The sequence below is a fragment of the Ambystoma mexicanum genome, chromosome 5p (assembly GCF_040938575.1).
Source record: "Ambystoma mexicanum isolate Mex_15411 chromosome 5p, UKY_AmexF1_1, whole genome shotgun sequence".
Lineage (NCBI taxonomy): Eukaryota > Metazoa > Chordata > Amphibia > Caudata > Ambystomatidae > Ambystoma > Ambystoma mexicanum.
In genome coordinates, this window is record NC_090930.1 from 603,319,091 (window position 1) to 603,463,269 (window position 144,179).

The window sequence follows — 144,179 nt, forward strand, 5'->3', positions numbered from 1 at the left end:
TGTTGACACCTTCCTCTGACCACGTGGTGGTCCATCAAGCCATTCCGACTGTGTGGCAGACTCTGATGTCCTTGGTGCAGACTCACTAGCATCCGACCATCGTACCCCTTTGTCCTTCGGGAGCTGCTTTTCGCGCTGTCTCCCTTCTTCATTTGTCTCGTGCTCCATTTCCCCTCCGGAGTCAGACATTGATTGTTCCCAATTCACGCAACTCCTTGTGTCATCATCGTTTTTTTTTTCTGATTTCTAGTCTGTCCAGGGACAGTCTCCTGCTCCCACTACTTCGGGTGATATCCTCAGTGTCATACAGCTGAGTGCTCTCCAGGCGCTCGTCTTCCCTTTCCCTTTGGGATATTTGTTCTAACTCCATTTCATCATATATCTTATTGATCGTTTCCTCAATGCTTCTGGTGTCAAAGTCATCTTCAATATTTGTCCTGGTCGTGCCTGGTACTGTGTCATACGCAGGGAAGAATTCTTCAATGTCTTCCCATTCTGCATCAGGATTTGGTTTTTTAACTTCCCTCTCCAGATATTCGAGATCGCGTGCCCTCTGTCTATGCTTACGTTCAATGTTGTCATCAAATTCTTTGCACTTCCTGGCCTCTTCTCTGACTTTCACTTCTTCCCTTCTCCTTTCATTTCTACGTTCATTTTCCCTTCAAACTTCCTCATCCCTTCATCTCCTTATCTTGTCACGTAGTCGTTGCTCTTCTTCTAAACCTTGCTGTTTCTGTCTGTCCAAGGCATAGACTGCTCTCTGTTTGGGATCGAGCTTTTTCTCTTGCTCTTCGCGATATAGCTGTTCACGCCTCAGTCTATCCTTCCATTTTATCCTTTCATCCCTTGACTCCTTGTCTTTCTCCTTTCTCTGCGCCTCATCTAACCTCTCTATAGGTCTCACATCATCACTTCCTTTTCCATCGAGTTTCAATAATATCTGTCCTCCCATCCATTCGTCTTTTGCGAATTCTATCAAAGTTCTGATTTCACCTTCTTTCCATTTCTTTCCCTCTCTCTCCTTATCGAGAGATGCACTAATCTGTGCCTGATCCTTCCTCTCATCATTGTGTCTCTCGTTGTCCCTCGGGACTGCGGAGGTAAGAATCTGGTCCTGATCCTTCCCTTGGTTTTCATCACTAATGTAAGTAGGTGACTCATATGCAGGGTTGCTGTACCAGGTGGCTGCCTTAAGCTCTCTTAATGGGTAGAGTCCCTCAGGCTTACTTTCCTCGGTTTCTGTTTCAGGCGGGGCAGGTGGCGCGGTAGGTGTCTCACCCCCCTCTGTGCATATGTTTAATATCCAGTCTGCAGGTGGCTCTTCCTCCTTCGACTGTTCGAACATTTTCCAAAGTTCTAGAACAGCAAGGCGTTTCTCTAGTTTTTTACCTGTATATGTGGCATGCAAGTAAGTTGTCATGTGTTGTAAAACGGCTTTAGATAAAGACCCATTTTGTGGCCACGTCATAAACATCTTGTGGGCAGTGCCCTTAACCCATTCGGTGCTATATTTCTTAAGCTTGGGTGCATGTTTCGTCAGTTGCTTACATAAGTGTGTTAATGGTGTAATTTCTTCCATGCTTAAATCTGTTCTACTTTTCTCTTAAACACCACTTTTCAATGCTTCCATGCAATTTTAATACTGTCATTAATATGAGCGAGCACCAAACACTGCATGCTCGAATCCAATCCTTTCCCGTAAAAACTTTTCTATCAGCAATTTACACAAGAACATCAATCCATGTACGATTCCCTCTCAACTATAGAATCGCGTAAAACCCTATTTGATTTTAACCAATACAAGACAACATTTCTTACATGTGACATGCAACAGAACATGTATGACAGACACTTGACAGACTAGACAGACACAGGCTGAACACGAATATCTCTGCCACTAATTTGTACCCCGACATGGATTTTAAATGGACTCCTTTTATGAAGTCTTTAAATGTGGTCGTAGCCAAGTCGTCCCCTATTATGTGGGCTCTGAGTTCATGTTTCTTGTGACCGGTATATTAAAGTGCAGGAACAAGGCGAATCCTCTATCTCCTCAGGTGTCCACCCTGGAATCCTCTCTCTTCTCGGGTGTCTACCCCAGTATTCTCTTTTCTTGGGTGTCTACACCGGTATTCACTCTGTTCTCGGGTGTCTACCCCGGTATTCTTTAATATCTCAAATATTCTCGAGTCATTATCCCTTTATATATATACAGTCTTCTGACTATTTTGCTTATTCCACCTCCCTCCGTTACCTTTTCCCTTACTTGTTCTGATGCCTATGACATTTGCCAAAGCATTTAATTTTTGTTTCACTGACCGCTCGCATGGTTCCTCTCTGGATCCTCAGGATCACCGCCTCCGTTACTGCCTCTTTTAGTCTTTCGTCTGTTAGCTGCCCGCAGGAATGGAAGGGTTTATGTTTATAAAACAGGTCCCTTCAAACCCACTGCAGTTTTTTTGGACAAATTTACACTATCATTGTCCACGGGAAGCTTCACAGTCTACTTCGCCAAACTGGCGAAGGACTTGTGATATTGCCGAAGACCTAGAGTTACTTTGTGTCGACAGTCAATAGGTGTCTTATCAATAATCAATAATCAATAGTTGATGATCAAAACCATCCTCTCTGCTACCAAGTGTACAGGAGAGCAGAGCGACCTCTGATGGGCCCATGGGATCAGAGCTCACCCTCGAGTATTTTAAGACAAGATAGCTTCACATTGAGGTGGATGGGGTGCAGGATTATCTTACTCCAACACCACTCAATAAGGACAACTGAAATGGTTTGGCAAAGGGAAGTACGTTTAATGACAAGTACAAAAAATGGGGAAACATTAGGAAATCATCAGTGATGCAATCGCCTGTCTCGCTTCAACTTCCACAATCTTCATTCAAACAGCAATTTTTATAGGCAATATTCGTCATTATTGACATGTAACACTCGAAGGTTTGTCTACATCACTAGTGCTAGGCGTCACTACAAGTACGACATCTCATTGGTTCTACTAGCTATAGGACCCTAGAATATATGGTCCATTGTGATTGGGTCGGTTACACCTCTAGGCATACATTTCCACTTTAATTAGCCGCTTGCAGAATGGTTACCCAGATGTAGCATGCCCCAAGATGCACCCTGCCTCCCTTCCATCAATCATGCTTTAGGACTATGTGTCAATTAGTTGGCTGAGGATGGCCTCGAAACTGTAGCTTCTTATCAGGAAAAGTTATGGCATCCTCTGGTTTTGGGTGACATCAGACGTTGGTACCTCTTCGCACTTGGCTGGTCACGTGTCAGTACACCGTGAAGCTGCTTCATTTTCCATCTATTTGCGTATTTGATTCTCTCTTCGGTCTCGCCATCTGCCTGGGCCTCCTTATCTCGACCTTCACGGGCAGGCTGCTATGCTCTTAAGTTACGATTCTTCGGAGTTGCCACTCTCCTCCCTTCCATGGGTTGACCTCGAATTCCTAGGCATGAGCTGCTTCTTGCTAAGTTTCGATTCCGCTCTTTCGTCTGGCTTTGTGCTGGTATATAAATCCTGGCCTTTTTGCACCCTAACATCCTGGGCTTAATTCTGCTTTCATGTAAAGTGGACTGCACTTATATAATGTGCTTCATTGAGGTAGATGTATATATATATATATATGTATATAGTTGGTGCTTGCCGCTCTATTCTTCTACTAAGCATAGCAAGCCGTACTGTTTTCTTAGCTTCTTGCGTTACAAGCCTATGTACAGGCGTTAGCTGCTTGCATATTTTCATCCTGCTTTATGGTTGCGTTTCTTTATATTTTGACATCGTCTTATCTTCTATGTCTGTGATTTTTTATTCATGGTGTTTCGTCTTAGTGTGTTATCTTTTGTTTGTAGTTTCTTCATCTGTACTTCTGTCCGGGCCCTGGTGATGTCACCATTCACCTTCGATTAAGGCCCTTTGGGTCTCTTCTGGGACAGTCTGAAAGTAGTCTTCATGTTGTGTCAGCTGTTGGTACGGTTGTCTCAATGGGTACCGTGCTGCCCATGGTTGTCTGGTTATTGGCACTTCAACGGGTATTTCTCTTCTGATGGGCACTGGGCAGAGACCCAGTGTGGCTCTCTGTTGGTTTACTTGCTCCTCGTACGTCAAATATCTCGGCGAGTATGTTACTGGTATTTCAAAATGGGTCGCTGGAGTGCAGGCCATATCTGGGACCTCCTCTACACATTAATAAGAGCTCCTTTGATGGTAGGTTGCAGTGAGTCATGAGATACTCCTTCTATGCTTGGTCATGCAATAGATAATGAGGGCAGGGTGGTGGTGGTAGGCATAAGTGGGTTAGGGCATTCTGTCACAGCTGCTAAACCCGAGGGTTGATAATTGGATTTTGGGTGGAGATTGGAGAAGGTATGCCTATGGCATGTTTCTTTGAGATCACCTTGTGATTAGGGAAGCGTGAGCCAAGTCTCTTGTTTCTGATATCCACCGGACAAAGGATAAGTGGAGTAGGTGGTGAGGCAAAGCTCATAATCCATTATGTAGGGCTGAGTATGGTATCAGTCCCTAAGGTCAGTAGCTGGTGCCCTTTTGTAATTTTTAGTTGAGTAGAGAGGTGGGAGGGAGTTGGTTGGAATGAGCGCATGGACAAGTGGGAGGAAGGATGACATGGTGAGGGTGACTCTGTGGAATGCAGCCATCAGACAAGGGAAGAGATCTCTTGTGGTAAGGCACGCAAGGAGTAGGATCTAGGAGTTGGCTGGATTGAGGTTCAAGCAAAGTGTAGTGTCCTCAATGTAACAGTACCATAGGGTGGGCTAGTTCCTGGTAGAAGCAGTGTATAGGACTATCAGATAGTAGTGTAAGTAAAAGGCTGGTACGTAGAAGAAGCTAAGCATATGCTCATAAAAGTAACAAGACAACAATGTTGGCTATCTCGGCATGGTAACAGTGTCCCAGGACATCAGGTAGCCGCGCAAAATAAGAGGCAAAAACATAATAGCTGCAAAGAGTGGCAATGGATAGGATTAGGTTAGTTAGAGTATCTAAGGCAGGTCAACAGAGACAATGTGTAGATATGTGCTTGAAGGAGAAAAATGCCATTTTAAAGTCAGTATGTATACCAGAAACAGTGGAAGAACACGCGTGCAGTAAGCTACCATTCACAGTTTACTACAGTGCACTATAAGAGTGTGGGAGTCTTGTGAGTTGCTGAGCGAGCTGGCAGTGTGACGTAAAATACGACTGCTATTACAGATGCAGATGCAATTAGGCAGCTGGAGGGATAATGGAGTTATGCGTTAAGGAACAAACAGACAACAGGGCATGTGAATAATACATTATCGGGCATGCATTCAGGGCACTCACCCGCGATGATAAACACTTGCAGTTTAAAGTTTGGTACGCGATAAGTTCATGCTGTGTAGATGTTCGTTTCCATCCGGACAGGTCCAGACAGGTGCGGGCCTTTATCAACGGTGGGTCCTTAGCCAAGATGGGGCACGGCTCTCGGTTTCCGGTTGGGCAGTGCACTGAGAGGTTGCTAGTCAAGCAGATAAAAAAAGTTAGTGCGAGTCCCATTTTAGGGAAGGGGCAATTCAAATTCTGATAAAGCGTGAACGTTGGAGCGCATTCATAGTCGATAGCGGCATGGAGTTCAGGAGCTGCAGCCTTCTTGGAGGGAGTGCCTCACCAGTGTAGGCTCATCAGATGGATGCTGATTTCAAGTTCAGATGCAGCGTCGTGGCGAGTCCTGGCACAGACATCCCAGGTAGGTCAGGTGTAACGCTGCTCCTGCAGCGATAAGTGGATGGAGAGGGCTCCTGCCGTGAAGGGGGTGAAATGAAGCTCCCAGACAGGCGCGGCCCTTTATCAACAGGTGCCATAGCCAAGAGGGGGCACGGCTCTCTGTAACGCTCACCTGATTCCCGTAGAGGTGCCGGTCTTAACTGGGCGTATACCGTATCTTCAAAGGTGATGTGTAACACACGGCTGGCTCTTTGGGCTGGACCTCTGTGAACTGTATGTCTGACTCGAAGGGTAAGATGTCTTAGGTAAGTGAACGCCGTGCTCTCCATCTGCCTCGGGGCAGGGTGCTGTAACCAGTTTCTTCACTGGATAAGGGGAGCAGGCCTCTTGACTTCAGAGGACTGCTGTCCGTCGTTTACTGCATGAACGGTAAGTTTCGAGTAATTCTAATGTCTTTAAAGTCTTTAGTAATGATGTTTCTTGTTTTGCAGGGTTCCGGCGATGGCGGATGACGGGCTGAAGTGAGTTGAAGATGGAGCCCGTGTGATGAATAGAAGCGCCTGGAAGCACGTAAGTAAGCGCTTGTTGCCTGCTTCACGATGCGCTCTAACTGTCTTTTTATTTTGCAGGTACAAGTTCGGAGCGGCTGCAGGGTGCAGGAATACCCACTGGGTTAGATGTGGAAAGGAGTAATGGCACGTGAGTATTAAAGTTCCCCAATGTCTTTAAACGCACCTTGTTTTGTCTTTCAGATGCGGGATGCAGCGCCGAAGGCCTCCGGAGCGTGCGAAGAGTTGGTAAGCTTTTGTCTTTCAGATGCCCAAATGCAGTGTGAAGACCTGCGGAGCGCACAAAGAGTAGGTAAGCCTTTGTCTTTCAGATGCCGGAATGCAGCGCGAGGCGTTGGTGACAGCCGATGGACCAGGTAAGTGAAGAGCTGTCACTGAAGACTGTAATGCTAACCTGTTCTTTCTTGTCTTTATAGGTGTTGCTGAAGACTGGATTCAGGATGGTAAGCCTTTTTCCTTAGGCCCAGGATCAGATGCAGAAGACACGATGAGCGTTCTGCTGCAGAGGATGCAGAATAACGCAAAGCAAGATTCATCCATCGGGTGTGGTTTAAATAGCCTCCTGTAGTGCTTAGGTGTCTCCTTCCACAGCCACGCCTAGGTAAGAAAAGAGTTCCTGCTTTCCAGGCTTTCCAGAAGAGTTCCAGTGTTCTGAATCTAGGGAGTGGCTCCTGCCCCACCCAACAGGAAAAGTAGTTCCAAACAGAAGAGGATCAGAGGCTAACTGGCAGGCAAGTAAGCAGCATGGTCTGCTGCAGGTAAGTCCACCCAAGCATTATGAGCCCGGCGCTTCCAGCGCTGGGACTGGGCATATTTATGAGCCTGGTGCCACTGGCGCCAGGACTGGGTCCAAAAGGTCCCAATTGGGACTGGTTGGCACTTGGAACCTGGGTTATGGATCTGCTTCCAAGGGAGTTGGGAAAACCCTGACCTTTTGGAAGCATAGATCATGACAGTACCCCCCCTCAAGGCCCCTCCCAAACCGGGCTTCTCCGGGGGTTTTGGCTTGTCAGGAAATGTTCGGTGAAATCTTTTGATTAGGCGAGGAGCGTGGACATATTCAGCAGGTTCCCAGGATCTCTCTTGGGGGCCGTAGCCTTTCCAGTCAATTAGGTAAAATAGTTTAGATTTGGAGATCTTGGAGTCCAGAATGCTTTTGACTTCAAACTCGAGTTCTCCATCAACTAGGATAGGTTTTGGAGATTTAGTTAGTCGGGTTTGAGGTTGCACGGGTTTTAATAGAGAGACGTGGAAGACCGGATGTATCTTCATGTGCGGGGGCAAGTCCAACTTGACCGCTACTGGGTTTACTATGGTAGTGATGGAATAGGGACCAAGGTATCTTGGGTTGAATGTGCGTGGCCCTTTTAGAGGTAGATATTTGGTGGATAACTAGACTTGATCCCCTACTTGATATTGAGGGGCTTCCTTCCGATGTTGATCTGCTCCTTTCTTGTATTGTTCTTTAGCCCTTTGAAGGTGAGAAACAGCTTCCTTAAAGGCTTGGGTGATTGTAGAATGCAGGTAGTCTACTGCTGGTGTTTCAAGATCTTGGAGGGGATCCAACTCCGAGGTTCGAGGGTGACTGCCGTACAAAAGAAAAAACGGGGTTTTCCCAGTTCCCGAATGGACAGAGTTATTGTAGGCATATTCGGCTATCCAAAGGATGTCTTTCCAAGTTTTTTCTGTTTGTTGCAGCATGCAGCGTAAATACTGTTCCAGAGTTTGATTGGTCCTCTCGGTTTGTCCGTCGGTCTGAGGGTGGTGACTGGTCGATAGTCTCACATCAATTTGAGCCGACCGACAGCAACTTCGCCAAAAATGAGAAATAAATTGACTACCTCGATCCGAAATTAGAACCGAAGGAAAACCGTGCAGTCGGACGATGTTTTCTAGAAATTCTCGGGCCAGAGTTGCTGCTGTTGGCAAGCCTTTGAGCGGAATGAAATGCGCCATCTTGGAGAATAAGTCCACGATTACTAGAATCGTATTGTATCCGGAGCATGGAGGTAGATCAGTGATGAAGTACATAGAAAGCGTATGCCAAGGGCAAGGTGGGATGTCAATAGGGCGTAAGAGGCCTGCTGGTCTTTCCTTTTGACTCTTGTTTTGGGCGCATACTCCACAGGACATTATAAAGTCTCTGATATCTTTTTTCCAAGACGGCCACCAGAAGTAGCGCTTGATCTTTTCTGAGGTCTTGGCCATACCGGGATGTCCTTCCATTAAAGAATCGTGATAACAAGAGATTACTTTTTTCTGTAAATCTGTGCTGGGTAGGTATAATCGTTCTTGGAAATACAATAAGTTGTCCTTTACTGCAAAGTCCTTTCCCTGCAGATGCCAATTCTGTATGTCTGATGGAGTTACAAGTTGCCTGGCTTTATCCTTAACTTCCTCTATGGATTCTGTGGTGATTACACCCAGAATTCTTTGTTCGGGAATGATTGGTACAGGGTTAGGGTTGATCAAGTGTTCTTCCACTCCCATCCGAGAAAGGGCATCAGCTTTACCGTTCTTTGTACCAGGTCGATAGGTAATTATGAAGTCAAACTCGGCAAAGAATAATGCCCAACGGAGTTGTCTAGAGGATTGGGGTTTTGCGGTTTTCAAATATTGCAGGTTTCGGTGATCCGTAATCACAGTAACGGTGTGTCGGGCCCCCAGCAGATAATGCCGCCAAGCCTTAAAGGCAGACTTGTTAGCCAGAAGTTCCTTGTCAGTAATCGTGTAATTGATTTCAGGAGGCGAGAATTTGCGGGACCAAAATGCCACGGGATGCAACTGATTGGTTACCGTGTCCTTTTGTGATAGAACTGCCCCCATGGCAAGGCTTGAAGCATCAGTTTCCACGATGTAGGGGAGTTCGGGGCGAGGGTGTTTTAAGATTGGCGCAGAGATACATTTAGTCTTCAAATCCTGGAAAGCTTGTTCCGCCTCGGTAGACCATTCAAAACGTTTGTTTTTCTTTAACAAGGCAGTGATGGGCTGGACTATTCGAGAGAATTCGGGGATAAACCTGCGGTAAAGGTTAGCGAAGCCTAACATGCTTTGCACACCTTTTACGGAGGATGGTGATGGCCATTTCAGAACTGCATCAACCTTCTTTGAATCCATACGCACTCCGCCAGGTGATAATATGAATCCCAAGAATTCAACTTCAGTCACGTTGAAAACACATTTTTCCAACTTAGCGAAAAGTTTGTGTTGACGCAATCTTTCGAGGACCATTTTCACGTGTTTCCGATGTTCAGATTCCGATGAAGAATAAACGAGGATGTTGTCAATGTAAACAACAACACACACATCTATGAGCTCTCTGAGGACATCGTTCATAAAATATTGAAAGGCGGCCGGGGCATTGCAAAGTCCGAAGGGCATGACCTGATATTCAAATAGCCCATACTTGGTGCAGAAGGCCGTCTTCCATTCATCGCCCTCTTTTACTCGTACCAAGTGGTAAGCTCCTCTAAGATCCAGCTTTGTATATATGCATGCTTTTGTGACTTGGTCCAGGAGTTCAGGGATCAAAGGTAACGGATATCTATTCTTAACAGTGATCTGGTTCAGGGAGCGATAATCTATACAAGTTCTAAGGTCTCCTTCCTTTTTTGGAACGAAGAACAAAGCTGAAGAAGCAGGGGACTTGGAAGGACGAATAAACCCATTTGCCAGGTATTGATCCAGGTATTGTCGAAGGTGAAGGTTCTCAGGCTCGGTGAGGGCATAAATTCTACTACAAGGAGGAGTAGATCCAGGTATCAGGTCTATCTGGCAGTCATAAGACCTATGAGGAGGTAGAGAGTTAGCCTGATCCTTCCGGAAAACATCTTGGTATTCTAGGTATTCGGGAGGTAACTGGGGAGTCTCTGAAGAAATTGCTGCCAGTGCAACACCAGGTGGAGGGTGACAAGTAGAGACACATTCTGGAAACTGGACCGTTCTTGCTCGCCAATCGATCAGAGGATTGTGTTTCTCTAACCAAGGTATTCCTAGAATAATCTGAAACTGAGGGGCCTTGATCACATCGAACACGATCTTCTCATCGTGTCCATCTTGACTTACTAGCGTCACCTCTTGAGTGGTATGCGTTACTGGCCCGTAGGCTATCTCCTACCATCCACCGTAGTAATGACGTCCTTTACAGCCTTGGGACAAAGAGTTAGATTCATCCTCAAAACCATTTCATGATCCACATAATTTCCGATGGCACCGCTGCCGACGTAAGCTTCAATTGCATGTAATCGATCCGGATTATCAGGGCTAATGAGGACCATAGGTATCACGAAATGCGAGGTCACGGAACTGGTTTTCACGCTCGGCAAGAGGACCTCTATTCTTGTCGGGCGAGGTCGTTTCCCTGCTCAGAGTTTGTAACTTTGGTAACTGCAGCTCCTACTGACTTCTTGGCAGGTTTCACCGGACAGTCTCGAAGAAAGTGCCCTGAGTTTCCGCAATAGAGGCATAATTGCAACTGTTTTCTCCTTTCCCACTCCTTTTGTGTTAGAGGACCTTTCAGACCCCCTATTTGCATGGGTTCCCCGGAGTCTACTCCTTTGGAAGGAGTTGGCGGTTTGGAAAATACTCGAGCATCAAACTTGGAACGATCGGCCTTCCTGTTCTGCAGTCTGTGATCTATTTGAACGACTAAGTCTATATAGTCCGAACAATCTTGTGGGGGATTCACTACTTGGGCTAACACATCTTTGAGCTCTCCACGTAGACCTCTATAAAACAGCGTAATCCTTTTGTCCTCAGGCCATTGAGTTTCCACTATCAGTCTGTTGAAAGACGCAATATAAGCCAAAAGGTCTTGATTACCTTGTCGCAACGAAAGAAGCTCATTGTCCAAGGCCTGCCCCTGTGAATGTCTTGCGAACAGTTTTTCCATACTGAGCTGAAAAGCTTGAAAATCATGGAGGACCGGATCATCTTGATTTACTAGAGGGATCGACCAGTCTGCCGCATTGCCACTAAGGTACGAAAGCACGAAAGCTACTTTAGCTTGATCAGTTGGAAAGGCTGCTGGCCGGCATAAGAAATGCAACCGGCACTGATTGATAAATATTGCAAACCTCTTTAGGTCACCAGAAAATCGTTCGGGCGGAGCCAGAGGTACATTCCCAGGTAGGTTGATCTGCACTGGATTCATAGAGGATGTAGAAGGAAGATTTCCCCCAGATGCGGGTAACGGGGTCTGTCCGGCTTGTGACTGTAGCAATTGTCTAGCGAGATCATCTGTTCGCTCCTTGGAAATAATCAGTTCCCTTCTTAGAGCGTTAGTTTCCTGACGGGCTGCATGCACTTCTGCCCTTAGTTCCCCAAGTAACTGGGCTAGCTGGTCGGTATCCGAGGTTTCCATAGCACCTGGACGGGAGTTTTGTGGTAGGCTTTGCGTTCTGTAACGCTCACCTGATTCCCGTAGAGGTGCCGGTCTTGACTGGGCGTATACCGTATCTTCAAAGGTGATGTGTAACACACGGCTGGCTCTTTGGGCTGGACCTCTGTGCACTGTATGTCTGACTCGAAGGGTAAGATGTCTTAGGTAAGTGAACAGCGTGCTCTCCATCTGCCTCGGGGCAGGGTGCTGTAACCAGTTTCTTCACTGGATAAGGGGAGCAGGCCTCTTGACTTCAGAGGACTGCTGTCCGTAGTTTACTGCACGAACGGTAAGTTTCGAGTAATTCTAATGTCTTTAAAGTCTTTAGTAATGATGTTTCTTGTTTTGCAGGGTTCCGGCGATGGCGGATGACGGGCTGAAGTGAGTTGAAGATGGAGCCCGTGTGATGAATAGAAGCGCCTGGAAGCACGTAAGTAAGCGCTTGTTGCCTGCTTCACGATGCGCTCTGTCTTTTTATTTTGCAGGTACAAGTTCGGAGTGGCTGCAGGGTGCCGGAATACCCATTGGGTTAGATGTCGAAAGGAGTAATGGCAGTGAGTATTAAAGTTCCCCAATGTCTTTAAACGCACCTTGTTTTGTCTTTCAGATGCGGGATGCAGCGCCGAAGGCCTCCGGAGCGTGCGAAGAGTTGGTAAGCTTTTGTCTTTCAGATGCCGGAATGCAGTGTGAAGACCTCCGGAGCGCACGAAGAGTAGGTAAGCCTTTGTCTTTCAGATGCCGGAATGCAGCGCGAGGCGTTGGTGACAGCCGATGGACCAGGTAAGTGAAGAGCTGTCACTGAAGACTGTAATGCTAACCTGTTCTTTCTCGTCTTTATAGGTGTTGCTGAAGACTGGATTCAGGATGGTAAGCCTTTTTCCTTAGGCCCAGGATCAGATGCAGAAGACACGATGAGCGTTCTGCTGCAGAGGATGCAGAATAACGCAAAGCAAGATTCATCCATCGGGTGTGGTTTAAATAGCCTCCTGTAGTGCTTAGGTGTCTCCTTCCACAGCCACGCCTAGGTAAGAAAAGAGTTCCTGCTTTCCAGAAGAGTTCCAGTGTTCTGAATCTAGGGAGTGGCTCCTGCCCCACCCAACAGGAAAAGTAGTTCCAAACAGAAGAGGATCAGAGGCTCAACTGGCAGGCAAGTAAGCAGCATGGTCTGCTGCAGGTAAGTCCACCCAAGCATTATGAGCCCGGCGCTTCCAGCGCTGGGACTGGGCATATTTATGAGCCTGGTGCCACTGGCGCCAGGACTGGGTCCAAAAGGTCCCAATTGGGACTGGTTGGCACTCGGAAACTGGGTTATGGATCTGCTTCCAAGGGAGTTGGGAAAACCCTGACCTTTTGGAAGCATAGATCATGACACTCTCGCCTTCTGGTTGGGAAGTATAGCCTATGAGCGTGCACAGAGAGGTTGTTAGGCAACCAGATAAACAAAGGTTAGCGAAGTTGCGGTGGCCATTTTAGGGTAGGGGCAATTCAAATTTTGATAAAGCGCAAACGTCGGAACGCATCCATAGTCGATGGCGGCATGGAAGTCAGAGGCTGCAGCCTTCATGGAGGGAATGCCTCACCAGCGTAGGCTCAGCAGCTGGATGCTGATTTCAAGTTTGGATGCAGCGTCGTGGCTAGTCCTGGCGGGGACTTCTCAGGTAGATTAAGTGTAGCGCTACTCCTGCAGCAATAAGCAGAGGGAGGGAGAGGGCTCCTGCCTTCATACTGTCCCCAGAAATGGTGCCGGTACAATATTGTCTCCAGACTTACAAGGGCTGTTTGTATCTGCGAAAAGAGTGGTTGTGCTAGGAACAGAGAGGCAAGGGTGCGAATGGCATACAGTGCTTTGCATCAATCCCACTGTACCCCTGTCAGTGAGGTAACAGATTCAGAGCTTTTTGAAAACAATAACCGTGATAGAGAATTGTATCCCTATGAAATCATGGTGCAGTACTGAAGGGTGCAGTGGTCCCTGGTGGCCATTGTGGCGTCACCTCCCTTCATTGAGGTAGACTTGGAGTATGTGCCCACACAGTTGTTTTCCACCAATCTACATGACATTGGACTTTTAAAAGAAGTGTCCCCAGTACACATCACACTAATGGCTGGAGAAGTATTACTGCGAGTGAAACAGTACGCACTATGAAGAGAGGTGGAGGAGGGAATAATGTACACAATACCGGCCCTGCTCAATCAAGGGATAAGAGTGCTGTCTATATCATCATGCAATACAGACATATACCCTGTCAAAAAGGCCACGGGGGCATTTGAAGAATGATCCCAGATTAATGCCCCCTAAATTATGTGGTAAAGAACACATCTACTGTGGTCCCGAACCCGGCCACTATTTTGTTTAGCATCCCCAAAGAAGCAACCCACTTTACGGGGATAGATTTAAAGAAAGCTGTATTTTCAATACCATTGCACCCTGACTCACAGTACCTCACCACCTTTACCCATGTCAGAAAGTGCTAGTAACACACATGTTGGCCCCAAGGGTACTGTGAAAGCCCAAGCATCTTTAACAGAATGCTACACGCTGAGCTAGGTAACAGCCAATTGCCCGGTCATTCAGTATGGGGGTCACTTGCTCGTGTGTAGCGACAGTGAGCAGAACTGCTGAAGAGACTCCATCACTTCTACAACTTTTGGCCCACAAGGAGTACAAGGTTGACAGGGCCAACTCTAGTATTGCCAGCAGGAGGTGCTCTACTTGGGCCAAATAATATCAGCAAATGGCAAAAGAATAATACCAGAGAGAGCGGCATCCGTGCATGCCACTCCCAGACCTGGGACAGTGAAGGACATACAAACATTTCTAGGGTTGTGCAATTACTGCAGAGCATGGATTCTAGAATATTCAGCATGGACAAGACCGCTACTGCAGGGCCTCAATGAATCACAAACAGGCTATCATAAACTCAAATGAACAGCAGACATGATACAACATTTCAATGATTTGAATGAAGTAATATCCACAGCCCCAGTTCTTGCCACCCCAGACTATAACCAAGAATTTGACATATTCTCACATTCAAACAGCAAGCTTATGACCGCCGTGCTAACCCAGAAAAATTCAATAGGCCACAAGCCTCTGGCCTATTATGAAAAAAGTTCCACAATTGTAATGGGTTGCTCAGTAACTTTGTATGTGGAGCATTCACTATTTGCCATTTTAGAAAGGTCAAAATCTACTCAGACAACACAGAGGGCATCTGCATACGAGATTATCCTCTGGAGCCCAAACATTTGTGTTGTGATATGCAAAACGGTAAACCCTGCCACTTTTCTGATAGAAGTGTGCACAGATGACAATTTAGAAAGCCATTATTGTGCCACATATGCCACATTGAAGGGTAGGAGGATAACTTTCCTCAAGCAAAGGATAGCACATTGGAGGAGGGGTCAGAGACAATTGATCAAGACACAGGACAAAGGCATACAGGCACAGCAGTAGTGTGCCTCGTAGGAGGTACATATGAAACACTAGTGATGAAAAGATTATCCATGCACTACTCGGCCAAAGCAGCAGAGTTTGTGGAGCTCATCGAATAGCTACATGCTTGTAATGCACACCTGGTATCCACGGGGACCTCACTCAGCCTGTTCTGACCTCTTACGACCTCGAACATTTCCCAGGAGGCTATTCGACTGGAGACTGGGCCTGAAACACAGGATTGGTAGAGTTTAACTCCCTATTGTCTCTGTGTGCTTGAACCCCTTCTTCCCCAGGGTCCAACCCTTCCCTTTGATCCACAGCTCACCTTGTTTTCTTGGATAGTGTGCTCTCCATCCTGCTTTCAGTGCAGGGGTGCATTGATTGATGCGGGCTCATTGCTGCCTAATTACTTCACTGGCAAGAGTCCGACAGGTAAGTATAATGAGCCTTTTGAACAGTTCTCTAACTTAGTTCCTTTCCTTCCTTTGATAATGGCCGGCGTCTGGGGATGGCAGCGTGCTGCTGAGATGAGTAGCGCTGAAGGTGAGTGAGAGCACGATGCGCGATGCACCCCTTTCATATTTGCATTGAACTGAGTTCTTTTTCTGTGTCTTTTATGTGCCGCAACGTTTTCAGCGTGGATGCCAGTTATGAAGAACAAATGCGGTGGGTAAGCGTGGTATGCAGCCCCTCTAGATGTTTCCACGCTAACCTGGAGTGTCCTTTCCCTCTTGCAGATGGATGAGAAGTTCCAGAGACAGAGTTCCCCCAGAGCGGCTGGGATTCAGGTAAGCGTTTGAAGCTCGTACAGTATTTAAAAATAAGCAAAGATTTGCAGAATGCTTACTAATGCCTTTTTTCTGTTCTTTTCCCTTTTCCTTAGGAAGCGGCGTGCCGGGATGGGAATGACACCACCGAAGATGCCCGCAGAACAGAAGGAGCGATGAATGATGGGCAGAAGCACTGCAAGGTAAGGCTGTTCCTAACGGTGTTCTTGTTCTTGCAGGAGCTGAGCGCAGAAGAAAGATGCAGGCCTACTGGAGACCGATCCGAACACGGTGAGTGTCACGCAGCAGGTGCAGAAAACGCAAAGCATGTTTCTCACCTTGGGTGTGGCTTAAATAGTCTCTGGGTATCCCAGGTATCTCTGGGCTGAACCACACCCAAAAGACTAGACCGCACATGCAGTTCTCGGAACTGAAATATGTGGGGGCATCCATCTTGTCCCCATTAATGCACTGCAAGTCCAATCCCCAATGTTATCCTTGGGGAGTGAGTGAGTCTGGTGCCACAGGTGCCAAGTCTGACTCCAAGTGGGTCTTTGGAGGGATGGAGAGGCCCTTGAGGGCCATGTAGGTGCTCGTGGCCTGGCTCCAGCCTGACATCTTGGAGGGCTCGGGACATGAGGGGCAGGAATCATGACAGCGCTTCACAAGATTGGCACATAACCATCTATTCAGACTCAGCAAACGTCACTACACCAGTGCATGCTGGGTTGTCATGCCGGAAGAGGAGGGTTTACGGAGAGCAGACAGTTCCCCAGTACAACATGCTGTACAGTTATATACATTGATTTACACATTGTCAGAACCCTCTGTGTTTGTGGTCATCAAATATGCCACCCATACCAATAGCACAGAAGAAATTTCATTAGGAAATGCTGCAGCTGACATTGTGGCCAAAATGACGGCATATCTTCCTGTCCCAATCATTTCTGAGTAGGTCCTGATGACACCAACACACGATCGTCAAGACAAACCATAGAAAGCATTGCCTGTTGCACAGCTCATCGAGCTGCAAAGCAAAGTATCAAATGAAGAAAAGGAAATGTGGTCCAAAAGATGGTGTAAAGAGTCCCTGACAGATTTGATATGGCACCAGGAATGCTCTGCTAGAGCAGTAATACCTTACAAGCTGCTAGAAATAGTTTTCCACCAACTTCATCACCCCGTCCACAGCTCGAAACAACACATTGCAGCAAACATACAGGAATATTGGTTTGTCCCCAAACTTCAGGAGCATCTCACAAACATGATCATACAATTCATCACATGTCAAGGTTTCAGCACAGGCATGATGCTCCGGACGCTATGAGGACCTTGTCCTGCGCTATCTGGCAGTTCCGCAATCTACACATAGATTATGCAGACATGGAAGAAAGATGCAATGGGTTACGGTATTTAATCGTTGTGGTTGGCCCCTTTTCACATTGGGTCAAGGCAATACCTTGTGCCCACCCGGATGCCAAATGTGCTGCTAAATTCCTTGTCCACAAAGTGTTCCCCTGATGGGGCGTGTGCGATGTACTGAGGTCTGATAATGGCACCCATTTTTTCAATGAGCTCTTTAAAGAGATCACAACAATACTTGGAATTAAGTACTGGATGTGTTCAATTTATCATCCCCAGGACAATGGGAGTTGTGGAAAGGATCAACGGTCTTCTCACGAGCAAACTGTCTTATCTCTGCACTGCATTGAAAAAGAACTGGGTGCACTGCTCATCCTTGGCCCTCTTCAGTTTACGCTCACAACCTAGCAAGGACCACCATCTATCGGTGCATAAACACACCGTATCCCATGTCAGAAGAGCATCAGATGCCTATTAAGTAGCTGCAGTCTTAGGTGAAGAATTCAGAGAGTTTCCGACAACACTAACACGTGCCATCAAATGCATTTCATGACAAATTGCACCGCCCCGTGCAGAGGGTGCAACAGACACTGCACAGGCAGCAGCAGCAAGCTCCCAAACTACCCAACCACTTTTACCCGGAGAATTGATCTATGTCCGTAGTTTTGTCCAAAAATGGAACAACCAAAGATACCATGGACCATACGAGTTAATTTTTTCAACGTCTTTTTCAGTAAAAGTAAAGGAGCTCCGCTATTAGATTCACCTCTCAAAGCAACCCCAATCAGTATGCAACCACCCTGAGTGACCACGCCCCTGCTCTCACACTTCATTTTCAATTATCAATTCAGCCATTTCCTATAGTAAAGCATACAACTGCAAAATATTATGAAGTATATGCTAAAGATAAAATAACACACGCCTGTTATTAAATAAAATGTGTATACAATTCTCTTTCTCTCTCTCTCTCTCTCTCTCTCTCTCTCTCTCTCTCTCTCTCTCTCTGTATCTCTCTCTCTCCCCTACCTCCCCCTCCATTCCACTTTCCCCTTCCCATTATTTTTCACTTTCAGGAAGAAAACAACTGAACCAACATCATTGGATACATCTATTCACACTAGTAAACAAATTAACTATCAAACTGCCCCTAGATGTTCCTACTCCTATACAAGTGATTGCATTTTAGTGCAGTACTATTTGCTGTTGTGATGTGTGCACTAGGGATTTACTGGAGAGCTTCTTTTATATGAGGAGCTCATATAAAAGAGGGGGCTCGGGGAGCACATTTACAAGCACCACCAACAGAACTGTTAATATGTATAGCATCAGTAACAAGCATAATAACAGTTATAACAAACCAACAAGTGCACCTGCATATATTTGTAAGAAATGATATTAGAACATCTTTTTCCATTTATTTTTAAAAGTGTTTTGCATAACATAAGCATTTATGATGACATTGATAGTGTTGTTAGAAAATATTTAGAATTACAAAAAAGAAGGAAACGGCAAGCATGAAGGGTGTAATATGATGCCTACTACAGGCTTCGCCTCGATGCCATTGAGGATGTACAGCATCCAGAAATGTCAAACAGCTTGTACACAGATATGAGTGTGGTCGGAAGGCAAACAGCAAATGGCAGATGCTACCTCTGTTCACTAATCCCACACACGCCAGGGACACCGATGGTATTAGTACCACAGGAAGTACCAATTATAGAGGCACAGTGACTAGTTCATCTTGCACTATGTAGATTAAAGGCACTGTCCAGGCACACAGAAAATGGCTAGAGCTCATTGATATATTGATCCAGACCCTCTACAATGTAACAATGACCCGAGAGACATTAAGTGCCTGCAGCAGCTGTACCAAGTTATTGAAGGACTCAAATATTCAAACAGCAAGTGGCAAGAAACCACACTTACTTGTCTGGCAGAAGGCATTTTAGGATACTAAAATGAGCTCCTTGGCATGGAGGGTATGCAACCTGCACCCAAAAGTGGACAGAGAACCTTACAAAATTGACATGGATCGTGGCAATAGAGAAACCAGGGAAAGTTCATTGAGAAGAAACATATGAACTTTGTTTCCACAGTCAAGGAACTGCTTTTATTGGTTCAAATGAGAAGTGCAACAGGACCCTTCTTATCCCAGATCTGAAGAGGGGCACGGCAGCAGTAATGGATTACTATTGGGTCTGTGGCCAACAAGCATACTTGCACCTCCCACCATCATGCAGGGGCTATTTTTTGATGACCACGCTACAGTCAGCACTACTAGTAATCTCAGAAGACACTTGAAAGGGGAGCCAATACCTGACACAGCCCCAACATTTTCTCATGCATTCGAGGAACAGATCCAAGTGTCGCCACAAGAATTGTGCATCCTGCCGGGAAAAGCCTGTACGAAAAACTGTGAAGGAAGAAGAGATCATCAAACTATCTATCAAAAGACTCAGCCACATTTCTTGGTGAAATCCTCAAAGACTATCGACTGTGCAACGCATCCAGCATACAAGCAGCTGCCAATGCAAAATCGCTGCAGATAGTGCACTGGGAAGTGGTTCAGTTGACCGTTGACACTGAGCTTTTAGGCTCATTTTAGGCTTACTGCACACCTGTGATTTGCCGTTGGTATTGCTCTTGGTGTTGTGCAAGTAAGGACGGTCTTCTATGGCGGCCAGGGCTCCCTAAGGTGAAACAGGGTAGACCAGCTGCCAGAGTGGCCGTTCCCCCAAGGAGAAAAATCCCTGAAAGGGGAAAAAACCTTCTTCCGGAGGTTGGTTTGATGCAATGCCAGACTGACGAGACTTGAGGCAAATGTGGTAGGGTTTTCAAAGCAGAATTCCCAGGTAAGATCTGCAGGGTGAAGGGAGCGATTCCCCAACAGCAATCCAGAATACTGAGCAAAGGAAAAGGTTTCCAATAACATAGCAGCATAAAAGAACCACTTAGCAGCAGCAAGAGGAGTGGAAGAAATCAGAGCAGAGAGAAAACTGGAGAGAGGAGCGCTCCGCTGAGGCTTGGAACAAACAGAGAAACAGTAGAACTTGAAACAGAGTAAGAGAGCGTAAGTAGCAAGAAAGTTGCAACACACAGAGCCAGCGTTGTGCACTGTTCTTCTTTGGAAATGCTATTGCTCCTCCCCTGATTGCGTGTGACATTCATTGTGTGGGGCAGCCATCTTGGGATTGTCCACTATTCATCTGTGAGCTGCGTAGGCCGACATTGACTGGTTGGCCATGGCAACACATCAGCGAGAGTTATGGTAATGGATGTTCATCTTCCCACATTGCCAATATGAGCAGGTTGGATGGTGAGATGAAAGATGAGCATGGGTTCAGCATCATAAAGTTCGAGCTGCATGCATAAGTTTGAGATGACGATGCAGAACCACTCCATCCTCGACATGCTGACTGAGATGAAAGGAGGCGTGTGCCGAAAAATCGGGGATTCACATTGCACATTCGTGGCTCCCGAAGATGCAGAGAATGGATCATTGTCTCACATAATAGCGGCAGTACCTGTTCTGGGAATGCGCATGAAAAAAGAAGCTGGTATCAAAGGGGAGGCTTGGTTTGACATTGCCTTTGATTGGACTCCATCCTGGCTAGGAGCGATCGTGAAGAAGTTGGTACCTGTAATCGTGTTCATCTTGGTCATCTTCTGCACCTGCCAAATGGGACTCCAGTATTGTCCCAAAGCAGTGCCTCATAGCGCAATGATGATGGTTTCAATTGGGGCTTGAAAAGCACCTTGCAATACAAAAGATACTGACATACAAACATACCATGCCATTCCTCAAATGATTCCTATCTCCTATGGAGATGAAGTATACCGCTTATGCCACACCATCATTGTCCCACCTCCTGACCCTAAAAATTATGAGGAAGTATGGGTTGATCTAGCAGGAGATGGGGGATGTATTGAGATGGAATGCACACCTGAAGAATATGATCAAGAAGGAGAAAGCTTACGGTCAGTATGTAGAGCCTAGATACCAATAAAAGGAAGGCCACCGTATGAGGCTGCAGTGAGAAGGGAGAATGAGTGCATTCACATGGGGGAGTTTGTTACTGTAGAAGTAACAAAAGGGGGGAATGAAAATGTCCTACCCTCCTAGGCGCTTTAAGGTGAGGCGAATACCATGAAGAAACCTGTGATATTGCAGGAGGGTTTGGGGGGGTTGCAAAGAGACCCTGCATGAACATAAGCTTTATGTGAATTGTAGATGTTTAGACATAGTGTGCACACATAAACAGGTTCCATTTCGTAGCTATGGCAGAAACATAGGGCCTGCATGGCAGTGCTGTGGACACAGGTCATACACCTGATGAAGAAACCTGAGTAGGCTGAAATGGTGATGAGAGGCCTACACTGTTAATTTACAGATAAACCCTCCTTTGTTCTAAAACTATTGCAATACATTTATCCCAAGAAAGAATATATCCTGCAAGGCCATGAGACGGTGCTAGGCTCCTCACTTGATGTGTTATCACAACCAGGCCAGAGCAAAGCTCTGAGAGCCACCAAGCCAATTACAAGTCATAGACCCTACAGCTGTCTGAGTCCCAAGACCACTGAATTTCAAGATACCAGCTGACCCAAGGCCACTGTCCATAAACCAGACAACCAGAAGATCTAAAAGAATGGTCCCCCTATTTGTATTTTACAATGGCATGATTTGTAATGTGTGATGTAGGGAGGGATGAATTATAGTTAAAAAGCGAGGGTGGAAGCCTTGGATGCTGGACGACACAGCTGGGATGAGTGAAATGCGTGCTGGTCATAGTGACCTCGAGCCTCCCCCTGTACCAGTCCATGATCGTGCCAGGTGCCCTGTGTGGCAATAGAGTAGCATTGTTAGAATAACACATTTAATTGTATGTTCAACCTTGTTTCCCTGGAGATGATGAGCCCAGCTGACCCCACGTGATGGAAGACCAATGGACGGAGCTGGGGCCAAAGGGCTGGCATCCCCTATGAGTAGACTGACCATGCTTAGGGTTGCACCAAACAGCTTTGCAGGTTTTTATTGTATACTGATGACGCTGTGCCCCTTTTAAAGCTCCTGCTTGCACCTTTTTTCGCTCAGAATGTTCTTGAGCAGTAGAGTTCTTGGAGGGCACTCCTATTTTTGTGTAATTACAACTTGGTATTCTTGCAAGAATTACTTGCCCTTTTTTCCCTAGTGGGTTGTATTTTTTCTTGTGTGAGCATTTAGGGGTGTGCCTTCACTGGCTTAGACCTCCCCATGAGTGAGTGTTTTTATAAGGAGGAGACATGCCCCTTCCTCAGATTTGTACATGAATTGCTATCCTTATGTCATGGACATAGGCTGCAGCAACTAAGGACTTAGTTTGACCATATTGGATCAATCCTGAATCCTTTATCGCACCCTATCTGTATCGGTATGGTAGACTGAACAACTATGGTATGAAATGTTGGCCAGTACAATTGACGTTGGTTAGGATTAATACAAAACCTTCCAGCAATCAACCTTCAGTTTTGCATTTTTCACCCTGATGGTGATGGGCAGTTCCAGATGTGGGTAGGGAGATTGCTATGTCTAGAGACCCCAGCTACACGTTACTAATGATGCTCAATGTGACAAAATGTTGTGAGTTGTAGCTTGATAACTACCTGATGTTTCCGTTTGGTCATGTAGAGTGCCTACCACTGCTGCTGGGCTTATAGGGGCGTGTGGTAGTTACAGGTTGGAGCTTAGACTTCCTCCACCCAGTTGGTCTGGTCTGTCTAGAAACTGTTGTTGGTGGGATTGCCATACTGGCCTCATTCTTGGGAAGATAATGCAATTGTCTCGCTTTCACAAGGGGTAAAGGCTGGAGAGGGCTAGTGTAGTGAGAGCTGTTTTAGAAGCTACCAACACTTCAGTTTTGGTATCATTTTGAGCTGTGCTGAATAATTTGTTTCTGTAAACATGATATTTCTCGGTATTGTATAGCTTATTCAGTGACTCAGTGTTATACACAAATATCTCACAAAGCAAAGTCGTTGATTTAATTACAAAAAAATTCAATGCCCACTGAGTTAATTTTACAACTCATGGAAGTTTCTCAATGCAAGAACTTCTTTACCTGTGGGAATTATATATTTACCCAAATAAAAGGGACCACCATGGGTGCAGCATTTGTTCCAAATTTAGCTAACATATTTATGGCAGAATTTGAAGAAACCAACATTTTCAATAATAATCCCTTTGACCAGCAAATACATTTTTTGGAAACATTATATATTTTTTATTTTTTTTATTTACTTGTTTATAATCATTAAGATTTTTACAAGAATCATTATATTGACAATGTCTTATTTCCATTTGGAAGGGCGAAACCAATGATCCATTGAGATTCTTCACCTGGCTTGATTCTCTAAACCCAACTTAACAGTTATATGATCCTGTACTGAAAAGAGACAGACTGTTAACCTATTTTACAATACTGAAGTCAGCATCCCAAAGCTTTGTGTGACAATATGCCTTACTCTCAAATTCTACAAATCAGAGGGAATTGTACTTACAAAGAAGATTTCAGTGTGCATGCCTGTAACGCTCACCTGATTCCCACGGAGGCGCGGGTCTTGGCAGGAAGCTGTCTGTGACTCGAAAAGTGATGTGCAGGACTCGATTGGCTTCTGGGGTCGAACCTCTTCGCACTGTGTGTCGGACTCGAAGAGTGAGGTTTCTGCAGGTGAAAGAATATGGGGGTTAATGGTCTGGGTAGTTGAATGTCCCTCTCTCCCTCTCTCTTCCCAGCTTTTTCGTAGAGCCCCCAGGTCAACGTGCTCACCTTATATAGGTGAATGCTGGGCTCTCCATCTGCGTCTGGTGCAGGGTGCCGTTGCCAGTTCCTTCACTGGTGAAACATAGGCCTCTTGAATTCAGAGGATGGTTACCGTCGTTGTCTGCACGAGCGGTGAGTTTCTGGACACCTTTTGTCTGTATAGTCTTTAAATGCGTGGCACGTTTATATGCAGACTCTATATAATGCTTTTCCCTTATGTATTGCAGGGCTCTTGAGATGGAAGATGAAGTAAAGCGCCTGGAAGTTTGTAAGTATGGCAAGCGCTCTAATTGTCTCTTTCCTTGCAGCTTAGTTCGTGTTAAAGAGACGCCGGAGTATTTGCAGGTGTTTTATTGTGACGAGCGGGATGGACGTAAGTAAATACCTGCTTAATGTCTTTTCTTTTGCCTTTCAGATGTTGGTTTGCAGCGCCGGAGTCCGCGGAATGCCAGTAAGTTGTTAACGATGCTTTGTCTTTACAGGCGGCGATGCAGAACGAAGAAATCCGGAATCCACAGCGTGCCGGTAAGTATGGCAATACTTTTGCCTTTGCAGGTGGAGATGCGGCGTGACAAAGCGGCCGCAGCCGATGGATCAGGTGAGTAAGTGCTGCATGTAAAGTTCGCCTTGCTAACCTGTTGTTTCTGTTCTTTGCAGGTGCAGATGATGTCTAGATACTGAAATGGTAAGTAGATTCTTGCAGGTCCAGGATCAGAAGAAGAAAAGCCGGAGCAGACTCGGTGAGCGTTCTGCTGCAGATGCAGAATAACGCGAAGCACGCTTCATCCATCGGGTGTGGTTTAAATAGCCTTGGGGTGATGAGGCGTCTTCTTCCACGGCCCCGCCTAGGTAAGAAAAGAGTTCCAGTTTCCAGAAGAGTTCCAGTGCTGTATCCAGGGAGTGGAGCTGCCCCACCCAGGTAAGAAAGTAGTCCCTGTTCTTAGATAGCTTCTAAGTGACTGGTAAGTAAGCAGCATGGGCTGCTGCAGGTAAGTCCACCCAAGCATCCTTACACCTACTATAAGCCCGGCGCTTCCAGTGCTGGGACCAATGGTTTTGATGAGCCTGGTGCCACCGGCACCAGGACAAGGTCCAAAAGGTCCCAGTGGGGACCGGCTGGTGCCTAGGATTAGGGTTAGGGGCCTGCTTCCAAGGACGTTGGGCTGGTCCTGGCTCCTTGGAAGCAGTGATCATGACAGTACCCCCCCTCAAGGCCCCTCCTAAGTGTGTCTTCTCCGGGGGTTTCGGCTTGTCGGGGTGATTCAGATGGAATTTTTTGACCAGACGAGGTGCGTGGACGTATTCTGGAGGTTACCAAGACCTTTCCTGGGGGCCGTAACCTTTCCAATCAACCAGATAATATAACTTAGATTTGGAGATTTTGGAGTCTAGGATGTTCTTTACTTCGAATTCAAGTTCTCCATCTACTAAAACTGGTTCTGGGAGTTTAGTCAATCGGGTTTCTGGTTGCACAGGTTTTAATAAGGAAACATGGAATACTGGGTGTATTTTCATATGCGTAGGTAACTCCAATTTGACAGCCACCGGATTAATTATGGCAGATATGAGATAGGGTCCAAGGTATCTCGGGATGAAGGTGCGGGGTCCCTTTAGAGGCAGGTGCTTAGTGGATAGCCAGACTTGATCTCCTTGATCTCCTACAGCGTAATGAGGAGCCTCTTTACGGTGTCGATCTGCTCCTCTTTTGAATTGAGCTTTAGCTCTTTGCAGATGGGCCGAGGCTTCCTTAAAAGCACGGGTGATCTCCGAGTGCAAGTGATCCACAGCAGGTGCTTCGAATTCTTGGGGAGGATCCAGGTTAGAGGTTCTAGGATGGTGTTCGTATAGTAAGAAGAAGGGAGTCTTCCCTGTTCCAGAATGAATCGAATTATTGTAAGCGTATTCAGCGATCCAAAGGATATCCTTCCAGGGGTTTTCAGTTTGTTGGAGCATGCAACGTAGATATTGCTCTAGAATTTGATTTGTCCTTTCGGTTTGTCCATCAGTTTGGGGATGGTGACTAGTTGAAAGTCTTACATCAATTTGGGCTAGATGACAGCAACTGCGCCAGAGGTGAGAGATGAATTGGCTTCCCCTATCGGAGACTAAAACCGAGGGAAAACCGTGTAGTCGAACAATGTTTTCTAAGAATTCTCGGGCCAATACTGAGGCTGATGGTAGACCCTTTAGGGGAATGAAGTGAGCCATCTTGGAGAATAGATCCACGACTACTAAAATGGTAGTATACCCCGAACATGGAGGTAAGTCCGTGATGAAATCCATGGACACGGTATGCCATGGACAGGGAGGGATGTCTAGTGGCTGTAGTAGGCCGGCTGGTTTTTCCTTCTGACTTTTATTCTGGGCACACACACCGCAGGAGATTACAAAGTCTCTAATATCCTTTTTCCATGACGGCCACCAGAAATGTCTTTTAATCTTTTCCATGGTTTTGGTAATGCCAGGGTGACCCTCCATTAGAGAGTCGTGATAACAGGAGATTACTTGTTTTTGTATTTTCTCACAGGGTAAATGCAATCGTCCTCGGAAATATGGTAGGTCTTGATCCACTGAAAATTCTTTCCCCTTTAATTGCCAATCTTGTAAATCGCCCGGAGTTAGGAGTGATTTAACCATGGTCTTGATGTCTTCAAAAGATTGAGCGCTGACCAAACCCAAAATTCTTTGTTCTGGAATTATGGGTATTGGTTTTGGATTGGTCAAATGTTCATCTACCCCCATCCGGGAGAGGGCATCTGCTTTTCCGTTCTTACTGCCTGGTCGATAAGTAATTATAAAGTCAAATTCGGCTAGAAACAGAGCCCAGCGAAGCTGTCTGGAAGATTGAGCTTTGGCTGTCTTTAGATATTGTAAATTGCGGTGGTCAGTCATTACGGTGACTGTGTGTCTGGCTCCTAGAAGATAATGCTGCCAGGCTTTAAAGGCCGATCTGATGGCCAAAAGTTCCTTGTCTGTAATTGAATAGTTGATCTCGGGAGGCGAAAACTTGCGGGACCAAAAGGCAACAGGATGTAGTTGGTGTGTGACCGGATCTCTTTGTGATAACACTGCCCCCATAGCAAGACTAGAAGCATCCGTTTCCACGATGTAAGGAAGTTCTGGGCGAGGATGTTTTAAAACAGGTGCAGAAATGAATTTAGCTTTTAAGTCTTGAAAAGCTTGTTCTGCTTCAGCAGACCACTCAAAACGTTTGTTCTTTTTCAACAGAGCGGTGATGGGCTGGACTATCCGAGAAAATTCAGGAATGAATCTGCGGTAAAAGTTAGCGAATCCTAACATGCTTTGAACTCCTTTTACAGAGGTTGGTGATGGCCACTTGATAATTGCATCAACTTTCTTTGAATCCATATGGACTCCGTTAGGCGACAATATGAATCCCAGGAACTCGACTTCCGTTATGTTGAAAACGCATTTTTCAAGCTTAGCAAAAAGATTATGTTGACGCAATCTCTCGAGAACCTTTTTAACGTGTCTTTGATGTTCTTCTTCAGATGATGAATAGACGAGGATGTTGTCAATGTAGACAACAACACACACGTCTATGAGTTCTCTAAGGACATCGTTCATAAAATATTGGAAAGCAGCAGGAGCATTACACAGTCCAAAGGGCATCACTTGATATTCGAATAGCCCGTACTTGGTGCGGAAGGCCGTTTTCCATTCATCGCCCTCTTTTATCCGTACCAAGTGGTAGGCTCCTCTGAGATCCAGCTTTGTGTATATACATGCATCTTTGACTTGGTCTAGGAGTTCAGGGATCAGAGGTAACGGGTATCTGTTTTTAACAGTGATCTGATTCAGGGCGCGGTAATCTATGCAAGTCCTAAGGTCTCCTTCCTTTTTCTGAACGAAGAACAAAGCCGATGAAGCTGGAGATTTTGAAGGACGGATAAACCCGTTAGCTAGGTATTGGTCCAGGTACTGTCTGAGGTGAAGGTTCTCTGGCTCGGTGAGGGCATAAATCCTGCTGCAAGGAGGAGATGTTCCAGGTATCAGATCTATTTGACAGTCGTAAGACCTATGAGGAGGCAGGGTGTTAGCTTGATCCTTCTGGAAGACGTCTTGGAATTCCTGGTATTCGGGAGGTAATTTGGGAACCTCCTCAGAAGAGATTGCCGCGGGTGAAACATCAGACCGAGGATAACAAGTGGTAAAACACTCTGGAAACTGAACCGTCTTTGCTCGCCAATCGATCTGAGGATTGTGCTTCTCTAACCAAGGGATTCCCAGAATGATCTGGAACTGAGGGGCCTTGATTACATCGAACACGATTCTCTCCCGGTGTCCATCTTGACTCACTAGCGTCACTTCTTGGGTGGCATGCGTTACTGGTCTGGAGGCTATCTCCGTGCCATCCACAGTAGTGATGACGTCTTTTACTGCCTTAGGGACAAGGGGTAGATTCATCCTTGATACCATTTCACGGTCCACATAGTTACCGATTGCTCCGCTGTCAATGTAAGCTTCAATTGCATGCAAACGATCCGGACGTTCAGGACTAATGAAGACCATGGGTATCACGAAATGCGAGGTCACGGGACAGATCTTAACGCTCGGCAAGAGGACCTCTACTCTTGTCGGGCGAGGTCGTTTCCCTGCTCTGACTTTGTGGTACAGGTATCCGCGGCTCCTACAGTCTTCTTAGCTGGTTTCACTGGACAGTCCCGAAGAAAGTGTCCTGAGTTTCCGCAATAGAGGCATAATTGCAGCTGCCTTCTTCTTTCCCGCTCTTTCTGGGTTAAAGGTCCTTTCATGCCCCTTATTTGCATGGGCTCCACAGTGTCAGCTCCCTTATTCGAGGTCTGTGGTTTAGAAAACACTCGGGTATCAAATCTGGAACGATCTGCCTTCCTGTTCTGTAGTCTATGGTCTAATTGGACAACTAAATCAATATAATCAGAACATTCTTGTGGAGGATTCACAACTTGCGCTAACACATCCTTGAGCTCTCCACGCAGGCCTCTGTAGAAAAGCGTTATTCTCTTGTCCTCGGGCCATTGTGTTTCCACTACGAGTCTATTGAAGGAGGCTATATAAGTCAAGAGGTCTTGATTACCCTGTCGTAATGAGAGAAGTTCATTGTCCAAGGCCTGCCCTTGTGCATGTCTTGCGAACAGTTTCTCTATGCTGGACTGGAAGGCCTGAAAATCATATAAAACCGGATCATCCTGGGTGACTAACGGGATCGACCAATCTGCAGCGCTGCCACTGAGATAAGAAAGCACGAAAGCCACCTTGGTCTGGTCTGTTGGGAATGCAGCTGGTCGACATAAGAAGTGTAGGCGGCACTGGTTGATGAACACTGCAAATTTCTTTGGATCACCAGAAAAGCGTTCGGGCGGAGGCAAGGGCACATTACCGGGCAGATTGATTTGCACTGGATTTGAAGCTGATGCAGAAGGATAACTCCCTCCTGGAACGGGCAAAGGTGTCTGTCCTGCCTGCGTTTGTAACAACTGCCTAGCAAGGTCCTCTGTTCGCTCCTTGGAAATTATCAGTTCTCTTCTTAGAGAGTTTGTTTCCTGACGAGCTGCATGTACTTCTGCTCTTAATTCCCCGAGCAACTGGGCTAGTCGATCAGTGTCTGAGGTTTCCATTGCGCCTGGGTAGGAGTTTTGTGGTGGGCTTCGCGTTCTGTAACGCTCACCTGATTCCCACAGAGGCGCGGGTCTTGGCAGGAAGCTGTCTGTGACTCGAAAAGTGATGTGCAGGACTCGATTGGCTTCTGGGGTCGAACCTCTTCGCACTGTGTGTCGGACTCGAAGAGTGAGGTTTCTGCAGGTGAAAGAATATGGGGGTTAATGGTCTGGGTAGTTGAATGTCCCTCTCTCCCTCTCTCTTCCCAGCTTTTTCGTAGAGCCCCCAGGTCAACGTGCTCACCTTATATAGGTGAATGCTGGGCTCTCCATCTGCGTCTGGTGCAGGGTGCCGTTGCCAGTTCCTTCACTGGTGAAACATAGGCCTCTTGAATTCAGAGGATGGTTACCGTCGTTGTCTGCACGAGCGGTGAGTTTCTGGACACCTTTTGTCTGTATAGTCTTTAAATGCGTGGCACGTTTATATGCAGACTCTATATAATGCTTTTCCCTTATGTATTGCAGGGCTCTTGAGATGGAAGATGAAGTAAAGCGCCTGGAAGTTTGTAAGTATGGCAAGCGCTCTAATTGTCTCTTTCCTTGCAGCTTAGTTCGTGTTAAAGAGACGCCGGAGTATTTGCAGGCGTTTTATTGCGATGAGCGGGATGGACGTAAGTAAATACCTGCTTAATGTCTTTTCTTTTGCCTTTCAGATGTTGGTTTGCAGCGCCGGAGTCCGCGGAATGCCAGTAAGTTGTTAACGATGCTTTGTCTTTACAGGCGGCGATGCAGAACGAAGAAATCCGGAATCCACAGCATGCCGGTAAGTATGGCAATACTTTTGCCTTTGCAGGTGGAGATGCGGCGTGACGAAGCGGCCGCAGCCGATGGATCAGGTGAGTAAGTGCTGCGTGTAAAGTTCGCCTTGCTAACCTGTTGTTTCTGTTCTTTGCAGGTGCAGATGATGTCTGGATACTGAAATGGTAAGTAGATTCTTGCAGGTCCAGGATCAGAAGAAGAAAAGCCGGAGCAGACTCGGTGAGCGTTCTGCTGCAGATGCAGAATAACGCGAAGCACGCTTCATCCATCGGGTGTGGTTTAAATAGCCTTGGGGTGATGAGGCGTCTTCTTCCACGGCCCCGCCTAGGTAAGAAAAGAGTTCCAGTTTCCAGAAGAGTTCCAGTGCTGTATCCAGGGAGTGGAGCTGCCCCACCCAGGTAAGAAAGTAGTCCCTGTTCTTAGATAGCTTCTAAGTGACTGGTAAGTAAGCAGCATGGTCTGCTGCAGGTAAGTCCACCCAAGCATCCTTACACCTATTATGAGCCCGGCGCTTCCAGTGCTGGGACCAATGGTTTTGATGAGCCTGGTGCCACCAGCGCCAGGTCAAGGTCCAAAAGGTCCCAGTGGGGACCGGCTGGTGCCTAGGATTAGGGTTAGGGGCCTGCTTCCAAGGACGTTGGGCTGGTCCTGGCTCCTTGGAAGCAGTGATCATGACAGCCAATCTGCTCATAGAGAGGCTACAAGCAAGTGGGTATCCATTTAAATTACTAACAAAGTCTGCAAAATGAGCCTGGCAAACAGGGGATCTCTGCTAACACCTACAACTAAAAAGACACTCAATAACACCATAGTATGTGTGACCACCTTTTCCAAATATACAGTGCAGAACCAGAAGATGGTGAAATGGTACTTTCATCTAGTTCAATCCAGATACGACACTAGAAGGGCTCCACTGTTTGGCCTTGAAAGGTGTTTTGATATAAGGCACACGCAAGTATACTCTAGATATCAAGAGAAATGCAACAACACAATGCTGAGCTGTTGGAAATTGCAGCGTGACCCAGTAAGAGGACACTCCCCCTTTGGCAATTGTGGTGCCTTCGTAAAACATAAACAAACATCTTTGATCATGATAATTTTGCATGGCAGCTTAAATCCTTCACAAATTGCAAAAAATGTTGGTTATTTCATCAGGTGTCCATGCAAAAAGAATTATGTTGGTGTCACGACTAGGGCTTTATCAACAAGAATTAGCGAACACAGATGTAAAATTTGCAACAGAAACGTGCAAGCTCTGCTTGTAAAACATTCCTTGGAACAATCCCCTGCTGAAAATAATATAGGATGGCTTGTGCTTCATAGTCTCAACTAGAGCAATTGTGGATATAACGCCCATCTGGCCATAACACAGGCCTTACAGAAGACATCCATTGGCCTACTCTTATATGTTGAACTCCAGAATACCTGCCTTAAAGAATGGTTGCCACACTGGCCTACTGCTTTTTACACACTTATGGTTTAAATACTTAAGATGTCCGCCATTTGGCCGCACTTTAACTGTGGGAATAATGGTCCAGTTTCCCTTTGTTAAGAGCCAGAAACTGTGCTGTATCACAACGCAACTGTGTCCTAACAAAGCGATTGGGTGTATCTAGCATCCCATCAATGGCATTCTGGGAGCCTCTCACTGCTGCAGAACAAAGGTTAGTGCTCGAGTGCATTTTCTTACACATGACCTGCATGTTTATGGAACCATACAGTGTCTGATTTATGACACAACACCTGTTGCTTTCCTATAGATGCTACTGACACAAACTCTGACACCAACACTATAAAGGAAATGGCACGCAAGTCAACATAACATCTAGTCATGTAAGTTTTACAAAATATGATACTGCTATACTTTTTTAAGATGTAGATAGTGAAATGCTCCTTACTGAGTTGGTAAAAGGAAGTGAATATTGTTCAGTGTGCCTACCTCATGTCTAAGATTGGTTGATCAGTGGGTAATGTTGTCTGGGAGCATATACCTATCATTGACTGATATTCACTAGTCAGTTGATTAGTCCAAGTTATGGTGTATGTGATGATAGGTTTGTGCTATGCCCCTAAGCTTCTAAGAACAAAATAATATAATCAACTCTTGGGCTTGATTGATCATTGGTTTCTTATCAGATCAATCAATTACCTATTTCAAATAGTGCCAACATTCTCCATTTAGAGGAATGTGCACTTGTTTTGTCCATACTCAGACTTTCTCAAAGCACAAATAGTGTATTCAAGTACCACAGTTACAGGGTGTTGTACAATTAGTGCATTCCTACCTCATTAGTCCCATACACATACAGAGTTCATGCATGGTGCTCAGGTTTGTCTTAAATTCAGTTCACTAGTTATCTCTAGTATCATAACTTTTGTTACTGTTGCCTCACCGAAAATTCCCAATGAGGTCAAAACATGTTTGGGGTGACTTGGGTCTCAAGCAGAAACATTGTGTTCCAGCTGTTTGGGCTAAACTGTTTTCAATGGGGGTGGTACCAAGCTTGGATTGCATGTCCTCATTCCCATACTGTAATGGCATGGCAGGTTGCAAACAGATCAACTTCCAGTGATTCTGATTAATTCCTAACCATCCAGCCATCAAAGTTCAATTTTGCATATGCTGCCACACATGGGATGTATATGCCCAGGTGTGGGCATAGGGGGCAAACAACACCTCACTGATGATGTCACACTTACCTCTGGTGCCCTGCAGGAGTGCCTGGTCTCGTCTGTAATGTAGAGTAGCCCCCTTAGTGTGACCTTCGCCCAGATGTTTATCCCAGCCACACCTTCCCCCACCGGCCGACTGGGGATTAACCTCCAAGGGACAGTGAGGTTGGAAGGGGCCCGGTGATTTCGGGTCTTCTGGGTTGTGGTGTTCTGGGGGTATTAGATGAACCTGGAGATGAACACAGGGTATGTCTACTGTTTATTAGCAGAATCTCACCCCTTTGTTTCCCTCCCCAGAACATGGCTGACTGGAGCGAGTGGGCGTGGCTTACCTTAATTGTAGCGATGATGGTTCCAGGCATCTAGGGCATATCGATCTCCAGTTACTTTACTGAAGATGGGTGGTCAGGCGACTGCAGCGCATAGGATACGGTGGCGAACAGGTAAGTCTATTTGTAACACGATAAACTGGAACAGGAGTCTGTTGTTCCCACGATTGTTGGCTTGCCTTTAACTGTCTTTTGTCCATTGCCCCAACCAGGAGCAGAGCAGCTAATGGAGGAGCCAAAGTGGAGAGCCGGAGAAAGAGAACTCGTTTCAAGGCACAGGTGAGTTCTCGAGAAGGTGGGTAGGGCGAGGGTAGAAGCAAGATGCAGTCTCACCCAGTTGCTTGTTTTTCCAGGTTCTCAGACACTGTGGGCGAGACAGGCTTCGAAGGCGAGAGGAAGAACCAAATTCCAATGCAGAGATGCGACAAAGAACCAAAAGTCCACAGATGAACTGCTGTAACCGGGATTCTGAAGGCTGCGGAAGAGCACTGAAGACCAGAACGGCAACCAAAGGGATACTGAAGGATGTGTGGTAGGCCCTTCCTTACAGGCTGCAGCGGTGTCGTGCCCCCCGACACGCTCGTGCCAGCCATCATACCTGCCCACCGTCTCCCTACCTTATTAGAAGAGGGGCCTCCGCTCCTCTTGACCTGCCAACTTCGGGCCTGTAATGGGATCATGACAGCACTCCCCTCCAAGACGCCCCCAAGGAGAACCCCTCCCGGTCCTGATTTGTGGGGATGGTTATGATGGAATCGAGCAAAGAACCGGGGGGCATGATTGTTTTCCACAGGTTCCCATGTTCTATCCTGAGTACTGTACCCTTTCCAATCTACCAGATAATATAAACCATCCTACTGATTTTAGAATCAAGAATTTACTTTACCTCATACTCTTTTCCCCCGTTTGGACCTCTATTGGTGGAGGATTACTTAAGGAATTCCGTGATCCAGGGTATACTGGTTTGAGCAGGGATACATGAAAAACTGGGTGAATTTTTAGAGTTGGTTGGAGCTCAAGTTTTAGTGCCACAGGGTTAATAGTGGCGAGTACAGAGTAGGGGCCGATATATTTAGGGTGGAACCTTTTTGGGCCTTTTAGTCAAATATACTTGGTGGAAAGCCAAACCTTGTCGCCAACTTGATACTCAGGGGCTTCATTTCTTTTTTCATCAGCGAAGAACTTTTGAGTGTTCTTAGTTTCTTGAAGTGTTTCACGGCCCTTTTGTAATATTTACTTAATATTGGTATGCAATGACGTGACTGCGGGCATTTCCAGTTTTGTGGACAGATCGAAAGCAGTGTGTTTTGGGTTTTATCTGTAGAGGAAGTAGAAAGGTGAGAATCCGGTAGCGCTATGGATGCTATTATTGTAAGTGTATTCTGCCACCCAGAGATGGTCGACCCAACTGTCTTCGGCCTGGTTAAGCATACATCACAAGTACTGCTCCAGAGTCTGGTTAGTTCTCTCTGTTTGTCCGTCCGTTTGCGTATGGTGACTAGTAGTCTGCCAGACATAAATTTGGGCCTTGTTGCAGCAGTGCCTCCAGAACTTAGATATAAATTGTCTTCCTCTATCGGAGATGATGACTGATGGAAAACCGTGTATGTACACAATGTTGTTCAAGAAAGTGTGTGCATGGTTCCCTGCATTTGGTAGCCCTCTTAGAGCAATGAAGTGTGCCATCTTCATTAGCAGATCCACTACCACCATAATGGTGTTGTATCCATTAAATGGGGGAAACTCTGTAATAAAGTCAAGGAAATAGTATGCCACGAGACCGGTGGTATCAGTAAAGGGTGGAGTAATCCAGAGGGTCTAGTCTTGGGTGTCTTACTTCAAGCGCAGACATCGCAGGTCTTGATATATTGATTTATGTCCTTTGGCCAGGCGGGCCACAAATAGTGCTGTCAGATCGTTCCTAGGGTTTTGGTAATTCCAGGGTAGTCCACGAGCAATGTGTAATGGAAGTTGCGTAATATTTCCTTTTGAATTTGGGGTTCTGGATCATAGAGTCGTCCCTGGTAGAACATAAGTCCATTTTCAATGGAACGTTGCAGATCTTGAGTCACCCATTCTTGCCATTGTTCCGAGGTTAGGGCTTGCTGGATGTCCCGATGGAGTTGATCTAGAGGTGGTAGTGGTGGGCTTATCAGCCCCAGTAGCTTGCTTCCTGGGATGATGGTCACTGGTTCGGGGACTGCGTAGGCATCTTTCCCTTTGAGACTCCATCCTATGCGTGATAAGGCTTTGGATTTTCGATTCTTGACTCCAGGGTGAAACATAATGACAAAATCATATTCAGAGAAGAACTGAGCACATCAGAGTTGGAGAGGTGGCTGTGTGTGTGTGATTGGTTTAGTTAGTTTAGTTTAGTTAGTTTATTTGTAGAGCACAGCCAAACCCTAGGGTAACTGGGCGCAAAGACATGGTGAACATCAAAGTGACATAGAGGTTGCATAGAGGTAATTAATGCAGGTTTCGATGACCGGTATAGACCATGATAGTATGCCGTGCACCTAGCAGGTGGTGACGCCATTCCTTAAACACTATTGTGATGGCCAGGAGCTCCTTGTCGGCTATAGAGTAATTCATTTCCGCAGGTGAAAACTTTTTTGAGCAAAATGCCACAGGGTGTAGATGAGTGGTTATTGGATCTCCCTGGGACATCACCGCCCCAATCGCGACACTGGATGCATCTGTTTCTACCACAAAAGGTAGTTCAGAATTTGGGTGCTTCAAGATGGGGGCTGTGATGAACTGTGTCTTGAGCGGTCTAAAGGCTCTTTCAGCTTCAGGTGGCCATTTGAAGAGTTTGCGCTTTCGCAGTAGTGAGTTGATTGTGTGAGCTATATCTGAGAACCCATGTATAAATCGTCGGTAGAAATTTGCAAAACCCAGGAAACTCTGCACTGTCTTAATTGAAGTTGGCATGGGCCAGTTTAGAATTACCTCCACCTTCCTATTATCCATCTGAATACCATGAGCGGTTAATATAAAGCTGGGAAACTCCACTGTTGTGACATAAAAAAACACTTTTCTGATTTCACATACAAATGGTGCTGGCAAAGTTTTTTCAGGACTGCTGTCACGTGCTGTACGTGTTCCTCATCAGTTGCGGAATAGATGAATATATCGTCAATATAGACCATGGCGCAAACATCCAGTAGTTCTCGTAGCACATCTGTCATGAAGAACTGGAAGGCCGCCAGGGTGTTGCACAGGCCGAAGGGCATTACCATGTATTCGAACAACCCATATTTCGTATGGAAGTGCGTGTTCCATTTGTCCCTCTCTTTTTTGCGGACCAAGTGGAATGCCCCTCGTAAGTCTAATTTGGTGTATATTTTTGCATCTTTAACCTGATCCAATAGCATGGGAATCAGAGGCAGGGGGGTATCTGTTTTTCACCGTAATCTTGTTGAGCACTCTGTAGTCAATACACGTCCAGAGGTCCCTTTCCTTCTTCGGTTTGAAAAACAGCGCCGAGGATGCAGGGGACTTGAATGGCTGGATGAACCCATTAGCGAGGTATTGATCTAGATATTTCCGCAGGTGCTGATTTCCCTTTTCAGTGAGCGCATAGATATGGCTGCTTGGGGGCTGTGTACCAGGTATCAGGTCAATCTGGCAATCGGATGGCCTGTGTGGCAGAAGGGTATCAGCAGATTTTTTTTTCGGAATACATCTTCAAATTCTTGGTACCTGGGGGGGTAGCTGCCCTGATGTGCTAGGTGACGCTGCCGCCCCAAACGTAAGCGCTCTATGGACTGGAGGCAGGTATGGATATTATGTGTGCCAGCATTCTGACAGGGTTATGACGTTGTAACCAGGGCATGCCAAGTATGAGCTGGAATTGCAGAGCAGTAATTAGATCAAAAGTCATACTCTCTCGGTGGCCATCTTTACACTGTATCTCCACATCTTCGGTGCACAATGATATGGGTCTCGATATCAGCGGCGAGCCATCCACCGAAACAATGTTGTTTATTCTTCCTCTACGTTTCCCCTGTAGGCCAATTCTATGCGCCACACCCATATCAATATATTTGCTGATGGCTCCACAATCAGTGTACACTTCCAGCGCATGCATTTGGTGAGGTTGTCCTGGTTTGATCAGGTTGACTGGTACAGTAAGGTGTGAGACCATAGTTGGTTTAACTTCTCTCGACAAGCCGATCCCTACTCTTGTCGAGTTCAGCAGTTTTCCAACGGATGTACTGAATTCTCGGCATTGGTCGCTGCCTCCCCAGTGACTCCCACAGCCCGTTTTTTCAGTCTACTAGTACAGTCTTTTAAGAAGTGGCCTGCCATGCTACAATACAAGCACAACTGTTTTTGCCATAGTCTTTCTCTTTCCTCCTTTGAGAGGGTTCCTCGTGGACTCAACTGCATGGGCTCTGGGGCATTCTCTGAGGGGCACCCTTGTACTTCACGTGGGCACACATAAACTGGCTGAGCCTCCACCTTGGTTTGGTCTACCTTTCGTTCTTGCAGGCAGTGATTCAACTGCATCACTAAATCGATGTAGTCTGTGCAGCGCTCAGGTGGGTTGACCACCTGCGCCAGGGCGTCTTTCAGTTCTCCTCTGAGGCCACAGCAGAACAGGGTGGTTCTTTTTTCTTCTGGACAATTCGTTTGGCCACAAGTCAGTTAAAGGTTGTGGCATACACCAATAGGTCTTGTGACCCCTGCTGTAGAGCCAGTAGTTCGCCATCCAATGCAGCCCCATGATTCTTATGAGCAAACAGTTTGTCCAGTTCTTGCTGGAAGGCGGCAATATTATGCAGGATGGGGTCATCTGTATTCACAAAGGGCACCAACCAATTGGCCGCATGACCCCCAAATAGGACAAAATAAAGGCCACCTTGGTTTGGTCCGAGGTGAAGGCCACTGGTCAGCACAAGAAGTGTAGCCTACACTGATTCATAAACATTACGTACCGCTGGGGGTCCCCTAGGAATCGCTCTGGGCCAGTGGAACAGCATGTGGTGTGGTAACCTGGATATGGGGCGCCCTATACACGTCCCTGTCAGTAGGACCTGGGAGAGGAACCTGGCCAGCTTGAGAGACTAACAACTGCTTAGCCAAGTCTTCTGTTTTCTCCCTTTTAACTACAACCTCTTTTTTAATTGCAGTTGTCTCAGAGCGGGCTGCGTGCACCTCGGCCCGCGATTCCCCCAAAAGGGTGAACAACTAATCCACCCCAGGATCCATGCTACTCAGGCAGGGCTTATGACGTGGGCTTAGCGTTTTGTCGTGCTTTCCTCTGGTACCCCGCAGGAGTGCCTGGTCCAGTCTATAAGGCAGAGTAGCCCCGTTACTGGTGACCTTAGCCCGGACCTTTATCTAAAACATACTTTCCCCCACCGGCCGACTGGGGATTAATCTCCAAGGGACTGTGAGGTTGGGAGGGGCCTGAGTAATTTTGGGGCTTCTGGGTTGTGGTGTTCTGGGTGTATTAGATGAACCTGGAGATGAACACAGGGTAAGTCTACTGTATATTAGCAGAATCTCCCCCCTTCATTCCCCTCCCCAGGACGTGGCTGACTGGAGAGTGTGGGCACGGCTCACCTTATTTTGTAGCGATGATGGTTCCAGGCATCTAAGGCATATTGATCTCCAGTTACTTCACTGAAGACGCGTGGTCACAGGACTACACTGCACAGGATACGGTTGCGAACAGGTAAGTCTATTTGTAACACGATGAGCTGGAACAGGAGTTTGTTGTTCCCATGATTGTTGGCTTGCCCTTAACTGTCTTTTGTCCTTTGCCCCAACCAGGAGCAGAGCAGCTAACGGAGGAGCTGAAGTGGAGAGCCGGAGAAGGAGAACTTGTTTCAAGGCACAGGTGAGTTCTCGAGGAGGCGGGTAGGGCAGGGGTAGGAGCAGGATGCAGAGTCTCACCCATTTGCTTGCTTTTCCAGGTTCTCGAACACTGCGGGCTAGACAGGCTTTGAAGGCGAGAGGAAGAACCAAAGTCCAAAGCAGAGATGCGACGAACAACCAAAAGTCCACAGATCCACAGATGAACTGCTGTAACTGGGATGCTGAAGGCTTCGGAAGAGCACTGAAGACCAGAACGGCAACCGAAGGGATACTGAAGGTTGCTGCAGGCCGAAACGGTAAGCGTAGAGATGCTGAAGTATACTGACAACATGAGTGGTAAGTGGAACACTACCCTTGCTAGGAGCAGATGAAACGCTAAGGACAGGGTCCAGTCTGGGGGCGGTTTTATAGCCCTGAGCCACACCCTGTCAGGGCTAGATGCGCAGGGGCATTGGTTTCTCGCACGTGCTAGGTGTTTCTTTGCACGTGTCGGGCTTGCATGTGCTCACAGCTTCTCGGCTTGTGCCGGGCATTGCCTCCTCTGTGTATTACATGCTCGCGCCAGCCAGCCAACATACCTGCCCACCATCTCCCTACTTTATTAGAAGAGGGGCCTCCCCTCCTCCTGACCTGCCACCCCCACGCCCGAAATGGGATTGTGACAAATGATGCTTAATGAGGCAAAAACATGTCTGGGGCTGTTTGTCATCTCATGCACAACGGAATGTGAACCAGAAATTTGGGCTGGACTGGTCCTTTTTGGGGGCAGGATGAAGCCTGATTTCCATATCATATGTACTCTTTAGCAATTATGTGGCAGGCTGACAAACAATGGTTTGCAGGTTTGTGTCTGATATTCATTAATAACCTTTTGGCCTCAAAAGTGAGTTGTGCATTTGTCAACTGGAGAGATGGTTATGGCCGGACTTGGGTCCTGTCCAGAGAAGCAAATTTCACTTCACTGATCATGCTTCATGAGGCCAAAATATTTCTGGCATTGGTTGTGGTCCTGTGCAGAAGGGATGAGATCTAGCAGTTTGGGCTGGACTGCCCTTTTGGAAGAAGACCAAATCTGTTATTAATATGGATTTTCCCCTTCAGAAAGGGCAGGACAGGTCCCAAGAGATAGTCTGGAGGGTTGCCCAGAGCAACTGACAGTGGTTAAGATTAATGTGTAGCCTTTGTGCCATCAACCTAGATTTGTCACAGCAAGAATGATGGGTAGGAACAGACTTGTGTCCAGAGACTGTTATGCCTAAAGATCCAAGTTGCACCTCACTGACGATGTCAAATGGATTCAAATCATATCTCAGTTGCTTGTTGTCTCAGGTGGTAGGGCTGTGACCGAGAGGTTCATGCTGGATTGACACCTTTTTGGAAGGGTCCCATATGGATTTGTTTATGGTCTTTACCCTTCTGTAATGACGGTGCTGGTTGACAATTATGGTCTGGAGGGTTCCCCAGAGCAGTTGCCAATGGTTAAATGAATTAGTAACCTTCAAGCTCTCAACTTTCAGTTTAGAAATGATTTCTGAATTCTTCTGGAAGCCTACACTGGGCATTTCCTTATCCTCCCCTAAGTTTTCCTTGCTAGACGAACTGGAAGTCCCTTTTTGGGGCTGTTTCTTGGTCATTGCTGTGATGCCTCCCTGGGATATCCTCCTGGAACAAGTGCCTAGAAGTAGAGAATCTTCCTGGCCTGTATGAGTGTGGATCACCACTACATCACCACACCACTCTCTTGGGATATCCTGGATCACATCCACCCTGTAATCCCATTGTGGGACCATTCTTTTTTTACTTTCCTTGAGCTGTACTAATCCCCTTGGTTTTGTTCCCCTGTCATCATGGTGTTGTCTACATTATGATTTCTACATCCCTGCTGCTGCTTCTAGCTGGTGGGCCATCCTTCTGGGTACATTCATGTTTCTTCTTCTTATCTATCTGAAGTGTTTCTGGTCAAGGGTTCAAAGCCCTGGGTAGCAGCTTCTTGTACTAATCATGAGAAGCCTCAGGAGGATAGCTCAGGGGCAACATGCTTACCTTGGAAGCAAGACGACATGGAGCACCACAGGTTTGATCCCTGGATCCGTGCTTAGAAACCACTGGGTCTTAAGCACATTATAAATAACCTATCATTTCAACCTCTTTTTCTTGTTATCCTGCCATTTCCAAGCTGCATCCTGCTTAATCGGCTCTGTGAATGCTTGTCCCCAGGTCCAGGGATCATGATCTATTACTTTAATAATTTTCAGTAGTCTCCTGAGTTTGGCAGTAGTGGTATTGTGCACACACACCCACCTTCGCTTGACTGCAGCTTTCCATTGGTCCAAATAATGTTTAGAATGTTCCCTTCACCAGATGGTTGGGTGTTAAACCTGGATCTCCAGCTCTTCAAGTGGTGTCCCCCCTGGTGTTCCCAATCGTGCATTGCTTTTTTGGCTGCATTTGTAGGGTAGAACTGCTACTTAACTGGCTTTAAAACAATATGAGAGCTTTTCTATGGATTTTGCTTGTTGGAGATACATTAACAAACTTTGTAAAACCTCCTAAAGTAACTTTAAAAAGTACTTAACTGAGCTTAGACATCTGCCATGGATCCATGTTGGGACCCTCATGCTTTACACTGAAGACTGGATTAGTAGTTACTGATAGAGATTTATGAAGTACTTTAAAGTAATAAATCACTTAACTGCACTCCTGTCGCTGGAAATGTATTGAGTACTAATGCCTAATTTGTGTATTTTTGTTTCTATCTAGGAGTGTGCTGCGACCGTTTTCTTTCGCTATTATAAGCATAGTTATTTTCTAGCCATTGGTAGCACTCTTTTTTTAACATTAAGCCCTTTAACTTCCTCTTGATACTATACAGTTCAGTATGTGATTTTAATGTGAGGTAGTTGTTTTAATTTATACTAGAGTTTGAGGCAAATGCTGTCTTTTTGGGTCCTGATTATGACTAAGTAAATTGTGTTGCCTCTTTGCAGAAGTGGATTTTTCTCCGACCCCTTAGTATTATAATATGTTGGCCGTACCCCGAGGAACAGTCTTACATAGGTTTTAGAAGTGGGAAGGGTCTTACCGAAGGCCACATTCTCTTTTTTGATCTACACTGTACTTACTGTGAGTTGTGCATTAATTACAGGGCCTGTGGTAGCGGCCCTGTAGTTATGGTTAAGCTGCTCAACTTGGGTGGCTTATAATGTTGCGTCCCTGGATGAATCCTCACCAAACAAAAGTATATGGCTCCCTCGGAATGATTTTGTGAAGTTTGGTGCAGCTTCGTCCAGTGGGGGCACAGTTATAGGGGGGTCACAAAATGTGGGGAAATCCACATAGAGGCAATTGAAAATAAATGTTGCTCGGGCCTACAGACCAGACCGCTGGACGAAGTTTTACCAAGTTTGCAGCAGGAGCGGCTGCTTGGTCACAAATGCGTGTTTTTGTAAATTTTGTGTAAATCTGTCCTGCACTTTTATTTGAAATGGCCAAAAAGTATGTACAAAAAAATTAGGGATATCTGGGTCCGGTCCATGGACTAATTTCCAGATTCAGAGACCATGGATATCTCTGGACCAATCAGAGAGCAGCGTGGTGTTCGCAGACATTATACGTGTTCGCTGATTGGTCAATTAAAAACGTGAGGTGGGTCAACACTTTTGAAAAAGACGCAATGTAGGATTCACGAACATCGTCCGTAGTCCGCGGATATTGCTGTAAAAGCATATTGAATAACACAACATTGCACTTGTCAAACCAATGAAACTTTCTCTGGGGAAGTGAGGAGTGATGAGAATGAGAGGGGATATGGCCAAAAAAAGCCAAAAATCAGATATTTTTTCTTCTACAAATTATGCAAACATCTCAGATGTTTGGGGCATTCCTGTGATTTTCACGAACATCTAAGATGTTCAGGGACATCCATGCATATTTGTGCATTACAGGGTTGGTGAAAAGCGGTTTTTGGATGGCGTATAACTTGGTGCCACTCAATGATGCTGCATGAAATGTTGTAATATGATTTTAGACCTGACCCTCAACGGTTCTGCAAAGTTTGGTGCTGTTTCGCCAAAAGAGGGCGAAATTAGAGCAGTCCCAAATATTGGAAAGGCTTATAGATTTGGTGACGTTTGACGAATGTGCACAAATGTTTGCAAAAAGATTTCAGACCCAGATTTGAATGTGTTTGTAAAGTTTGGTGGGATTTTGTCAAGAGGGGGCAAAATGAAAGAGGCTTTCTCAGCATTGTTAGATGTCTTATAACTCGGTTCCTGTTTGATGAATCTGCACAAAGGTTTTCAGAAAGATCATAGACCCAACCTTGAATGTTTGTGAATGTTTGTGCAAAGACTAGATAGATTAACTGGACAATCTGGCTACTGGACATGACCATGAGGGACCAGCAATGGGGTTAAATTGGGTATGGCGATTTGGGACCGGCTATGTGGTAAAGTGTTTCGAAATATAGATAGGTTAGAATGGGAAAAGAAATGTGTGCTCGTGGTTGCAGCCCAAAGTGCTGGACGGGATTGCAGCAAGACTGCGCCAGGATCATGAGCAAGGGCCTCAAAGCTTGGTTTTGCAGATTTGTACGGTGTTTTATTTTTTCTAAAGTGTCAAAATGTAAGTACAAGAAATTGTGATATAACTTTGGTGCCTGGGAAACTGGGCAATGGGACTGGCCCTGAGCAAAGACAAATGTGTACTCTGATTTGCTTATCGGGGCATGCAGCATGGCTAAAGCCCTAGGTTTGAATGGGAAAAACATATTGTGCTTGCGGCTACAGCTTGAAGTTCAGGACTGGATTACAACAAATCTGCGCAAGGAGCATCAGTAAGGACCTGAAGCATGCTTTTGCAAATCTGTCTTGTGTTTTATTTTTCCAAAGTGTCAAGAAACACAAAAAATATGTATACAACTTTGGTGCATGGACAGTGGGCCTGGCTCTCTGTAAGTCCAAATGCCTACTCTGGTTTCCTTATTGGGGTATGTGGCATGGCCAAAGCCCTAGGTTTAGGTGGGAAAACAAATGTCTGCTTGCGGCCTCAGCCAGTGGAGTAACTTTGCTGAAAATGTTGGTGGGGACATGACAACGGAAAGAATGGGGCAGGGTGGAGGAATTACGGACAGTGGCTCTGAGGGATAATACTAAACTACTACACCACAACAGTCCATTACCAACGCTCTGTTATAACTTTCATAAGACTGGTGGCCTTTCTTTATAATTCAATTCTAAAGGCACGCCAGTCTTCTGAAACATATGACACCACAGTTGATCTTTAGAATTCACTGCATTGACAACAGTAAAACAAGCATTGCGCCCCCCTCCACCTAAAGAGGGCCTGCCAGTAAGTTGAAGGAAGCTGGTGTTTGATTATTGCCACCAGGGCACTGACTCAAACAAGCAAATAGACATAAAACAAAACGGATGTCTGCAAGATTTTAAAACAACACATTAGATTGCTTATTCTAATTTCAGCAATTACTTGCAACATTCTGACTCATTAACATTAAGGTATGTTTTCCTGTGTTCAAAAGACCCCAAGCAGTAGTGTACCGAATGGGAGTCCATACTGGGACATTTGTCAGAGGGACGGCACCCCCATTTGGCACCTCAAAGAGGGTGCCCAATGGGAAAGGTTTCCCACTGGCAGAACAACGTGTGCCGAGCAATTCCTGCTCAGTACGCTTATTGTCCTGGCAGCAGGACACCTTACCTTGTCCAAATGGTAGAGGTGTCCCGGTGCCAGGACAATGTCCCAAAGAGGTCCAGGAAGCAGAGGGTCCTCACGTTTCTCTGTGTCAACAGAGCATTACACTCTGAGCCATTAGACACTAATGGGAGGGAAAGGGTGACTATTAGCAGGACTTTTGTCCATTTTGATATGTGAATGGGAGGGAGTGATCAGAAGTGAGAAGGGTGCATAATGTTGCATCTTTTATGAAACAATGACTATGGCTTTAAAACCCAATGGGGATTTGTTAGGCTCACGTTAATATGCATGATACTTTTGTGGCTTATATATCCAAGATCACTATAAAGCCCTCCCAAATCAAGAGATAATCTCCTGTACACAAACTAAGCACAATGATGCCCCCCAATCCCATTTCTTCTTTAAAAACATCACTGAATCGGAGGTCATTGATCTCATTAAACATCTTAAACCTTCTCTCTGCAAAGGTGACATATGCCCTCCAAAAAACATTAAGGAATGCACCCCAGATCTCACCCCCCTCATAACTGCCTTCATTAATGCCTTATTCAGAACAGGTATTGTTCCTGACAGTCTAAAAGAAGCATGGGTACGCCCAGCCCAACAACTATAGGCCTATAACAACAGTCCCTTTCCTCTTTAAAATCTTGGAAAAGGCAGCGCATAGCCAGATTCAATTATACATTGAATCCAACTCAGTACTGGGCAAAAGACAATCAGGGTTCCGAAAAGGTCATGGAACGGAAACTGCCCTACTAGACGTAAAAAAACAGATCACCCAGATCACGGACATAGGTAAACCTGCCCTCCTCCTCCTTCTCGATCTTTTGGCAGCTTTTGATCTGGTTGATCACAAGACCCTTACCTCCCATCTTACCCAGGCAGCCCATTTCGCCAAACAAGCAGCTTCCTGGATTAGCACCTTTCTGGAAAGCAGAGCTATGAAAGTATTCTCTAACATAGCAAATGCTGACCTCACTACCATACACTGTGGTGTACCCCAAGGTTCCTGTACAGCCCCTACCCTGTAGAACCTCTTCACAAAACCACTTTTCAACCTTCTTGATTCTTTGGGTATAGCATATACAAATGATGCTGACGATACCCAATACTACATCCACTATCTGCATCTTATCACCAAGACGCCATGGCACTACTCAAAATCTATGCCACAATCCAAGTATGGATGGCTGCCAATGGACTATGCCTCAACAGGGATAAGACTGAAATTCTTATCCTTGGTCAGACAACCACACTAGCCAAGCTCAACCCACAATACGCCAACTTTAGTATAGACAATTCCATTATTAAGGTCTCTCCCTCAGTTAAGACACTAGGTGTGTATATTGATGCCAACCTATCAATGAACAAACACGTTAGCGCCATTGCCTCTGCATCAGCATACAGCACCAAACTCATCAATTCCATAAAACCCAACTGCCTCGCAATAGCCAGAGCAACCATAGGTGCTAAACTTCACTACTGCAATGCTCTCCTAGCAGGCACCTCAACCAAAAACATAGACTTCAAATGACACAAAACAATGTCCTTAGAGCCGCCTTGAGCATCCTGAGAAGAGACCATGGCCCTCATTACGACCATGGCGTTGGACAATGGTGCTAATAGCACCATGGTCCATGCCGGTAACTTACCGACTCCGCCATGGTGGAATGGGGAATTACCACCAAAAAGCAGGCGTTAAAGTCTCCAACCCGCAAAGGGACCTCGTAATGAGGCGTTAAGGGTTTTATTGCACCGCCACCTTTTACGGTGCCGTTAACCCCTTAACGCCTGGGTTGTAATGAGGGCCCATATCTCTCAGGCCAGAAAGTCAGCCAAATGGCTCCAAGTGAAAGACTGCATCACACTAAAAATTCTTACCATCACGCATAGATGCCTCAACCACACTGCGCCCACTTATCTGAGGCTATATCCAGAACCATCTCTGCACGCCCCACTAGAAAACAGTACACCAACCAACTACATATACCTCGCATCCGCAGAGTCAAAGCAGGGGGGATAGGGTTCTCACACTTAGCACCCAAATGATGGAACTCACTCCCTGCCACGTTTAGAGCTGAAACCTCCATCCATGCCTTCCGTAAGAATCTTAAACTCACATACTTAAACTAACTCTCCTCGAACCCCACTAATCCCCTACCACCCTTAATCATGTTTAAAAATAAAAAAAATGTAATCTGTATCATCACTATATACCTATTGCATTAAATGTAAAAGATAAACTGTATAACTCTGCAACTAAGTATGTATAACTCTGTAACTAAGTATGTATAACCACTGTACTAAGTATGTCCATGCTATGTAACAAGTGCCATGATGCCTTAGGGCTTCTGCGCGCTATACAAATATGAATAAATAATAATAATGCAGGATGGGAGAATAAAACTAAAGCCATACTCTCATTCCTCAACATATTTCTCTGCCAATATATATATAGTGTACAGTTAGTCGACTTTCAAAGGCTAGTTTATTGTTTAATGTGCTTTGCTTCCAAGGCACTGATATAAATAGTTTTTTAAGCACATGAAATGCAAAGCAATACCTTAATAAATATCTATATCAACTAGACCTGGGAAGATGTGCACAGTTGCTTAAATTGTACACATCCCAGTTTCACCATTTAACCAAAGTGTTTGATCCTAGGCAATTTATTTAATCCTGCTGTGTCGTATCTCTAAAGCTCTGTATGTGATTCTGATTCACTTCAAAGCTTATGTTAAAATATCATGCTATTATAATAAAAAAGCCTGATGACTATAGAGTTTCTCTATACATAACAATAGTGCATTTTAGGTATGTTGCACCACAAATTTATTTGCCACTTGGCTTACTTATGGAAACTTATTCTAAAGTCACTACCATGGTGCCTCCACATATCAAAGACTGATGATGCTCCTTGCAATGTTCTTTTCTGTGAAATAATTTCTGTTGGTGCAATCCATATGCAACTCTGGAGGTTTCCATATATTTTGCACCTGAGCGCCTGGACAGCGCTTTAATAAATGCGATCTGCCACTAATGTTACCAAAAAAATACATTGGGGCAGGGTGGGCCATTTGGGGGTGTGAATGAGAATATTACATGCACTGCATTTAGTGGCTCACCCCACCCCCACTCGTGCAAGACTAAATACACCCCTGAACCCAAATGTAATTGTCGAAATAGAACCCTCAATAGGGTCAGCCCGCAGCCCTGCCCTCTGTTAGGGAGAATTCTCATTTTATGGCTAATTTCCCTCACCTAGTGAGCCCTCCAGCAGCTTTGCTAGATTTCTGGAGTTTATTTTTTTCACTTGGTAAGAGTGTGAGCTTTTCCCCCACTCTTACCCATGTTTTGCCATGTGTATTTCCTCTATTTTTGTGATTGTGGACTCTGGAGTACACAACTTCAGTAGCCCCCTTCTTTTCTGTGTTACACAGCACCTTCAGTGCAGTGGCACAAGGTTGTCTTTTAGACTTCCCACCAACTCCATTTCTGGGGCTGACTACTGTCCCCCAGAAAAGGGTAAAGTTGCCATCAACTTTACTTAGTCATTTAACCACAGATTCAGTACACCCCATCTTACATGGAGTACTGGAAAGGGTTACTCCTTAGCCCTTATTATATGTACCGCCTAGAGCTTTGTTTTGCTCTTTTAACATTTAGACTTGGCTGGTGGCAGTGGTATCTACCCTATCTTTTCTACCTCGCTTATACAATATAAATGTGATATTGTTTTAGGCTATTATATTAGCCTCAAACATAAACCTGCTTGACCAAATACTCTTTCTTCTGGCTCCGGTTGGGTTTATTCGCCATTTCATTTTGTTAAAGTCCTTCTTGTGCTTTACTTTGCGCTGCAAACCACGTTTGCCTTCTTTGTTCATTGTCTTTTGGTGAACTTCTGTCAAGAAGCCCTCCTCCAGGCGCCTGGGTGTCTATGTGGGCTGAATGTGAGGGAGGGGTGTAGTCACCCCCTGCACAGGGTATCCTAGGAAACCCAAGTCGCACTTTGCCATGATTGGCTGAGGTGGTTGTCCAAGATGGACAACCCCCCTGCTGCGTGATTGACAGCCAGGCTGTGTGAATGGGGAATTTTTGCAGAAAAGGCAGGTCTCTTGGGCTAGAAGTCAGAGTCACCACTGGAACCACAAGGAACCGAAGAGAAGCGGAGAAGAAGGCGGCTGCTGCAACTACCCCGTAACGGTGAAGCCCTGCTGCAGTCCTGAGCTATCTACCCATCGATGACCAGAGAAGATCAAGTCCAGAGTCTTCTTGCCTTGAGCCTGGTGGGGATAACCACCTCATCTTCTACAGCCAGAGGATCCTCTTCTTGGTCAAAATCGCTGCACACTGCTGTAGTGGTCTGGATAGCCATCTGAAGAGCCTCTCCTGTTTTTAAGGAGCGCATCTTTTATTCACTGTACCTGCTGCCAGCTTCATCCCTGTGTGGTGCAGACCCCTCCAGACGTCCTCCTTCTAGCTGAAGCTCCAGGAACCGTGGGTCTGCAGGAAACTACCAGGAACAACTGCCGTGGCACCAGCTTCTTCATTTAATAAGGTACTGTGTTCTGCTTGAGGAAATAGGGTGAATCCCTTTTCTTCGCATCCAAGGCTTGCCCTTGTCTTTCCTCCTTCTTATAACTTTTGCTTCCTCTGTTGACTATATCTAGGTACTCCTGGCAACGTTGAATCTTGAACTATCCGACTGTGTGATCCTCGACAACAAGAACCCGATTCCTCTTGATACTGGCTCCAGCCTATTGACTCTTGAATTTCTGTCAACGAGTGTTCTCCGATTCTGTCTGCCTTGACAAAAGTATTGCATATGATTTTTAACCCCAACTTTCTCTGGTTAACTCAGGTGCTAAGTGGTGTCCAGACATTTGGTCGACTGAAAACTGGTCGAAAGACATTTGGTCGACGCAATTTGGTCGAAAACCAAATGGTTGAATTTTTTTTTTATTTATATATATATATTTTTCGGGTTTTCGTTTTTAAAAAAAAGGTTTTTTTTAGAAAAAAAGGGGGTTGAGGGGGACCCCCCCAAAACAAAAAAGGGGTAAAAATAAAAAAATAAAAAATTCGACCATTTGGTTTTCGACCAAATTGGTTCGACCATTTGTCAAGTCGACCAATTTTTTTCGATCAAATGTCTGGTAACCGTGCTAAGTGTGTTTTGCCCCGGTAACATTTCTTATCGCGGATACGCGTATGTTTAGTAAGACCGAATTGTCATTACTGTCAAAAAAAGTGATCCCATATGTATTCCCGGTAACGTCTTTTGTTTCGCAAAACACTGGTCTGTTAAACCATAGGGTACTTACCTTGAGTTAGAGTGTACCAAGTGAATTGGTTGGTTGTAGTGTATTTTACGTGTGGTTTTGAATTAATAGAAGTGTTGTGTTTATGACAAATGGTTTAAAAATAAATGTACTTATATTTTTTACCTGAAACCTTGAGTCAGTGTGTGCTTGAGTCACAGTAATTGTGGTCCCTTGGTGTAATCTCTGCTACTCCTCATATACTCTTGAGATAAGCCTGGCTGCTCCGCTACTGCTACCACTTTAACATAGTAGTACAGGCTTGTACCAAAAGTGAACTTGTAATACCACTTGTTATCTTAATTGTGTGTAGTGGTCCCTAAGGGCACTGCACAGGATTCTGCCTAACACTGGTGTACAGCGGTGAGGATTTGGAAGTAGAGTGATTACACTTAGAGTGCTGCTATTGCTTGGGTTGAACTAATCACAAGGCTAAACACCACTAATTCTATTTAACTGAGAAATCATGTCAAATATGGAAAGCTACACTGAAGACGGTCTCTTAAACTACACTGCTGAGGTTTTGAGAACCATGTGTAGGGAGATGAGTCTCTCTGGTAAAGGAAAGAAATCTGAATTGATTGCAAAGTTAATGGGAAAACAAAGTCTGGAGAGTGGGTCAGACGGGCCTAACCCTCCAGAAAATGTGGATACTGATGTTTCTTATTCTGAGAATGTTACTTTAGAAGAAGTAGATGAGTCCTTGTTAGGAAACCCTACAACTCCTTTGCCTGCTCAGAAAGCACAACCTCTGTCCACATGGACCCCCACAGGTCCTGCACTTACTCCTGAGTTTATTGCACTTGAGAAAAATTAGACTTGAATTAGAAGTGAAACGTATTGATGAACAAACTGCCATGAAACATCAAGAGTAAAGGCTCAGAGAAAAGGAGCTGAATCATGAACTAGAAATGAAGAAATTGTCTGTAGAAAATGCTTCTCTCCCAGACTCTAGGTCTTCCAGCCCTAACAGACCCCGTACGCCAAAGGAAATGTTTGGTATGAATGAGACTAAACTTGATGTTTTGGATTAGTTAGCAATGTTTGAGTACAATCATGGGATTCAATGTATCTCAGGGAATCAGCTGATTCCCTGGCTATTCTCTAGGCTTCCCCCTGTTGCATGTGATGCTGTAATGGAGTTGGGTGAGGAGGATAAACAGGATTACGAGTGTGTGAAACTAGCATTAATAGCTAGGTTTGGGAAGACCCCTTCCCAGTATCTTAAGAGGTTTAGAATTCTCAAAAATCATGATGGTACCCCTGGGTCTACCTGGGTGTGTGAATGTTTGAAAAACTTAGATTAAGGGTTACAAAGTGAACACTTATGAAGGTTTGAGGAATCTTGTAATGTTGGAGTCTATTTTTGATGTCTGCTCTCCTGAGCTTAGACACACTTGGCTGATTAAAAGGAGATAGATCCTAAGAAGCTAGCTAAGGCTGCTGACTTGTGGGTTGCCAAGAGGGCTACTCACAAGGATTCTGGGGCTGCTCAGATTAAGGATGAGGGGAAGCAGCCAAAGAAAGACAACAAAGAAAATTCCAATAATTCCAATCCAAAAGAAGACCCCAAAGATAACCAGGGTAAGCCACAGGAAAAACCGAAACTGGCTAGTGTACCATATGGTCCCAAACCAGATGGAGGTCAGAACAAGCCCCCATTCCAGAGAGCATTTGGAAAATGCTTTCTTTGTGATCACAGATGTAAGGGTAAACCTCCAGGGGTCCACACTGTCTTCTTAGCCTTCTCCCAGATGGATGAAGTAACCTATACCCAGTGGAAACTTTCAGTTACTAGCTGATGAGCCCATAAGAGTCTCAGCTAGTGTTTCTTTAGTGTCCTTGGGTCTTTGGGAACAACAGAACTTAGATGTCTATAACTCAATGCCAGATAATACTAAAGAGTATTACAAAGATAGTGTTCTTGTGAATGGTCAGGAAACCCCTGCAATCAGAGACACTGGAGCCAGCATAACTGTGGTTGATTAATGTTTTTTCAAGGTGGAGTATGTTGCTAAGGCACCCAAACACCTAACCAAGTTAGCTGGAGGCCCTGTGCAAATGGTTCCCCAGTTACCAGCTCTCATCCAGTGTAATGACATGACTGTCAGAATACCTGTAAGTGTGCAAAATAACGTACCTGGGAGGGTCCTGCTGGGTAATGACCTTAAAACTCTTGGAGTTGTGTCTAGTACCTCCAGGCCCCCCAGCAGAAGGAAGTAGGAGCTCACTAGGTCTGCAAGGGAGAGAACCTTGAGAGGCTCTCCTGGGGACATGCTAGAGGAAACTATCACCCCAAGTCCACAGGACTTACTTACTGCTATAACAGGTCAGACAGAGACAAAGGGGAAACCCAAGTCTGCCAGCAAGAAACCAGCAAGCACTCCTGTGCCCAGACGGACATCTCCTAGACTGTCCAAAGTCATGTCTGTGACTCCTCCACCAGCAGAGGCTGAGTGTGAGGTTCAATCCTGTATGGTTCAGCTAGATATCGAGGAATCAGATCTAGAAGAAGATCCTACTCTGGTAGGAGATATTGACCCTGTTGACCATCCTGAGCAGCAGTCTTTACCGGCAGAAGGTGGGCCAGTTTCCAGCAAAGGACAAAGAGAGTGTCCTACCCTTGAAGGCCTTTGCCTACAGGCAGCTTTTGAGCTCAGTGGGACTGAGCCTGTTAAGTATAGGTTGCACTGGGAAGATGGCCTCTTCTACAGTGAACCAACTGAGTCAACCCCTGGAGACTGCAAAAAACTTGTAGCACCTCTAGTGAACTGACTCCAGTTTCTGCAGTTAGCCTACGAGATGCCCTTGGCTGGTCACTTAAGTTTTAAGAAGACCAAGGAAGGGCTCTCTCTTTACTTCTACTGGCCTAAAATGGGGTCAGAAGTAGACAAATTCTTCAGGAGCTGCCACACTTGCCAAAACTCAGGCAAGAGGGGAACCAAGAATGTGGCACCCTTGGTGCCTCTCCCAGTGGTGGGTGTTCCTTTTGAGAGGGTCAGGATTGACATTGTTGGTCCTCTTGACCCTCCCACATCTTCAGGCAACAGGTTTATCCTGGTTGTAGTGGATCATGCCACTACGTTTCTTGGTATTTTTACCAGAGTAGGTTTTCCGAAGGAGGTGATATCTGACAGGGGATCAAATTCTATGTCCAACTACATGCAAGCCATGTGGAAAACCTGTGGAGTCACCTACAAGTTCTCAACTGCCTACCATCCTCAAACCAATGGGTTGGTGGAGAGGTTTAACAGAACTATGAAGAGCATGATAGGTGCTTTAGAAGAACCCCTTAGAAGCAAGTGGGACCTTCTACTGCCATGCCTTCTCTTTGCATATAGAGAAGTCCCTCAGGAGGGAGTAGGATTCAGTCCCTTCGAACTTCTCTATGGCCATCCAGTCAGAGGTCCATTGGCCCTGATTAATGAGGGGTTGGAGAGTGCTCCTTCCCCCAAGCCAGTCAGAGTGACTGACTATGTGATAGGTCTCTGGAGGAGAATGTCACACATGATGGCAGAGGCAAGTGATAACTTGAAGGCTGGTCAAGCTCTGGTTAAACATTGGCATGACCAGAAGGCTAACATGATTGAGTTCACTCAAGACGAGCTTGTTCTTGTTATGGTCCCAACAAGGCAGAGGGCTTTGCAGGACAAATGGATAGGACCGTTCAAAGTTGTGGGTAAACTTGGAGAGGTGAACTATCTGTTAGACTTAGACAATCCTAAGGAGGCTCCTAGAGTCTTTCACACCAACTGTTTGAAGGCTTATGTCTCTAGACATGACATAGGAGCTTTGCTTCTAGCTTCAGCTCAGGAGGAGAAGGAGAGTGAACCTCTGCCTAACCTCCTCAGAGGCTTAACTTTAGATGAGCAAGTGGAAGGAATTAATCTCTCTTCCAGTCTCACATCTGACCAGCAGGATGAGTGCAAATTACTGTTAAATCAGTTTGCCTCACTGTTCTCACTTTCACCAGGCTTGACCCCTTGGTGCCAGCATGACATACTCACTGGTGACTGTTTGCCTGTCAAAAGCAGGGGGTACTGAATGTCAGACAATGTAAGAACTCATATAAGGAATGAGGTCAACAAGATGCGTGATCTCGGAGTTATAGAGCACTCTGCTAGCCCATGGTCTAGCCCAATTGTGCTTGTACCAAAGGCAGGATCCAAGGAGTTGAGATTCTGCGCGGACTATAGAGCTCTAAATGCAGTCACAAAGACTGATGCCCATCCTTTGCCTAGGACAGATGAGCTGGTGGACAAACTTGGTGCAGCCAAGTACCTCAGCACATTTGACCTAACGTAGGCTATTGGTAAATAGCCCTGACACAGCATGCCGAGCAGAAAACTGCATTCCCCACCCCAGCTGGCCTCTACCAATACAAGGTAATGCCTTTTAGACTAAATAATGCACCTGCTACATTTCAGAGGATGGTCAATCAAGTTCTGAATGGGATGGAGGACCTCTGCATGGCATACTTGGATGACATTGCAGTGTTCAGCCCTACATGGAAATAACATATTGAATACCTAGGATAAGTATTGCAGGCTCTGGAACAGGCCCATCTGACCATAAAGGCAAGTAAATGTCAAATTGGTCAGAGTACAGTGGTCTACCTTGGACATGAGGTAGGAGGAGGTGAAATAAGGCCATCGCCTATCAAAGTACAAGCTGTACAAAACTGGGCCGCCCCTACTACTCAAACCCAAGTGAGAGCCTTCTTAGGTCTCACAGGGTATTACAGGAACTTCATAGAGAACTATGGGACCATAGCTTTTCCCTTGAATGTCATCTCTTCTCTCAAATTTCCCAAAAAGGTCAGGTGGAATGAGGAGTGCAATCAAGCCTCTGAAGGTCTGAAGAAAGCCCTTTGTCAAGCTCCAGTCCTAAGAGCTCCTGACTATCACCAACCCTTCATTGTACAAACTGATGCTTCTAATGTAGGTGTAGGTGCAGTCCTTAGTCAACTGGATGAGAAAGGTAGGGAACACCCCATTTGTTTCATCAGCAGGAAGTTAAAGGATCCTGAGACAAGGTGGGCAACAATAGAACGTGAATGTTTTGCTATTGTATGGTCACTGAAGAGGTTTAGACCATACTTATATGGATCTACCTTCATCATTCAGACTGACCACCAACCCTTGAGATGGCTGATGCAAACGAAAGGGGAAAACCCAAAGTTACTCAGATGGTCAATCTGTCTGCAAGGATTAGATTTTTCCATTGAGCACAGAGCAGGAAGTCACCACCAAAATGCTGATGGTCTCTCTAGGATGTTTATAACCGACTAGAGGTATGAGATCATTCCAGGAGTGGATTACATCCTCCTGTCCCTTAGTATGGGGGGGGCGAGTGTTAGGGAGAATTCTCATTTTATGGCTAATTTTAGTGAGTCCCCCAGCAGCTTTGCTGGATTTCTGGAGTTTATTTTTTTCACTTGGTAAGAGTGTGAGCTTTTCCCCCACTCTTATCCATGTTTTGCCATGTGTATTTCCTCTGTTTTTGTGATTGTAGACTCTGGAGTACACCACTTCAGTAGCCCCCTTCTTTTGAGTGTTACACAGCACCTTCAGTGCAGTGGCACATGGTTGGCTTTTAGACTTCCCACCGACTCCATTTCTGGGGCTGACTACTGTCCCCCAGAAAAGGGTAAAGTTGCCATTAACTTTACTTAGTCATTTAACCACAGATCCAGTACACCCCATTTTACATGTAGTACTGGAAAGGGTTACTCCTTACCCCTTTTTATCTGTACCTCCTAGAGCCTTGTTTTACTCTTTTAACATTTAGACTTGGCTGGTGGCAGTTTTATCTACCCTAACATTTCCACCGTGCTTTTACAATATAAACGTGGTATTGTTTTAGGCTATTATATTAGCCTCAAACATAAACCTGCTTGACCAAATACTCTTTCTTTTGTCTCCGGTTGGGTTTATTCACCATTTCTTTTTGTTAAAATCCTTCTTGTGTCAAACCAGATTTGCCTTCTTTGTTCACTGTCTTTTGGCGGGCTTCTGCCAAGAAGCCCTCCTCCAGGCACCTGGGTGTCTAGGTGGGTTGAATGTGAGGGAGGGGTGTAGTCACCCCCTGCACAGGGTATCCTAGGAAACCCAAGTCGCACTTTGCCATGATTGGCTGAGGTGGTTGTCCGGGCTGGACAACCCCCCTGCTGCGTGATTGACAGCCAGGCTGTGTGAATGGGGGATTTTCGCGTAAAAGGCAGGTCTCTTGGGCTATAAGTCAGAGTCGCCAATGGAACTACAAGAACCAAAGAGAAGCGGAGAAGAAGATGGCTGCTGCAACTACCCCATACCAGTGAAGCCCTGCTGCAGTCCTACCGTTCGACGACCAGAGAAGATCCAGTCCGGAGTCTTCTTCACTTGAGCCTGGTGGGGATAACCAGCACATCTTCTACAGCCAGAGGATCCTCTTCTTGGTCAAAATCGCTGCACACTGCTGTAGTGGTCCGGATAGCCATCTGAAGAGCCTCTCCTGTTTTTAAGGAGCGCACCTTTTATTCACCGTCGCTGCTGCTGGCTTCATCCCTGTGTGGTGCAGACCCCTCCAGACGTCCTCCTTCTTGCCGAAGCTCCAGGAACCGTGGGTCTGCAGGAAACTACCAGGAACAACTGCCGTGGCACCAACTTCTTCATTTAATAAGGTACTGTGTTCTGCTTGAGGAAATAGGGTGAATCCCTTTTCTTCTACCTCCAAGGCTTGCCCTTGTCTTCCCTCGTTCTTATAACTTTTGCTTCCTCTGTTGACAATATCTAAGTACTCCTGGCAACGTTGAATATTGTACTATCCGACTGTGTGATCCTCGACAACAGGAACCCGGTTCCACTTGACACTGGCTGTGGCCTATTGACTCTTGAATTTCTGTCAACGAGTGTTCTCTGATATTGTCTGCCTTAACAAAAGTGTTGCATATGATTTTTACCCCCAACTCTCTCTGGTTAACTCAGGTGCTAAGTGTGTTTTGCCCCGGTAACATTTCTTACCGCGGATACGCGTATGTTTAGTAAGACCGAATTGTCATTACTGTCAAAAAAAGTGATCACACATGTATTCCCGGTAACGTCTTTTGTTTCGCAACACCGGTCCGTTAAAACATAGGGTACTTACCTTGAGTTAGAGTGTACCAAGTGAATTGGTTGGTTGTAGTGTATTTTACGTGTGGTTTTAAATTAATAGAAGTGTTGTGTTTATAACAAATGGTTTAAAAATGAATGTACTTAGATTTTGTATCTGAAACCTTGAGTCAGTGTTTGCTTGAGTCACAGTAATTGTGGTCCCGTTCTGGAATCTCTGCTACTGCTCATATACTCTTGAGATAAGCCTGGATGCTCCGCTACTGCTACCACTTTAACATAGTAGTACAGGCTTGTACCAGAGGTGAACTTGTAATACCACTTGGAGTCTTAATTGTGTGTAGTGGTCCCTAAGGGCACTGCACAGGATTCTGCCTAACACCCTCCAGCAAACATACACGCAGCTGAGCACATGTCTGCATTATGTAATGAGACAGCGCAAGCCTGGCTGGGCACCTCAGGAAGGCTCACGCTGTCCACTTTTATGATCAATCAATGCGGGAGCCACAATGCGGCCCCGGCCCTCCCACCAAAAGATGGGGGGACAAAAAGGCATGCCACAAATGTTGGGGGGACTTGTCTTCCCCTGGCCCCCTCTATAATTACACCCATGGCTGCAGCCCAAAGTGACAGGCAGGATTGCAGTAAACCTGCGTGAGGAGCATCTGCAAGGACCTGAAAGAATGTTTTTGTAAATCTGTCCTGTGTTGTACTTTTTTCAAAGTGTCAAAATATAAGCACAAGAAATTGTGGTATAACTTTGCTGCCTGGGCAGTGGGCCTGGCCCTCGGCAAGGACAAATGTTTAGTCTGATTTGCCTATTCAGGAATGCAGCATTACGGAAACCCATGCCCCATGGATTGTGGAGACTGGCCATGGCTGCAAGCCATGAGCACTGGTCATTGTCCACATTATGAGGGTATAGTGAATGCAGGGTAAGTGCAGTGGATAACAGGGGTGGTTTGGTGGGGCTGGGGACATGGTCGAGCCTCATTCCCTAAGCAATTCAACTATAACTTTCATCCCCAGCATGCACTGCTGATATCGACACACACATCAGTATGCGTTGCAAGAAATATGTATGTTAAAGGAGATTTACAGTTCTTTCATATATTTTAAAAGAGTAATGATTAATAACCTATATACAGTGATGTAATATCATGAAACATTTTGGTGAACATTATGGTTAACTAGTACTAATAAAAACCTATGAAATTCAGTGAAAAATCTTAAAAGTAGTTAAAGGGAAGTTATGGTTACAAATAAAACTGAAACCCCACTTACATTTTCCAGTTATGGCAAGCTGAGCAACCATAATTCACACCACCACCATGCACTGCTAAGACTAACACCCAGGACATCAAATATGCCATCACAAATGTAACTGATGACATCACATATGAAATTAATTTTGATGAAAAGTTTCAAGGGGTTGTGTTTTAAATGTTTGTAACAAGATGTCAGGGGTGATCGGGAGACCTTTCATGAACTACTTAATGTATTAAAGAATGTACTCATCTAAACAAAACATTATATTGTAGTGTTTTTAATACAGGAACCTAATCACACATACACATAGCAATGGCTGCAGCATGCACCATACAAATACAAAATATTGTGTCTGGTAATTTTGGACAGTAAAATAATGAAGGCTACTTTATCATAGTTTTCAGTAATATTATACATTGTATAAATAGCTAACAATCCAAGCCTTACTACACACTTGTGCTAATAGAAACAATACATAGGAAGGCCCACAATGCATACAAATCAGAGACACATATAGGGAAATTAAAGTAAGGAAGAACGAAACAACATCAACAGAAAATGTCAATAACATTAAAGTTCATCTTCATGTATACAAATGAATTGTGTCTTTGAGGCCTGATTATTGCCCCGTGTATGTGCACCATGAACTGAGACCAAACCCTAAGGAAAGTACTTTAAATACATACAACATGGTTAACGTCTAGATATATAGCATCTTTTGAATTTCCATATTTTGACTGTCAGTGAACAAAAACACCTGGCCTAGATATGTCAGTGAACAGAAAACAAGTGGGCCTAGGTATGAGATGTCATCATTGATGTCATCAATGCCATTTGTGATATGTGTGATGTCATCTTTGATGTCCTTGGTGTTAGTCTCAGCAGGGCAAGTGGTGCAAGTGGTGTTGCAAGTTATGGGTGCTTTGATTACCATAACTTCCCATTAACAAAGTTTTTTTCACAGAATTTCCTAGGTTTTTATTAGTGTAACTTTACCATAACGTCCCTTTACAAAGTGTTTTCACTGAATATATAGATAATGTTTGGAATATTAATGACGGCATGCAGCTACGCTAACAAGTGCAATGTATTTATTATACGTGTGACGTGTCCTCTTATGTGTAATCTATTCAGCCTAATTTTACTTATCCACGTCCTTATTGATATTGATATTTTATTTGTATCACGTTCATACTCATGTGTTTCAGAGCGCAATGTGTTTCAGATGTTATCCCATCCCTTGAATGAAGCCACTCCTACTCTACCACTGCAGCCCATCAAAGATTTTGGTGTATCCCTTGGTGGAAATATGAAGGCCATTTGACTTTAATTTCAGCGACAAAGTCCCTCATGTATCATGGGGTGAAATCATAAAGTTATTCACAACTTGCATATATGGTTTAATAAACTGAGCGATGTTGATAATTTCAACATACTTTTCTGCCAAGAAACTATGGCTACACAAAAAATCGTACTGCCAGGTTTCACTGTCCACCAAGTATTTGCTGAATGGGTCAGAGAGGACGACCACATGACGGTGTAGCTATTTGCATAAATACAAAACTGGGCATAATAAACATCTAGCATTATGGGACATAGTTGTTCTGCCTTTTCAGAAGCAGGGACCCGGGTTTACTTGGAAGAGGGGACCCCTGGCATTGCGTATTGACGACTTTGCTATTTCCGCAAATCTCCAGGATCGGTATAAATATATTGTGACACTAGACCCAGAGCTCGGTGATCATATGATAATTCAGCTGAGCATTAACATCACTATCGCTGTTCTCAATCAAGAGCCAAACCAAGCCCTTTTGGAAGGAGCTCGTCCAGGGATCTCCATCAGATGGAATAATAGAATATTCGACAAAATGAATGCTCGTATTGATGGCTGGCGTGGTTGGCTCCAGGGTACACCCAAATTTGAATTACAAAACAAATTACAACCAAGGAAATACTTGGAAATGGTAGCGGCCGTAATGGCTACAATACATAATGAAAATAACAGCTCATATTACACAAATCCCCAAATTGGTTGCCCTGAAATCCTTCTTGTCAAACGCTTAAAAAATGCTGAACTATGCAAACTTGAAAACAAATCCTGCTCACTGGAAGAATACGCGAGACAGAAAAGAAAGATCTGTAATGCCTATCGTAATAAATGCATGAATCTAAAACGTCATCTTCACAATCTGGCCAATCAAAAGATATTAACCTCATTATGCCGTAATGATCGGCATACAACCTGGGCAATTCTCAGGTCAGACTCATGCACTTTAAGTACGAATCAGGCTTCTACGATAACTGCTGCATCATGGGTTAAGTTCTATGTGAACAGATTTGCGCTTCCCCTGACATTTCATAACATCAATGCAAAAGAACCATCCACTCCTAAATTACTGATACCTTTATGGTCCCTGCAAGACTGCAATTAATGCACTAAAATATTCCAAGACAGCAGGTCCGCATGGTATCCCTCCCTGCGTTTTAAAACGCAATCCCTTGCTTTGGGCCAAATTATTGAAATCACAATTTGATAATGTTCTAACAACTTTAGTTATCCCCTCTTCTTGGTTAGGCTCAATAATTGTACCAATCCACAAAAAGGGTGCTAGGGACAACCAGCTAATTATCAGCCTATCGCCTTGATAGATGCCGCGGCCAAAGTGTTTGCAATTCCATTACTCAGGGAACTTCATGGTTTCCAGAAAAAAACAATGTTCTATCGCACTTTTAAATTGGTTTTCGGGCCCAGATAGGGACAGCACTAAATGCAACGCTCATGGCACACTTGCTTGCTAAAACAAAGATTCCCGATTCAGGGCCCTTGTATATGGTCTCTATAGACTTGACAGCCGCCTTTGATTGCTTGGTGCGGGGAATGCTCTGGCAAAAAATGCACACGATGGGTATCCCATCGCATATCATAATATTTCATAACAAAACTGCACGCAAACACTGTTTACTATGTCAGAGTAAACCAGGCAGGAACAACCACCAATCCCATCCCTATTGGGGTAGGGGTCAAGCAGGGCTGCAACTTAGCAGCCACATTATTTAACTTGTACTTATGTGGCATTAATGACATTTGGGTGCAACAAATCAGCTACCCTGCAAGATTAGGTCATCTAAAAATTCAGTGGCTTGCTTTCGCTGACGATATTGTGATTTTTGACCGTACACCTTCAGGCCTGCAAACAAAGTTGTCCCTATTTGCTGAATATTGCTCTTCTCACAATCCATCGTTCAACACAGGCAAATCATATATATTTATATTTAAGAATCTCAAGAAACGCACATGCTCGTGGAAGTGGACCATCGGCAGCACCCTCATTCCTAGGGCATCCACAATTAGATATCTGGGTTATATAATATCTGACTCTAATGGAAGCATAATGTGGAAGAACGTAATGAATGAAAAAGCCAAAATTCTTACTACTCAAATGCGTATGGTACTTAACAAATACTGCAAGTTTTATTTGCTTCCTCTCTTTGAGTTTTACACTCTCAAAGTGGAGTCGATAATACTCTACGCACTCGATATGTGTTTGGCAGATATAGATCAATTCCTTGATCAACTAAAAGGACGCCTATGGAAGGGTGTGTTGCGCTTGGCCAACTCCCTACCTAATGTGGTACTAAGGCAGGAATTGGGATTAACGTCCTTGTCTGCCAGCTATAACTGGGGGCAATTATCAAACCTGGGAAAAATGCTATTTGCCCCAAAAAATTCTTTGTACGAAGATTTGGGGTTGATGTTAAATACTGCCAACCCTCCATCTATTGAACATTTCTACAGGAAAATGGAAGCATTACTGGCTGATATAGCACTAACCCCGGCTGATCTAGAATTCCGGCAAGCGCATGTTAAACTTTGTTTATTTGCGTATGACTGGTGCAAAACAATAAATGCTATTGACAAATTTAAAACCTATAAAGAAGCGGCCAAATTTGCCACATCCCGATCACCGCATAAGCCATACCTGTTGCAATTTCCATGTCCTAGAGCAAGAGACTTACAGGACGATTCATGGAATCAATGTGCGCCGAAAAAATGGTGCACGCGCGCGAAAACGTGCGATTCGCAGTGAAATAGCGTAAATCGCAGTGCAAGTGCGATTATCGCACAGAAAACATCGCACATCTATTCATGGAAGTCCGTGCACGCGCAAAATGTGGGATGTGTGCTGATAAAAGTGCGCGGCGCACGCTGGCGCACAGGTCACCAAACGCCGTGGGATAAGGCCATTTAAGGCGAATTCGCACATAGCGCGGCGCACATAACAAAAGTAGGCGTAACACGGGGCATTACACGTAGAATGGGGAACAACTCGTGAAAATGTGGGCATCACGGGGGAAGTACAGGAGGCAAGTGCGCAGAACGCCCACATGCTCGCCTACAACACGTATTCATGGAATCGAATAGGGGAAAAACAGCGCACGGCCAAAGACGCACACAGGCCCATACATGTCCACCACACGAAAGTAGGCAGTAGCCTCCCTGCGCAGGAAAAAAGAAGAAGAAGAGAAGTTCCACACGCGATTGGCCTGGGCGTGTGTATTACAGGGGTGCGCGAGAAGTTCCACATGCGATTGGCCTGGGCGCGTGTATTTCAGGGGTGCGCAAGAAGTTCCACACATGATTGGCCTGTGTACGCGATTCCATTGGACCAAAGGCCCTGACAGCGCAGGCGCGTCTGTGACGTGACATGCGCAGGCGTGTCCCTGTACACGGGGGAATGTTACAAGACCAAAAACGGCCCGTCCGAGTGTCAGCCCGCATAATTGGAGGATAGTGCCTCAGTGCGTATACGCGGAAGTGACGTTGGACGTGTGGTGCGGTTTAAAAGGTACGTGTAGTACGTAATTTCCTTGTATGTGCTTCCCGTGGAGAGCGAGTGGGTGAAATCTGTACTTCTTGTCAGTTCACACGCGATTTACTTCACAGCGTTTCTAGTTCGTACTCCCTGTTACCTCTGTCAGTATTTTTCTGATTTTCTCTTCGACCTGTTTCCTCAAACAGCGTTGACTTCTCCTTTTGTCCTGTCTCCTCAGACAGTGTACAAATCTTCTTTTGGCGGGGGTGTTGCCAACGCGCACACGCGCGTATTTTTCACGCTCTTTTCCCAGGCAGACGGTGAGTCGCGCACGTATTTACCAACTGTGCTAGCCCCGTGTGTAGCGTACCCCATCAGAGGTCATTGTAGGCTGCGTGTGACACGCATACGTTCATTTTTGTGTTTCTGGGTGCCACAGCGTAGTGCAGGTTCCTTTTCCCACGCACGTGGTCTACGAGGGGTCGCGTGCACGTCATTTTCTGTTTTAGGGGTGCCTGTGCATTGCGTGACCCGTCATCTTTCCCCAGGGGTTCCATACAGCCTTGTTAGAGCACTTGGGTACGAATTCCATCTAGTACCCTACCCCTTTGATCCCCAAATGCCCAGGACAATTGTCCACTGCAACTCCCATACGCACAACTCCATCAGTGCCATGGCTGGGAGGCGAGCAAGTGGTAAGGGTGGCAAAGGTGGCCGAGCCTCAAGAGGTGGGCGTGGTGGGCGCGGTAGGGGATGTGGCCAGGATTTGCAGACTCCCCCTAGCCCCCCACGTGTGGAGGACCAATCAGGGACACACATCCCCCCCGTGGTTGAGGGAAACGTGGCTGACACCATCCCTGCTCAGCCCTTGTTGGACCGGCCCGTTGTGGCACCTGACCTAGCACAGGGTGACTCCCAGGCTGACTTCCAGGTCACCAAGTCTAGGCCACGGGTGGCGGCGCAAGCCAGTGTCACCAGGCCACGTGGTACAGGGGCAGCCATGTCATCTGCTGCTCCGAGTAGGCGGGGTGGGGAGGCTGCAGGGGCAGCTGCAGCTCCGTCCACCCCAGCTCTGACTCTCCCAGCCAGGACAGTGTTGGTCCCGGTACATCAGACTGAGGTTCCCCCTGCCATCATCACACTTCAGCTAATGCCTGCAGAAAGTCATGTGGTCAGTGTGCCATCGCACACTACTACTACACAGTCCACCGGTGCTCCTGCCTCTAGTGTCCAGAGCGGCGTAGGGCACTCCGGATCCCCACCACCCACAAAAAGAAAGAGGAAGAGTGCTCGTCCAGTACAGGCTGATGACCCCGACACGGCTACACGGTCCGGCACGCCAAGGAAGCCTAGCTTAAATGATGCCGAACTGGATGCACTTGTGCAGTATGTGTCCGAACATGACACCAAAATGTTGGTCACTTCAGGGTGTAGGATTACACCTGCTCGACGTCAGGCACACTGGCAGTCCATCGCGGAGAGCATAAGTGCCCTTGAGTTTATGAGGCGCACAGCTGTTGAGTGCTACAAGCGCTGGAACGACCTTAAGCATAGGGCAAAGAAAAAGCTGGCCTCAAGTCATGCCGTAACTCTGGTGACTGGAGGTGGGTCTCCACAAGAGGACATTGAACTCACTCTACATGAGCATGTTGCTGGGACCTACGCCACAGAGGAGCAGATCCAAGGTGTGGGAGAACTGCCAGATTACGAGGCATTGTCCAGTGAGTGCACATGCATGTGTGTGTGATCCATGTGTATGTTGTTTGTGGGAGGGGTTCTGGTTGAGTGCCAGGTCAGGGTGTGTGTGCCTGAGTGTTTTGGGCCACCCATGTGCTTCATCCAATGCATTCGGCGCCCCAGGATTTGGGTATTACAGCATCCCTTCTGCCCACAGTAGGCGTTTTGCACTACATCGCGTCAGTTGCCCTTGAAGTGGCATCTTGCTACAACATTGTTCCGTATTTAGCTGTGTTCATTCAGGCTGATTGTAGAGATTCACGTGGTTCTACTGCGCATCACTCTGCCCTATTGTCACATATATGACATGCCTATGGTACATGCCATCTGTGTGATGGCATGTGTCATGTATGTGTATTGGACATGCCACTCACAGGCCAATGTGTGATGGCACTGCTAGCCAGCATGCAGCTGATGTGTTGCTCTCCCATCTTGGTGTCATCAGTGTCTGACATTTTCCTCCCCTTCCAACTCATGGACAGTGCATGCATGGGAGGGTATAGTCATGTGGGACATGTGTAAATCAAGTACTGGTACTGTAGCTTGTCTGGCCTAATAGCGTGCCATGGTGCTAATGCCTGTTTCCATTTTTTGTCTTTCATGTTATTGCAGAGGATGACGCACCTGATGCTGTTGAGGGAGAGGAGATGGTGCAGGCCCAGGAGGGATCTGAAGCACGACCAGGCACCAGTGGGGGACGTGGTTTGGTGGTGGGGGAGAACCCTCCCTTGCTGCAGGCCATATTGTCCAGGGGTGTCCCTGGCTGCACCTCCCCAGAACTCTTTTCAGGTGTTGATTCGGATGAGACCTATGTGGATTCGCAGGTATGTGTTCATGGAAGGGGTACTGTTCTGTCCGACCCACCTGCATCAGGGGTAGAGCCCACTATGGGGATGTCAGTGTTGGTAGGTGCGCCTGTGGTGGTTACGGATGCAGGGCCACGCTCCGCAACATCTGATTCTGTTCCTGGGCCAGCAGTTCAGAGGGGAAATGCAGTCCTGCAGCCTCAGGCAGTGCCGACACAGCAAGGCGCAGTTCGCCTTGCCTCAGACAGGTGTGGTGCCCGCCAACGCGGTGGCTGTCCGCCACCGGGCAATACCGCATGAGAGCAATCCATTTACGGTATGGCCAACCAACAGGCAGCATCATCAGAAATGATTGCTCAAGCCATGGAGAGGGTGACCACTTCCATTGTCCCCCCAGAAAGGCAGATGGAGCTACTACAGCAGGCAACAGACTCCATTTGCCAATCAGTCAGGGAGGACATGTTGGCGTCCAACAGGGACAGACAGGCGGCCCTGGACAATCTGAGGGAATCAATTTCTATAGATGCCCAGGGACAGAGGGAAGCCCTGAGGGGAGAGGTCCGGCACCTCAGGCAGACTCTTGTGGACCTTGAGGCTTCCACTGTCACCAGGACGGAACAGCTGCTGGAGCGCGTCACCCGTACGCTCTCAGCAGAGATCAAGGCAACTCGGCCGGAGGCCCGGGCAACTCGAGCGGAGGTCCGGGCAACACGTTGGGTGTTGCATGGGTATCTCCGCACCATATCCCTCCAGAACGAGGCCTTCCACACCCGCATGCTTGCTGCCATGGAGGACCAAACTAGGGCTTTGCGTGGACTGCCTCCCATAGCACCACCACCTCCTGTGGCAGCAGCAGCAGAGGTTGAGGTTAGCGAATCCAGCAGTGAATCTCCCACAATTTAGTAGTCGTGCAGGCCATGAGCCCATGGAGGTGTTTTTTTTCCCCAACATTCACGCAGGTGGCTGTTGGTGGGCACCCTGTCCTCGGACCTCCTGGGTGGCCTCCCCCACACCCCGTGGCCCACACATGGCCATTTTTGATTTTTGATTTTTTGTTGCAGTGTGTTGCCTTGTGTGGCTCCCGTGGGCATCCACTGTATTCCGGCTGGGCACATGCAGGCTTGTTCTGTTTGGGTTAGATGCTTGGGTTCGTGAGACACACACCCCTCCTGCTTCCTGTTTCCATGGGCTTGCAAAGGGTGTGCCCAAGTGACAGTGACTTACACAGTGACGTTGGACTCCCACGACATGTGTGGGCAGTCTGTAGTCAATGCTGTGTATACATTCCTAGTGCATAGTGTTGTTGTATTGTGCACTGTATGGTGTATTGATATGTGCTTGTGCATCCATGTCTCCCTCCTAATTTGCAGGTTCATTGCTCATGTCTTCACAAGGCCGTCCACTTTGGAGATGGAGCTCATGTTGTGAGCAGTGGACTTCCAGATGTGCGTGGCAACAACACTGTACAGTTGGAGGTGGTGGATGTGCTGGCATTCTCATGTTGTAAGACTACGTATCCTTTGCATTAGTACTGTCATGTTTATGCTATGTCGATTGTATTGTGGTAAGTATTTGGTCATGTGTGTTGTTGTTTCTACATTTATGTGGGCATATTGTGTGTGGCCAGTTTCCATTAGGGACACTGTACATTGTGACACGTGTCATGTTTGGGGGATGACTTTGTTTGCTCTCACATGGCATGTCATGCCATGGTGTGTTGGGTGGCGGTGCTGGGGAGGGGTTGGGTGACATGGCATTGTTGTCATGTTGTGTCTTGTAAGGGGGTAATGATTTTAGCAGCATAGAAGTGTGTCTTTTGAACACAGCATTGGTGGTGTTTGTGTAGGTAGGGAAGCACACAATGGAACACTTCCAGATGTACAATCTCAGGCTGGTATGTGGTTGTTACAGTTGACTGTCCATTGACACATCATAATTGTCAGTTACAATCATCATTGATTGTCAGCTGGTATGTGCCAGGGCTGTGTGCACTCCACAGGGGTGTGATTTTATGTGAACTAATTAGCCACGAGCTGCGTACGGGCTGCCTCACCCCGTGCCCTTTCCCCTCCCATGCGCAGTGGGCATGCATGTTTTTGGGGATGTGGGGGCACCACCATGTCCACGGCCAGGCCCCGGCGTGTTGCAACGTTGTGCAGGACACATGCTGCCACTATGATCCTGCACACTACTGGGGGAGCGTATAACAGCTGCCCGCCAGAACGGTCAAGGGAGCGGAAGCGTGACTTGAGCACTCCGAATGTGCGCTCCACGATGCCCCGGGTTGCAATGTGGGCTGTGTTGTATCTTACTTGGGGTGGAGTGGTGGGGTTCCGAATTGGCGTCATCATGTGGGTGCTGAGAGGGTAGGCAATGTCCCCTGGGGAGGTGGTGATGGGTATCATTAGTGGGGTTGTGACATTACTCAGTATCTGACATGCATGCATGCGCAGTGACATTTATACTCACCGAGCAGCCATGTATCGCCATGCCGCCCAGCTTCTATGTCCCGGTTTAGAGTAGACATTCTGTAGATGAAACTGTAGTGGGTGGAGCCTGGATAGTTGGCGTATACTGAGGTTATGATTTCCTTGGAATCACATACTACCTGGGCGTTGATGGAATGGCAGTGCTTGCGGTTTCTATAGATGTGCTCAGTTGCCCTGGGGGGACGTAGCGCCACATGGGTGCAATCAATGGCACCTAGCACTTTGGGGAATTGTGCCACCCTGTAGAAATCCTGGGCGACAGCCTGCCTTTCTGCAGGTGTTCTGGGCAGGTATATGTGCCTGCGGACTGATGGGCGTGCAGTGATGATGGCCAAGACCTGGTGTAGGCAGCGTGACTGCGTGGCCTGTGACACCCCCCCACTATGGCACTTGTCCGCTGAAATGATCCAGTGGCCAGGAAGTTCAGTACATTGAGGACCTTCTCCAGGGGGCTGAGTGCTTGGGAGCACAGGGTGGTTGATGTGAGGTCATCCTCTCACTCACTGACCAGGTCAAGTATTATGTGAGGTGGAAACCTGTACCTCCCATACACATGGTCATCAGGCATCCCAAAAAGGCTGGTTCTGGGTGTAAAAATTCTGGCCCGGACTATCCTCCTCCTCCTCCTGCGGTATCCCACGGCCACTGCTGCTGGGAACGGTATGTTCATCCTGGCGTCTGAGCTTGTTTGTTGTTTGCGTGCACTTTTATGCTGTGCAGGTGGATGTACGCCTACTTCCTGCTGGTGTACGTGTTTCCGGATTGGCCAAGTGTTGTAGGCGAGCGTGTAAAACTTCCCGCGCACCCCTGGAATACCCGCACCCAGCCCAATCGCGTGTGGAACTTCTCACGCACCCCTGAAATACACGTACCCCACTCCCCCAGGCCCGATCGCATGTAAAACCACCCGCGAGCCCCTGAAATACACGTACCCGCTCCCCCAGGCACGATCGCGTGTGAAACGTCTCGCGCACCTCTGGACTACACGCGCCCAGGCCAAACGCGTGTGGAACTTCTCGCGCACCCCTGAAATAAAGGCACACGCTCCCCCAGGCCCGATCGCGTGTGGAACTTCTCGCGCACCTCGGAACTACAAGCGCCCAGGCCAATCGCGTGTGGAACTTCTCGCGCACCCCTGAAATACACGCGCCCAGGCCATTCGCGTGTGGAACTTCTCGCGCAACCCTGAAATACACGCGCCCAGGCCATTCGCGTGTGGAACTTCTCGCGCACCCCTGAAATACACGTGCCCAGGCCATTCGCGTCTGGAACTTCTCGTGCACCCCTGAAATACACGCACCTAGGCCATTTGCGTATTCGACTTCTCGCGTACCCCTGAAATACACGCACACGCTCCCCCAGGCCAGATCGCGTGTGAAACTTGTCGCGCACCCCTGAAATACACACGCCCAGGCCATTCGGTGTGGAACTTCTCGCGCACCCCTGAAATACACGCGCCCAGGCCATTCGCGTGTGGAACTTCTCACGCACCTCTGAAATACACGCACCCAGGCCATTCGCGTATTCGACTTCTCGCGTACCCCTGATATACATGCACACGCTCCCCCAGGCCAGATCGCGTGTGAAACTTCTCGCGCACGCGTGTTCCCGAAACCTGTAATACGCGTTCCCCACTTTGAGTTTGCTGTTTGCCTGTCCGGTAAACTGGTACAGGGTTGGCGCAGCCCTTTGCGATGGTTTGGCAATCTTGATGGCTTTTCCTTGCGCGAGGGCGTTCTTGGGGGCGTAACTGGCGCTGCTGCAGGGTCGCTGCGCCACTCTGCACCACGTCTGCTTTTGGAGGTGAGAATCCATGAATACGCTGTGCGCGGAAATTGATTTTATCGCACGCGGCTGGCACAGACATTCGCACGGGCACTCTGTGCGCCAGCCGCGTGCGACACTTTTGTGAGGAATTACATGAATCGGCCTGTTATACTTGAGAATTAAATTACATCAACTGCTAACATTAGAAAGAACAAAACATTGGGCAACGCTTATTGATGCTTCATCTGGGGATAGCTGCAGATTCTGCAGAGTCCAACATGCAGGACTCTTTAAAGCACTTGACTATTGATTGTGTTTACTTTGAAATAGAATGCAAATAAATATTTGGAATCAAGCTAGGGAGTGCCTTGGCCGCTACAAGAAAATGGCTTTGTCTTGCATGCATGTGGGGTAGTACCACCAAATCGATTCTACAGCTTATGTGATTCCTTTCTATCTTAAATATTGAATAAAAACACACAAAATCAGAAATAAGTTGCATTTCTATTAAAAATATGGTCTGATAATATCTCTCTAAATTAGTGGGTAAGCTTAATAGTGAAGGGCTCTTCCTCATGTAAGCGACACAAAGCCATATAGCAAATTAATTATATGAGAGGTATTAATCTAACAGTTTAAATATTTGATTGGCAAAAGGAGATATTTTGACATCCCAGAACTTTCTGACGTTAATATGATGCTAAAAAATTGAAAAAATCTATCTGCATGCTTGTGGCTGCTAAAAGGTAGCCTCCTTTAAATGTAGATAATTGATGAAAATGGAGGAAATTTCACATGGGAACATTTCTTAATTGTTTTAGATGTTTATATTGTTTTATTGTTGGAAATTGCATGTAAACTCTATGTAAAAATGACCCTGTTGGAAAATGTATGTAAATTGTATGTAAAAAGGATGTATGAACATGAAACGAAAATGAAAGTTGTAAAAGTTTGTTAATCAAACTATAAACAACGTTTTTAATAAAACAAAAAGTTATTCACAATTTCTTAAATAAAATAAATTGCCAAACATTGATATTTATGGATGTTAAATGCCCATCCCTTTGGGAAATCTTATTAGATCATGTATTACCTTGGTGTGTGAATATGTCGAGTATACTGACTTGCACTACAGCCAGACTTTCTGGTCTACAACAGTTTGTATCAACTGCCATACCGACTTAAGGGAATGCAGAGCTAGCTGGGAGAGTTCTATTTAGATGTAAGAAATGCCATCTTATCCTAGCTCAACTAATATGGTTGCATTAGCTCACTGGGGAATATTATGTTGCATGTTTCATTTTATATTCTTATTTATTTGTCAAACATGAATTGCTATTTTGATCAGAATGGATACATGAAAGAAATGGGGGTGCATCCCCCAAAGGGTGACTCTACAACAGCACAAAGGTTAGAACATGTGCCTTGCCAGTTTATGAGGAGTTGAACGAAGAGGGACATAGGCCAATGATATGAGAAAAATAAACAAACAATTAAAAATACATATTGCATAGGTTACTTACAAACATAACATTAACCTGGGGGGAAAGTGCTTAAAACTAAAGAGGAGCACTCTGCAAATGTACAACAGGGCATTATTACATTATTTTGAGGCACTGGAGGAGGTGGCGCAGGAGGCACAGGGCGATCCCACTTTAGCAAGCATGTGAAGTTAAAGCTGTGATTTGAAGAGATCCACAGTCGGACTAGATTGCACCGGGTTTCAAAGAAGCGTGGTAAGTGCAGAGAAAGATCGGAAGTGCTAGGAGGCATTGAAGGGTGAGCACGGGACCGTGAGGTTTTTTCACTTATGTTGCTTCCATTCACATGCAGGGAAAGGGCAAGAAAACAGTGAAGCCAACAGTGGAAACCCACCCACTAGCACTCATAAGCACATGTCAAATTGATCATGATTTCAAAGTGAAACATTTGAGCACAGGTCGACACCAGTCACACCCCTACAGTGGACTATGTTTAACTTGCAATGCCACATTGTGTGCCCATACATTAAATGTACACTCTCCCCACCTCAATATCCATTTGTAAAAATGGCAATAACAGATCAATGGGGCAACAATTATGTTTTGTATAGTTCCGTTAAAACAACGAAACCTTTCTTATTTGATGTGCACGTTGTTTAATAGAAATGTGTTGGAACTTAACGCAACTGTTTTTCCTAAAAAATGAATCCTTATTCAGATGCAATTTGTATGTCATAAATTGAGTCTGCATGGGCGTGTATGATGCATGTAGAGGACATACATCTGAGTTTGATTGCAGTTCCATCAAAACGTTATCTTAATGTGAAACAGATGTGTCCTTTTTGGATTTGGATAATCCACAATGTTCAGCAAAACTGGATTAAAGCACTGTGGTAGATCTATATTTCACAAGGGTGCAGAAATAAATGCGGCAAAATCAATGCCCGGCTTTGATACCCTCCTGTTCTCATGGACACCTGCTGATAGCTCCAAGCTACACTTCTGTCTTAATTACCTGCTGACTGGCCGACATTAAGCAGACCGTGTGCTCTCCATGCTACCCCTGGGACGCCCCACGGGACATTCCCCGGCAGCCTCGGCTATCTGCCATTTGCTTTGTACTATTTTTTTGCAATGGCCATCACATTAACTGTTGCGTGGAAGTAACTGCGTCGCTTGCTCACTCGTGGTTTACATGCATACTTCTTTGAACACGTATGGTTAGACATGTGTACAACTGTTACTCTTAAAATAATTATGAAGGCAAGCTCAAACAAAACGTTCATTTAGATCACATACATATTGCCGAATGCATTTCCTGTCAATTAAAATGTCAAACAATGTATGTAATGAACCCTGCCAGTGTAGGTTGAATTCCTCCAAAATGCTGTATTTATATTCTGCATATTTAGGATACTGTGTATTCATCAAGTGCAATCTATGGGACATTACGGACATATCGACATTCATTGTTCCTCAGCAGTTACCTCAACATTCATCATTCTCACCCAGCAATTAAAAAGTTAAACAAGAATAGAGCTATAAGTCGAAATTGAAGACGCTGGATGAAACACGAATCATTCATCACTCACCAAAGCAAATATGCACATGATTCGGTTGATTCTCCATGACATAAAGATATTCAGTGAGGTATCCTCGTTGAGACTTTGAGACAGAAGCCCAATTGTGCATGTAATGTGAATTGTCCTGGCATTATGCACTGCTAACATTTTCTCTAAAGTCACTGAAATGGACAGCATTGCTTCCAAGATCGATGTTATGTCTACAGAGAGTGGAGTGGGAGCCAGGGTGGTCTTTTGTGGTCACAGTGTTTTCTTCCTGACCATTGTTGGAGGCAGAGCTCGTTTCTTCTGGATGAAGACATAACTCTGGTTGCAGCATGAAGCGCAGTTTGGAGTGGGAGTCCGGGTGGGCTTTGGTGGTCACAGTCTTTTCTTCCAGACCATTGTTGGAGTGGGAGCTTGTTTCTTCTGGACAGAGACACAACTATGGTTGCAGCATGAATCGCTCGGTGACGAGCGCAATGGGAGCCAAAGTGTTCGTCTTGTAGTCCATTGGGGGCCGTGGGTCGGTGGGCCCACCCCATTTCAGCCTACCTACTTTTGTTAACGCAAGGCCGCTTGGCTCTGTTTTTCTAACTTTTACATTCTTCTGGTCAAAAGTATCTTTGTACTGGGCGGCACATTTTTGGTGGCTGGTGTGTTGGTGAACTATGCTGGGTAAAATTCCAAGTAAGCCCTGCAATAACAATTTGAGGAAGCCCAAACGTATGGGAAAGCCAAAGGCTACAAATGATGCTCTCACCAGTAAACGGATCAGCTGAACTCTAAAGGGGGTTTGCTCTCCCCCTCCTGCTATTTCTGACAACGGAAAAATCATCACATACATATACAGGCCAATTTGTCCCTCAAGAACACCAATTATCGCTGGGTGATATTAACAATAATTCTCTTTTAGAACTGGGTTATTCATTGTGCAATGGGGAAGCATTGCACCTCCAGTTATTGGTACCAATTGAGGGATTGCAGTTGGCACCTGACACTGATGGTTCGACACACAGTCATAGTGTGCCCCAGCAGAGGCTATCTGTCCGCCCCAATTTGTGTCCTGCTACACCTGTTACACCTAGTCGCTCAATCGCAGACCTGATTGTGGGTGCTAATGAAGGCAACTTTAACAACAGTAGCACAAATACTACAGCCGGAAAGAGGGTTGTGGTAAATAATGACATGTTTCACTTCGCCATCACATTTTTGCTGATACTCTGTGGTCATATTCTTGAGGATGTGCTCAAACAGGGGGCAGCAATTTGTGTTTTAAGTAATTTGTGGAAAGAAAAGAACCAGCATATCAAAGTAAAGGAAATTCCACCTGTCTCTCTTTTATCCGACGCGTAAGCAGACACGTTTTCGAAAACATTTGGCAAATGTTCCTGTTTCAAACCCGGAGGTATCTGGGCGCATTACAAGGACATGCATTATTGTAGTTTTACAGTGAGCAGTACACAGTAAGTCATTACAAAAAAAGGAATATAAACATTTAGATGCACAATGGGGAATACACAGAATAAGGAATAAACAGTAAAAATGAATGTATACAGTTAGTTACATAATAAGAAATACACAGTAAATCCGTACAATAAAGGAATAACATGTTCATGCAGTATAGTGCAATATAGTAATGATGTTGGGTTGAACTGAGAAATCCAGGAAGTGGATAGTTTGTTTATTGATTTGATAATGCGCACCAAACCCTTAGGTAGCTGGGCGCAGCAGTACAAGAAGTCTCAAAGCTTAGTTACAGTGCTTGTCGCAGGCAGGTACATGCGTGTGCATACACACATACAATATAGTGCAAAAATGTGCATGTCAGAGAGCATAAAAGATATAGCTATACATAATTGCGTGACAATACAGTGCTTAACATTGCATATGCTTTGAGGGCAAGCCTGCAGCCAGGGAATACATAGTCAGGTGGAGTGGTCACAGTAGTAGTGTCAGGTGCAGTTGAAAGAACAAGGAAATATCGAGGCTGAGTACCACAAAGGAAATACACCAATCACGGGCTGAAAAGATTCACACATCTGTTATTACTGTACAGTTTACAAAGTGAACACAGATAGCTATCTGGCTCTCAACACCCCGCAATGTGTACCAGCCCGACAGAGAGAGGTGAGAGAGCAGGACGTCTAAACGTTCATACTTTTATACAATTTTGAGTAATATTGTCCAGCCGCTCTTCACGTTAATAATTTGTGGTCTAGAGTTTGTGCCTAGTTCACATACGGATCATACAATATTATACAAGGGATTACATAGGTTTGCATTTCAGTGGTGGCACAATGGCGATGTATGTTCTCGAATCTTGCAGTAAACATCATTCAATGTCCCTTTACAATTGCGTTCGGCCTGTGTCTATGCTCGAGGTTTGTTCTACATTATCCCCAATATGCATTCAAGGATGAGTCTCGTGAGCGCAGACAACACTTAAACAACAGTTCATATGCAGTGCAAGACCTTATTGCCTAGTCTAAACAGTGGGCTCTTGGACAGTCTAAACATTAACAGAACTCAAAGGTCGAGAAGCCTAGTTGCAAGTTGAAAACATAGTCTGCCATTTTAGAACGAAGAAACACACGAGTGGAAATCAAAATGGCGGACAAATCTTAAAATGGCGGCAAAGTCAACCTAAAATTGAACTTTGCAACGCGGTTTTCCTCGTAGAGCGACTAGGCTTAGGCCAATATAAATATGAAGGAGGCATTAAACATTTACCATTTAACAAACCCTCCTTTTAGCCTAAGCCAAGAGCTTTACAAAAAAATAAATTGTTGCTTTACTCGTAACTCCACGTTTCAACATCTGTACATCCTGAATCACATTCATCAGATATATCAATTGCCATTAAATCTTTGACAGTAATATCCTTCATTACAAAAACATTAGTCATCTTCTCAGGTGTGTGCACTTTCGGTCCTAATGTACCTACCGTTTGCGCACAACATCCCCCTAACATCGAACATATGGCAGGAAGACATTGTATGCAACAACAACAGAACAACAGAATACCAAGGATTACCATCAAGACTGAAAAAAGCTTCCATTCCCAAGACCATAAAAAGTCCCAGAACTAAGCACTAAGATCCCAGTTTCCCTCGGGAACATGCACTTCTGAACTTAGGACATGCAGATTTTGTATTGCCTTAAATATGGTTGGGGAGGAGTCAGGTACGAAAACGCAACAAGCGGACCCCACCAATTTGCATACTCCACCACGCTCAGCCAGGATGACGTCTAACACCATCCGGTTCTGAAGAGCCACTAATCTAATTGCTTTTTTCTCTAGAGTCATATTGTAGAGTATGTCAGTGGTCCGGTTGATGGTTCTCTCCAATACGCTTGCTAGTCTCCTAATATCCTCGGAATTCATGATCTGTCCCCAAAATGGTACAAAGGATTTTGCTACATCACCCATGACTTGTGAAGGAGTATCACCGTTCTCGTCCCGCCTTGGACGAGCGCTATAGATCTCAGTGGTACTAGCTACATATACCCATGGTAACAGGATAACCAAATAACAGGTTCCCTGCCAATCCCTAGGTAGCCACGGATAAGCTTCATTACAGCAAACAAAATAGACAGGCTCACCTACATACAAAGGTCTGTCCTCACTGGTCAAGTTTGCAACATTGGTACAACCCTCGAAATTGCCCATTGACTGAGTACCATTCCTTTGTATGCAGAAAGAGACAGAGGTGGGGCTATGATTGATAGTGTAAGAAGGTTGCGTGGCATCCCGGTTGCCTACAGGAGCCATCTTGAAAGACATCAATGATTTGAAAGGTCAAGATAGTCTATCGGAAGGCCTAATGGAAGCAACATTAAGCTTGCTCCTATTTGCAAAAAGTAAGCATCCGAGAGGCGTCAGGACTCACCTCTCAAACTCATTCAAAGTTCCCTGAGATGCTATCATTGCAACGACCAAAGCATAGTGCCCTTAGAGAGGCATAACATGCAGTAGTTAAAGGCAAAGGATGAATATACCAGCCCAACCCTTTTTCCCCATGCTGTGGCAAATGTGAACCGATCCAACAATTTGTTCTATTTAGAATCGCATGAGTTGCGTTAATTATTAACAGACGTGTGTTGTTGTGATAGCTCTGTCTGTGCTGAGAGTCCCTTGGAGATAGAGTGTGCAGGTGCAAGAAAGGTGTACACTTAGTGGGAACATTCTCAGTAGGCAAAAATGTTTCAAGTGGACACACCCCTCTATATACCAAAACCCAAAAGCAATCAATACTGTAAGACTGGTTAAAACAAGAACACAATACATCCTTAAGGACCAGGCATTTGATTGTCCAATGTCTTTGTTGGCCACACCATCAGTCGATTGCTCCGCATGAGTAGGGATAACGACAGGCATTGTTCCTAAAAAGCTCTTTCCCGAAAAGTTCCTGTGGAAACTCCGTAGTTTGTTTGCTGGTGATCTCTTGATCATGTGGTTTATTGATCTAAGATAGTTCTAGCCAGTCTCCAGCCACTCACTTATACTTCAGAGCAAAAGTGGCAAAGGACACTCTCAACAATCGTTTCTTGTGGGCACAGCCGTGCTGTGCAGTAAGTCTAGTGCCGTGGATGCAGATTGTACCTTGAGACTCCTGGTACTGTGTGATCTGCGAACAGTGTGTCGTTGCTTCCTGATGGAAGTGATGAAATGGCAACAGAATCGTGCAAGGGTGTAGAAGGATCTGTAGAAGAGTTCAGAGACAGTGCAGCAATCTCCCCAAGCCCCACGGGCTCAGGAAGTGTCTCTGAAACACCCTTGATGCTGTTCAAAACTGACTGATCATTGGGAACAGAGCAAGTAGGTTTCTTCTTATCTTCTTCTTCGTGTGGCAAAGGGAAAGGTATCCTCTGTGTGGCCAAAAGGACCTAGTATGGCCCTTTCCAGCACGGTGCGAGACTGGATACTTTCTCAAATGACTTTGTGAGCACCCAGTCGCCGGGTCGAATTCTATGACCTGGCCCCTCGTATTTAACTGGGAGGGCTTCTCGCACCTGTTGATAAATCAAATACAGATTTTGAGTTAACCGATCACAGGATTCAGAGAGAAGTAAATGCTCTACATCTTTCAGATATTAGGCTTGGGGAAGTGCCAAATATTGGCTTGTCTCCCCATGGCGATTTCAAATGGGGAGAGCCCTGTCCTAGTCTGTGGGGTTGTCCGCATTGATAGGAGTGCTATCGGTAAAACGTCCGGCCATTTCAAATTGCTGCCGGCGCAAACCTTAGCAATTTAATTTTTCAAAATACCATTGTGACATTCTACAAGTCCAGCACTTTGAGCATGTCTAGCCGAATGGAACTGTTTATCGATCTGTAATCCCACGCATACTTGCAGAATAATAGCAGCAATAAAATGTGGACCATTATCCGACCAGATAACCCTAAGCAAACCAAACCTAGGAAAATATTTCTTAAGCATGGTCTTCGCCGTTGTCATTGCTGTGGCATCTTTCACAGGGAAGGCTTCGACCCATTTACTAAAAGCACAAATGACTACCAACACGTACTTATAGTTATTAAAGTGCTCCATTTCAATGAAATCGAAGTGAATTACCTAAAAAGGGACAGAAGGTGGACCAAAACTACCCCTCAGCATCGATGTACCCTTCCCCATCTTATGCTGTAGAGAGACCATACAACTCTGGATAAAACGCTCAGCAGTTTTTGGGATGTTAACATTTACCCAGACGGATTCTAACATTTTGCAGATCTTCCTAGCACATATATGAGTGGGACCATGGGCCATTGTGATAATTGTGGTGACATACGCGTCAGGCAACATCCATTTTCCCTTTGAATTATCCACCCAACACCCTTCTTCATCTAACCTTTCCAAGCCCTCAGCCCATTGCTTGGTTTCTTCTAGAGTGGCATCTGCTTGAATATGTTTTATGGAATCAATCCCTTCATCGATAGTGCAAGTGTTTATGGCTTCCCTTATAGCGTACATATCTGAATGGAGGTCAGAAGCAGTCCCTTTAGCTATCTGATCAGCAAAAGACTTCCCTTTTCCTACATCATCTATGATTTCCTGATGTGCCGATGCACTTCATAATTGCTAATTGAGTGGGAAGCGCAAGCGCTGAGAGTAGCTGAACTATCAAGGTGCCTTATTGGATTTTCGTTCAATGTGAGGTCAAGAAACCTCGTTCTGCCCATAATCTACCAAAGTTGTTAACCACCCCAAAGGCATATTGGCTGTCAGTATATATATTCACTGTAAGCCCTTCGGAATGTTCACAAGCTTGAATCAGTGCAATGATCTCTGAGGCTTGCGTGGAGTTATGCAAAATTCTCTTGGTTTCCACAATCGTACTTAGTGTAGTGATGGCATAAGCAGCAGTGGATGTACCATCCAGAAGTTTGAAGCAGGAGCCATCACAAAACAGCTCCCCTTGAGGATCGGTCAAAGGTGTAGCTTTCAAATCAATCCTGTGTTTAGTTTCTTGTTCTGTGGTATAAAGGCAGCCATGGAACGTTTTGTCACTGCAAGCAATATCTTGCGGAAGAGGTAACAATTCAGCCAGATTTAATACACAAAATCTTTTAATTTGTATATGCGGTGCAAACAAGATCAATTCATATCTCGTTAATCGTGCGGAAGTAAGGTGTTGTGTTTGCGTTTTATTTAATAGAACGTCTACAGATTGAGGTACCAACAAGGTTAAAGCATGGCCTAAGACCATACCCTCACTCTGTTTTACAGATGCAGCAGCAGCAGCGACAGCTCTCAAAGATCTCGGTAAAGCACATGCAACAGGATCAAGGGTGGAGGAAAAGTAACCGCACAGCCTATTCTTCCCCCCATGTTCCTGCATTAACACAGCCAAAGCACATCCATCACATTCATGCACATACAACTCGAAGTCCTTTTCATAATTTGGTGTGCCCAAAACTGGTGCTGAACACAGTGAAGTCTTCAGCAAATCAAAAGCTTTCCGGTGTTCCAAGTTCCACGGCAGTGGCAAAGCAAGGACCTTCTTTGTCAATGCCAACATTGATTTGATCACTAACGAAAAGTTTGGGATCCTCTGTCTACAGTAAGAAGCCATTCCTATCAAGGCTCTGACTTCCTTCGGTGTATTTGGTACAGAGATGCCTGAAATGATTTTAATTCATAGAGGTGTCAATCTTCTTCCCTCCTTTGACAGGAGATAGCCTAAATAGGCGACCTCCTGTCGACAATACTGAAACTTTTTCAGTGAAGCTTTATGTCCATGTTTTGCTCGATGAATAAGCAATAACACAGTGCCTTCCTTGCAAGCATTTTCTGAGTTTGCAGGTAAAACTAGATCATCGACATAATGTAGCAATTTACAAGTGGGAGGCAACTCAAGTGTATTGAGCTGCTCTTTCAACGCCCTACTATAAATGCTCAGGCTCTCCCTGTACCCTTGTGGCGCATGAGTAAATCTTCTGAGTACAGGGCGTTGCAATAGTCTAATGTGGACATTATGAGTGCATTGGCCAGGGTAATGCAGCTGGCACTGGAGAGGAATGGTCTGGAGGCTCGGATGAGTTTGCAAGTATAGGCTGTTGTGGAGGCAAGGGAATTGACTTGCTTCTTGAGGGTGGGAGAGGAATCCAGGTGGAATCCTAAGGTTTTTACCACAGGCATCACCTTGATGATATTATTATCAATGTTGAAGGATGCGTAGTTTGGGGTTCGTTTGTTTAGATTGGTGTCAGAGCCGAGGATCAGTATCTCAGTTTTATCGTCATTCAGACAGAGGCCATGAGACGCCATCCATGCCTGAATGAGGATATATATCTTGTTCACCAAGGCCGAGTCCACTTCGAAGTTGCCCGAAAAGGGTATAAGGATCTAGGTGTCATCTGCATAGTTAGTGTAGGTGACGCCCAGTCTGTCCAACTTGTCGAACAACGGCTTGGTGAAAATGTTGTACATAGTGGGTGAGACACAGGACCGTTGTTTGGATGGGATCAGCGGAGGCTGAGGTGGAGAAAACTCTCATAGTCCAGTTAGCTATAAAGGATTGGACCCAGGCTATAGCTTCCCCTGTGATGTTGGCAGCAAGCCTGAGATGACTGCATAAGACTGCATGATCCACCAAGTTGAAGGCTGCCGACAAGTCCAGTAGGAGTAGCAAGGCTGTTTTGGTGCCATCGAGGGGTCGGAAGCCCGATTGCCAAGAGGCTAACAGGTGATTGGCTTCCAGGTAGTCCTGAATTTGTAAGTAGGCAATTCTATCAATAATTTTAAGTAGGAAAGGCACGGTGGTGATAGGTCTGTAATTGGTTGGGATGGAAGGATCAAGGGTTTGTTTTTTAAGTAAGGGAAGGACCCAGGATTCTTTCAGATTGGTAGGTACTGTATTTGATTTAAAGGAAGAGTTTATGAGCTTCGGGATGAAGGGGGCTAGGTCCCTAGCTGCATCCTTTATTATTTGCTCTGGGCAACTGTCGCCCTTACAGTTGGAGGTTTTGAGGGTGAGTATGATTTTTTCTGTATCAATAATTGAGATAGTCGTGAAGCTAAAGGGTGGAATAGTTCTGGTCTCAATGGGCAGTGGTAGTTGTTGATCAGAGAGGGGCAGTGTGGACATTTGTTAGCAATTTTAAGTTGGAGAGTGGAGATTTTATTTGATAGGACATTTTGTATGTTAGTACACCATATCTTGTCCTTGGGGACAATGTCTACCGGTTGGATTGGGGATTCCATTTCCCGGAGGATGGAGAAGAGTTCCTTAGTGTTTGATTTGGCTTATGTGATTCTGTCATTGAATATACATTTTTTTGTGTTAATGATTTCTTTTTTATAGAGTTTGGATAGTTGGGTTAATTTGTCTTTATTGTTGTCAGTAGGAGAGCTGTGCCAGATAGCTTGAAGCTTTCTTTTTTGTTTTCTAAGATCCTTGAGTTGGGGAGTGAACCGGGGATTCAAATGCGCTTCCTGCTTGCCTTTGCACAGTTTAAATGGTGCAATAGTGTCTAGTGCTTTGGTGATGGCGTTGTTGAAGGTATCTGCAAGAGTGTCAGGATCGGCGTTGTTTTCCAGTCCAGTGATAGCGGGAAGGAGGAGGGGGTGAGTTTTTCCGCAGTAATGTCCTTGTTACTTCTGGTAGGGGGGGTGCCATACTGATGGTTTTAGGGCTAAGGAGATCAAGTGTAGCGATGAAGGTTATTAAGTAGTGGTCCGTCCAGAGTTGCGGGGCGGTGTCAGTGATGAAAATATTGCAATTGAGATCGGATACCCAGTCGAGGGTCCTGCCCTTAATATGGGTGGGAGAGAGGACTTTTTGGGTAAGCCCATGATCTTTGAGTAGGGCTTGTATTGATTGGGCATGTTTGTTGTCTATATCATTAAAGCCAATATTAAAATCACCCATCAACAGGGTTTGTGAGTGGTCTTTAGTATTGTTAGCTGTAAGACTAGTTAAGTCATCTTCGAAGGTTCCTTGTGGGCCCGGGGGCCTGCATATCAGGTGGATGGTCAACGTGCGGTTGTTGGATAGCAGCAGTTTAGCTGTGAGTATTTCACAGGATGAGCCGGTGAGATGGCAAGTCTAATGGGAAAGGTGGTTTTGGAGATGATGGCTAGACCACCACCTCTGGCATTAGGCCTATCTGCTCTGAGAATCTGGTGGCTGTCAGGTACAGCTATCATAAGGATAGGTCCTGCTGCCTCATGGAGCCAGTTCTCTGTAATGGCAAGTAGGGCCAAGTTGTCATTGTTTAGGATGTCTGCAATTTTGGTAGCGTTGGCTACCATAGATCTAGCATTAATGAGCGACCCAGTTAGCGTCAGGGTACTCTTGGGTTTGGGTATATGTGGAGGTTTAGTTGTGTGGATACTTCAGCTAATGTGATTCTTTGTGTAGGTATGGGCAGGCACAGAGTATAGGGTATTTAGTTTGGTTGCCTGTGCTTGCTTAGACAAGAGGTCATTGTGTTGGGTAGTGAGGAGTCTAGTGGTGCTACTTGTTTTGGTTCTTTTAGGTTCATAGAGGCAAGGCAGTCTTGACCTAAGTCTCATGTTTCTGTCTTTGGGTGGGCTTGTTCTAGTAATAGCAAGGGCCATGATTGTGAGGAGACTGAGCATGAATAGGCGGGTCTGGGTCTTCTGATGTTTACTCATATTAGGCAGGTTGGTTGTAAGTAGCAAATGCTTTAGGCTAGTAGCGATATAGCAGTAGGGTATCGCTAAGGGGCTATGTCTAGTTTCAATTTCTGCAGTATGGGCTGAGATGTTATGTGCTAACAGCTGGATTCAGTTTTAACAGTAGGAAACAGAGCTCACTTTCGTGCTATACCTAGGTTTAATTTTCACAGTGTGGGCTGAAATGCTATGTGCTAATAGCTAAATGTAGTTTCAACAGTAGGAGATAAAGGTCACTTTATGCTACACCTAGGTTAAATTTTCATAATATGGGCTAAAATGCTATATGCTAGTAACTAGTTGCAGTTTCAACAGTATATGTATATAGGTGCAACTTTCACAATATGGGCTAAAATGCTATATGCTAGTAGCTAGGTGCAATTTCAACATTATGGAACAATGGTCATTTTTTGCTGTGCCTAGTTCAGTTTGCACAGTATGGGCTAAAAAAGCTGTGTGTTAGCAACTATGTGCATATGTGACAGTAGAGGTGGGTGTCACTTTCGTGGTCTAGTAAGTAGTTTACAGATGAAAATAGCAGTGTCAACATGGCAATAGAAGTGTGGGCAGTGTGATATTGCCCTTGATGAAGTTCTGGTCTGAGTGGGGACATAGAGGTAATTGTGGCAGTACGCTGACAGTGTAGCCAAAGGGTGTTATCAGGCAATTCACAGGCAGTACAAGCAACGTGCGTTATCCGGGTAGTGCACAGGGCATATGCAATGCAATGAGAGGCGTGCAGGTGTACAGGGCTAGTTTGTTCTTGAGTATGCGTGGCAGGGTTACTCGGCCTGAGGGCAGAGTGGATTGCGGTATGAGCTTGAATAGGTCTGTTGGTTGGGGGTGGGATTGGCATCACGGGCTCCTTAGGCTCATAGGTTGCGGATGGGGATAGAGAGGGCGCCGTGACACTCTGGATTGGTGATGATGAAAGATGGAAGCTCATGTATTTACTTAGTGGGGGGTTGTTGAAACAGCGTGTCAGGCCGACGGTCCGGACGGCTCAGGACAGGCTGGGATAGGCAATGGCCTTGCGTTCGTGGGCCTTTTGGGAGGTGGGCCGGCCATCTTTGAACAGAAGCCTTCCTCGTGTAGGGCAATGGCGGGCAATTCAAGAATCACTTTTCTCTCGATTCGAACGTACAATTATGTGCATTTGTAAAAGCTGATGATAAAGCAAACTGATGTCATGGGTAAAAAGGAGATTACCGTGCAGGATGCGCAAAGAGTAATCTTATTATCAAATCGATCCTGGATGTTGTAGTGCTAGGGATAGTGTTAATATAGATGGTTTGAGTTAGGGAAGGCTAGCCGGGTCTATTGAGGTGCATCTTTGGAGATGAGCCAAAGTTTGGTGTCTTTCCTGAATTTGTAGAAGACCTGGTCAATTCTTAATGTAGGGGATAGGGAGTTCCAGAGTTTAGCAGCCATAACTGGGAAGCTGCTTCCCCTGCTTTTTTTAGTTTGTACCTGGGCACTCTTAGGCAGCCAGAGTTAGTCATCCTGATAGGCTGGGTAGGGTTGTTTTTGGTGCATTTTTCATAAAGGTATTGAGGGGCTGCATTCTTTAGACAATTGTGAGTCAAGGAGGCTGTTTTGAGTTGTATTCTCTCATTGATGGAGAGCCAATTGTTAATGTTTCTAGTTGCTGAGATGTGTTGCCTTCTGGATATGCCCAAGGCAGTTCTAAGGGCATTATTCTGCAGGATCTGGAGTTTATTGATGATGTATTGTCTAGCACCTAGGTATAGTGCATTTTTTTTTTATTTGTATATGGTTCAATGAACCTTTACAAAATAGCACATTAATACAAAAAAATTCAAAAAACAGACAAAATACAAAACATCTCAATAAAACTGATAAAAGTAGAACAAAGCTTTAACACAGTTTCCAAAAAAAACAACCCAATAAAAAACAAATTTTAACACTGAAATAACAAAATCTCTTTCTCAATTACTTTCAAAAACTCTACCAAAGCAAAGATAAATGCTCTCTCGTTTCCTTGCATGAGTCAAGTCCAAAGAGATATCATACAATCTGCGTAATTCACATTTATGAATCGTAGAAAAAGCTTAGTCCGTACATCTCTAAAATGTGGGCATTCTAAAATCAAATGTTTTAACGTTTCCTTCTGTTCAATACACCTCGAAAAGCGACACTTAGTGGCGCCTAGATTAGTTTCTGCAGTTCCCCAGAATTTTGTTAGTTCGAGAGTATGATATTGATTTAATCTAAATCTCATGTAATACATTCTGGTTTTATTACACGGAAATAACGCTATATAATCATAACAGCCATCTCTTTTATGTAGGAATTTTGCATATTCCTTATAGGTACTCAGAGTTGATATTTCATCTAGAGTTTTACACCAGTCGTTCGCAAATAATTTATGTTTAACATAGTTAGGACGGATAAGCAAATCATCAAGATCAGTGCCCACATTTTTTATAATTTTAGCCATGGTTTCAAGGTAGCTAGTGAACGAACTAGATGAACAACCCTTTGTGAATTCAAAAAGATCCTGATATAAAGAATTATCGGGATAGTTAAGAATTTTGGAATAGTTTGAGAGAGCTCGCCAGGTGAACCTAGTGGATAAAGAAATCAATCCCAACTCATGTCTAATAACACAGTTCGGGATTGATATAGATAAACATAAAGCTCTTTTCACCAAAGTACCCTGTATGGAATCAAGTTGCTTATGTAAATTGCCAACACAAGTATCCATAGCATATAAAAGAATAGGCTCAACCTTCAACGTAAGAAACTCTAATAACGGAGTCATCGAAAACTTACACAACTTATAAAAAATAAATTTCATCTGATTTAAGAGTGGTCTGGCTTTCAGCTTTAAATATTCCACCCATGACTTTATACTATTTGCGTTGCTCAGGTGATATCCTAAATAAATTGATTCTTGTAGTTCACACAGACGAGTCCCCCCGATATACCAGTTGAACTTCGTGAGTTTCTTATTTGATTTAAAAATCATTATACATGTCTTGGATGAATTAGGTCGAAGATTTTGTTCATACGCGAAATCTGTGAATATATTTATCTTAGCCTGAAGACCAGCAGGTGTTAAATCGAAAAAGATAAGGTCATCTGCAAAGGCTAGCCAGTGTATTCTTAGTGAGCATAGCCTTGCTGGTAACGTAAGAGTGGATTCTCAAAGTTTGTCTATGTGAGAGAGATAAAGGTTGAACAGCAGGGCTGCAAAATTGCAGCCCTGCTTTAAACCAAGATGAAGTTGCACAGGTTCAGTTAAAGAACCACCCTGAGTTAGACAAATTCTACGAGATGTATTGGTATGAAATTTCTTGATCCAATATATCAAATATTCCGGAATTCCTAATTTACGCATTTTGATCCATAATACATTGCGCACTACAGTGTCAAACGCAGAAGACATGTCAATGGATGCAATATAAATTGTGCTCAGTTCATTTTTATTCACTCCGGCAATCAGATGTTTCATTATGGTGGCATTTAGTGTTGTTCCCATTTGACGTCTAAATCCCACTTGGCATTTCGAATAGGTCTTATAAGTTGCTAGATGTTTATCAAGCTCATAGATAACTAGGATAGCGAACACCTTTGCCGCTGCATCTGTTAATGATATCGGTCTATAGTTCTCGGGCAATCTAGGATCACCTTTTTTATACAATGGGATAAGAACGGAAGTAACCCATGAAGACGGGATAGTGCCACTCACTAGAATACTGTCAAACTTAATTTTTAGGATCATACTCCAAAAAATAGGATCGGACCTATATACGCACGATGGGATCCCGTCGGGGCCAGGGGCACGGGAATTAGATAATTTTTTGATAGCCCACATAATATCAAAGGTGGTCCATACAAATTGCATGTCAGTAGATGATAGCTCCACGTCATCTTGGTTTTTAGCAAAGCGATCTGGTAATTCATATTTTTGCTTAACATAAGCTATCCAAGTTACAGCATTAATTATAGATCCATTACAGAAATCCGCCGTACCCCCTTTTTTAAGGGCAGCCCAAATATTGTGGGAATTTCTACTACAAATGGCTTTGATCATATCACAATTTTCTTTGTTATATTGCTCAATATGTACTCCCTTTACTTTAAATTTGTATTCTAGGGCTATACTCTTCTTTTTTAGTGAATAAAGTTTAGCAGGAAGTTTCGCTAATTCAAGCTTTCGTATATCGCGATTTCTAGATCTTATCAGAATTTTAATCTTGTAATTAAATCTATGTTTGTGATTTGTCACAAAAGGAGTTTGTTTTATTCCAAATTTATTAAGAGCTTCTCTGATACAATCATTAATCATCTGATTTAGATATTCTACAGAATATAATTCCTGCATTAGAAAATTGACCACATGTTTTAGATGATTTAATACATTCTCTACTAATCTCCTGCATAAGGTAGGATTCCATCTAAGAGATATATTTTCTCTTTTAATCTCAATGGCTTGCAGACACTGATTAACATGCCATTGATTCGTAACAATAGAAGTGTTAAGGGTAATGGGAGCATGATCACTATAGGTAATGTCCCCAATTGTGACATCATCAATGCACGATAACAACAAATCAGAGACACAAAAGAAATCAATCGTTGAGGTAGTATTGCCGCTTTTCCAAGTATATTTGTTGGAATCCATGTCAAACTTCACAAATGACATACCCCAGTCATCAAAATAATCCTGAAATATAGTTCCTCTCTTAAAGCTATTTAAATTTGCCTGTTTGTGGTCTTTATAATACACTGGTGTTCCAATACATTGTGAATTAAAATCACCACCCATAATAGTGTCGTAATTGGAGTATAATGTTGACACTTGGTCAAAACAACAATCTATGTCATCAAGTATCTCCAATAATTTGTATTTCAAATGATTGCAATATACATTAATGACTAGAATAATCCTTGTGTCATATTTGTTTAAATTCAAGAAGACCACTAGAACATGTATAGATGAGTACACCAGAGTTATAGTACAGGCAATGGAATTGTTGATAGAAATTGTTAGCCCACCATAAGGTCTTCCTTCAACCCCTTTGCTGGCAGGAGAACAATATGATCGATAATCAGGGATAACAAGTGGTTCAATTTTCATTGTTTCTTGAAACATGAAAATTGATGGCAATTTAACAAGAGTGGAAAGCCAAATCATGATATTTTTAAAGCCACATGAATTCCAAGTTAGGACTTGCCGCAAATATCGTTTTTAATAGTGGTTCAATCCACGCCATTTCACTGTTGGTGCGAGCAGTCGTTAATAGTTGGGATATACACATTTTTTGATTTCTTGCGCTAGTCGTCAAGTCTCCATTTGTATTTTGCTCAGAGGATACGGATCTTTGATTATCAAATAAGAATTCTCCTGCCAACTTTTCATCATTGAATGTGAATAACAGGAAACCCATTTCATGTAGTTCCCTTCTAAAGGACCAAATAAGTTTCAGCACATATTCAGAAAATAAATGACATGTCATACGGTAATTATTAGTTGGAGCCAAAGAAAAATAGTCAATATCACTAGACACAATTATTCTCAATGATGGAATTGTATACAGCAGATCTAAAAGATATTTTCTATTAATACGTGCTTCACCTAGAATTTGTTGCTTACCTTCCAGGCCCAACATATTAATGCATTTCTTACTATTACCGTAGTGTGACAGGGCAGATGTCCGGTAATTTTACCTTGTTCAGATTGTAAGTTACCCACATTAGCATTTGCTGAACCATTTGACCTTGCCATATGTTCATCTAAATTCAGCACGCTTTTCAAATTGATAAGGGTTTCATTATGATGCCTATCTGCAAGTTCAGATGAATTAAGTTCTCTGCATATAGGGATGCTTACAAGAGATTGACAAGTCGGATTAGGCTGGGCAATATTTTCATCACCACACTCTTGAGATTTCAAAAACTGATTAATTATTTCAAATGGTGGGATACCAGCTTTTAAAGCGTTAAGCATAAAATCATGCGCATTCATTACATCATTATTTATACAAGGCAAAATTTGCTTAGCTTTTTCATTGATACCACCAGTCATCTCAGATGATGGAGTTCCACCTTTTTGAATATTTATCGTAGAATCATGTACATTCATTACATCGTTATTTATGCATGGCATTGGTTGATTATCTTTTTCATGCATACCATAAATGGCACTGTTACCATCACCCAGGTTCTGATGAAGAGAACTCAAATTATGCAACTGATTATGAATAGTGGTAAGTTTTCCTCCACCGTTTTGGATAACTGGTACGTTAACAATCGTAGTAGTTGGGTCCATGACAGGTTTTTGTAAAGTTTTGCAGTACAAAGATGGGGCCATTTTAGGTAATACAACAGAAGAACGATATAATGCCTTTGTTCAGTTCAATAGGAGGATTATGAGATAGTACAGATCTGTTTGAGGTCTGTTTCCTACCTACACTTTTAAAGTAGGTCGGCAGCATTTTTTGAATTGTCTGTATTTCTACTTCATCTTCAATTGTTTTAACGGAGTCAATTGGAATATCAGGCATAGTTAAGGAGTTTACACAAGTTGAGTGTACTTCAACACTAACCATTTTGACATGATTGTTAGGAATTGATAGTGGTGTGGTATCTATTGACTCTTTCGCCTTTCCTATCTTTGCCCCAAGATGTGATTGGCATTCTACAGAAAGCTGTGCCACATCAATCACATCTTCACCACCACTTTCGGAGATCACAGAGATTTCTTTTTTTGATTTTTTCATTTTTTCATTTGCAGATCTCTGTTTTTTTCGGCACGTTTAACACACCGTTTTTGATTTTTGCGAAATCTTCTAGAAGAGTAGCCTATATAGTCAATTTCGCTATCGGCAGTACCCGCATTTTGTTTTCGCTCCTCTATGAGTTTAATTAGGGCTGATGGGCTATCCGCAGTATTCCCACTTATCTCTGGCAAAATATTAGGGGTTGAAGGTTCAAGTTTATTTTTAAGTTCAACTATTGTAGAGTTGATAATACCTAATTCGCATAGGAGCAAGTCAAGTCCTTTAGAAGGTTGATTTGCAAAACCTTGTAGGTCGAAAGAGTAATTTACTTCAGTTTGTGTACTTTGTTCATGAAAAATGTTAGCTTTGGCCCCATTGGGATTTTTTACCCCTATATGGAGCCCTTCCAATGCAAGAATAAATCCTTCCATCCTAGTGACTTTGGACACAATCTCACTCATAGAATATTTTATATCCCTTAATTCTAAATGAGTGACATCATGTCCTTTGTCCAGCAAATCCAGTATCCGTATTATCACTGGGAAAGTGAATGGTTCTTGGTCTTTAGAAGTATGGGATGAGCTAAGTTCACTCCCATTATTTTGTGAGTATGGAACATGGAGATCAGGGCTTATAGGAAGTTCCGGGTGAGAGGCATTATCTAAAGCTATAGCATTAGCAGGTGACAATGGCAGATGTAAATTTGATGGTAGATATACATCAGAATTATCTGCATTCATATGCGAATCACGATTTCTGGGTATTAGTGGAGTCAGTAAACCGATGGATAACCTAATGCGGGAGTCCAAATCAGCCAGGATTTCGAGATCTAAATTGCTATTATGAGGCTGCAGTTCATTAGTAAAGCTTGGAGACAAGTCATTAGGCACTTTAGATTCTATGTTCAAGTCAACCGGATGTCTTGTAATATCCATATCAACAATACTTGTAGAAGATGCCCCATTGTTAATTTGGTCGGTAAGATTAGAGGGAACCGCCATATCAGAGCACTTTTTACTCCTCAGACCACTGGCCAACATCTATGATGGCTAAATAAATGCCCAATCAAATGCCTCACTGTAAGTTTTTATAGAGTTCCCAAGATAACTAAAGATTTTCAATAGCAAGATCCCACCTTAGAATGCAGTAGAGGACTCTGCGAGTGAGTGCTTGCACCAACACAAAAGGAAAAGGACCTATGCTTAATCCGTGCTTAGACCAAGGGCGCCCACCCGCTCATCCACTTAGCCGAACAGCCAAACAGCCTGAAGCACTTCCAGGCACTTGCGGTGCGCGTGCGGTGCGCGTGCACAGACGTTTTCAAATGGAGCACACCAATCCCGATGCTAGGGGGCGGGGCTACCTGAAACACTGTGAATTATGGCTGTAAGAAAGAGGAGGGTAGTAACTAACGTTGTAGAGACACTAACACCACAGCACAAATACAAACGCTAAACCTAAACCCCAGAAGAAACGCTATGACAAGATTCAAAGAAATCTATTTACTTCAGGTAGTCCAGGTAGCAGCGCATTGCGAGAAACTGGCACTTCCTCTTGCGGACGGCTCTCGCTCATGCAAACAGTCAATAGGTCCGAGTTCAGTCCGGCAGGGTCCACAGCTAAACAGCCTGAAGCACTTCCAGGCACTTGCGGTGCACGCGCGGTGCGCGTGCACAGACGTTTTCAAATGGAGCACACCAATCCCGATGCTAGGGAGCGGGGCTACCTGCAACACTGTGAATTATGGTTCAGGTAGTCCAGGTAGCAGCGCGTTGCGAGAAGCAGGCACTTCCTCTTGCCGACGGCTCTCGCTCATGCAAACAGTCAATAGGTCCGATTTCAATCCGGCAGGGTCCACAGCCAAACAGCCTGAAGCACTTCCAGGCACTTGCGGTGCATTACAACACACAGAAATATAGGAAAAACTTTCTATATTAACAACAGCAAGACAAAAGAAAAAAACAAAACAGAAATAAAAAAAGAAGCTGACGCGAGGACTGTAGGTCCCAGATATACGAAATATACCCACCTCCCAGAAAATACATTAATCAGGGATAAGTGGGGGTCTTTTAAAGAAAGAACCTGCCCTCAAGGGAAAACCTAATAAAGTCAATGTTGCTTCATCTTGAGGACAACCTTTTATGACAAAACAACAGAAGTGTTTCCAAGACCTTTTTGTTTTTTAAGGAACTATTATAAATAAAATTGCCCAAATCCTAACGTGAATACACAATATCGAAGGGAAGATTTGGGTATTTGACCACCCTTATGGTCCAGTACTTGGATAACCCTACAGGTCCTACACTCAGTCCTGAATTCATTGCTCTAGAAAAGATGAGGCTTGAATTGGAATTTAAATGTATAAATGCTCAAACTGAACAAAAACCTCAAGAACTTAAGCTTAGAGAGATGGAGATGAACCTTTGCATAGAAATGAAAAAGTTGTCTATTGAAAATGCTTCTCTCCCAAAGTCTTCTAGGTCTTCCAGTCCTAAGAGACCTCGTATGCCTAAAGAAATTGTTGGTATGTATGTGGCTAAGCTTGATGTTTTGGATTGGTTGGCAATGTTTGAATATAACCATGGGATCCAAGACATTACAGGGAATCAGTTGTTTCCTTGGCTCTTCTCTAGGCTACCCACTGTTGCATCTGATGTTGTGATGGAGTTGGGGATGTGGATAGGATGGATTATGAGTGTGTGAAGTTAGCTGTAATTGCTAGATCTGGGAAGACCCAAGGATTAGGACCCTAAAAAAGCATGATGGAACCCCTTGGGCTACCTGGGTATGTGAATGTTTGAAAAACTGAGATGGTTGGGTTAAGGGTTACAGAGTAAACACTTATGAAGGTATGAGAAATCTTGATATGTTGGAGTCAATCGATGATGCCTGTTCTGAGCTCAGACAGCACTTGGCTGATTCTAAGGAGATAGATCCAAAGAAGTTAGCTAAGACGGCTGACTTGTGGGTTGCCAACATGGCTACTCACAAGGATTCTGGGGCAACTCAGAAGAAGGAAGAGGGAAAGCAGCCAAAGAAAGATAACAAGGAGAATTCAAATACCTCCAATCCAAAATTGGGCCCCAAACAGCAACATAAGGGTAAACCACAAGGGAAACCGAATCAGGCTAGTGTACCATCTGGACACAAACCAGATGGAGGTCAGAACAAGCCCCCATTCATCAAAACATTTGGGAAATGTTATGTTTGTGGGTCAACTGACCATGTGAAAGTGGATCCCAGATGTAAGGGTAAACCTTCAGGGGTCCACACTGTCTTCTTAGCCTTCTCCGCAGAGGAAAAAGTACATATGGCAAGTGCAAACTTTCACCTACTGGCTGATGAACCTATGAAAGTCTCAGCTAGTGTTTCTTTAGTGTCCCTAGGCTTGTGGGAATAACAGCATTTAAATGTCTATAATTCCACCCCAGATAATACTAAAGAGTATTATAAAGATATTGTTCTTGTGAATGGCCAGGAGACTCCTGCCATCAGAGACAATGGAGCCAGCATAACTGTGGTGGATGAAACATTTTTCAAGGTGGAGGATGTTACTAAAGCACCCATAAACCTTACCAAGTTAGCTGGAGGCCCTGTGCAAATGCTTCCCCAGTTACTAGCTCTCATCCAGTGTAATGATATGACTGTCAAGATACCTGTTACTGTGCAGAGTGAAGTGCCTGAGAGAGTCCTGTTGTGTAATGACCTAAAAACTCTTGAAGTTGTGTCTAGCACCCCCAGGCATCCCAGTAAAAGGAAACAGGAGCTCACTAGGCCTGCAAGGGAGAGGACCTTGAGAGGCTCTCCAGAGGAGTTGGTAGAGGAAACTATCACTCCCAGTCCACATGAGTTGCTCACTGCTATTTCTGGAAAGAAAGAGACAAAGGGGAAACGTAAGGCCTCCAAGTAAAAGACCGCTAGCACCCCTGTGCTACCAACAAGGACATCCCCAAGAGTGTCTAAAGTCACACCTGTGACTCCTCCAGCTGCTAAGGCAGAGTGTGAGGTACAATCCTGTGTGGTTGATCCAGTTTCTGAAGAGTCAGATCTGGAGGAAGACATTGTTTTACTTGGAGTTCTCGACCATGTTGACCATCCTGAGATACAGTCTTTACTGGCAGAAGGTAGACCCAACAGTGCAGACTTCAGCAGAGGACAAAGAGAGTGTCCTAATCTTGAAGGTCTACAGCCTACCAGCAGCTTCTCAACTTGATGGTCAAGAAGTTGGGAAGCATAGGTTGAGCTGGGAAGATGGCGTCTTCTACAGTGAACCGACTGAGTCAATCCCTGGGGACTACAAAATACTTGTAGTACCCCTAGAAAAAAGACTCCAGTTTCTACAGTTGGCCCATGAGATACATTTGGCTGGTCATTTGACTTTCAAGAAGACCAAGGAAAGGCTCTCCTTATACTTCTACTGGCCTAAGATGGGTTCAGAAGTTGACAAATTCTGTAGGAGCTGTCACACTTGCCAAACCTCTAGCAAGAGTGGAGCCAAGAATATTGCACCCCTGGTGCCTCTCCCAGTGGTGGGAGTTCCTTTTGAGAGGGTGGGCATCAACATTGTTGGTCCCCTAGACCCTCCCACATCTTCAGGAAACTGGTTTATCCTGGTTGTAGTAGACCATGCTACCAGGTACCCTGAAGCAATACCTATGAGGACTGTTACGGCTCAGGCTGTGGCTAAGGCTCTAATTGGTATTTCTACCACAGTAGGGTTTCCTAAGGAAGTGATATCCGACAGGGAATCCAATTTTATGTCCCACTACATGCAAGCCATGTGGAAAAACTGTGGTGTCACTTACAAGTTCTCTACAGCCTACCATCCACAGACAAATGGACTGGTAGAGCGGTTTCATCATACTATGAAGAGCATGATAGATGCTTTAGAGGAGCCCCTTAAAAGAAAGTGGGACCTTCTACTGCCATGCCTTCTCTTTGCTTATAGAGAGGTCCCTCAGGAGGGAGCTGGTTATAGTCCTTTTGAACTTCTCTATGACCATCCAGTCAGAGGCCCCTTGGCCCTTATTAAGGAGGGGTTGGAGAGTGCTCCTACCCCCAAGTCAGTCAGAGTGACTGACTATGTGATAGGTCTCCGGAGGAGAATGTCACACATGATGGCAGAAGCTAATGATAACTTAAAAGCAGGTCAGGCTCTGGTCAAACATTGGCATGAACAGAAGGCCAGTGGGGTTGAGTTTATGCAAGACCAGCTTGTACTAGTTATGGTGTCAACATGGCAGAGAGCCTTGCAGCACAAATGGATAGGACCCTTCAAGGTTGTTGGCAAACTTGGAGAGGTGAACTCTTTGGTGGACTTAGGCAGACCTAAGGAGGCTCCCAGAGTCTTTAACACCAACCGTTTAAAGGCACATGTCTCGAGGCCAGAAGTGGGAGCTTTGCTTCTAGCTTCAGCTCAAGGGGAGGAGGAGAGTGAACCTATACCTGACCTACTCAGAGGCCAACCTTTAGATGAGAACATAGAAGGAGTCAATCTTTCTTCTCAACCGACATCTGAACAACAGGAGGAGTGCAAACGTCTGTTAAATCAGTTTGCCTCCCTGTTTTCACTTTCACCAGGCTTGACCTCTTGGGGCAAGCATGATATCCTCATGGGTGACTGTTTACCTGTGCAAAGCAGAGGTTACAGAATGTCAGAACATGTGAGATCCCATATCAAAGGAGAGGTCAACAAGATGCTTGATCTCAGGGTTATAGAGCCCTCTAAAAGTCCATGGTCTAGTCTAGTTGTTCTAGTACCAAAGGCAGGATCCAAGGAGTTGAGATACTGTGTGGACTATAGAGCTCTAAATGCAGTCAATAAGACTGATGCCCATCGTCTGCCAAGGACAGATGAACTGGTGGATAAACTTGGTGCAGCCAAGTACCTCGGTACATTTGATCTGACATCAGGCTATTGGCAAATAGCCCTGACAGACCATGCCAAGGAGAAAACTCCAATCTCAACCCCAGCAGGCCTCTACCACTTTAAAGTTATGCCTTTTGGATTAAAGAATGCACCTGCTACATTCCAAAGGATGGTCAATCAAGGTCTGAATGGAATGGAGGACTTCTGCATTGCATACTTGGATGACATTGAAGTGTTCAGCCCTACTTGGAAAGAACATATTAATCACTTAGGGTATGTTGTGCAGGCTCTTTAGCAGGCCCATCTCACCATAAAGGCAAGCAAATGTCAAATTGGTCAGAGAACAGTTGTCTACCTTGGTCAGGAGCTAGGAGGATGTGAAATAAGGCCATTGCCTAGTAAAGTACAAGCTGTACAAAACTGGGCCACCCCTACTACTCAAACCCAAGTGAGAGCCTTCCTAGGTCTCTCTGGGTACTACAGGAATTTAATTGAGAACTATGGGACCATAGGCTCTCCTTTGAATGTAATCTCCTCTCCAGAATTCCCTAAAAGGTTAGATGGAATGAGGAGTGCCTTTGAAAACCTGAAGAAAGCCCTTTGTCAAGATCCAGTCCCAAGAGCTCCTGATTATCACCAACCCCTCATTGTGCAGACAGATGCATCCAATACAGGTATAGGTGCAGTCCTTAGTCAACTGGATGAGAAAGGTAGGGAACACCCCATTTGCTTCATCAGTAGGAAACTGAAGGAACCAGAAACAAGGTGGGCAACCATAGAGTATTTTGCCATTGTGTGGTCTCTAAAGAAGTTTAGACCATACTTGTAGGGATCTACTTTTGTGATTCAGACAGACCACCAGACTAGAGTGAAGAGATTCATCCAGGAGTGGATTAAATCGTCCTGTTCCTTAGTCTGGGGGGTGGGGGGGGGTCGAGTGTTAGGGAGAATTCTCCAGAATGGCTGATTTCCCTTACCTACTGAGTCCCTCAGCAGATTTGCTGGATTTCTAGGATTTATTTATTCACTTGGTAAGAGTGGGAGCCTTTTTTCCCACTCTTACATGTGTTTTGCTGTGTGTGTTTAACATGTTGGTGTTCATAGACTGTGGAGCTTCACCTACTCCATAGGCATCATCTTTTTAATATGTGTTAGACAGTACCTTCAGTGCAGTGACACAGGGTTTTCTTTTTCAGACTTCCCACTTTAAACTCAATTTTCTGGGACTGACTACTGCCATTGACTTTATTAGTCTTTTTAAATCCACAGACCCAGTACAAGGGTAAATCGTTATCCCTTTTGGTCTGTTTCCCATGGAACATTATTTCGTTCCCTTTTCATTAAGACTTGGCCAGTGGTATCTACCACGTTTTTCCTACGGCGGTTTATTTAAATAGCCTTGCTACTGTTTTAGGATATCTTGGTAGCCTCGAACTTAAACCCGCTGGACCACATTTACATTTATTTGGTTCCGGCTGGGTTTATTCGCCATTTCTCCTTGTAAAAGTCTTTCTCGTGTTTTACTCTGCGTGCCAAACCAGGTTTGGTTCCTTTGTTCACCAACCTTTGTCGGGCTTCTGCACAGAAGCCCTCCTTAGGCGCCTGAATGTCCGTTGTGGACAGAATGTGAGGGAGGGGTGCAGCACTTAATTGTGTGTAGTCTTAATTTAGTGTGGTGTTCCCAAAGGGTACGGCATATGATTCTGCCTAACATGACCACGCCCAGTTGAGTTTGATTTTGAAAAGGAAGGGGACGAGCAAGGAATATGGGGTTGGCAGTACTGAGGTAAGTCAAGCAGGTAACCAACTATGCTGGTTCCAGGGGGACATAATCAAGGCTTGTAAAGCAATCCAGAACTTGTTAACTGGTCCCTCAGATGCATTGCACTAGTATTTGGGGAATGAAATAAATGTATGGCTCTCCTGGCTCTCTACAACCGCTCATAGGGTAGAGCAAATCCATAGTAAGACAGTAGTAGCTCTGGAAAGAAAGAGATCTGGTTTGATTGATCCTGAAATATAGGTGGCTAAAAGAATAATCTGCCGAGAGATCTGATGAATTAAGAAGGATGGGGTGTTCCAGGGCAGTTTCTCCACAGAGATAAAATTGGCCAGGAATAGTTCTTTAAACTGGCTAAAAAACCGGAAGGCTAGGGAATTGACTATAAAGTTGCAGAAAATGAAAAATGCAGTACAAAGTCAGTGCCCTAGAACAATGTGGAAAGTGCTTACCTTGGCACAGAGCCATGGTGACACTAAAACGTTGATCCCCATCTCAGAGACTGTTTGGTTACATTGCGCAAAACAAAATTAAAAATACTAACACGCAAGTTATGGAATTTATATTTGCCAGCCTTGCCTATGCAGTTCAGTATGGGTGGTCTGTGCCTAAGAATTAAGAAGTAAAATAATTCTAGAGCCCCAGGCCCCAACAGATTGTCTTCAGCAAAGCTGAATGGAGACCCGGGTGGTTGGGCGATATTACTGAGTGTGTTATTCTCCGAGGTTTGTGAAACCTGTAAAATGACTGTGTGTTGGAAGTCAGACATGCTGGTTCCCACTTAGAAAACAGGAGACCGATTAACACCAGAAAATTATAGCATGTTATCACTTCTGGATGTCTCCGGTGAGGTGTTTGCATCTTGTGCGTTGGATCAATTCTAAGCATAGGCTGAAAATCATTGTACATTCCAGACTGGTTTCCTCTCTGAGTCTTGTGCCGTCATTGGAAATGCTGATCTCTGTGGAGGCTGGGAGATAAGGTACATTTGAACCTCATTCAATGGTCAAGTCTACTCCCAAGATGGCCCCCTGTGTAATATAGGCGTTCACTTCCGGGTACTCGATGCGTCATATCGGTTTTTGGTTCTGTGCTGCTCGTACTGGTCTCTCTAGTGCTAACGCTTATCTCCGTTAGTCCATCGACTAAGAAACTTTTCCCTATTATTGTTCCGTTTCTCTTTTTTCTCTTCCAGTAGGGATTCCGTTCTGTTCTGTTTTATTATTCCCACATCCCTTTCTGCGCGCCTTTCTACGGGTTCTAAGTTGCTATCGTTTTGTCTGTTTCCTTTCCTATTCTATTAGGCTTGCGATCCTAACTTCTCTCTCTATCTCGTTTCCTTCCGGGAATTAGTTGCTCTACTACTATTTCACTCTGTGCTCGGGTATTCCTCTTTTCAGTCTATCTACTTTCATACCGACGGGCACACTCTCGGTTTATTGTTCAGGCTAAGTACTCTTACTTCTGACTAGGTTGCGCTATCCTTACCTGTAGTCTGATGTCCTCTCCTTAGCTCTTCCTCCTCTGGTTGTCTGTCCTCTTCGCTGTACTAGATCTACTGGGGTCTCCCGTCTTAGGAAATTCTGTTTCAGGCAGCGTTTGGACATATCTATTTGGCTGCCTTCGGTGGTATATTCTTGTGGATCACAGGATACCAGCACCACGGAATTTCAATTGTACCTGACAAGATTACGTCCATATTCGCTGTAAGGAAGAACTATTGCTACATGCCTAACAGGACATCTTTATTCAAGATCAGCACAACTAAGACTACATCAGGATCATCCTATTCAAATAGGGTTTTTTCCGCCACAACTGGCTTTTTCCCTAAGACATTTTGGGAGCTTGCTCCTTGGGGTTCCCCGTGAGCCTGTTCCCTTGCAGGTCACGGTGGCCTCCAAGGGAGCTCACCCTTATTAGCACGTTAGAAAAGAAAGGAAGCCTAAAGAGACTAAGTGGACTAGGAAGAAGAAGGTGTCCGAGGAATCCAACAATACATTTGAGGACACAGGTGAGGAGAGGGATCGGGGAGGTAATATAGTTCCTGACAGTATACAATGCCCAATCAGATGGCATCCCTGGAACAGTATCAGGAGATGGTCAATGCAATCCAGGGACTCAGAGTGGAGTTACAGACACTCAAGGATCAGAATACCCTATTGAGCCAACAGGTAGCTCTACGAGAAGACACTCGAGGTGATCTCCCTCCACTTCCGTTCCCATGTGGAAAATGTGATGGAAACCCTAAACAAGTGAAAGAATTTTTGGATGCCTGTCAAGTATATTTTTAATTCCGCCCAAAGACTAATGAAACAGACCGATCCAACGTGGGGTTCCTCGTTGCCAATCTGGTAGGCAATGCCCTCACCTGGTCAATCCCTCTTATCACGAATGCAGACCCATCAATGACTAATTATCTCCAGTTTGTGCAAAACATAAAGAGTCGATTTGATCGTCCAGAGGTGCAGTTTTCCTCCTTTGAAGCCATGGTGGAGATAATACAAGGCTTGCAAGATGTACAGACTTATATTTCTAAGTTTCAAAAACTATCCTCGTTATCAGGATAGCCAGATTCTGCTCAACAGACTTGGTTTAGAAGGGGACTACATGAGGAGATTAAGGATGAGTTGGCTCGTATACCAATACCTCATTCCTTTCAGGAATTAGCCACAGTCACACTTCAGATAGAATTCAGGTGTCAAGAGAGGAGAATGGAGAAAAGAAGAAGTCAATATTGCCTCCCGTCGCCTTCCTCACCACCCCCCTCTAGAGAATGAGGACCACCAGATGAACCTATGCAGATAGGCACAACGAGAGGACCTTTATCGCCAGCTGAAAGAAGAAGAAGAAGAAGAAGAAGAAGAAGAAGAAGAAGAAGAAGAAGAAGAAGAAGAAGAAGAAGAAGAAGAAGAAGAAGAAGAAGAAGAAGAAGAAGGGAAAAGGGGCTCTGTGCCTATTGTGGTTCTGCTAAACACCAGCTAAATGCCTGTCCAGAAGTTCTTCTCAAGCGACAGGGAAACGCTCAGCCCGGTACCTATGCAGGGGAGGTAACGGGGTGATCGGACAACTCCCTGCAACAATACTTGACCAATAGAAGAGGAGGAGGACAGCCGTCTCATGGTGTTCTCTGTACAGTTAGAAATGTCTCCTACCAGGACTCTAAACACTCTTGCCATGCTAGACTGTGGCAAGGCTGGCAATTTCATTTATATAACATGGGCCAAGACCAATCAAATACCATTGCTGGAGAAGACAAAGCCTATTCCCGTTGAAGGAGTTGACAGAACGCCGTTGTCTTCTGGACCCATAATCTTGGAGACCTCTCCCATAGATCTAGCATTGGGCAGTCATTCAGAAAAGTTGGTGTTTGACATCATCAGAGCGGCTCACTTTCAAGTCATCCTGGGTATTCCATGGTTGAGGCGTCATAATCCCAAAATAGATTGGAAGGCGAACACTCTGCATTTTGCTTCAACCTACTTTTCCCAGCATTGCCTCAAGGACTGTGAGGCCGTTTCACAAACATGTGAACCCGTTTCGCATCCCAGAAAGACGATATCCTCGGTAACAAGACATTACCAGGAATTCACTGAGGTATTCGAAGATCACCTTCCACGTTTTTTACCTCCACACAGACCAAAAGACTGTGGCATTGAAATCCAAGAGGGTGCACAGATACCATTCGGTGGGATGTTTCCTCTTTCTATCCCAGAGAAAGAGGCACTTAAGGAATATTTGGAAGCTAACCTCCATAACAGACTTATTCAGGAATCTAAGTCCCCTGGAGGAGCTTCTTTGTTCTTCATTTCTAAGAAAGGTTCCTCGGAATTGAGACCCTGTATCAATTACAGGGGTCTCAATCACCTGACCATACAAGACCGATATCCAATGCCTCTCATCAGGGACATTCTGCAGGTGGTTCAGGGAGATCAATACTTTACCAAATTGGACCTCCGTGGGGCATATCATTTTCTGCGAATCAAGAGAGGGGAAGAATGGAAAACCGCATTCAGGACACCCTTAGGACTCCATGAGTATAGGGTCATGCCTTTCGGCCTTGTCAATGCTCCAGCAATTTTTCAGAGGTTGATTGATAAAATATTTGCGGGTCTTTTATTCTTGTCCATGGTGGTATATTTGGATGACACCCTTGTATTTTCCACCACATTAGAAAAGCACCACAAACAGGTGAAGGAGGTGTTACGAAGACTACAGAAGAACAACTTGTATGTCAAACCTGAGAAATGCATCTTTGAGGCATCAACGGTGTCATACCTGGGATTCATTCTTACCCCGGATGGAGTCCAGATGGATCCAGAGAAGGTGAAGGCCATTCTGGACTGGAAACAACCTACCTCCGTGAAGGAGGTGCAAAGATTTTTGGGCCTAGCTAATTTTTATAGGTGTTTCATCCCCAACTTCTCGGAAGTGATATTACCCATTACGACCAAACTGAAAAAAAGGAGTTGTTTTTGCCTTCTCGCCAGCTGCACAAGAAGTCTTCCAGACGTTAAAACATCAATTTACCACAGCTCCAATATTGGTACAGCCAGATGAAACCTAACCTTTTGTCTTGGAGGCAGACGCATCCAGAGGTGCCATAGGGGTGATTCTCATGAAGGAGAAGGAAGGTATGGAACATCCAATTGCATATTACTCACGCACATTAACCATCAGCGAAAGGAACTATTCTGTGCTAGAAAAATAATTATTGGCCATTTGACAAGCATGCAAGGAATGGCGTCATCTTCTCCAACAAAACAGAAAGGTGATGGCTGTAAGGTTTTGAATTAATCATAACCACAGGCAAAGCTCCGGGCAACCCTCCAGACCATCAATTTTCAGCCTGCCAAGCCATCACAGAAGGGGAAAAACCATATGCAAATCAGGCTTGGTCGTACCCCAAAAGGGGCAGTCCAGCCCAAACTGCTAGGTCACATCCCTTCTGCACGAGACCACAATCATCCCCAGACATGTTTCAGCCTTGTTGGGCTTCATCAGTGAGGAGTAGATTGGGTCTCTAGGCCTGGCAGACTCAGGACCCACGTCTGGGCATACCCGTCCCAACTGGGGTGACTTTAGCAAAACAGAAAGGTGATGGCTGGAAGGTTTTGAATTAATCATAACCACGGGCAAAGCTCTCGGCAACCCTCCAGACCATTGTTTTTCAGCCTGCCAGGCCATCACAGAAGGGAAAAAACCGTATGCAAATCAGGCTTGGTCCTACCCCAAAAGGGACAGTCCAGCCCGAACGGCTAGGTCACATCCCTTCTGCACGAGACCACAAGCATCCCCAGACATGTTTCAGCCTTTTTGTAGTCGATTTACCTATCTCTAACCAATGTTCTGCTATTATGGTAACAGTTGATACCTACAGTAAATTGGCACATTTCTTGGCACTTCCTAATGTTCCGTCTGCTCTGGAAACAGCCAAAGTTTTTCTCAAGGACATTGTAAGACTACACGGAATACCACGTACCATTATTTCAGATAGAGGTAAGTAGTTCACTTCTAAGTTCTGGTCTTCTCTGTGTGATTAGCTGGGCGTCCAAAGGGCACTTTCATTGGGGTATCATCCCCAGACTAATGGGCAGACGGAGAGGCTAAATGCTACCCTAGAGCAATATCTCTGTTGTTTCTGCAATGTGGCGCAAGATGATTGGGCCGAATATCTCTCGATGGCTGAATTTTCTTATAACAACACCAGACTTTCGACCATTAACACGAGCCCATTCTCTTGTACCTATGGGTTTGATCACCATCATCTTCCATGGAGCTTCCATGGAGCGATTTCTCGTCCACTAGTTCCCCTACAGTGGATAGTTTACTCTCCCATCTTAAACAGGTCCACAAGGTAGCCTTGAGTGCTCTAGAAGAGAGCGTCGATCTTACATGACTCAGGCCGATCGGAATCGTAGACCTAATCCTGGTATGGTTAGCCACCAAGTATTTGCCTCGATGGGTACATCATGGGAAGTTTTTACCCCGTTACATCGGTCCTTTTCCGATGAAATATCACAAATTAACCCTGTTGCCTTTAAGCTCAAACTGCCTCCATCTCTAAAGAGGGTCCATCTGGTGTTTCACACCTCTCTGCTAAAGGACTATGTAGAAGACCCATATAAAAGACAACTCTCTGGACTCAAGTCAACCACAGAACAAGAGCCTGAAGAATATGAGGTGGACAGACTGGTGGATTCACGCTATAGGCGTGGTGAGCTACAATATCTTGTTCACTGGAAGGGTTATTCGCTTAATGAAAGAACCTGGGAACCAGTTCGGCATATTCAGGCCCCCCGCCTGATCCAACAATTCCATAGGTGGTACCCGGCCAAGCCAGGAGGGGTGGCGATGAAAAGGAGGCATACTGTAATGGCCGTCCTTGGAAACACCGGTCTCTGTGGAGGTTGGGAGATAAGGTACGCTTGAACCTCATTAAAGGGTCTAGTCTATTCCCAAGTTGGCCGCCTGTGTAATATAGGCGATCATTTCTGGGTACTCGATGCGTTGTATCCGTTTTTGGTTCTGAGCTGCTCGTACTGGTCTCTCTAGTGCTAACGCTTATCTCCGTTAGTCCATCGACTAAGAAACTTTTCCCTATTTTTGTTCTGTTTCTCTTTTTTCTCTTCCAGTAGGGATTCCGGTCTGTTCTGTTTTATTTTTCCTGTGTCTTTTTGTGCGTGCCTTTCTACGGGTTCTGAGTTGCTTTCGTTTTGTCTGTTTCCTTTGCTATTCTATTATGCTTTCGATCCTAACCTCTCTCTCTATCTCGTATCCTTCCGGGAATTAGTTGCTCTACTACAATTTCACTCTGTGCTCGGGCTCGAGCCCCTTTAGACGAGGCGAATACACACATATTGTGCACACGCACACCATTACTTGCCAGCTTCCTCTTTAAGGACTTCATGGGAGTCTTTGTTTCTGTTGTTCCCCTGACGTTTTGACCCATTTTTCACTGTTCTTCCGATTTCTAGCTGTTCTCTACTTCTTGAACATACGCTTTTTTTGTATTCATTAACCTATAGAGTATATCATTCTAGGCAAGTTCAATATAACTACCACCATTTTAGGTCTTCTTTCTTTATTTATCGTGTTACTCCTCTAGGGGATTTGTATGCCTATAAGCCCTGTATGCTACATCAAACAGATAAGGGAAAAGGTTGATAAAGCAGTAGACCTGCAACTTATTAATAGACAGGAAAGTGACTACCTCACTAGGGAAATGGCGAGAATCCCGATTTTTTACATCCTGCCCAAACTTCATAAAAACAAGGTAAAACCACCAGGCATGCCCATAGTATCGGGCGTCAACTCGATTTTGGAACCAATGTCCAAATACGTAGACTTTTATCTGCGTCCATTTGTATATAAAATGAAGAGCTATGTACAGGATACCAGGGACGCCATTGTAAAAATTGAAGGGCTGATTTTTGACCCGACTACAGATATTTTGATTTATCTGGACATACAATCGTTATATACCAACATCCCTCAAAGAGCCACTCTAGAAGTGGTTGAAGAAACCCTGTTACAACGAGAAGATAATCATCCTGTCAGCGATGCCTTTATTGTATGGTGCGCTGAAACGGCCCTCACAAACAATTTTTTCCAATTTCTTGGACAGTTTTACATTCAGGTCGAAGGGACTGCCATGGGTGCAGCCATGGCTCCAAATTTAGCTAACCTGTTTGTTGATATGGTGGAACAAACCGTTATCTACTCTGGGGTGAATCCTTTCAGACACCAAATAATACAGTGGTTGAGATACATTGACGATGGTTTATGGTGTGGCACGGGTCGTCAGAAGAAGCTAACAACTTCTTGATTTGGTTAAACAACCAAAATAGATATCTGAAATTTACAGCATCTATGAGTCCTATTGAGGTCAATTATTTGGATTTGACTATCTATCACAGAGACAAACAACTGTGGGTAAAACCGTTTGTGAAAAGCACTGATAGAAACGCATTGTTGCACTATGGTAGTCACCATGCGAAACATGTGTGGGACAATTTACCCTTTGGGCAATTTGTGCACTCAAACGCAATAGTAGCACAAGGTTGGACTACGAAGAAGGAGCCAACATACTGATTAACAAACTTACAGATAGAGGGTATCCAGCTAAGATTGTTAAACAATCAGCTAAGCGAGCCTTTAACAACCATCAAGAAGCTCTCTTTGAAAAGAAAAAAAGAAACAAATCAGAGAACCCCTTGGTATTTGTGAATACCTTCAGCAATATATCCTATGAAGTAAAGAACATCATTCATAGGAATTGGAAGAAGATAATGACCATTCCGCCTCCCCTAGTGGCATTTAAGAAAAGTGCCAACATTCGTAACTTAGTTATGAGAAATGATATACAGAAGACATGTAGTTCTGATGAAAGACAGAGTACTTTATGGGGATTACCGAGGATTGTGGGACACCATCCTTGTGGTGATTGCGTTATGTGCCCTCTAACACGTAAAATGACCTCTGTGAATCTAGGTTTGAAATCAGACTGGCAAATGAAAGAGCATACCAATTGTCAAACAGATAACATAATTTACATGATCAGATGCCCATGCGCATTATTGTACATAGGGAAGACCAATAGGAAATGTAAGACACGCATGATTGAACATAGGAGCTGCCTAAAAAATCACACAGAGAAAGCCCCTCTGGTTAAACATTACGAAGAGAAGGGACATTCATTTATGGATTTTGAGTGGTGTATTCTGAAAAAAATCAAGGGAAAAACCCAGGAAGAAATCAATAAGAAGTTGATCAATTTAGAACAGAAACTCATTTTTCTAACCAACAGCCATGTAACAGGGCTAAACGAAAATATTGAGTGGCACAATATTAAATGAACAACGATCTGGTCTATAACAATTGTCGTGTGAGCCTTGCATCTCCATTGGACATTCCCTATTCATGCGGAGCAATTGCTAAGAAGAATGTACATTAACAAACCAGTGGAAAGACATCTTTTGTACTTAAGAAAGGGTACGTTTAGACTCATTCAGTCTACTTTGTTAAATGAATTTGACATTATTTTGCCTGCCATCACCTCTCTGGAGTCAAAAATTTAAATTTAAATAGATTTTTGAGGTGTACCTGACAGTTTTATATTGTTCATGTATAATAGAGAGGCTCTAGATTATTTTCATCCTAAAAAGTCTAGAGTGTATCAACGGGGACTGAGGGGAACTAAATGCCTATATATAATAGAGAGTTTCCATACCTAGTCCACTCCAATGAATTTAGAGATAATATGCAGTGTTGAAGGGAACTACATTAGGGACATCTTGACACTAAAAAAAGACCATATGAGCGAACTAGAAATAGGACAACAATCAGTAACCTTCAACAATACGGGTGTCGAGTGAAGGCTCATTAGGTGGTTGTCACCATCATGTCCCTCTGTGTTGTGGCTAAACAGAACTTAAGTCGTATTGTTGACATGGCTCCTTGAGTGGCTTTAAATCTGCCGCTTTATTTAATAGGAGAACGTAGTGCAGTATCTGCATTCCGGGTCGCCAGGGTAACGACGCGTGTTTCTGTGACGTCATCACGTTGCGCTATAGGCGATGACATCATCGGTTCGCGCACGCCCGTGACTCTCCATGGGCGTCTTAATGCTCGCATTACGGGCTGGCCAGTAGCACGTAGCAGCAGCCTGTAGACATGTCAGAGATACACATACGCGAGGTAAGCAAGGGTTTTCCTAGGGGTTGGATGCCTCTTAATTTGAGCTAAATTATTCCCATTTGTAATACATTGATGGGTTTGTCTGTTTGACTATAGGTGAGATGCTTACCTATCCATTGAGTGGACAGAACGCCAGGGATTGGGATTTCCTATTAGAAACTTCAGATCTGGGATATTACTAATACCCTACAGATTAGTGATACTAAGGTAAGGAACTGTATGTCAGTGATTGAACAGACTGATCCCCCACTACTTTTAAACACCCCATCCCATTTTTTGTCTATAAAGTCATTGAGTTTTTTCTGCTTCCACCTGATTCAATACATGACCCACATTGGGGACGTATTGTCCTAGGGCAGTTCAGTTACAAAAAAAGACCTTATAATCATCCCCAAAAGAGAGAGAGAAGCTGCAATTGGGACCGAGGTGAGGTCTGAATTTAATTGCTCTTCCTTTCCTCTTTGGGTTATTTTTAATTATGAGTGAGGCTCATGGTCATACCGTGCACATAAAGGCACGGTCATTTTGAAAATGACATTAGAGAACGGTGTTAGATGTTGACTATTTCTCCTAACCACTGCTCAAGTGAAGAACAAAATTGTAATTGTTAAACAAACTTGAAAACATTTATGGCTACAAGTTTGAGGCACTAGTGTATTATAAATTGTATACTGGTTGCATCCTAATGGTGATTAGGGTTGGCTAGGTTTAGTAAATGAACCAATCATGCCCATGTGTCTATGTTTGTATGTACCCTCAGTTATAGGTACCGGGACCATAGAGAGAAGTCTACAGGAAGCACAAGACAAATTTCTGCCCCTGAAGAATGTCCAGTTAATAGTAACATCAAGGACAGAAACTTATGTAAGTTGGGCTAACTTTTTGTATGCAGTGGGAAGCAAGAGGAATTGAGTTGCTACTGCATAGTGTTTCAAGTATTTGTAAGACTTGACTTTGTGTGGTGGAATAACTACTTTTAAAATTGTATACCTTTTTATGTGGTGTAAATGTTTTTTTTTAAATAATGTTTTTGATACTTGTGCGATTAAGTCAATGAATTAAAATATGATATTTTAGTGAAAATATTGGTATACGTCATTAATTAGAATACATACAGCCCACATTTGCTGAGTGGCTGCTTGGTAGCAGTGTTCTGATGTCTGAGGGTAACATGTTGTGTCATTAAGTATGTATATGTCCGTTCTTTTGATGAAATAGATATTATATCCTCACTTGGTAGGAGGGATTATCACCATAGTGTGGGGCAACCCGCAAATGAAATAATGCTATATTTATTGACCATATTTGCAACTATTACCTCCCATTAGTGATATATACGTCCTTCTTCTTTATTCCTTAGTGCTCCTGTGCATATCCTTGTCCATTCCTTAGGATCAAGTTTCCTGTTGTACACATATATGGACATTATACCGCAGTGCTCAGACACAGTCATCCACATAGGTAATGAGGAGGAGCTGACGGAAGAGGACCCCTACCACGACTGAAGCGCCCGGTGAAGCCCTGCTGCAGGTATGACTCCTCGAATTCCAACGACAGAGGAGATCCTCCAGGAATCTCCTTCCCCTGAGCTGTTGGGACCAACCAGTTCACCCAAGCTGCAAGCCAGGACGTCCTCCTCTGGTCAAATTTGCTGTACAGGGCTATAGTGGGCCAGATAGCCAGGAAGGTCTGTGCAAATCCTGTTGTGCGTTTTGTTCAGCCACGGTGAATGTGTGTGAAACCTTTCGCTAACTCGAGGGCTTGTCCTTCTCTTCTTTTTAAACTAACTTTTCTGCCAACCAACTTCGTTTGGAACTCTTGGCAAAGACTTAACCGCAAACTTCCCCGAATTGTGTGATCTTGAGCAAAAGACTTTTGTCCTATTTGATTTGATTCCATCACTGTAGTTCCTCTTTCTAGATTGCCCTGCTTACTTACCTGTTGGTGCTGCTCAATTTCTGCCTAACTTTGTCTTTCCCTTTCGTTATAATTACTAGAGTGCCATTTTGCTCCCACTTCATTTTGTGAGCTTAACTTGTCTGGAAACTATTGGGAGTAGTGTGGTGTATTAGTACATGCTTTTTCAACTGCTTTACTTTAGTGAAATGTTATACAACTGATGTGTAAATAAATGTATATTCTTTTATTCAGAAACCTTGAGTCAGTGCTTGTTTGAATTCTAGTAATTGCTGTCCTTTGTCTAACTATTTGATACTGCTCACTTGCTCTTGAGATAAGTCTGGCTGCTCAGCCATCGCTACCACTTTTACTGTGTAGTAGAGGCTTGTACCAAAGGTGAATGTGTACTGTCACTTGTAGTCTTAATTGTGTGTGGTGTTCCCAAAGCGTACTGCATATAATTCTGCCTAACACTGGTGTACAGCGGTGAGGATCAAGTATAGTAATTACACTTAGAGTGCTGCTATTACCTTGGATCAACTAACCACAAAGCTAACATCACTAAAAAGCAATATTAATCATGTCTGATATGGAAAGGTACAGTCAGGAGACCCTCCTTAGTTACACTGTGGATTATTTAAAAGAAATATGTATAGAGAAAGGAATCTCTTTGTTAAAGGCAAAATGTCTGCATTGATTGAATGGTTGTTAGAGAAACAAAGTCTGGAGGGTGGGTCTGAAAAACCTGACCTCTCACGAAGTGTGGAAAATAATGAGGATGATAATGTGTCTATTATTGATGAGTTAGAGGAAGTAGATGTGTCTCATAATGTAGGCCTCACAGATCCCTTGTCTGCTCAGCCACCTCAACTTTTTCCACTGGAACCGCACCAGGTCCTACACTCAGTCCTGAATTCATTGCTCTAGAAAGGATGAGGCTTGAATTGGAATTCAAACATTTAAATCCTCAAACTGAACAAAAACACCAAGAACTTAAACTCAGAGAAATGGAGTTGAATCATGAAATAGTATTGAAAAAGTTATCTCTTGAAAATGCTTCTCTCCCAGAGTCTTCTAGGTCTTTCAGTGCTAAGAGACCCTGTATGCCTAAAGAAATTGTGGGTATGTAAGATATTAAGCTTGATATTTTGTATTGGTTGGCAATGTTTGAATATAACCATGGTATTCAAGGTCTTACAGGGAATCATTTGCTTCCCTGGATCTTCTCTAGGCTACCTACTGTTGCATCTGATGTTGTGATGGAATTGGGGGGAGGTGGATAGGATGGATTATGAGTGTGTGAAGCTAGCTTTAATTGGTATATTTGGGAAGACCCCTTCCCAGTACCTTAAGAGGTTTAGGACCCTCAAAAAGCATGATGGTACCCCTTGGGCTACCTGGGTATGTGAATGTTTGAAAACTTAGATGGTTGGGTTAAGGGTTACAGAGTGAACACTTTTGAAGGTATGAGAAATCATGTTATGTTGGAGTCAATTTATGATGCCTGCTCTCCTGAGATCCGACAGCGCTTAGCTGATTCTAAGGAGATAGAGCCAAAGAAGTTAGCTAAGGCTGCTGACTTTTGGTTTGCCAACAGGGCTACTCACAAGGATTCTGGGGCAACTTAGAAGAAGGATGAGGGAAAGCAGCCAAAGAAATTTACCAAGGAAAATTCTAATACCTCCAATACAAAAGAGGGCCACAAACAGCAACATAAGGGTAAACCACAAGGGAAACCAAATCAGGCTAGTACACCATCCGGACCCAAACCAGATGGTGGTCAGAACAAACCCCCATTCATCAAGAAATTTGTGAAATGTTATGTTTATGGGTCAACTGACCATGTGAAAGGGGATCCCAGATGTAATGGTAAACCTTCAGGGGTCCACACTGTGTCCTTAGCCTTCTCCCCAGTGAAAGAAGTACCTATGGCAAGTTGAAACTTTCACCTGCTGGCTGATGAACCCATGAGAGTCTCAGCTAGTGTTTCCTTAGTGTCCCTGGGCTTGTGGGAACAACAGAATTTCGATGTTTATAATTCCATCCCAGATAATACTAAAGAGTATTATAAAGATAGTGTTCTTGTGAATGGCCAGGAGACCCCTGCCATCAGAGACACTGGCGCCAGCATAACTGTGGTGGATGAATCATTTTTCAAGGTGGAGGATGCTGCTAAGGCACTCACATGTCTCACCAAGTTAGCTGGAGGCCCTATGCAAATGCCTGCCCAGTTACCAGTTCTCATCCAATGTAATGATATGACTGTCAAAACACCTGTTAGTGTGCAGAGTGAAGTGCCTGCGAGAGTTCCGTTGGGTAATGACTTCAAAACTCTTGGAGTTGTGTCAAGTACCCCCAGGCCTCCCAGTAAGAGGAGACAGAAGCTCACTAGGCCTGCAAGGGAGAGGATCTTGAGAGGCTCTCCAGAGGACTTGATAGAGGAAACGATCACTCCCAATCCACAGGAGTTGCTCACTGCTATTTCTAGGAAGACAGAGGCAAAGGGGAAGCCCAATACCTCAAGGGAAAAGTCAGACAGCACCCCTGTGCTACCAACAAGGTCGTCCCCAAGATTGTCCAAGATCACACTTGTGATCCCTCCACCTGCTGAGGCAGAGTGTGAGGTGCAACCTTGTGTGGTTGAGCCAGTTTCTGAAGAATCAGATCTGGAAGAAGACACTGATTTGGTTGGAGATCTTGACCCTGTTGACCATCCTGAGCTGCAGTCTTTACTGGCAGAAGGTGGACCCAACAAGGCAGACTTCAGCAGATGTCAAAGAGAGTGGCCTACTCTCGAAGGTCTTCGACAACAGGCTGCTAACCAACTTGATGGGCAAGAAGTTGGAAAGCACAGGTTCAGCTGGGAACATGGGCTCTTCTACAGTGAACCGACTCAGTCTATCCCTGGGTACTGCAAAAGAATTGTAGTGTCCCTTGCCAACAGACTCCAGTTCCTACAGTTGGCCCATGAGATGACTTTGGCTGGTCATTTGAGTTTCAAAAAGACCAAGGGAAGGCTCTCCTTATACTTCTACTGGCCTAAAATGGCTTCAGAAGTCGACAAATTCTTTAGGCGCTGTCACACTTGCCAAACCTCTGGCAAAATTGGAGCCAAGAATGTGGCACCCCTGATGACTCTCCCAGTGATGGGAGTTCCTTTTGAGAGGATGGGCTACAACATTGTTGGTCCTCTTGACCCTCCCACATCTTCAGGGAACAGGCTTATCCTGGCTGTAGTAGACCATGCTACAAGATACCCAGAAGCCATACCTATGAGAACTGTTACGGCTCAGGCTGTGGCTATGGCTCGACTTGGTATTTTTTACCAGAGTAGGGTTTCCTAAGGAAGTAATATCCGACACGGGATCCGATTTTATGTCCCACTACATGCAAGCCATGTGGAAAAAATGTGGTGTCACTTACAAGTTCTCTACAGCCTACCATCCACATACAAATGGACAGGCAGAGAGGTTTAATTGTACTATGAAGAGCATGATAAGTGCTTTAGAAGAACCCCTTAAGAGAAAGTTGGACCTTCTACTGCCATGTCTTCTCTTTGCTTATAGAGAAGTCCCTCAGGAGGGAGCTGGATACAGTCCCTTTGAACTTCCCTATGGCCATCAGGTCAAAGGCCCATGGGAACCGATTAAGGAGGGGGTGGAGAGTGCTCCTTCTCCCAAGCCAGTCAGATTGACTGACTTTGTGATAGGAAGAGAATGTCACACATAATGGCAGAAGCTAGTGATAACTTAACAGCAGGTCAGGCTCTGGTTAAACATTGGCATGACCAGAAGGCCAGCATGATTGAGTTTACTCAAGACCAGTTTGTATTATTTATGGTGCCAAAAAGGCAGAGGGCCTTTCAGGACACATGGATAGGACCCTTCAAGGTTGTGGGCAAACTTGGAGAGGTGAACGTTTTGGTGGACTTAGGCAGACCTAAGGAGGCTCCCAGACCTTCCACACCAACCGTTTAAAGGCATATGTTTCGAGACCAGAAGTGGGAGCTTTGCTTCTACATTCAGCTCAAGAGGAAGAGGAGAGTGAACCTCTACCTGACCTCCTCAGAGGCCAACCTTTGGATGAGAAAATAGAAGGAATCAATCTCTCTTCTCAACTGACTTCTGAGCAACAGGAGAGTGCAAAGTTCGGTTAAATCAGTTTGCCTCCCTGTTTTCATTATCACCAGGCTTGACCCATTGGGGCCAGCATGATATTCTGACTGGTGACAATCTACCTGTGAAAAGCAGAGGTTACAGAATGTCAGAACGTGTGAAATCCCATATCAAAGGAGATGTCAACAAGATGCTTGATCTCTGGGTTATAGAGCCCTCTACAAGTCCATGGTCTAGTCCAGTTGTGCTAGTGCCAAAGGCAGGATCCAAGGAGTTGAGATTCTGTGGGGACTATAGAGCTCTAAATGCAGTCACTAAGACTGATTCCCATCCTTTGCCAAGGACAGATGAACTGGTGGATAGACTTGGCTCAGCCAAGTACCTCAGTACATTTTATCAAACGTCAGGCTATTGGCAAATAGCCCTGACAGACCAGGCCAAGGAGAAAACTGCATTGTCAACCTCAGAAGGCCTCTACTAGTTTAAGGTTATGCCCTTTGGATTAAAGAATGCACCTGCTACATTCCAAAGGATGGTCAATAAACTTCTGAATGGGATGGAGGACTTCTGCATGGCATACTTGGATGACATTGCAGTGTTCAGCCCTACATGGAAAGAACATACGGATTACTGAGGATATGTTTTGCAGGCTCTTGAGCAGGCCCATCTGACCATAATGACAAGCAAATGTGAAATTGGTCAGAGCAAAGTGGTCTACCTTGGTCATGAGGTAGGAGGAGGTGAAATAAGGCCATTGCCCAGCAAAGCACAAGCTGTGCAGAACTGGGCCACCCCTACTACTCAAACCCAAGTGAGAGCCTTCCTAGGTCTCACTGGGTACTACAGGAATGTCATAGAGAACAATGGGACCATAGCTTCTCCCTTGAATGTAATCTCCTCTACAGAATTCCCTAAAAAGGTTAGATGGAATGAGGAGTGCACTCAAGCCTTTGAAAACCCGAAGAAAGCCCTTTGTCAAGCTCCCGTCCTAAGAGCTCCTGATTATCACCAACCCTTCATTGTGCAGACAGATGCAGCCAATACAGGTATAGGTGCAGTCCTTTGTCAAGTGTATGAGAAAGATAGGGAGCAGACCATTTGCTTCATCAGTAGGAAACTGAAGGAACCAGAAACAAGGTGGGCAACCATGGGGCGTGAATGTTTTGCCATTGTGTGGTTTCTGAAGAAGTTTAGACCATACCTGTATGGATCTACTTTTGTGATTCAGACAGACCACCAACCCTTGAGATGGTTAATGAAAATGAAAGGGGAGAACCAAACACTTCTGAGATGGTCAATCTGCCTGCAAGGGTTTGATTTCACCATTGAGCACATAGCAGGATGTCACCACCAAAATGCTGATGGTCTCTCTAGGATGTTTTTAACAGACTAGAGGTAGAGATTCAGCCAGGAGTGTATTAAATCCTCCTGCCCCTTGGTCTGGGGGGTGAGTGTTAGGGAGAATTCTCAAGAATGGCTAATTTCCCTTACCAGCTGAGTCCCTCAGCAGCTTTGCTGGATTTCGAGGATTTATTTCTTTCACCTGGTAAGAGTGTGAGCCCTTTTTTCCCACTCTTACATGTGTTTTTGCTGTATGTGTTTAACATTTTTTGTGTTCATAGAGTGTGGAGCCTCACCTACTCCACAGGCATCTTCTTTTTACTGTGTGTTACACAGCACCTTCAGTACAGTGACACAGGGTTGTCTTTTAGACTTCCCAACTCAGACTCCATTTTCTGGGACTTACTACTGTAAAAGTTGCCATTAAGTTTATTAGCCTCTGTAAAACCCCAAACCCAGTACAAACCATCTTACATGGAGTACTGAAAAGAGTTAATACCCCTTTTTTGTCTGTTTCTCTTGGAGCATTGTTTCGCACCCTTTTCATCAAGACTTGGCTAGTGGCAGTGGTAACTACCCTATTTTTCCTACCACGGTTATCTTAAATAACCTTGGTATTGTTCTAGGCTATCTTGGGAGCCTTGAACTTAAACCCGCCAGACCAGATATGTTTTATTACGGTTCCGGCTGGGTTTATTCACCATTTATTTTTGTAAAAGTCTTTCTCGTGTTTTACTCTGTGCGCCAAACCAGGTTTGATTCCTTTGTTCACTGTCTTTTTGCAGGCTTCTACGCAGAAGCCCTCCTTAGGCGCCTGTATGTCTGGGGGGACAGGATGTGAATGGAGGGGTTTAGGACTCCTTGCACGGGGTCTCCTTAGAGACCCATGTCACACTCTGAAATGATTGGCTGTGGTGACTGTCCTGGCGGGACAGCCACCCTGCTGTGTGATTGACATCCAGGCTGTTGTGAATGGGGGAAAACTGCATAAAAAACAAGTCTATGGGTCTGAAAAGGCAGAGTCACCACTGGAAAGAGAGAACCAATGAGGAGCTGACGAAAGAGGACCCCTACCATGACTGAACTGCCCAGTGAAGGTCTGAATCCTCAAACTCCAATGACAGAGGAGATCCTCCAGGAATCTCCGTCCCCTGAGCTGGTGGGACCAACCAGTTTGCCCAAACTGCAAGCCAGGACTCCCTCCTCTGGTCGAATTCACTGTACAGAGCTACAGTGGGCAGGATAGCCAGGAAGATCGGACCTTGCTTGGGTTTTAAGGAGCACACCTTTTATTTGTTGCTTTGCTCTGCTGCTGGTTTCTTCCTTGGGTAGTGCAGGACCCTCCTGTCTTCCTACTTTGTGTCAGTCCGACAGTCACTTCAGGAATCGTTAGCCTGCAGGAACTACCAGGAACGTCCGCCTCAGCTACAGCTCCTTCTCCATTTAAAGGTACAGTGCAAATCCGGTTGTGCATTTCGTTCAGACGCGGTGAAGGTGTGTGAAACCTTTTGCCAACTTGAGGGCTTGTCCTTCTCTTTAAACTAACCTTTCTGCCAACCAACTTCTTCTGGAACTCTTGGCAAAGACTTAACTGCGAACCACCCTAAACTGTGTGTTCTTGAGCAAAAGACTTTTGTCCTATTGACTTTGGCCCTAAGCCTATTTGATTTGATTCTATCACTGTAGTTCCTCTTTCTAGATTGCCCTGCTTACTTACCTGTTGGTGCTGCTCAATTTCTGCCTAACTTTGTCTTTCCCACCCTTTTTAATTACTATAGTGCCATTTTGCTCCCACTTCATTTTGTGAGCTTAATTTGTCTGGAAACTATTGGGAGTGGTGTGGTGTATTAGTAACGTGCTTTTTCAACTGCTTTACTTTAGTGAAATGTTTTACAACGTATGTGTAAATAAATGTATATTCTTTTACTCAGAAACCTTGAGTCAGTGTTTGTTTGAATCATAGTAATTGCTGTCCTTTGTGTAACTATTTGATACTGCTCACTTGCTCTTGAGATAAGCCTGGCTGCTCAGCCATCGCTACCACTTTTTCTGTGTAGTATAGGCTTGTACCAAAGGTGAATTTGTACCGTCACTTGTAATCTTAATTGTGCGTGGTGTCGCCAAAGGGTACTGCACATAATTCTGCCTACAAAATACTCAGCCCAATCACAGGAAACAAAGAACAAGACACCATCACAATCAATATAATCTACTTCATCATCCAGAACTGAATGACAACTAACAGTCTGTGCCTGCACGGCGAAAATACTGAGATCCTCATTGGCGGATGGCCAGCACAATTAAAAAAACTGCCCGAATATTACACCTCCATCGACATTGATGGTATTCCCATTCCCATCTCTAGCCAAGTTAAATCATTAGGGGTCTATCTTGACCCTAGTCTCACTATGTGTAAACATATCAACTTGCGTGCCTCCTCCACAGCTTATACAGCCAAAGGTATCTCCCTCATCTGCCAATTTCGCTCAACACAGAATTGTATCACGCTCGCCAGAGCACTTATCATGTACAAGCTAGATTACTGCAATATACTCTTGCTAGACACTACCAAGAAGAACCTTACCAAACTGCAATTACTTCAAAACAAATCCCTGAGAGGAGCTCTAGGTATAAAAAAAGAGACCATGGGCCTCATTACACGGTAGGCGGTAAGGGTTTACCGGTACCTGTATTTTACCGGTACCGGTAAATCCTTACCGCCTTACTACGAGGTCCCTTTGCGGGTTGGGGAATTTAAAGCCTGCTTTTTGCAGGCGTTAAAAACCAACCTGCAATGGGACCAGTGGAGCTAATTACGGTGCCGCAATTTGCGGTACCGTAATTAGCGCCTTCCCCATTCCCATAGAGACCTATGGGGCAAAAATGTAGTGTAGCATAACCATGAGGGGAGATTCATATCTCTGTGATATCAAGAATCACCAGTTGAGGGTGGTAAGTGTCAAATTGGTCAGTTATGTAGGAATACCTGTTGCAGAGGGACAGGAATTGTGGAAGAGAAGCAAGTGTGTTGTGGTAAGTGTGAGAAACCTGAAGGTTCTTCACTATCTAGACCCCAGGGATCTGTCATTCAGGTGGCCAGAACATGGCCATCAGACTTGGATCCAGCTCCTGGGGGTGGACCAGTAAGGGAGAATCTCCAGGATGGGGGGTCCTTGGGGAGTGAGACACCAACGGGTGAGACGCTGTACCCCCCCTTCTTTAAACACCTTTTCCCCATCCTACCTCGTAGGATATTCCAAATCACTAACCCCTACCCTCTTTTCTGACAAGAACACTTTCGGCAAACACAAAACACAAAACACACTGGATTAACACCCAAGCAGTTTACCTGAAATTTCCCAATACAAGGGTCAGGCAAAGTCAGGCAATTGATCAGAATCACACACACATGATGGCCCTTTCCCTTCCCCAGAGGAATAAAAGGTGGATCAAAACAGCACACTACGAACAAGGCAGACCGCACGACGTGAGAGCTAACTGAGCATGGCAGCTCAAGAGAAGGAGAAAGACAACGCAAGTCGAGAGGATACCAAGGGGAGACGTAACCTTGCCCTTATTGACAAAAACCTGTGAAGCCTCAAGTGAAAGAATTGTAAGACTGTGAACAATAGCCAGCATTTGTTGCAGCAGATGTCAAGGGTACCCGGGAGCATCATCTGCTGACTGCCAAGTCGAGGAGAGATGCATGGCCCAATGGTACCGGCCTTCTACAGACAAGATTTCAAAGCAGCTCATCACAGCCGGCGAGTCAAGGTGAGAGCTGATAAAGAAACCAAACTGTTTTGAACAAAAGTAGCAATCAGCTAATTGAACTTTGAATCAACAAAGAACTATTGATTCAAAGAAAGGTGAAAGCCAGCATAACAGAATCAAACACCATGTGAATATTCACATGAGAAACGCTATGTGATTACCCTGCTGTTGCACTAGAGTAACCAGAAGGCCTTAGGAAAAGGTGGGGCGGGGTCAAAGTGGTCATACAGGGTTCTTGTCAAATCCTCCGTACAGTCGAAAGTCTTTAACCGGCAGATGATTGGGAAATTAAGGGAAACAAATCCTGCATGGTAAAAGAGTACACAAGCAGTGTATCGAAAAGGTTGGCAAGAGTGAACCTGAAGGAGAAATGCTAACATGCATGGACAAAATCTGAAGTCCCATGAACATTGTGTTGACATGAATGAACCCGGTGGAGAGAAGTCCATAGTGAATTGTTTTAAAAGACATTAATACTTGTGAGTGTAAGAGTCTAAAGTTACATGAACAGTGTGATGAGAAGACTGAACCCGACAGAGAGATGCCCACAAATAACTATTTTACAAAAGTTGACAAGATTGAAACCGGCAGAGGGAGGGCAACAAAAAGAGGCAATGCTTAAAAAGAGCTGTTTAAAGAGACATTTACTTTTTTGTGAAGTGTTGTAAGTCCAGGGGTGGAAAGGAAGTGGATTGTTTCCTTGGCATCGGGATCAGAGTCTGGCAGAGGGAGAACCCGAATGACAAGCCATAGTGAACCCGAAGGAGGGAGGCTGCAATTGAAAAGGGGTCCAAACCCATAAGAGGGAGATCCAGGGGTGGAAAGTCATCACCCAAAGTTAATTGAAAAATAAACTGTTTAATTGAGCTATCGAGTAAGACTGTGGGGTGTGTGCACCCGGAAGAGGGTGAACTGGGGGTGAAGCTGTCACCCAAAGCCATACGTGGAACAGAACTTTGTGTTTGTTTGTTGAAAATATCAGGCCTTTGAAGTCAAGAGCCTTTTTTATTGAAAAGAGACTTAAACATTGAAGAACCTGATAGCTGGAACGGAACTGTCGGCTCATGCTGGGAAAGCTTGAGTGTGTGCTGTGGTCAGGAGATCCATGTGTGCTGTGCTCAGGAGAATCTGCAAGATTCTGTCCAACCCTGCTGCAGTCTCTACCCCTCCTCTTGCCTCCCAGGATCTTTGAAATGCCCTTACCTCTCACCTTATCTCAAAAACCCACGACATCCTGTCCACCTTTTCTTCCCCTCCGCCTCCTCCCCCCTCCATCTTTGCTTGCTGACCCTCCCTCATCCACCCCCCAGCCCCCTTCTCATCCATTCATCTGTTCTCCCCCATTGAGGTCGCTAGACAAATCCGATCTATGAAAGCCTCGTCAAAACAGCTCCATCCCTGTTCCTCTAAAACCATCAAGGACCGTATTGACACCCTTGCTCTTGATGATTTTGCAACCACTCCTTTGCCTCAGGATTCTTCCCCTCCCCTCTGAAGTACTCCCTTGTACATCCTCTTCTCAAGAAACCCACAGCAGATCCTTCCTGTCCAGCTAACTATCGCCCAATTTCCATTACTCCCTTTCTGAGCAAACCCCTGGAAAAACTGGCCATCTCCCAGTTTAACCTTCATTTTGATTCTGTTAGCTGTCTCCATGACCACCAGTCTGGCTTCAGAGCTCCCAGAAGCACAGAAACTGCTCTCCTGAACATCTATGAAGGTACGCTCTCCAACCGTGATTCTAACAATACCTCTGTCCTCATTCTACTCGACCGCTATTCTGTCTTTGACACGGTCGACCAAATCATCCTGCTCAACCGTCTCTGTGATAACCTGGGTATCACTGATCAGGCTCTGGCCCGGCTGACCTCTTTCCTCTCTGATCGTATTGGGGTCCTTCCTATCATCAATCTCCCTCTCTACCTGTGGGGCTCCCCAGGGGTCTAACCTCTTGCCCTGGCTTTTCACCCAATACCTGGCAGCTCTCGCCCACTGCATTGCCATTTTCTGCTGAAATTTCCAGTGCTACACTGATGACACTGAACTCCTCTTCAGGCTGCCCTCTGCCTCCTTCTCTCCCTCTCTCATCTCTGATTGCCTTAGTGCCAGCCGACATTGGTGTTCCGCAAATAATTTTTGTCTGAATGACAGCAAGACTGAGATACTCCCCATCAGCACACCTTCTCCATCCTTGCCCCTCACTCTTGGCCGGCCTCCCTTGGCCCTCCTCCTACCCTCACCTGCGAGGCTAAGAACATTGGGGTCATCCTTGATTCTACACTTTGCTTCTCGGCCCACATCTCTGATGTCTCTAAAAACTAAAACTTCCTATTGCACCTCTTCAGAGGTACCCTGCCCTTCCCCTCCTTCCCCCAGAAGCTCACTGTCTCCCAATCTCTGCTTCTCTCAAGGTTGGACTATTGTAAAGCTACCTGCCCCTACTCTACGCCCTCTGCAACTAATCCAGAACAGTGGGGATGACAAACTCTGGATCAATTTTTTTTACACAGTTAAGCGAGTTACCATGTCAAAGAACTTGTCATTCATTTCTACAGTGATGTTTTCTTTGGTGCTAACTAAACAAAAATAAACAAATTAATGACTATGACCTGACTGGACCATATAGTTGATCAAATCGCTCAACAGCGACCATTGGACCACCATACCCTACCAGCGCCCAACTGATCCAGAGTTTGTCATCCCCACAATTCTCACAAACAAATTGGAACCCCGGAGTTGGTTCCTCGACAAGCCAGGATCCAGGCTGCTGGTCAGATTCGAAAACAAGAAAGAGGAGGTGCGCAGGAGAAAGGGAGTCCCACTACGATTAACTCCACCCTTGCTAAAACTAATCCAGAACAGGACTACAAGACTTGTCCTTGGCCTCAAGCCCTGGGATCGTATCTCTCCAGCTCTGAAATCTCTCTATTGGCTCCCAGTGGATGCAAGGATTAAATTCAAAACCATCTGCATTATCCACAAGTCTTTCTGGGGCCTGGGTCCAATATAACTTCGGATATCCCTCCGCAAATACCTCCTCTCTCGGGCTCTTCGCTCCTCTATCTCTAACTCCCTCAGGGTCAGTCATTTTCAAAGAAACGAGCTAGGGTAGATTTCTGTCTTCGGCTGGGGCCTCCCTCTGGAATAGCCTCCCTGCCACTCTAAAACTTGAGGAGAAGCACCTCAAGACTTTTCTCTTTCCCTCTTCCTTTGCCCCCCCTCTCCCCTGCGGATCTGTTCTCTCTTGGCACTGTGCACCTAGCCACACTCTGTCCTCTGGGCCCAGATTCCTGCTCAACCTGCACCCTCCTGTACTGCCTCCGGGCCACCCCTTGCAATGGGGTCTGTATCTCTACCCATATAGTCCCCCCCTTTTTTCTTCCTGGACTTATTTGACCTACCCTGTCTGCTGTCTTATACTCAGCACTTGCCACTTGCTGGCTGCACTGCCATTTTTGTTGCTTTTATTATTTAGTATTATTATTTATTCTGTTCTCCTTTTGCACCACACTGTCCACTTTTTCCCACTCCCTCACACTTTTCCCCTCCCCCTCCCCTATCTACATGCGCATTCTCAATGTCACTGGGCCTAGTGACATCATTGTTCTGCTTCTCCCCTGTCCCCCCCCTTGCCTTGTCGCGCTCTGAAACACCTATCTATGAGCGCAATAGAAATAAAATATCAATTCAATTCAATCTTGTCCTGTGCTGCAAACGTGGGGAATGGAGACCCCTGGCAATCACATTCTGACTTATAATTTGTGAACACTTCTTTCTCTAATAAAATGCCTAGCCCACACTCTTTCAATAATTAGTTGTATGGATTTGGCAATAGTTTTTTTTGTTTTAAGTATAGCCCTTTTTACTGCCTTGATTTTTGTTTGATGGTTGAAGCTTGCTCCCCTCTTAGAATTAGGTTTAGGTTAGGCATTTTTACAACCTGCGTATTGTTTAAATAAACACCCTTGAATCATGATCACTTGTGTCGCGTTGTTTACTGTAGCCACCATGAGTTCCTTACATAAGTATAGGAATATATAAGGTTAGAGATCGTGGGAGAATGCGAACATCTGATTTCAGGGGTGCAGGTGCAGAGTGGAATGAGGAAGATGGGTTATTCAGAGAGCGATGCAGTAATTAGACCAACTTGAGGTTGAACACTATGAAAGCAGGAAACAAGAAGAGTGAGTAGAATGAGGAATGGGGCAAAATCAAGATGTATGATGAAGGGAGAAAGAAATAGGCAAGGGAAGACAATGAAGAAAGAGTGCTGCCCAAGAGAGAGAGATGGGGCAGGTGGCTGAGTTGAAGGGGAACAGGTGTATGGTTTGTTGTGAGGAAGCATGCACAACATCTGAGATTGGCTAGAATGGGGCTATAGGTAGCCACAAGAAAGTTAACGGCCCACAACAACATTGTGCACTGGTCCTGTTCGGTAACAATTGCTCCACAATGAAAGGATAGAAAATGGATAGAAAGATCCCTGTGCATGGAATAAGTAGTCAGATAAAGTCAGATAATGGACATGATTGGTGAAGTCTGGGTTCTGGCCTTGGGCCATTTCCAGAGTTAACAGACCTTTGGCTGCAGACGTACAGGATGGACGCCAAATGCAGATTGAATAAGGGTGGCAGTGTGTCAATTATCCATCTCGGCGCCATTCACAGTCCTCCAGGTGGCTGCCAGGATTACTGTCAGAGTCCTGCTTATTTTAGGCCCATAATGTTTTGAAGGTAAGTCACTTAAATGGTATAGGAGTTCCTGTGGCAAAGCAGGATGTAGCCAAGAGAAGAACAAAACATGAAAACAAACCTCCAAACAGTGACAGGTGCCTCTGAGATCCAGTCACATTTCACTACGTGGCTTGCAGGCTTATAGTCAGAGATTCGGGTGTTGAAGGCCCACAGAGCTTTGTTCTGCTGGCAGCATCCCCATATGGTGCACAGGGAACTCTAGCAAAACAAGGTGTGGCAAAGAGAAGAAAATATTTCTCCATATTATCACATGTCCCTGTCTAATCCAGTGACCATGCTAAAGATAAATTGCAAACTAGTAGGCAAAATATTGTGTGTTGCAGGCCAAAGGAGCTTTGTGTTGCAGGCAGGACCCGCAAATGGTTAAAAGTGTCCTCTGATTAAGGTGGATGCCTTCTATCTGTCTGGCTTCTATCTTGCAAATCCAGAACAGGGGAGAGACCCTTAGGGATTTAAGATAAAAAAGGGTACATTTTGTGATAAGTGGCATTTATATTTCAATATAAAGTGTGGAAAGAGTGTAAATAAAGATGTGCTACCACTAATGAGGAGACATGAATTAGGCCATGAGAATTAGGTTCAAGGGTCAACATTAACAAAAAACATGAATCAATTACTTGAAGATATGTATTCATAGGATTCCGTTTCAGAAATGTCCTAATAATTCATTCAGTAAGAGTAGTAAGTATTCTGAAAGGTCATTCTGAAGGGAAGTTAAGAACTACATATGTGTCATCAGCAAAATGAAAAAGGAAAACAGAGTAACCAGTTGTTTCAGTTGGCCAAGAGACATTGATCAACGTGATGGAGCAGTGCAGAAAGTATGCCACAGATTAAAGGTCTACATTCTGATCAAAAGCATTTGCGGGAAGTAGAACATTATCTATCTGCATTGAAAGAGTCTACCCCCAACCTCTACTATTAGGTTGGTTCCCATTATCTTACCAGCCAAACTATCCTGTGCTTCTGTGGATCTGTTTGCTCCAAAAACTATCATAGTATTTGCATCACTAACCTGCCTCTTATAACTTGTTTGTATTCAACATCATACCCTCAACTTGGGATCTTCCCAAAATGCTTCAAAATATCCACTATTCTTATTCTTCCCCTCCTCAAAAATCTCCACACTCACCCTAAACACATGCAAACTATGATCCCATCTCTCTGGTCTTTCATCATGCCAAAATCCTGCACTGTGTGGTGCTCAATAGGATCAATAGATACTTAGAGGTTAACAGACAGAGCAACCCTCCACAGTCTGTATTATGTAAGCCACTGTTCCCCATAACCAGAATTGACCTATGTGCCCAACTTTTTCACCATGCACATGCCTTCAACCTATCATCCCTCCTTATCCTTCTTGACCTATTTGCAATATATGACAGCTGAACTTCCCACCCACCTTCTCTCCCACCTAAACCTCATAATCCTGTAATCTTTCCTCTCTTGGCTGAGGAACATGGTTAGCTTCCCTTCCACACCTGTCCCAGTAGGAGACCCTTACAGCTCTGTCAATAGCTATTTACATGTACCTGTCTAAGTCACCTCCCTTGGCAAAACTCATCTTGTCCTTTTGATGCTTGTACCTTTTTGTTATTGATGATATACAATGTAGGCACTTTTTATTTTGACAAGATACCAGTAGGACTGTGCTATTATTATTTGATGGTCGTAGCTTGCTCCGATCAATAGATTTAGGTTTAGATAGGTGTTTTTCAAACCCAATTGAAGTTCAAACACCCTCAAACTGTGATCACTTGTGTCTATCTTACTGTTTGATACCATGCCTTCCTTACAGCCAACACAACCAAACTCTGTAAATCTGGGGAAAGTATTGTACCTGCTCTTGCCTGCATGATGACCCTGGCCCTTAAGGCACACATGCCTGTGTGGCACATACCACTCCATGGTCCCTGAAGGAAATGGTCATGTTCAGTTGGATCTACAAATCTCGTCCCAACAAATTCATCAGTAATGACTCTGAATATAGTAATGGTTCACCGCTTTTCCCCCTTTTTTGATAACTACATCTTCTGTGTAGGGAACCATTGTCACAGCCCCAGAGAATCCCTATGTGTCAAGATTTGCATCTGAAATTGAAAGTCTCTCTCACTGGTGCATGATTTAGTGGCACCTGTGTTGACCATAAAGATGAATTGCTTATTACCTCAGTGCCCACCAATGGATCCTCATCAGGGTGGATCGTCAATGACAGGACTGGGCATGCAAGAGCTTTCTGTGAGCTGTCCTAATCAAGAAAAACATTTATACCTGGGAACGTGAATGGGGTTTCCTCCCATTACTCTGACCCCGCGGCAAGGTGCTCCCGTTCCATTTGGTACTGCATTGGATGTGGGCATTTAGTCTCCATAGATTGCGTTCTGCTGTGCCGCTTTCAGTTGCACAATTGGCAGTCCTTGAGCCTACATGTGTGAAGAGTTTGGTGCAACAGGGTTTAGGTCTTGTGTATTTCATAAGACATGGAGATGAACCTTGTTGGATGTGGTAGTGCTGGTGCAGGATGATTGGATGTGCATTAGCCCGCCCCCTGCCTGCTTCTATACTCTCTTACAAAATGTCTCCACTTCCCACAGCTCCAACACTGAGATGTTCCCATAGCACCTCTGGGTCACATTCTGCCGAACCCCCCTCGGCCCACTCTGCTCCTTCAAAACCCTGATCTTCCCCGCTGCTGATCTCCTTGGTGCCACTCGGGAAATTGATGCAGGGGTCCGCCGCCTCACTGCCCTTGTCCTCCACCTTGCCAAAATGTTGCTATCCTTACGCCTGCTCCACTGAATTTTTCTCAGTGCTTGCCATCACTGCCCCTCCACTGTTATTTTAGCTGACTTCCTTCTACAATAGTTTAACTTACTCTGCCTACAACATCCAAGCTGTTTCTTTTTCTCATTATTTAATACTTTTGCAATGGTGCATTATTATAGTTGGAATCTCTGTCCATTCCTTCACCTCGATACCCACTATCTTGTCAAGCACTTTCTGAACTTCCTTGGGCAATCCCCTCTTGATAACAAAATAGAAAAGAGGAATTGATTGGTCACCCGTCTCCGATTGCCACATCTCCTGCACTTTTAATATGTACCGAGCAGCATCTTTATTGTCCCCCATGGTGTACTGCATTATGGACTGCAAGTCTGGTGTTTCAGGGTTCTACTACAACAGTGCACCCCACACGTGTGCTTTAATATTGTTAAACAGGGCCCCATTCTGTGTGTCACCATGTAGATTCACTCCTTGACACCCTGCCTTTATCCACACGTCTCCAGCCTGGTCCCTGCAAGGAATGCATGGTGGCAAAAGTAAAGACAGACACAAGTGATCACAGTTCAAGGATGTTTATTAAACAGTATGCAGGTCAGAAATACGCCTAATCTAAACCTATATCTAAGATGGGAGCATGGGTCGCCCATCAAATTAAAATAAGGCCATCCTTGTGGCGCTGTATAAAATAAAACAGGCCTATACAAAGAAACCTATTGCCAAACCTCCCAACTAATACAAAAAGAGTGTGGGATGGTTTTCAAGAAAAAGAAAGAAGTGTTCACAAATAATATGTCAGGATGAGGCAGTGTCGATCTCCCTTCCCATGTTTTGAGCATGTGGTAAGATGGGATCTTGGAGCACAGCACACATTGGAGCTTTCCCAGCACAAGTTAACATTTCCCCTTGAAGCTATCAGGACCATTGATGGCCAAGTCTTGTTTCTCCTGAAAGTCTCTTTCCTTTGAGGGCCTGACATATTCAATAATAAAACAAAAGTTTGTTCAACAAAATGAATGTTTGTTTCCTGGTTTTATTTAGGGTGAGGATTCTTTCCCCCTTAGTCCCCCCCCTTCCAGGCACTGACGCCTCTTCCTCATTGTCTTGGGTGATACGTTTTCACCTCTCAGATCTCCCTCTTCCAGGTTTGGATTCTAAACCAGTTCTTATTGATATCAAGACTTCTGCGGTTATAGTTTCTTTAAATACTGAAGGGGGTATCTGTACTCCTGCTCTCCATATGGCAGAGTAGAGGCACAGAGCACCCCAGACAAGATTCTCTATTTGGTAAATGTGGACATGCAATCAAGGCTTAAACTCTCAGGTGGTGATGCAGGCTGGTTCTTAAGTACAGTGTAGTCCCCAAGCACCCACAAAGGAATGCCCACACACTATCTTTGTGATAACACTGTTCTTTATATAAATAGGCTCAAGTTATATACACAATCACAATAACACACTTTGTGCTCAAGTTAATCTAAAAAGGTAAATATATACAGTTTGTATGTGGTCCCACAATTACACTTTGATTCCTTAAAATGCTTCAACTGTACTCAGTTCAAATGTCATACAAATCAGTTAATAAAGTGAATCAACAATAGACATAGAATGAAAGCATGTTGGTTCAAGAATAGGTAGAATACTGGGCCCCTACCACTAGGCACAGTTCTGTATGAGGATCCCCCCACCTGGGCAACCTGTAAAATAAAGATATAAAACAATCCCAGTCCATATATTGTTGATATGAGTCTAATCTCCTTCTATAATTGTTCTACCACCCCAATATACCTGGTATTGCAGATTTCTTCGATGGGTCATCAAAATATCCTTCCTGTGTGACCCCCCTTTAAGGCAGGAGTCACGGATCGTCGATAGTCCTCGAAGAAGGTGAACCTTGGCATCGAGAGTCGTCGATGAAAAGGTTCGATGGCGTTGAGGCAGCAGCTTCGGTCCTGGCGGTGCTCGTCGACGATCGGTCGTGGACGTCCTGCGAATACGAGGCATGTGGTGCACCTCGCCGACAATAGGGTGTTGCCGCAAAGAGTTAGTGAAGAACTTTGGCCAAGCAAGGGAGTCGTGTCGTCAGCGTCTTTGTGGTCTTTGGGTGGCGGGAAAGCCACCAGCGGACGCTCCTTGGTGAGTCGGCGGCCTCAACTTTCTCCAGCGGGACAAAGCGGTTGTCATGGAGCTTCCACCACCCGATACCCTGCTCTGTGGGCCACACACAGGTGCCCAAATACATACACCAGGGGTACAGCATGGCACCCTCACCCATGAGTGCCATAAGGGTATCCCAAGGGTCTTTACACCAAACCAAAAAGAGTAAGAGCTGCACTGCCAAGAGTCCCACATGGACTCCTGGGCAGAAAACAATACAGAAACACACAAGAAAAAGGACTACAGAAACAGGGACAGGGAGGCCCTGTCCTTTCAATGCATTTCCAGCATCACAGTTTCCTAGTCTCACCGACCTGATAGGTTTACAAAGAATAAACAACAAACAAACACAAAGTTCTGTTGGTGTAGCTCTAGGGTGATGGATTCACCCCTGGTCCCCCTCTTCCGGACACTGACCCTTTTCAAATTGTACTCCACAAATCAAATAGCAGCTGGTCCTCTTAATATATTTTGGGTGATGGCTTCACCCCTGGATCTCCCTTGTTTGGGCTCGGACTCATCTCCACTGTTAGCCTCCCTCCACCGGGTTCACTATGGTTTTTCCTTCCTTCACAACTTTTATTGTCTTTTTAAACAGTCCCAGTGGACCTCCTGGGTTCACTCTTGTCACCACACTGTTTCTTTGGACTTGAGACTTTGCCCCCTTCTTATTAGCATCCCTCTTCCGGGTTCACACTTGCTAACTTCACCTTAACATTCACTTTAAGTGTTTACAGGATTCATTTCCCTTGCTTTATTTACAGTTCGTAGATCAAAGACTTTCGACTGAACAGGTATTTTGCTTGACCTCCTGTATGACCAATTTGACCTATCTTGGCGGCTCTCCTACGGCCTTCTGGGTTCTGTAGTTTTACGCAGATGGGGATCATCCAGAGTTTCTCAGAGCAGCACCCACGTGGTGCCGGTCCTCTTCTGCAGCTGGTCTTCCATTTACAATTTTACTGTTCTTTGAATTTTTCTTACTTTGCCACTTTGTGACTTTCAGTCCCACAGCCTGGTTCTTATCAGTTCTCCCTTCTATTCACCGGCTGTGATGACCGCTTGGCTTTCCTTGTAGCTGTAGTCAAGGTTGGTACCACGGTAGCAGGAGTCTCCCTTGCTCGGGTTTATCAGCGTCAATACGCTCCATGTACCGTTGACATCTGTTGCAGCACACTTGGGCTATTGTTCTTGGTCTTTTTCCTTCAGCAGAGGGTTTGCAGGGTTTTGTCGAAAAGTTCAAGGTCGTGTCTCTCCTCGTCAGCATCTCGATATTTGCCGCCTTTCTCCTCCTCTTGAACTCCTCGGTCTGGATAGCTGTCTTGTCGTGTGGTCTGTCTTGCTCGTACTATGCTCTGTTTCTCCACCTTTTATCCCTGTGGGGAAGGGAAAGGGCCTTCAGGTATGTGATTCTGATCAATTGCCAGACTTTGTCTGACCCTTGGGTTGGGACATGTCAGGTAAACAGTTTTAGACTTGGTCCATTGTCTTCCATGGTGTGTGAAAGTGTGTGTGTTAGAAAAGGGGGGTTAGCGTGTTCAAGTATCTTGCGGGACAGACAGGGGAAGAGGTGCTATATGGAAGTATAGTGTTTGTATGAAGGAGTTCTATAAACTTAGAGGGGTGGAATTGATAGGATTTGTGAGACAGACCTGAATGTCCGGGTTTCCTATATAAACACGTGTGATTGTGGGAATGGTAGTGTTTTGTCCAAGTAGACCGGGTGTGTTTGGAAAAGAATAGATAGAAGGATGTGGACATGAAGGTTAGGGAGTATTTGAGTGGAAAGCAGTAGAACAAGGATTCTGGGAGTTGTGGGTTTTAAATACAACAGGGGTTGGGCTCCTAGAGTATCTATCAGATAGTGAAGGTTCGTGGGATTGGGATAAGGGAGATCTTTTGGGTGAAAGGGAGATCGAGGTGGCACGGCCTATAAAAGCTTGTGGAAGCTCGTCTTCCCAGTCCCTTTGTTCAGCATAATACTCTGTCTCTACTTGGATATTTACCCAAGCATAACCCTGTGCTCCACTACCCAGGTGATCCTTCCTTTGCTCGTCCACCCATTTGGGTGGGATCTGAGCGCGCCAGCCCATCCCTGGCCACCTGAATAAGGGACGCCCGAGGTCTACTTGGGAGAATACCCTGAGGTTTCTCACATCCCCCACAATTGCAACAAGTAAACTCTCCAGGTCTCCCCCTCCCAAGCCGAAGGTATTCCTGCTGTCTACTTCTGAAATATATACATTCACTTCCCAGCCCTGGTGTAAGGGGGGGGAGCATTTTGATCAAATTATTCGCATCCATCTTGCCCACAGTACATAATGCATCCTTCCAGGTCCCTTATGCAATAACAGAGGTTGCATGCCCGCTCCCCGCATTGCTTTACGTCCAGAAATTCCCTTTTTCCTTGCTACTGCCAACTGCCCAAACCTGCTCCTCAATCACTTGCCCCACAAACCTTCTACTCTTGGTGTAATTTCTGAAGCCCCTCTGCCTCAACTTCCTCATCCTCAAACTCTTCCACACTGTCCCATTCTCCTTCTTGCACCTCTTGATGTGCCCCCTGTCCGGCCTCACTGTCCCATAAACTGTGCTTTCTGCCCCGCAAACTCTGTGCTTCTCAACATGCACATCCTTAATAGCAGTGCTCTCCAGTCTAAACAAAATGTCTACAGCCCTCCACTTATCCAACTCACACCCCGTTTGCTTTCCCCTTCTTTTATCGTCCTTAAACAGGCCACCTCTGCTTGCGTCACCTCTAATGCCTACTCTAACTGTTTCTGTGATTTGTTCTCCCACTGCGTAGTGCTGTCTGGGGTTGGTTGATATGGGGTTGGGGTGGGAGAAGGCGGCGGCACAAATGTTGAGTTGGTGTATTCTGTGGCTGGGTGGATGGTAAGTGGATAAAGCCTCTCACTAGGCGTGGGCTGCATTGCTCCTTTGGTGCTGTTGTGTTCACTATATTTGAGAAGGCACTATCTTTTCATTGGGGCAAACACTCGGCAGTGTCCTCTACATCCTCTACCATTTTCCAGAAGCCTAAAATCTCTTTTCGGGTCTGCAGCTGTTTACCTTTATACTTAGCATGTGCTCTAATATTTCTCTGTGGTTAGTACCCTGCTCTGGCCAGGAGCGGGGCATCCCCCATGGGTCTCTACCATCCACTGCTTGTGGTACTTCTCTATCTTCTCCTTGTACAATGGCAATACACTATACGTGTACCCCAATGGAGTCATCACCCACATATTGACAATTATGCATGCAAAAGCTTCTAATTATGTGTCATACACAATGTTAATATAGCTGTCACTAACAGTCCTCTGTCCACACCTCCCTGTCACCCCATCTACCCCTAACCCCCATCTGTGCATACTTCCACACTTTTTGCTCATCCCACTCGCAACACTTACACAAGCCCTCCTCCAATCCCCACTAAATTCAGAATAATAATAAAGGTTGCCCAGACTTACAGAGCAGGGTAGTCTTGATTGTATTAAAGACAAGGAGGCAAGCATTATGATGTACTTCTTTATTACTGCTGCCTCAGCAATTCAACTTTAAACATTTTTAACTTTCTTTAAAACATGACAACCCATTTTTTGTTTCCTCCCAGATCTTCTGGAGGCTAAAACATAAAAGGGGTAGCATAGTTTTAAACTGAAGGTAACATGTCTTCATAAACTACCAGTCCACATAATCCTCTGGGCTTGAGTAGTCCTGGTCTGTCCCATTTGCCCAGTCAGGCTCTGGCATTGCCTATAGAGGAGATTATTTGCCAGTTCCACTCCTCTTTCATTGGCAGCCAATACTAATTCCACGGAAAACACCAAAAGTCAACTTGAATCAACTGTAGAACTTGCACAATCCACTGCGCTGAATCTTCGCCCATTTGATGACGAGAAGTTTTTGTTTCCAAACTCTATCCCCTATGTATCTTTATTTTCTCTCAAGTCACATTTTGCTCTTCCCCTGGAAGAAACAGAGACGCTATCATAAGGGTGGTTCATAACTTAACATAGCTCATCAGTACAGTTAGCAATATGACTTTTAAACATTAGAGTGGGATATAATGCTCACCTCCTTGTCTTTAATAGAATCAAGACTACCCTGTGCTGTAAGCCTGGGGAATCTTCATTCTATTTCGAGACAGGAGGCAATCATTATGCTTGTTAAAAGATGTCAATCACCCTATTAGCTATCTGCCAAATAGGCTTGTTAGGCAGAATTATATGCAGTACCCTTTGGGAACACCACACACAATTAAGCCTACAAGTGACAGTACATATTCAACTTTGGTACAAGCCTGTACTACACAGTGAAAGTGGTAGCGATGGTTCAGCAGCCAGACTTATCTCAAGAGCAAGTGAGCAGTATCAATAGTTACACAAAGGACAGCAATTACTATGATTCAAACAAACACTCACTCAAGGTTTCTGAGTAAAAGAATATACATGTATATCCACATCAGTTGTATAACATCTCACTAAAGTAAAGCAGTTGAAAAATCACACTCTTAATACACCACACCACTCTCGATAGATTCTGGACAAGTTAAGCTCAAAATAAAATATGAGAAAAATGGCACTCCAGTAATTTAAAAAGGGAGGGAAAGACAATGTTAGGCACAAATTAAGCAGCACCAAAAGGTAAGTAAGCGGGACCATCTAGAAAGAGGAACTACAGTGATGGAATCAAATCAAAAAGACTTAGGGCCAAAGTCAATAGGACAAAAGTCTTTTGCTCAAGATCACACAGTTCAGGGTAGTTTGGTTAAGTCTTTGCCAAGAGTTCCGGACGAAGTTGGTCGGCAGAAAAGTTAGTTTAAAGAGTAGAGAAGGACAAGCCCTCAGATTGGCGAAAGATTTCACACTCCTTCACCGTGGCTGGACGAAACAAACAACCGGATTTGCACACTACATTTAAATGGAGAAGAAGCTGTAGCTGAGGCGGAAGTTCCAGGCAGTTCCTGCAGGCTCACGGTTCCTGAAGCGACTGTCGGACTGACATGAAGTAGGAAGACTGGAGGGTCTTGCACTGCCCAGGGAAGAAACCAGCAGCAGAGCAAAGCAACAAAGAAAAGGTGCGCTCCTTAAAACCCAAGCAGGGTCCGACCTTCCTGGCTATCCGGTTCACTGTAGCTCTGTACAGCAAATTCCACCAGAGATGGGAGTCCTGGCTTTCAGTTTGGGCAAACTGGTTGGTCCCACCAGCTCAGGGGAAGAATATTCCTGGTAGATCTTCTCTGTCGTTGGAGCTTGAAGATTCGGACCTGCAGCAGGGCTTCACTGGGTGGTTCAGTCATTGTAGGGGTCCTCTTCTGTCAGCTCATCGTCAGTTCTTTCGTTCCAGTGGCGACTCTGCCATTCCAATCACAGAGACCTGCTTTTTATGCAGTTTTCCCCCATTCACACAGCCTGGCTGTCAATCACACAGCAGGGTGTCTGTCCCGCTGGGACAGTCACCTAGCCAATCAAACAGGAGTTCAACTTGAGTTACCAATGGAACCCATGGCAGGGGTCCTAAAACCCCTCCCTCACATCCTGCCTACCCAGACTTTCAGACGCCTAAGGAGGGCTTCTATGGAGAAGCCCGCGAAAAGACGGTGAACAAAGGAACCAGACCTTTTAAAAAAGAAATGGCAAATAAACCCAGTCGGAACTGTATAAAAGCCCATATGGGCTAGTGAGTTTAAGTTTGAGGACACCAAGGTAGCCTAAAACAATACCAAGGTTATTTAAAATAACCACGGTAGGAAAAATAGGGTAGTTACCACTGCCACCAGCCAAGTCTTGATGAAAAGGGAGCGAAACAAGGATCCAAGAAAAACAGACACAAAAGGGATAAGTATTAAACCTTTCCAGGACTCTATGTAAGATAGGGTGTACTGGGCCTGTGGATTTTAAAAGACTAATAAAGTTAATGGAAACTTTACATGTTCTGAGAGACAGTAGTCAGTCCCAGAAAAAAAGATGCTGAGTTTGGGAAGTCTAAAAGACAACCCTGTGTCACTGCACTGAAGGTGCTGTGTAACCCACAATAGAAAGATGATGCCTATGGAGTAGGTGAGGCTCCACAGTCTATGAACATAAAAATGTTAAACACACACAGCAAAACACATGTAAGAGTGGGAAAAAAGGCTCACACTCTTACCAGGTGAAAAAAATAAATCCTAGAAATCCAGCAAAGCTGCTGAGGGACTCAGTAGGTAAGGGCAATTAGCCATTCTTGAGAATTCTCCCTAACAAGGCTTAAAATAGAAGGTCTTTAATGTTGCCTCATTAGACCAGTCAGCTGATTTCATGATATCTTGCAAAGGGACACCTGTATAAAACGCCCTGGATGCCATCACGCACCTCGCAGAATGCGCGCCAAATTAATTAGTATCTGGATGACCCCTCTCGGCCTCACTTCTCCTCTGGCTACCTCATAGTTTTAATACATTGCGCCACGCACAGCTTAGCATTATTTGGAAAGCATGAGTATGAAAAAATTGTTGAGTTTGATTTAGTTCTGTTTGCTATTGAAAGTGAGCATCCCCCAAAAAGGCATTTATAACTCCCCAGTGAGAGTCAATGATGGACACACCCCAGATGGGAATGAGATCAAGATCAAGTGTGGGTGAAGTCAAAAAGTAAAAGTTTATCCACACCAATATAGGGCAAGCAGAGAACTCTGCAAACTCAGAGAGCGCTCTGCCAAACACCAGCAAACATTCACATTTTGTTACAAAACCATGTCACCTATGACATGGGAGCTACATGAATCGATGAGATTGGGTAGTGGGGAAGGTCACATATAGATCCTTAGGGGCGAAGCTCCAGGATTGGTGAGGCTCCTCGAGTGGTCATGGTGATGCTGGCAGGACAGCTGGACTCATCAGGGTGGAGCTCTGGTCAGTTGATGGTTGATTGATACATCTTGACTATTTTAACATTTGCCCTTGTGGCCAAACATACACATTTAGTGTTAATTGTATTTCACAATGCCCTGTAAATCCTCCAAATCGTTATTCTAACATCTCAAGATAAATAACACATAACTATGGTGTGAGTATTCCATCATTCTAAGAAAATAGTATACATGGGGTGAGCAGTAGGTGAGCATCTTTCATGGGTTTAGTTGGCTTATCAGGGGGCTCCCAGTGGATGCAAGGATTAAATTCAAAACCCTCTGCATTATCCACAAGTCTTTCTGGGGCCTGGGTCCAATATAACTTCGGATATCCCTCCGCAAATACCTCCTCTCTCGGGCTCTTCGCTCCTCTATCTCTAACTCCCTCAGGGTCAGTCATTTTCAAAGAAACAAGCTAGGGTAGATTTCTGTCTTCGGCTGGGGCCTCCCTCTGGAATAGCCTCCCTGCCACTCTAAAACTTGAGGAGAAGCACCTCAAGACTTTTCTCTTTCCCTCTTCCTTTGCCCCCCCTCTCCCCTGCTGATCTGTTCTCTCTTGGCACTGTGCACCTAGCCACACTCTGTCCTCTGGGCCCAGATTCCTGCTCAACCTGCACCCTCCTGTACTGCCTCCGGGCCACCCCTTGCAATGGGGTCTGTATCTCTACCCATATAGTCCCCCCCTTTTTTCTTCCTGGACTTATTTGACCTACCCTGTCTGCTGTCTTATACTCAGCACTTGCCACTTGCTGCCTGCACTGCCATTTTTGTTGCTTTTATTATTTAGTATTATTATTTATTCTGTTCTCCTTTTGCACCACACTGTCCACTTTTTCCCACTCCCTCACACTTTTCCCCTCCCCCTCCCCTATCTACATGCGCATTCTCAATGTCACTGGGCCTAGTGACATCATTGTTCTGCTTCTCCCCTGTCCCCCCCCTTGCCTTGTTGCGCTCTGAAACACCTATCTATGAGCGCAATAGAAATAAAATATCAATTCAATTCAATCTTGTCCTGTGCTGCAAACGTGGGGAAGGGAGACCCCTGGCAATCACATTCTGACTTATTATTTGTGAACACTTCTTTCTCTAATAAAATGCCTAGCCCACACTCTTTCAATAATTAGTTGTATGGATTTGGCAATAGTTTTTTTTTGTTTTAAGTATAGCCCTTTTTACTGCCTTGATTTTTGTTTGATGGTTGAAGCTTGCTCCCCTCTTAGAATTAGGTTTAGGTTAGGCATTTTTACAACCTGCGTATTGTTTAAATAAACACCCTTGAATCATGATCACTTGTGTCGCGTTGTTTACTGTAGCCACCATGAGTTCCTTACATAAGTATAGGAATATATAAGGTTAGAGATCGTGGGAGAATGCGAACATCTGATTTCAGGGGTGCAGGTGCAGAGTGGAATGAGGAAGATGGGTTATTCAGAGAGCGATGCAGTAATTAGACCAACTTGAGGTTGAACACTATGAAAGCAGGAAACAAGAAGAGTGAGTAGAATGAGGAATGGGGCAAAATCAAGATGTATGATGAAGGGAGAAAGAAATAGGTAAGGGAAGACAATGAAGAAAGAGTGCTGCCCAAGAGAGAGAGATGGGGCAGGTGGCTGAGTTGAAGGGGAACAGGTGTATGGTTTGTTGTGAGGAAGCATGCACAACATCTGAGATTGGCTAGAATGGGGCTATAGGTAGCCACAAGAAAGTTAACGGCCCACATCAACATTGTGCACTGGTCCTGTGCGGTAACAATTGCTCCACAATGAAAGGATAGAAAATGGATAGAAAGATCCCTGTGCATGGAATAAGTAGTCAGATAAAGTCAGATAATGGACATGATTGGTGAAGTCTGGGTTCTGGCCTTGGGCCATTTCCAGAGTTAACAGACCTTTGGCTGCAGACGTACAGGATGGACGCCAAATGCAGATTGAATAAGGGTGGCAGTGTGTCAATTATCCATCTCGGCGCCATTCACAGTCCTCCAGGTGGCTGCCAGGATTACTGTCAGAGTCCTGCTTATTTTAGGCCCATAATGTTTTGAAGGTAAGTCACTTAAATGGTATAGGAGTTCCTGTGGCAAAGCAGGATGTAGCCAAGAGAAGAACAAAACATGAAAACAAACCTCCAAACAGTGACAGGTGCCTCTGAGATCCAGTCACATTTCACTACGTGGCTTGCAGGCTTATAGTCAGAGATTCGGGTGTTGAAGGCCCACAGAGCTTTGTTCTGCTGGCAGCATCCCCATATGGTGCACAGGGAACTCTAGCAAAACAAGGTGTGGCAAAGAGAAGAAACTATTTCTCCATATTATCACATGTCCCTGTCTAATCCAGTGACCATGCTAAAGATAAATTGCAAACTAGTAGGCAAAATATTGTGTGTTGCAGGCCAAAGGAGCTTTGTGTTGCAGGCAGGACCCGCAAATGGTTAAAAGTGTCCTCTGATTAAGGTGGATGCCTTCTATCTGTCTGGCTTCTATCTTGCAAATCCAGAACAGGGGAGAGACCCTTAGGGATTTAAGATAAAAAAGGGTACATTTTGTGATAAGTGGCATTTATATTTCAATATAAAGTGTGGAAAGAGTGTAAATAAAGATGTGCTACCACTAATGAGGAGACATGAATTAGGCCATGAGAATTAGGTTCAAGGGTCAACATTAACAAAAAACATGAATCAATTACTTGAAGATATGTATTCATAGGAATCCGTTTCAGAAATGTCCTAATAATTCATTCAGTAAGAGTAGTAAGTATTCTGAAAGGTCATTCTGAAGGGAAGTTAAGAACTACATATGTGTCATCAGCAAAATGAAAAAGGAAAACAGAGTAACCAGTTGTTTCAGTTGGCCAAGAGACATTGATCAACGTGATGGAGCAGTGCAGAAAGTATGCCACAGATTAAAGGTCTACATTCTGATCAAAAGCATTTGCGGGAAGTAGAACATTATCTATCTGCATTGAAAGAGTCTACCCCCAACCTCTACTATTAGGTTGGTTCCCATTATCTTACCAGCCAAACTATCCTGTGCTTCTGTGGATCTGTTTGCTCCAAACACTATGATAGTATTTGCATCACTAACCTGCCTCTTATAACTTGTTTGTATTCAACATCATACCCTCAACTTGGGATCTTCCCAAAATGCTTCAAAATATCCACTATTCTTATTCTTCCCCTCCTCAAAAATCTCCACACTCACCCTAAACACATGCAAACTATGATCCCATCTCTCTGGTCTTTCATCATGCCAAAATCCTGCACTGTGTGGTGCTCAATAGGATCAATAGATACTTAGAGGTTAACAGACAGAGCAACCCTCCACAGTCTGTATTATGTAAGCCACTGTTCCCCATAACCAGAATTGACCTATGTGCCCAACTTTTTCACCATGCACATGCCTTCAACCTATCATCCCTCCTTATCCTTCTTGACCTATTTGCAATATATGACAGCTGAACTTCCCACCCACCTTCTCTCCCACCTAAACCTCATAATCCTGTAATCTTTCCTCTCTTGGCTGAGGAACATGGTTAGCTTCCCTTCCACACCTGTCCCAGTAGGAGACCCTTACAGCTCTGTCAATAGCTATTTACATGTACCTGTCTAAGTCACCTCCCTTGGCAAAACTCATCTTGTCCTTTTGATGCTTGTACCTTTTTGTTATTGATGATATACAATGTAGGCACTTTTTATTTTGACAAGATACCAGTAGGACTGTGCTATTATTATTTGATGGTCGTAGCTTGCTCTGATCAATAGATTTAGGTTTAGATAGGTGTTTTTCAAACCCAATTGAAGTTCAAACACCCTCAAACTGTGATCACTTGTGTCTATCTTACTGTTTGATACCATGCCTTCCTTACAGCCAACACAACCAAACTCTGTAAATCTGGGGAAAGTATTGTACCTGCTCTTGCCTGCATGATGACCCTGGCCCTTAAGGCACACATGCCTGTGTGGCACATACCACTCCATGGTCCCTGAAGGAAATGGTCATGTTCAGTTGGATCTACAAATCTCGTCCCAACAAATTCATCAGTAATGACTCTGAATATAGTAATGGTTCACCGCTTTTCCCCCTTTTTTGATAACTACATCTTCTGTGTAGGGAACCATTGTCACAGCCCCAGAGAATCCCTATGTGTCAAGATTTGCATCTGAAATTGAAAGTCTCTCTCACTGGTGCATGATTTAGTGGCACCTGTGTTGACCATAAAGATGAATTGCTTATTACCTCAGTGCCCACCAATGGATCCTCATCAGGGTGGATCATCAATGACAGGACTGGGCATGCAAGAGCTTTCTGTGAGCTGTCCTAATCAAGAAAAACATTTATACCTGGGAACGTGAATGGGGTTTCCTCCCATTACTCTGACCCCGCGGCAAGGTGCTCCCGTTCCATTTGGTACTGCATTGGATGTGGGCATTTAGTCTCCATAGATTGCGTTCTGCTGTGCCGCTTTCAGTTGCACAATTGGCAGTCCTTGAGCCTACATGTGTGAAGAGTTTGGTGCAACAGGGTTTAGGTCTTGTGTATTTCATAAGACATGGAGATGAACCTTGTTGGATGTGGTAGTGCTGGTGCAGGATGATTGGATGTGCATTAGCCCGCCCCCTGCCTGCTTCTATACTCTCTTACAAAATGTCTCCACTTCCCACAGCTCCAACACTGAGATGTTCCCATAGCACCTCTGGGTCACATTCTGCCGAACCCCCCTCGGCCCACTCTGCTCCTTCAAAACCCTGATCTTCCCCGCTGCTGATCTCCTTGGTGCCACTCGGGAAATTGATGCAGGGGTCCGCCGCCTCACTGCCCTTGTCCTCCACCTTGCCAAAATGTTGCTATCCTTACGCCTGCTCCGCTGAATTTTTCTCAGTGCTTGCCATCACTGCCCCTCCACTGCTATTTTAGCTGACTTCCTTCTACAATAGTTTAACTTACTCTGCCTACAACATCCAAGCTGTTTCTTTTTCTCATTATTTAATACTTTTGCAATGGTGCATTATTATAGTTGGAATCTCTGTCCATTCCTTCACCTCGATACCCACTATCTTGTCAAGCACTTTCTGAACTTCCTTGGGCAATCCCCTCTTGATAACAAAATAGAAAAGAGGAATTGATTGGTCACCCGTCTCCGATTGCCACATCTCCTGCACTTTTAATATGTACCGAGCAGCATCTTTATTGTCCCCCATGGTGTACTGCATTATGGACTGCAAGTCTGGTGTTTCAGGGTTCTACTACAACAGTGCACCCCACACGTGTGCTTTAATATTGTTAAACAGGGCCCCATTCTGTGTGTCACCATGTAGATTCACTCCTTGACACCCTGCCTTTATCCACACGTCTCCAGCCTGGTCCCTGCAAGGAATGCATGGTGGCAAAAGTAAAGACAGACACAAGTGATCACAGTTCAAGGATGTTTATTAAACAGTATGCAGGTCAGAAATACGCCTAATCTAAACCTATATCTAAGATGGGAGCATGGGTCGCCCATCAAATTAAAATAAGGCCATCCTTGTGGCGCTATATAAAATAAAACAGGCCTATACAAAGAAACCTATTGCCAAACCTCCCAACTAATACAAAAAGAGTGTGGGATGGTTTTCAAGAAAAAGAAAGAAGTGTTCACAAATAATATGTCAGGATGAGGCAGTGTCGATCTCCCTTCCCATGTTTTGAGCATGTGGTAAGATGGGATCTTGGAGCACAGCACACATTGGAGCTTTCCCAGCACAAGTTAACATTTCCCCTTGAAGCTATCAGGACCATTGATGGCCAAGTCTTGTTTCTCCTGAAAGTCTCTTTCCTTTGAGGGCCTGACATATTCAATAATAAAACAAAAGTTTGTTCAACAAAATGAATGTTTGTTTCCTGGTTTTATTTAGGGTGAGGATTCTTTCCCCCTTAGTCCCCCCCCTTCCAGGCACTGACGCCTCTTCCTCATTGTCTTGGGTGATACGTTTTCACCTCTCAGATCTCCCTCTTCCAGGTTTGGATTCTAAACCAGTTCTTATTGATATCAAGACTTCTGCGGTTATAGTTTCTTTAAATACTGAAGGGGGTATCTGTACTCCTGCTCTCCATATGGCAGAGTAGAGGCACAGAGCACCCCAGACAAGATTCTCTATTTGGTAAATGTGGACATGCAATCAAGGCTTAAACTCTCAGGTGGTGATGCAGGCTGGTTCTTAAGTACAGTGTAGTCCCCAAGCACCCACAAAGGAATGCCCACACACTATCTTTGTGATAACACTGTTCTTTATATAAATAGGCTCAAGTTATATACACAATCACAATAACACACTTTGTGCTCAAGTTAATCTAAAAAGGTAAATATATACAGTTTGTATGTGGTCCCACAATTACACTTTGATTCCTTAAAATGCTTCAACTGTACTCAGTTCAAATGTCATACAAATCAGTTAATAAAGTGAATCAACAATAGACATAGAATGAAAGCATGTTGGTTCAAGAATAGGTAGAATACTGGGCCCCTACCACTAGGCACAGTTCTGTATGAGGATCCCCCCACCTGGGCAACCTGTAAAATAAAGATATAAAACAATCCCAGTCCATATATTGTTGATATGAGTCTAATCTCCTTCTATAATTGTTCTACCACCCCAATATACCTGGTATTGCAGATTTCTTCGATGGGTCATCAAAATATCCTTCCTGTGTGACCCCCCTTTAAGGCAGGAGTCACGGATCGTCGATAGTCCTCGAAGAAGGTGAACCTTGGCATCGAGAGTCGTCGATGAAAAGGTTTGATGGCGTTGAGGCAGCAGCTTCGGTCCTGGCGGTGCTCGTCGACGATCGGTCGTGGACGTCCTGCGAATACGAGGCATGTGGTGCACCTCGCCGACAATAGGGTGTTGCCGCAAAGAGTTAGTGAAGAACTTTGGCCAAGCAAGGGAGTCGTGTCGTCAGCGTCTTTGTGGTCTTTGGGTGGCGGGAAAGCCACCAGCGGACGCTCCTTGGTGAGTCGGCGGCCTCAACTTTCTCCAGCGGGACAAAGCGGTTGTCATGGAGCTTCCACCACCCGATACCCTGCTCTGTGGGCCACACACAGGTGCCCAAATACATACACCAGGGGTACAGCATGGCACCCTCACCCATGAGTGCCATAAGGGTATCCCAAGGGTCTTTACACCAAACCAAAAAGAGTAAGAGCTGCACTGCCAAGAGTCCCACATGGACTCCTGGGCAGAAAACAATACAGAAACACACAAGAAAAAGGACTACAGAAACAGGGACAGGGAGGCCCTGTCCTTTCAATGCATTTCCAGCATCACAGTTTCCTAGTCTCACCGACCTGATAGGTTTACAAAGAATAAACAACAAACAAACACAAAGTTCTGTTGGTGTAGCTCTAGGGTGATGGATTCACCCCTGGTCCCCCTCTTCCGGACACTGACCCTTTTCAAATTGTACTCCACAAATCAAATAGCAGCTGGTCCTCTTAATATATTTTGGGTGATGGCTTCACCCCTGGATCTCCCTTGTTTGGGCTCGGACTCATCTCCACTGTTAGCCTCCCTCCACCGGGTTCACTATGGTTTTTCCTTCCTTCACAACTTTTATTGTCTTTTTAAACAGTCCCAGTGGACCTCCTGGGTTCACTCTTGTCACCACACTGTTTCTTGGGACTTGAGACTTTGCCCCCTTCTTATTAGCATCCCTCTTCCGGGTTCACACTTGCTAACTTCACCTTAACATTCACTTTAAGTGTTTACAGGATTCATTTCCCTTGCTTTATTTACAGTTCGTAGATCAAAGACTTTCGACTGAACAGGTATTTTGCTTGACCTCCTGTATGACCAATTTGACCTATCTTGGCGGCTCTCCTACGGCCTTCTGGGTTCTGTAGTTTTACGCAGATGGGGATCATCCAGAGTTTCTCAGAGCAGCACCCACGTGGTGCCGGTCCTCTTCTGCAGCTGGTCTTCCATTTACAATTTTACTGTTCTTTGAATTTTTCTTACTTTGCCACTTTGTGACTTTCAGTCCCACAGCCTGGTTCTTATCAGTTCTCCCTTCTATTCACCGGCTGTGATGACCGCTTGGCTTTCCTTGTAGCTGTAGTCAAGGTTGGTACCACGGTAGCAGGAGTCTCCCTTGCTCGGGTTTATCAGCGTCAATACGCTCCATGTACCGTTGACATCTGTTGCAGCACACTTGGGCTATTGTTCTTGGTCTTTTTCCTTCAGCAGAGGGTTTGCAGGGTTTTGTCGAAAAGTTCAAGGTCGTGTCTCTCCTCGTCAGCATCTCGATATTTGCCGCCTTTCTCCTCCTCTTGAACTCCTCGGTCTGGATAGCTGTCTTGTCGTGTGGTCTGTCTTGCTCGTACTATGCTCTGTTTCTCCACCTTTTATCCCTGTGGGGAAGGGAAAGGGCCTTCAGGTATGTGATTCTGATCAATTGCCAGACTTTGTCTGACCCTTGGGTTGGGACATGTCAGGTAAACAGTTTTAGACTTGGTCCATTGTCTTCCATGGTGTGTGAAAGTGTGTGTGTTAGAAAAGGGGGGTTAGCGTGTTCAAGTATCTTGCGGGACAGACAGGGGAAGAGGTGCTATATGGAAGTATAGTGTTTGTATGAAGGAGTTCTATAAACTTAGAGGGGTGGAATTGATAGGATTTGTGAGACAGACCTGAATGTCCGGGTTTCCTATATAAACACGTGTGATTGTGGGAATGGTAGTGTTTTGTCCAAGTAGACCGGGTGTGTTTGGAAAAGAATAGATAGAAGGATGTGGACATGAAGGTTAGGGAGTATTTGAGTGGAAAGCAGTAGAACAAGGATTCTGGGAGTTGTGGGTTTTAAATACAACAGGGGTTGGGCTCCTAGAGTATCTATCAGATAGTGAAGGTTCGTGGG